Source organism: Eubalaena glacialis, chromosome X, assembly GCF_028564815.1.
Source record: "Eubalaena glacialis isolate mEubGla1 chromosome X, mEubGla1.1.hap2.+ XY, whole genome shotgun sequence".
In the NCBI taxonomy this organism is placed as follows: domain Eukaryota; kingdom Metazoa; phylum Chordata; class Mammalia; order Artiodactyla; family Balaenidae; genus Eubalaena; species Eubalaena glacialis.
In genome coordinates, this window is record NC_083736.1 from 98,393,278 (window position 1) to 98,515,173 (window position 121,896).

Here is a 121,896-nt window from a genome sequence, read left to right on the forward strand (position 1 = left end):
TGCAGTGAAGCCAGCGGGTTGAATCACAAGAGTCACACATGTTTCTATAGCAGCAGTGTGATGTAATACACAGAGAATAATGTGGCCTAGCTGTAGAGCTGGTTAAAGACAGCTTTGAGCCAATAGAAAATAAAAACTTCTTTCTGCACAGTGCCGTACAGTTCACTATATGGACGTGGGGTCCTGAAAAAAAGAAACACACTCAACCGCATCCTCACCCATTCACTCACACTTACACATTAAATCTGTAACACATATAAGCATTCTATCCACTTACACAAACACACTCACATGCTGACACATTCACGCATGAACATACTTACACACGCTCTTACATTTTCACATCAACGTGTTCACACATGTGGACATGTTCACACATTTTTCACACAGGAACATGCTGGTACATTCACACATAGAGAGTCTCATACACGCGCATTCACTCACACATGATCATGCTCGCACATGGACATACCTGCATATTTACTGAAAGAAATGTGCTGAAACACATACACACTCACAAATCACTCACACGTGAACAGGTTCACACGTTCACACAAATGAACATGCTCACATGTACGTGCATATTAACTCAGTCACACACAAGGACGTGCGCACACCCTGACAGACACAATAACATCCACTCACAAACTCACAGTCACTCGCACACAGACATGCTCATGTACACTCATACTCACACATCCACTCACACACATGAACACACTGATGCTGTCTCACACACATAAAATCATATATTCATTCCCACTTGCACGTGAACATACACCTACAGACTCACAGTCATTCCCACACGAACACATTCACGCATTCAGTCCCCCATAGGAGCCCATCCTCACATTCATTCACACGAATGAGCACACTCACATTAACATGAGTATATGCGCAAACATGCTCACACATTCACTCACACCTAGATGCACTCATGTCCAATCACAGGACACTCACACAGTCATGCAAACTAAGATGTTAACATTTTCACCAACGTGAACATGTTCTCACACACAAAACTGCTCCATTTGCTCACACACGAACATGTTCATATGTTAATCCACACATGAATACAATCATATAGTCACATTCATGAATGTACACACATTAGCACACATTTCAATACAATTACACATATTCGAACATGTTCATTCACTCAGATACCCATATCCACGCATTCACTGAATGAGCATATTCACACTTTAACATACTCAAACACACAAAAACCTTACACATTTATTTACACAAAGGAAAATGTTCACATAACTGCACATCCTTATTTTCGATCACACACACAAAGCTGCTCAGACACTCATGAGCACAAGAAGACATTAACACGATCAAACAAACATATTGACATATTCACTCCCATGAACTTGCTCACAGATTAATTCGCATATACAGACACACCCGCATACACTCACAACTTCACTTAACATTGTTCGTCGTGCTCACATACATGAACTTGCTTACACATTCAGTTGCACACAGGGAAAATAATTATACATTAATAGCTTCACACACACCAACTTGTTCGTACATTAATTTGTACATATGAACATGCTCCCTTACGTGCACATGCTCACACACTCCGATATGAATGAACACACAAATTCATTTAAACACAAACACAAACTTTCACACTTTCACATTAACATGCTCAAAACAGAAACGTGTTCAAACTTCCTTTTGCATATGTTCATGCTCAAACACACAAGTATACTCAGACATTCACCCACACGTGAACGTACTTAAACATTAACATTCCCAGACACACAAACGTGCTCACGTTATCTCACGAACAAGTGGACACTCCCACTTTCACTCACATTCGCACATAAACACACACACATTCTCATGGGCTTACATACGGACATGACTGCACACTCACACACACTCACTCCCTACCTCCACTCACACATTCACACATGGACATGCTCTCACATTTATTTAAAACACAACATGCACACACACACACACATCACACACGCATGAACAAGTTCACACAGGTGAACACGTTCACATATTCACACAGCCTACATGCTCATAAACACACGTGCTCTCACATTTATTTAAAAAACAACATTCACACTCACCCCAAAACCACTCATGCACAGACATGGCCACGATCACACTTTCACATATAGACAGGATCATATTCACTCACACAGTCTCTCACACGCAAACTCACATATACTCACACACTCACAGTTGCACATAGACATGCTCACGTTATCACTTCCACACAAATGAACACACTTTTCATCACACACCAACATAATCACATTGACTCACACAACAGAACACACACATTAACATGCCCCTACACACAAGCATGTTTACATATTCATGAACACACACATGTTCCTATATTCACTTAAACTTGCACTTTAATAATATGCACACATATTTGTATATATATATATTTATATGCTCACGCATTTACTGACATAAACTTTTTTGCACATTTACTCACACACAAATGTACAAAAACACATGTGCAAAGCATAAATTCACATTCATGAACATACATGATAAGCTTACACATTCATGCAGACACAGGAACATGATCACAGGTATATACGCACACAGTCATTTGCACACAAACATGAAGATATTTACATATGCAGACAGTGAACCTGCTCATAAACTCACAGGTACCCTCATTAACACAGTCATGTACATGCATCTGATCAACATTCACACATACACATACACTCATGTGTTGACTCAGAAATAGATGCACACATTAACAGGCTCACAAAAATGAACACGGTTCCACATTCACTCACTGATGGACATGCTACCATCATGCACATGCTTACAAATTCACTCATACACGTGAACACACAGAAACACACAAACGCACATTAACACACTGACATATGAACAGGCTCCATTCACTCTTACACACAGACATGCTCACAGACATCCACAAGTTACACGTTCACTCAAATGAACCTGCTCACAGATTTACTCCCATTCCTAGACACGCTGACACATGCACACATTCGTTCCAATACAGATATACTCAATTAACATGGTTAGGCACTCACTCACCCACCCGAGTATGCCTCACATACACTGTGTCACTCATACACTTACTTACGTGCATGAACCTACTTATCCATGAGATGTTCACACCCTCACATGCACAAACACTCAGTCGCCCACACAAACACGGTTGCAAATTCCTTCACCCACATAGACATCCTTACATATAATCATTCGCGCACACACATGAACATGCTCACATATACAAGTGTGATCACTATTCACTCACATCCACAGCGTATTCTTCACATGAACACATTCACAAATTCACTGAGATATAAGGAATGCTCAGATACATGCACACAGCCAAAAATTCTCTAACATTGGAGCATATTCACTGACTCACGAGCATACTCCCAACTTTACTCATATGCATAGACACACGCACATCTGATCATACCCACATTCACTCACACAAAATCCTCACCTGTCCACTAACCCGTGAACATGTTTACAAAGTCATTCACATACAGACATTCCTATGTGCTGACAACAGTACACTCAGTTTCACTTATACGTGCATAGTAACATGCTCACAAACAGCAACACTTTCATGCATTCACTTGAACACAGATTTTCTCCAGTCATCACAAAGCTCACACCTTCACACACAGATACACTCAAACTCACAAGCATATTCTCATATTCACAAAAATACACTCACACGTTAACAAGCTTACACAAATGAACGGTTACACATTCACTCACTCATGAAAACATGCTTACACATGCACTCCCTCAAACTTGCTCACACATTCACTCACACACACTCATATATGCTCAGTCACGTACTCATACATTTCCCCACACACAGCACGTTTACAAACAGCATCATACTCATACTCTGACAAATGCATATGCTCACACTTACCATGAAGTCCACACATTTTACCCACACACATAGAGATGCTCAGATATACTCCCACACACACACACTTGCACATTAACTCACAGCAATCTACTCCACTTTCACGTGCTCACAAACACACATTCACTCACACACACACGAGTATGCTAACATCCACGCACAGGTTCATGAATTCACTCATACATATGAAAAGTCCCATTTACTTCAACACACAAACTCATATTTTAATAGGCTCCCACGTTCGCTCTCACACCTGTGCTTATATACATGCGCAAGGTCACATTCACTTGCACAAACATGCTCACACACTCCTTTGCTTACAATAGCTGCTCACGTTTCACGAGAATGTGCTGACACACTCAGTCACAGTCACTTACACTTACATACTTACACTCATTCCCTCACATACACATTAACATGCTCCCAACTAGGAATGTGCTCACACTCACCAAGAACCTCACACATTCACTCACATACACTCACAGATTCATTCATTCAAATACACTAATGGAGTTGACCCTTGAACAACACAGGGGTTAGGGGTGCTGACCCTCCACGTGCAGTTGAATACGTATAACGTATAGTCCGCCCTGTGTATATGAGGTTCCTCCGAATCCAGGGTTCTGCATCTGCCGATTCAAGTAATCGCATATCGTGTAGTACGGTGGTATTTGCTGTTGAAAAAATCTGCATATACGTGGATCTGCGCTATTCAATCCCCTGTTGTTTAAGGGTCAGATGTACTTTTAAAATGTCAGACACGGGAATTCCCTGGTGGTGTAGTGGTTAGGACTCCTTGTCATTGGTTGGTGATGAGGTAACAGGGTGGTATTTTGGGAATTAACATCATCAATCTTCTGATTTCAACCTGTCTGGGATCTACTTGCTTGTGGTCAACACCCAGTTAACTTCTTCCACCCCCTGGAGGTTTTAGTATCTGCAAAACAATTCAAGGATATGGCTCAGGTTATTATCTGTAGCCCTTTAGAAGGAACTATGGGTCCATGACTTTGTCGTATGGCCAAACTATTATTATTTTGTCTTGCTTGACTGTTTTCCTTTTTTTCTGCATTTTCTCAATTCTGATTAAATTTGCTCTTTGGAACTCAGGGAAGGCTTGGGAGCCTACAGCTTTTCTACAAACAAGAGGTGGGGTGGGGGGTGGGAGGGTGTCTGTAACCACAGGGTCCTGTTCCTTTCAAATTTAGCAGCTGTTATTAAATACTTTCCAGCTCCTGTTGTTAACACTTCTGCAACTTTCTGTTCTGACTGCATCCATTTCAACCTCGCCTTTTTTCTAACTAGCTTTAATAATGTTAAAATGTCCAAATTCTTTTTTTCTCTCTCTTCTGGTAGGTTTTTTACTATTGCTGACATATTAACTATATAGTTTTTAATGACTCTGCCCCTATTGGCACCAGCCATCTCCAGGTGGAAATCAGGGAACAATTCACCCTGTGCAGCAGAGTGCCTCTATATGGGGACACTTTAGTTTTGCTGGCAATGGTAAAATTGAAAGGACCGGACATGCGTGGGCTTAAAGGGTAATCGGGGACTCCAAGGTCCTGGAAGGAAAGGGAGGAAGGACTCAAACTCTAGAAGCTGGGTCTTGACAATTCATTGAAACCCAGGCATGTCAATCCTCGCCTTTCAGCCAATGAGTTTAGAGCTCCCTACGGGGTGGGGGGGGGGAAGCAGTTCTCTGTTGACTCTTGGAAGCTCCGCCTCCTGTCAACTGCCTATCAGATTCTTTCCCGCCTTGTCCAACGGCCTCTCAGGCACAGTTCTGGTTGGCTGCTCCTCGGGCCCCTCCCCCCCACCCTTCCTATCACGAGGCCTCCACAGGCCACTATCGCAGACTGTTCCGCTGTCTGCCGCCATCTTGTCTGCCGCCCACCACCCCGCCCCCCTCCCCCCACTCCCTCCCAGCAGGCTCTGTTGCCAGCAGCGACGCTTAGCTCGTCAGCAGCCATTTTTGCCAACTAGGTCTAGCAGCCGGATCGCTTCTCTGGTTGAGGCACTCACTGACTGGTGCATTTTTCCTGCCATCTCTGCCACAGAAAAGCGAGGCTCAGCCACAGGTGGTCAAAACAAAGCAGGCAGTGGGATGGGCAGCATCCCTGGATCAGTCAGAGGAGGAGCGGTGCTTGAAGAACGGCATGCCAGGGGCCACAGGGTCGCAGCCCGTAGGGATTTACAGTCGATAGTGCGAGCCCTTTGGGACCAGCAGGGTTGGGAGGAGGGCTCCCAGCCCATAGTCGAGGAGTACTGGGATGTACAGCTGGTAGAAGTGGAGGAAGAGGCAGAAGAAGAGGAGGAGGAAGTGGAGGAGGCGGAGGAGGAGGAGGAGGAGGCTGAAGAGGACGAGGAGAAGAACGAAGAGGCGGACGAGGAGGACAGAGACAAGGAAGAGGACGAGAATTATGTGGACAAAGAGGAGGAGGAGGACGGTGAGGAGGGCGCAGAAGTGGTCGCGGGTATCTGTGAGTTCCCCACCGCGCGGTTTCGGTCCCTGTTCCCGGATCTGGTCCCTTCCCTTCTAGACCCCGTATTCATTATAACGACTGTGTCCTGGCCCGGCCCCACGCCGGCCACGCGGTGGTCAGGCGCTGCTCTTGGGAGCCCAGGGAGCCGGGAGAGAGAGGGGACCAGATGCTGGAAGGCGAGTACCAGGCAGAGGGCACCCCGCCCTGGGAGCCGCGGGAACCTGCAGAGGGGGCGGCATCCCAGAAGGCAGAGGAACCCGCGGCAGCGGCGGCGGAGGCCGAGTTCTGGGCGGGCGAGGTCCTGGCTGATGCCTCCGAGTCCTGGGAGGCTGGGGCGTGTGGACCCGACGACAGGCCCGAGGGTGGCGAGGGGCGGCCCAGTCCCCAGGCCCTTGCAGCCCCAGCTGGGGCATCGGCCTGAAAGGCAGGCCGCGCTCAGCGCTGGCCTCTGGCGGTTAAGCAGCGGGTCAAAGCTCTCAAAAACCTTCAGGCACGATATGCACAAGTAGAAGCCCAATTCTCTAAAGACCTTTATGATCTTGAGAAAAAGTATGCTGCCTTCTACCAAATTAGGGGCAAACAAATGGCAAGCCTCACTTTCGGTGGACGGGCTTCTAAAAATGTAAAGATTCTCAGTAGGATGACCTGAGAAAATGATGAAATGGCACAGGGGCACTTTTCAGTGGTTGAGGAATCAGTGAGCTTCACGGTAGAATTTGTCTTTAAATCGGGTGAACATTTTCCAGTGACGTTCTGGCAGAAACATACAAAAATGCTCTCAGAACCAAATGATTTCGATCCCTTCCCCAAAGGGCCAGAAATAATCAGCAGCACAGTGTGTGAGATCTACTGGAAAGAGGGGGAAAATGTTGTGAAAACTGTCAAGCAGCAGAAGTGTGAGGGCCATGGAAGTGTTGTATCAACCAGTAGGAACATGGCCAGCTCTTCTTTTTATTTATTTATTTATTTACTTTTGGACATATTTCTCTTCTCCAGAGCCTCCTGAGGGCAGAGAACTAGATTCTGCTGCCGATTTTAAATCGGGAAATGTTTCCCACCACCTTGTGATGCCAAAGTCCGTATCATTCGACACTAAAGAAGAGAGTGCACATCAGTATGAAAATGCTGATGAAGAGAAAGAGGATGGAAATGAAAAACCAGAAGAAGGACCCAAACTGGATGTGGTCTCAGCAGAGGGCAGCTCTGGAGAATACAGGTATTATTGTATAGTGCAACCATTCCTGACATATACCTGTTACTAACAGCTTTATGTTTCATTTTGTTTTGTTTACATACATAATTTATTCTTTGTGTTTTTTTCAACATCTTTAATGGAGTATAATTGCTATACAATGGTGTGTTAGTTTCTGCTTTATAACATAGTGAATCAGCTATATGTATACCTATATCCCCATATCTCCTCCCTCTTGCATCTCCCTCCCACCCTCCCTATCCCACCCCTCTAGGTGGTCAAAAGGCACCCAGCTGATCTCCCTGTGCTATGCAGCTGCCTCCCACTAGCTATCTATTATGTTTTTAATTTTTTTTGTGAAGTAAATAAGAAAAAATTGTTGAAATTTACTTTTGGGAAAACAATTTAATATTAATAATGTATTTGTATTCTAGAAGATATTGAAGGAACTGTGTTGTGGAATGTATTTCATTTACAGCCGCAAGTCCTTTGTCCTGTAGCTTTAAGACTACTACAGATGGGAAATTTCTCAGACCTGGAAATAGAGACCTATATTTTTTTAGAGGTCTAAAATATAGAGACCTATATTTTTCGAGAATGGTTACCAGAAGAAGCAGCTAAAGCGAGTCAGCTGTGCACTAGCTGTACCTTCATCACCTGGCCACAGAAATGGAGTCTCTTGGAATAACAATGCCTTTGAGATGGTGACTACTTACAAAGTAGTAAAAAGTTAAGGATTGCAAATAAGACCGTATTTCATGAGGAATTAATTCACAACTATCAGTTTAATTGAGACTTTTTATTGAAAAGGAAAGAAAATTAGCCATAGTAGGATTATTGGCTATCCCTGAGTCGGTAATTCAATCTTAGTTTCTCCTTCCTCTACCCATTCATCTTTTCCTTTCTCTCTCTCATCTCTCTCTCTCTCAGTATCACACTCTTTCTTGCTCCCTTTCTTAATTTTCACACCTGTGGATGTTTGATAACAGCCTCATTCTCATTTTACAGATACGGAAACTGAAGGTCTGGGATTATAAGGGATTTATGATTTGTGTAAGGAGCATAGGCTCTTAAGGTGGAAAGACATTTAAATCACAGAGTGGCCTTTCAAGAAAAAAATCTAGCATTTATAGTGGTGGGCAAGAGAGAGATGAGGTTGGTGTGATGAAATGATATGCACCCTGACAACCAAGGCTCTGGGTTACAAGAAGAAAACATTTTGTTCTCTCCTTGGAGAGCCAACAGATGTACCTAGTATTGACTCATATTTAGAAAGTCCCTGGTGCATGTTATTGGTGTACAATTGTTAATTGACTCTTATCCCATCCTACAGTTGGAAGGCATAAAAAGAAGTGGACGGCGAAAGAAAAGATGAATTTGTTCTTCACGGATATTCTAGTTTTCATTAGCCCACAATACAAATTTTGTTCCAAAGTTCAACATCCCAAAATGGTATTAACTGACATCTGACTCTATTCTTACCTTTTACAGATAAATTTGATAGTATTGTTCACATTGAAAATAAAAGCTTGTTTGACATGAATAAGCTGCAGATTTTTTTTTTAACCTAAATAACACTGACTCCAATGTATCTTTGTTCTATTTATTTCGGCCCACCTTACTGTCATTGAAAGGGATTTCTTTCAACTATTTGGTAAGCCTGTTTCAAATCCTTTTATTGCAGCCTCAAATAAATTAAAATATTAGATTATAAACAAGTTGTGTGACGATAGAGATGGTGGCCCAGCCTCTAGTATATGTTATTGAAAGGAACTGACGGATGACCTAGCTTGCCTGGCGACCAGATGGCGCTATTGGCCTGCCATGGAGCAGCAGCAGCAGCAGCTGGGAACTTGTTTGAAATGCAAATTCTCAGACCCTGCTCCAGACCTACTGAATTGGATATTCTGAAGGTAGGCTGCTAGCCATCAGGTTTTACAAGTCCTCCAAGTGCTACTGAAGCACACTAAAGTTTGAGAACCACTGCTTTAGAGCAATGGGGGAAACGTTTAAGTACACCTACAGTAGGACCAGCCTTAATTCGCTGACTTGGTACTGTTGCAGGTAAACTGAACAGGATGGTAAGATCTGGACTGAGGAAGACACTAGAATTCTCAGGGGCCTGAGACACAAAGAGCTCCCGGAGGGATGTGTTAGTTTCCTAGGGTTACCGTAACAAATTACCACAAAGCAGGTGGCTTAAAACAACCGAAATTTATTCTCTGACAGTTCTGGAGGCCAGAAGTCTGAGGTCAAAGTGTCGGCAGGGTTGGTTCCTTCTGGAGGCTCGGAGGGAGAATCTGTTCCGTGCCTCTCTCCTAGTTTCTGGTGGCTGCTGTCAATCCTTGGCATCACTCGGCTTGTAAATGCATGATTCCAATCTCTTTCTTCATCTTTACATAGTGTTTTCCCCTGTGTCTCTGTTTCTGTGTTCTTTCTCTTCTTATAAGGACACCACTCATATTGGATTAAGGGCCCACCCTAATCCAGTATGACCTCATCTGATCTTTATTACACCTGCAAATACCCTATTTCCAGCTCTGCAGGTTCCCATGGCTCCCAGGGCGGGGTGCCCTCTGCCTGGTACTCGCCCCGCCCGACCTCACCTGCCTCTCCCAGGTCTTCCTGCTCCTGAGGAGGCGCGGCATCCTCTGCAGGGGCCGAGGGCCGTCGGGAGCGGCGCCTGACCATCACGCGGCCGGCGTGGGGCCCGACCCGGACACGGTCGTTGTAGTGGCTGTGGTGCCCAAGGCAATGGACCAGATCCCGGAACAGGGACTGAAACTGCGCCGTGGGGGGCCCGTGGCCCGCGACCACTCCCGCGCCCTCGTGCCCATTCTCGTCCTCCTCTTCTGTCTCTTCCTCCTCCTCGACCTCTTCCTCAGTTTCGTCCCCCTCTTCTGATTGGTACTCATCCTCCTCCTGGTCCTCGATCTCTAATTCAAACTCTTCCTCCTCCTCCTCCGTCTCCTCTTCCTCCTCCACCAGCTCTACATCCCAGTCTTCTTCCACTGCGGCCTGGGCGGCCTCCTGCCCAGAAACCTCCCCTTGAAGGGCTCTGGAGAGCCCCAGGGAGGCCAGAAGTGCCGCGGCCCCCTCGAATCCATCCATCCCTCCCAAAGGGTATGTGCGGACGCTGAGGGGATTAGGGTCACCACCCGCCCCGCCACCAGCTCCGTCCTGGCCACCTGGGATCGGCCCGCGCTCCTCTGTGGCAGACATGGCAGGAGGGACGCGCCACACACGGATCGGGCTGCAGTGATGATCGCGGGGAAGATGGCGGCCGCCGGGCTGAGTATTGCTGAGGGAGGGGACGCTGTTGGCAGCGGGACCTCCGGCACGGGATGGGGGCTGCAGAGAAGGGGGCTGCAGAGAAGAGGGCTGCACAGGGGACAAGAGTCTGCGAAGATGCCTCTGGGGGCCCCGCCACGGGAAGGGCAGACGGCCGGCCCGTGCAGCGCCCCACCGAGACTGCGCCGACGCCGCTGCGCACAGGGCGGGAAAGAGCCTGACTGGCTGGCGACGGGAGGCGGACCTTGGAAGCGTGAACAAAGAGCCACTTCCTCAGGCGCCATCTCTAAGCTCATTTGCCAGCAGCCAAGGATTGACAGCACCGCCGTCCAATAAGTGATCAAGGTCTTCAGCTTCCCTGGTAGCCTTAAAGGCCCAGCTCACCCTGAGCCTCCGTGAGCCCACAGGAATCCCTTCCTTTTCATTCCACCGCTGCAAGAGCAAAGCTACAGTGTCCCTATAGGGCGGCGCCCTGGGGTATGGGAACCTGCATGTGTTCCCCAACTGCCACCCTGGGGCAGCTCACGCTGACTGAGACACACTTAGTTCAAACACGAGAGAGAGAGAAGGTGTATAGATCAAATCTCAGCAACGCTTAAAACCTCCCACAAGAGAGAGCAAGAGAATTTGGCGGTTTTAATGCTGTTAAAGCTACTTAGAAAAGGACATACAAAGTCGATATGGATGCAGTGAGAATGGAGAGTGGAGAGAAAACAGTAAAGACAGGAGCTGGACAGTGTTTCATCAGGGCTCCCCAATTCACTTCCAGCCTCCAAGAAATGAAGACAGAGAGAGAGAGGGAAGAGAGAGACACAGAGACAGAGACAGATACTTCTTTTAAAGACTGGGCTGAGCACCTGCTCTGCACTGGATTGTGTACATCCCCTGCCTCCCAAATTCATACGATGAAGCCCATCCCCCACCCCACCCCGCCCCCAGGAGATGGTATTTGGAGACTGGGTCTTTGGTAGGTCATTCAGTTTCGGTAAGGTCAGGAGGCTGCGGTCCACACGTTGGGATTACTGCCCTTACAGGAAGAGACCATAGATGGTGCTCTCCGCCCACCACCCCAACGTGAAGCCACAGGAAGAAGGCGGCTATCTTCAAGCCAAAACGAGGGCCCTCACCAAGAACTCCACTATGCTGGCACCCTGACCTTGGGCTTCCTAGCCTCCAGAACTGTAGGAAATAAATAAATGTCTTGTTTAAGCCGCCCAGCCTATGGCATTTTATTAGGGCAGCCTGAGCAGACTAATACAGCATGGCACACGTTAACAGGACAGGCTTCCTAGAATGATTTCTCGGTCAGCAGTCCGAGACTTTTTGTTGTACTCAGCCCCACTTAGCCGAGTGGTCAAGGGTAACGAATGCTTAAAACGAGGGAGAAATCGACAACTATTTTATGCTAATCCCACTTACTATTGTCGCTGGGCACAGAAGCAAGACTGGGTGTTAGCTGTAACTTCACGTTCAGGAGAACATAAACTATGTCCCTTACTTCCAGTAAGCACACCGCCTTGGGATCCAGGACATCTAATTTGACAGACCCTAACGTTTCACGGATGGGAAGCACACATTCTGCACTGCGCTCCTGGGAAGGTTGGCAAGAAGAGCTGTTGTTGCCACCCTGAGTCAGTATGGACCCCTACCCCAAGTTGGGTTCAAAGGTCAATCAAGACTGGTGACACCACACACACACACTACCGAGATGAGATGCGATGCAAAGTGTATTCCTCACATGTGGAGGATTCTGGGGGGAGAGCAGGGCAGCCTTTTCAAGCTGCTCCAAAAAAGACTTGAGAGAGTCAGGAAAGGAAGAAATTGCTTTGGGAGTTCTACTGTGATTAGTGGATGGGGCCAGCATGACAGTTCCCTTGTGCTGGCAGTAGCTAGTGTAGTTTGACGCCCACTCCTCCTCCCCTCCACCCTACAACCGCGCCAAAGGAGAGAGTGTGGGGCATTGGGGAAGAGGGAGGGTTGACGTTTGAAAGCCCTCAGCAGTCAAACATCAAAGGATGCAGTCAGACACTATACTACAAATCACCTGTGGTGTGTGACTGGCGCCTGAAACGTGTCATTTTCGTGTAATGGAATTTGAACTTGTGGAAGTAAGCCACTCTGGAACTCTGAGTCCTGCAGCCTAAGGCCGGGTAGGGAGGCAAAAGGTCCACTGAATGCCGTTCAAGAGCCCAGCGTTGTGTATCCTGAGAAGTAAAATGCGTGCCTCGGTCACCATCAATAAGGCCCGGAACTCCAAAGCCAATAAGGAGGGTCTTGGCAAAGCCCTGCATAGTGGCTTTAGTACAGGTAGAGACATGTGTGACCTGGATTTATAATTTGGGAGTCTGTGAGCCAAGAGATTCCCAGGGCTCTTTACCCCAAAGGGGACAGTTTTACACAAGGAAACGTCGTTGCTGCCATGGGCTGGACCAGACAGCCAGACCGACGACAATGGCCTGATTGTCTATGAAAATGTGCAGATGGGGCTAACTGTTGGCCAGAGCATCCAGCGCTAAGGTGACGGCCTGAAGTTCACTCACTTGTGCTGTCTTTTCGTTGAACAGTTTTATCTATGGTTATTGTATTGATTACTGACAAGGAAAGACTTTGCCTGACCTTTTCCTATTTATTTTCCACATGTCAGCCTTTTTTTGTTCCTTCACTCCTCAATTACTGTATTTTTCTGTTATTAATTTCATTTTTCTAGTGTACAAAGTGATTCTTTATCACTCCTTTCTCTGTACTTTTTTTAGTTTTTTTATAGTGCTGGAGCTTTTTGTGGGGGCAGTGTCGGTGGTTACACTGGGAGTTACAATTAATATCTTAACTTAATAATAATCAAGTTTGTATTAATACGGAGATAGTTGCAATAGTATTCAAAAACTCTGCTTTTCCCCAGCTCTGCCACATTTCTTTATTTAATTATGGTGACACATGGCATGTTTGTATATTTGGTGCCCATTAACAGAGATTTATAGTTAATGCTTTATACATTTGTATTTTCAATCATATATGAGAACAAAAAGAGGAGATACAAACCAAAAGTGCAGCAATACTGGCTTTTGCGTTTACCTGTGTAGTTACCTTGGCCTTTGTGGTTTATTTCTTCATATTGCTTCAAATAGGTGCCCAGCATTGCTTCATTTCAGCCTGAAGGAATCCTTTTAGTACTTTCTGTAGGGCAAGCTTACTAGCTATGTACTCTCAGTGTTTGTTTGTCTTGGAATGTCTTTAACTCCCCTTCATTTTCCCCACATATAGAATTCTTGGTTGAAAGGTTATTTTTGTTCATTTGTTCTACGCTTTTAATATGTCATTCCAATGCAGCTGTCCTCTATGGTTTCTGTTGAGAAATGGGCACAAATCTTACTGAGGATTACTTGTAGGTGAGGAGTTGTTTCTATTGCTGTTTTCAAGGTTCACTCTTTGTCTTTGACTTTTGATAATTTGATCGTGATGTGCCTAGGTGGGGATCTCTGATTTTATCCTGCTTGGAGTTTGTGGAACTTATTGGGTGTGTAGTGTCATGTCTTTCCTCCGAGTTTGGAGGTTTTCAGGCATCATTTCTTCAATGATTTCCTGCCCCTTTCTCTCTCTCCTCTGCCTCTGCAACTCTCATTATGTGTACATTGATAAGCTTGCTGATGCACATAAGTCTCATAGGCTTTGCTCATTATTCTTCATTCTTTGCTTTTTCTGCTCCTCTTTTCCTTTCCAGAGACTGGATATTTCAACTAACCTTTTAAAATTCGCTGATTCTTTTTCTCCTGGTCAAATTTGCTGTTGGACGTCTTTTATTAATTTTTCATTTCACTTACTGTGCTTTTCAGCTGAGGAACTTTTATTTTGTCCCTATTTATAATTTCTATCTCTTTGTGATACATCTTTCTCATTGTTTCCTAGTTCTTTGATCATTGTTTCCTTTCGCTCATTGAGTTTATTGAAGACAGTTGACTTAAAATGTATTCTTCTAGTAACCCAAATCCTGTGCTTTACCTCTGATAGTTTATAGTAATTAATTTTTTCCATGTGAACAGGACACACATTCCTCCCATCCCCTCCAACTTTATGGAAGTATAATTTACAAATAAAATTTGTATATTCAAGGTGAACAGTGTGATGCTTGATGTATGTATACATTGTTAAATGATTACCACAGTCAAACTGATTAATACATCTATCACCTCACATAGCTAAAGGTTTTTTGGGGGTGGTGTGTGGGATAAAACTATGATCCACTCTCTCAGCAAGTCTCCAGCATAGCACGCAATATCTTAAATTATATCAGCATGCTGTACATTAGATCCCTAGAATGTATTTATCTTATAACTGATCATTTGTACCCTTTGATGAACCACCCCCCAAATAACAAACCTAAACCTGGAGGCATCATGCTTCCTGATTTCATTATTTTACAAAGGTATAGTAATCAAAACAGCATTGTACTGGCATAAGAACAGATATATACATAGACCAATGGAACAAAATATAGAGCCCAGAAATAAACCCTCACATATATGCTCAACTATTTCACAAGAACACACAACGAGGACAGGAGAGTCTCTTCAATAAATGGTGCTGGGAAAACTGGATATCCACATGCAAAGATACTATATTGGACCCTTATCTTACACCATACCCCAAAATGAACTCCAAATGGATTAAAGACTTAAACGTAAGGCCTGAATCTGTAAAACTCCTAGAGGAAAACACAGGGGTAAGCTCCTTGACATAGGTTATGGCAATGTTTTTTTTTTTTAATTGACACCAAACAAAGGCAACAAAAACAAAAATAAACAAGTGGACTACATCAAACTAAAAAGCTTCTGCACAGCAAAGGAAACAATCGACAAAATGAAAAGGCAACTGACCTAAGAAGCAGAAGAAAACATTTGCAAATCATGTTATCTGTTGAGGGGATAATATGCAAAATATATAAGGAATTCAATCAACTCAACAGCAAAAAAAAAAAAAACAAACAAACACAAAACCAACAAATAATTAATAAAAGGGCACACGGTCCGAATACACATTTTTCCAAAGAAGACATACAACTGGCCAATAGGTATAGGAAAAGCTGCTCAACATCACCAACCATCAGGGAAATGCAAATCAAAGCTGTAATTAAGACATCACACCTATTAGGATGGCTATTTTCAAAAGGACAAGAGATAGCAAGTGTTGGCAAGAGTGTGGTAAAAAAGGAACCCTCGTGCCCTGTTGGTGGGAAAGTAAAATGGTGCGGCCACTATGGACAACTGTATGGAGGTTCCTCAAGAGATTGAAAATAGAACTAGCAGATCAGCCAGCAATCCCACTCCTGAAAACAGATCCAAAGGAGGTGATTTCTGCTCTGCTCTCTTACGCTCATTGCAGCATTATTCACAATAGCCAAGGAATGGAGACAACCTAAGTGTTTTGGGCAGATGAAAGGATAAAGAACATATCATATATATATAAAAGACATATAAAAAATTCTTCTTAAGAATTCATCTGAGGGCTTCCCTGATGGTGCAGTGGTTAAGAATCCACCTGCCAACGCAGGGGACATGGGTTCGAGCCCTGGTCCAGGAAGATCCCACACGCTGCGGAGCAACTAAGCCTGTGCGCCACAACTACTGAGCCTGCGCGCCGCAACTACTGAGCCCGTGTCCTACAACTACTGAACCCCGTGCGTCTAGAGCCCATGCTGCGCAACAAGAGAAGCATCCGCAATGAGATGCCCGCGCACCGCAATGAAGAGTAGTCCCGCTCGCCGCAACTAGAGAAAGTCCATGCACAGCAACGAAGACCCAACGCAGCCAAAAATAATAAATAAATAAAAACAAAATAAATAACTTAAAAAAATTCATTTGAAAGACTATTCTTACCTTTAGGGAGGTGATACAGAGAGGAACAGGAACAGAGAGAAGACATAGTAGATTCTCCTTCCTTCAGACTTCTTGTCTCTCTCAGGAAATCTCTACAGGCACAGCTTAATAGTGAGCCAGCTGGAAAGGCAAAATAGGGTTGGCAGAGACCCAGAAACTTAGAACAGGTTATAGAATTTTGAGTGTGTCATATGTGGGATAAAAATTTCTGTCGGGAATGTGGGAGCATGTTCATATGTGGGACCAGGTACTCTGGGGACTTAACACGTAAGTATATTTACATATTGAGTATGACTGTATGTGTGATCAAGTTCATATGTGTGACTGTTGATGAGCATCAGCACGTGTTTGTGAGTATATGTGAGTTTGTTTCTGTGCAAGAGTAAATTTGTTTGATGTTAAGAGTGAATAAATATATACGCATGTCCTTATCGGAGGGTGTTCATCTGCGGGTGACTGTGTGAGCATGTTCATGTGTATGAGGGATTGAGTGTGTTTGTAGGTGAATAAATGTGTAAAGACATTCACAGATGATTGACTGTGCAAGTAGCATGATAAAGTGAGAGCATATCTGTGTGTGAGTGAATATGTGAGTATTTTTGTTTGTGAGCAGGCTAATGCGTGTGCATAAGTGAATATGTGGGTGTGTCCATGTAAGCAAACACAAGTGTGCCAGTGTGTAAGTGAATTTGTGAGCAAACTCATGTGACTGAGTGAATGTGTAAACGTGTGCATATATGTGAGTCTGTGTTTGTATGCATTCTTGAGTATCTTATTGTGTGAGTAAATAGTGAGCATGTTTGTATATGTGAGCATATTAATGGGAGAGGGAGCATGGATGTGTGTGAAAATGAATTTATGGGAGAGTCGCTATGTATGTGAATGAATCTGTGAGCATGTTTGTGTGCATGAGATTGTTGACTGTGTGAGCCCATTAACATCAAGTATGCCATTGTGTGGGAGTGAATGTGTCAGTGTGTTGATGCATGTGAAGGAACGTGAGTGATCTTCTGTATGCGATCATATTCATGTGTGCAAGTGAATTCATAAGCACTGTCATGTATGTGAACATGGTATTTCAAATATATGTGGGTGCCTGAACATGTAGATACATGTTCGTATACCAGGGTATCTACAAGTGCTAGTAAACCTGTGAGTGAGTGTGTGAGCATGTGCATGTGAATCTTTAAGCTCGTTTGATTGTGTAAGCTTGTTAATGTTTGATTACATTTGAATGAGTGAACATGTGAGTGTATATGAATTTATCTGAGTGTATCCATATGCATGAGTGAAGGTGTGAACTTCATGGTGTGTGAGCATGTTTGTGGGTAAGTGAATATGTGAGCATGCCTGTTTGTGAGTGTGTTAAATGTGTGCATGTGAGTGAATGTGTGAGTCTTACATGTGAGCATACTTGAGCGTGCGTGTGTGTGTGAGCAAATGTGTGGGCATCTTCATTTTATTGAGTGAATATGTGACCAAATTTGTGTGAATAAATGACTGTGTAAGCAGAATGTGCTTAAATTTGCCATCTTATACATTGCTGTGACTAAGGCAACATGCAGGTTTGTTTTGGTGGGCAATTGTATGTATGTGCTTTCTTGCTCAGAGTGGTGTGATTGTTGCTTGAGTTTCCCGCCAACTACCAGTAACAAACAGCCGGGTGGGCCAAGTGATTTCAAAAACAGATTGTACATTTGGCCCATTTCTTTCCCTGTTTATCACAAGGCTGCTGTATTTCAGTGCAGGACCACCTGTTCCACTGCTTCCATTCTAGGGGAATGTTTTCTTGGGCAGCTGTTTGTATAGCTTTAACAGCCTCAGAGGTGGCCTCTTGGGAGGTGGTCATGTAACGATACCAATAGATTTCCTCCCAGATTACCTTTGCTACTGGGCTTCTCATTATTGGTCTGTAAGATGTGATGTGTATGTTTTAAGATGCCCCAGAAGAGTAACATTGGGCTGCAATTTCCCTCAAGTCTTTCCCAAGTGCTTATTAACGATGGACTTGGTAAGCCTGACAAATTTTGTAATCGTTATAAGCAAATAGCTGTCAATTTGGATGGAAAAACTCCCACGTAGAGACTGGTTAGATTTCTCCATGGGATCAAATATGTTTTCATGAGAACCGTCTTTGCTGTCACACCCAAAAGCTATGATTGGTTACTGTGGGCAGTAAGTGTTGCAGCTGTTGAAGAACCCAGTCCCACTGAGTGTGATGTAAATCTTGAAGTTGGTATTGTAAGAAGGTTAGGTTAGGAAAGAATTCCCAAACTGGATGAAGCTCCTGACTTTTTAGACATGCCTTGTCCTGGGTATTATGTTGTATACATTCCTTTCCTTGTGTGTGTGTGTGTGTGTGTGTATGTGTGTGTGTATAAAATATAACTTCCCAACCGGGGGAAAATTCATGATAACTTGCCCTTGGTCACTTAATTTCTTTTAGTGCAAACTTCAATAAATGGGACTTGTACTAGAGAGAGAGAAATCGTTATAACTACTAAGAAAAGAGACCAATAGTTGTTAAGGTATACGTTTTTGGCAGCGTTTACATTCATCATTATGCCAGGGATTAGTAAGAGCTATAATTTTATCTAACTGTAACCCCATAGAGTTTGTCGGTATGGCTCTGCATTACAGCATTTTTAATATGATTACACTGATCACAAGCATGCTGGCTGTACTACTGGGTGCATACTATCCCTGGGCATGCATTAAATAAGACTCAAGAGATAGTGGCTCTATTTGGTTAATGGCACTACTTCATAACACTGGGTCTCATCTGATTTCAGGTAAAAGTTGGCCCTGAGGGTTTAGAAGGCATCTATGAGTCATAAGCGTTATCTAAAGAGTCTAGCTTAGCCAGAATGGGTGTTGCTAGTAGTAGAAGAGACAGAAGAAGGTCGCTAGCCTCAGTGTTGGTATCTGTGGTCATGTCAGTAGGATTGACCAACCTGAATAGCCAACAGCATGGCTCCCATTGTCCCCAATCTGACCTATGTTGTAAGACTCCCTGTTGTGTGCATGTGGTATACTGTTTCCAACAGACCCTGTCGACAGTAGTGTGTGGATTACTAGGGCTGGGTGAACCACCAATAGACATACAGCCAACACTGGCAAGGGCAGTAACTCCTCAGGTAAGAAGGGGCATACAAACAGGGTAGGGATTAAGGTTGGAGGTCACCTGTAGCCATCAGTAGGGGACCTGATTGTCCCTGGGTATTGTTCACATGGGGTTACCTGTTCTGGGAGAGGTTTCGTTCCACCTCCTGGGCTCCACAGTGCCTTTAGTGGAGCAAAGTACATGGATGGCAGATAAGGACACCTCTTTCTCCAGAAATTGGCGGGTAGTTTGCTTGGCTTATACTGGATGACGAATGAACACAGGCTAAGGATGGTTTCAGAATCACTGGTCCACGTCAGGTTCTCATCAGGATCAAGAAGGAAGTGGCTAAGCTCCGGGTTTTCTATGAGGGAGAAAGGAAAGATGAAAGTACCAGGTGAAAGTTTCTTTTCGGTGCATGGCAATGCCTGGGCTCCCATGTCTGTGAAAACTGACAACTGGGTTGTGTCTGCTGTGGATGTGTACACCAGCAGAGATAGAAATGTCTCTGCTGGTGGTCTCGTCATTTGTTGTGAATTTAAACATGGTGTAGTTATGCCACAGGGGCATGAACTTAATATAATCTGGACCGGGGGCAGTATTTTTGACCACTTGAAGGACCAGTGCCCTCCAAGTTCTCTCAACAGCCCTTGATTTAAAAGTTCATTATGGGGCTTCCCTGGTGGCGCAGTGGTTGAGAGTCTGCCTGCCAATGCAGGGGACACGGGTTCGAGCCCTGGTCTGGGAAGATCCCACATGCCTTGGAGCAACTAGGCCCGTGCGCCACAACTACTGAGCCTGCATGTCTGGAGCTTCTGCTCCGCAAACAAGAGAGGCCGCAATATTGAGAGGCCCGCGCACCGCAATGAAGAGCGGCCCGCGCTCGCCGCAACTAGAGAAAGCCCTCGCACAGAAACGAAGACCCAACACAGCCAAAAAAATAAAAATAAATTAATTAATTAATTAAAAGCTTAAAAAAAAAAAAAAACCCCTATCATCTGGGACCCAAATCGATTTCCATAATCATATGTTGCTACGCGGTCATTTAAAAAAAAAAGTTCATTATGTCTTTCCATGATCCCTGCTACTAGAAGATGATAGGATAGGTGACAAACCCAAGCAATGTTTTCTTGTAATGCCAATTGCTGGTTTGCTTTACAGTGATGTGGGAACTTTGGTCTGACGGTATAACTTGTGCGGCAGTCCCAAGGGCTGTAAAAGCTATTTTGTCAAGCCCTCAATAATATGAGGAGAGGCCTGTGCCTTGCATGGATACACTAATGGAAGGCCTGTATAGAAGGCCGGGAGGTTATGGTAAATTAACTTCAGTGGCAGGGTATGTGGTGATTTTCTCATGGAGTTGCAGCACTCTAGTAGGGCCAGGTTTAGCTCAATCCAGTAGATCCCATTATCATTTGAGTAGAGGCCTCAGTTGCTCTGCGGGGAGCTTCTGCTATTACCCAGGACATAACAGGAATCTCAATCCACAGCGTAACTGGCTCTGCTCCAGTAAAGCCTTCAGTTTCAGTAAGGGCTCAGTGTACCTCCACAAGTTGCCTCTCCACTGGTCAATACCTTGGGACTGAGTCTGGGAGTCACTTGTGCCAAAAGCCCACGGACATTTGGTCCAGTGGCTCCCATAAGTGAACGTTAGGGTGGCCGAAACTTCCAATTGTAAGTCCTGCCCTCAGAGCACTAGTGGGAGAGCTGAAATGATAGCCTTCTTTAGTTTACCTAGTGCCTGTTGTGGCTCAGGTCCCCACTGAAAAGTGGAGGTCCTATGGGGGACTCCATAGATGGGCGCCAGCAAATATTTGAGGTTGGCACCAGAATCCAAGCATGCCTACCAAATGTTGGGCCTCCTTTACCAATCTGGGAGGTTGGCTGGAGCACTAGGAGCTTTTCCTTTACCCAGCTGGGACTAGTTTACCCGTTTGCGTTTCAAACATAGCCCAGAAATTTAACAAACTAGGAGGTGCCTTGTACCTTATGGCGGGCAATTGCCCATCCCCTCTCAGGGAGGTGTTCACTCACAGTTGTGATGGTGTGTGACACAGAGTCTTGGCCAGGTCCAGTGACGAGGATGTCGTCGACACAATGCCAGAGCTGAGTCTCTGCAGGACGTGGCTCATGCCGAGCAGGCATCTAGGTCCCGACTGCAAATCCCACGGGCAATCACAGGGGCATTCATGTACCCCACAGGTCACTGGGAAAAAGGTGTACTGTTGATCCTCAAAGGGGAAGGCAAATTGTGATATTTAACAAAGAGAACATGTGAGCCCAGTCTATGACTCTGAACCATTTACCAGTGTTATTCTGAATGTCATTCATTAAGGGAACAATATATAGTAGAGGGGCTCTAATACAGGGAGCAGCCTTGTTTAACTCTCTCTAGTCTACAGATAGCCTGTACTCATTAGTAGTGGCTTTAAGCACAGGCCATACCACCGAACTCAAAGGTGGGAATCCATATCCTTTCTTTAAGTAAGTCAGCTAGGACAGGCCATAATCCTTCAGTGCTTTCCTTTTAGTCAGTACCTCTTACACAGGTAGAGGAAGGTGAACTGGCCAGGGCCCACCAGTGGCATCAAAACCTTAGGCTTGTTTCATGAGGTCACCTGCTGACTGAGGAAGCCCATTCTAATAATGGGAAAAGAGTCTCAGAGAACGACCAGCACAGAAGCATCTTTTAGCAAAACTAAGCCCATATTAAAAGCTACGCAGATGGGACTTCCCTGGTGGTCCAGCGGTCGACTCTGCACGTCCACTGCAGGGGCCGTGGGTTCGATCCCTGGTTGGGGAACTAAAATCCTGCATGCCACACAAAAAGTTAAAAGAAAAAGCTAAGCAGATAATTATCCCTTCAATTAATTCTCCTCCAAAGCCCGTCATCTCCTGGTGGGGGGGCGGGGCTTTAAAGTATGAATGCTTCCTGGGATTAGGGAGCTTTGGACACCTGTGTCCACCAGAGCCAGCCAGTGTTGTTAATATTTTACAGTTTACGTAGTAAAAGGGCTACTGTCGGCCAAAAGAGGCCTGCTTTGAGACCAATGGGTCCTGATGTGGGAGCAGGTCCTTGCCACTGGCAGAGGTCAGGGGCAGACATGGAAGGTAAGCTCGTCTCTGAAGGAAAAGCCTGGCCAGGTAGCAATCTAACTTTAGTAAATATTTTAATTGCTCCACAGATTTACCAGAGATCATCTAATATCTCTGGGCTCCTTGTTCCTTAGGGTCCAATACAACCAACCTCTCTTGTTCATTTCAGGGTTCACGCTTAAGAGTGGCCTGGTTTTAAGTGGTTTATTTGACCGAGGAAAATTAAGAAAGGGAGAGGGACTTCCCTGGTGGCGCAGTGGTTGAGAGTCTGCCTGCCAATGCGGGGGACATGGGTTCCATCCCTGGTCCGGGAGGATCCCGCGTGCCGCAGAGCAACCGGGCCTGTGCACCACGGCTACTGAGCCTGCGCTCTGGAGCCCGTGCGCCACAGCTGCTGAGCCCGCGTGCCACAACTGCTGAGGCCCGCGTGCCTGGAGCCCGTGCTCTGTGGCAGGAGAGGCCACCGCGGTGAAGGGGCCCGCGCACCGCGGCGAGGAGTGGCCCCCGCTCGCCGCAGCTGGAGATAGCCCGCGCCCAGCAGCGAAGGCCCAACACAGCCAAAAGTAAATAAATTAAATAAATAAATAAATAAATAAAAAAGAAAGGGAGAAAGAAAGAGTGTGATACTGAGCGAGAGAGAGATGAGAGAGAGAAAGGAAAAGATGAATGGGTAGAGAAAAGAGAAACTAAGATTCAATTACCAACTCAATGATAGCCAATAATCTTACTATGGCTAATTTTCTTTTCTTTTGAATAAAAAAATCTCAATCGAACTAATATTTGTGAATTACTCATGAAATGCAGTCTTATTTGTAATCCTTAACTTTTTACTACTTTGTAAGGAGTCACCTTCTCAAAGGCATTGTTATTCCAAGAGACTCCATTTCTGTGGCCAGGTGATGAACGTACAGCTAGTGCACAGCTTAGTCGCTTTAGCTGCTTCTTCTGGTGACAATTCTCTAAAAATATAGGTCTCTATATTTTAGACTTCTAAAAAAATATAGGTCTCTATTTCCAGGTCTGATAAATTTCCCATCTGTAGTAGTCTTAAAGCTACAGGACAAAGGACTTGCGGCTGCAAATGAAATACATTTCAGAACACACTTCCTTCTATATCATCTAGAATACAAGTACATTATTAACATTAAACTGTTTTTCCAAAACTAAATTTCAACAATTTTTTCTTATTTACTTTACAAAAAAAATTTAAAACACAATAGATAGCTAGTGGGAAGTAGCTGCATAGCACAGGGAGATCAGCTTGGTGATTTGTGACCACCTAGAGGGGCGGGATAGGGAGGGTGGGAGGGAGACGCAAGAGGGAGGAGATATGGGGATATACGTATACGTATAGCTGATTTACTTTGTTATAAAGCAGAAACTAACACACCATTGTAAACCAATTTTACCCCAATAAACATATTACAAAAAAAAAAAAAGAACCACAGTAGTGGCAGTCATACCTGTAATTTCTGTTCACAAAAATCACAGTACATATTACAAAAATCACAATGCATATTACAAAATCACACACAATCTCAAGGAACATTATAGTTGTTGTAGAGATTTCAAAATATCATTTATACTTCCTATGACTTCGGAAGTACTGTATTTATTATACCTGCTGAAAGATGTTGTTAGTATAGAACACATATCTTACTATATGCAGTGTTAAGTGTCTGACATTAAGCTTTTGATTGCTTAGTCACCAAGTTCAAAGACATCCATCTCGAATAAACACATTGCCAGCTGTATGGCAGCTACACAACTAGATAAGCACCCAGGCTATGCCCACCCATGACACCCATTGAGTTCTTCTTTTAGAAAGCTCCGGGTAACCTAGATAACTGACCAGGTGAGTGACCTCATTTTTCCCTTCCTGTGCCCAAATCTCCTCTTATGTTTTTAAATTTATTTATTTGCTTATTTTTGGCTGCGTTGGGTCTTTTTTTTTTTACATTTAACCTAATTTTATTCATGCTTGCCTTGGGATGGGGAATAGATCATTCAGTAAACACATAAAGTAAAAACAAAATATGTCTTGACATGTACAACTTTTAAACTACAATAATGATGTACCTTAATTACTTCCATGCACACAAGTCTAGCATTACAGTTTTTAAAAAAAATAAACACAATTAAGACTTCTACGAGCATTTTACAATAAAGTAATTCCTAATTTTTCTTTGTAGATAGATCAAGCACCTCCAAAATACAAACTCCTATACACAGTGAGCACTTCACTTAAAATGAATACTTAAGTAAATTAAGTATGTAGACAGCCTTAGGATAAGCTGACATTATAATATTCAGCTAAGTAGGCAACAAAGCAGAGTGCCAAATGTAAAAAAGTGTATTTGCAAATAAATTTCAAAAACTAAGTTAACTTTTTATAATTAATTACAGAAAATATAATGATTTGCTAAAATAAATAAGATGTGATGTAGTAACACTTCACTATAAAGAATGCATACCAGGACCTTCCCTGGTGGCGCAGTGGTTAAGAATCCACCTGCCAATGCAGGGGACATGGGTTCGAGCCCTGGTCCGGGAAGATCTCACATGCCGCGGAGCAACTAAGCCTGTGCACCACAACTACTGAGCCTGAGCTCTAGAGCCCGCAAGCCCCAACTACTGAGCCCGCGTGCCACAACTACTGAAGCCCACGTGCCTAGAGCCGGTGCTCCATAACAAGAGAAGCCACCACAATGAGAAGTCCGTGCACTGCAATGAAGAGTAGCCCCCGCTCGCTGCAACTAGAGAAAGCCCGCGCGTGGCACAAAGACCCAGCGCAGCCATAAATAAATAAATAAATGAATGAATATATAAATAAATAAATTTATTTTTAAAAAAACAAAAACAAAGAATGCATACCAGAAGATTTATAAATGGTGAGGGAATCTTATTAAGAATAGTTTGCTACAATAAACAATGGCTAAATAGAAGTGCATATTGTGAAGCACCATGGGTGGTATATGTTTTGCCACATACTTTTGTTACCTTGAGGTAGATAATACATGTGTACCAAATTCGGCATTCATTTTCAGTTGCTGCTGGTATCATGTGTTTTTAAGAAATGTGTACAGTACGAAAAACTTGAAAATACTCATGAATGAAAAATGTTTTAGGAAAAAAATAGATATTTTCATGCAATTATGTACAGTCTCACTGTGTAGATTTCAAGGCAAGATTTTTGTTTCCTGTAAAACAGATCATTGTTCCATGAGAGTGATTTTTACTTGTCTTAGTGCATTTCTTTTGTCTCCTCCTGCATTGCATTATTTTGCTCTATTCTTTATTTTTGTGTGCAAATGACATGCCAGTTAAAGTGAAAACCATCTCACATGTAGAAAAAAAGTCTGGATTTTAAAAACCAAGAAAAAATTCTTTCTAAATGACACCATCTGATTCAAGTAAAAAAATGACTTAAACACTAGTAATAAAAAAGACAAAACACATTTCATGAAAAATACAAAAAGAAATGTCTGCTGAGTGTTTTAGTTCAGATGCTTCAGAATGCTGCTGTATGTTTTATGAGAAATCTGAGGGGAAGATTTCACAGCAGAAGGTGTTAATGCGGCCTGTATTGACTTAAGTGGTGACCCGACTGGACTGTGAAACTGTGGGATGCCTATGGGTTCAAGCTGCTTGTTAAAGAGGAACTTCCCACTGTTGTTCAGAAATCCTTCCTCATTTCCTCTTTCCCCAAGCTTCCCATCCTCTACTGGCTCAGTTTCTAGTGCTGCGTTGGGTCTTCATTGCTGTGTGCGGGCTTTCTCTAGCTGCTGCGAGCGGGGGCTACTCTTTGTTGTGGTGCACGGGCTTCTCATTGCGGTGCCTTCTCTTGTTGCGGAGCACCGGGCTCTAGGTGCGCGGGCTTCAGTAGTTGTGGCACACAGCTCAGTAGTTGTGGAGCGCGGGCTCTAGAGCGCAGGCTCAGTAGTTGTGGTGCACTGCGGCATGTGGGATCTTCCTGGACCAGGGATTGAACAGGCGGATCCGCAGGCGGATTCTTAACCACTGCGCCACCAGTGAAATCCCACCTCTTATGTTTTAAATTCACCAATAAAGAGAGAACCTAGCCACCTTGCCCTTGGACCCTAATAAATGCAAACCTCAAGTTCATTTCTCTCTGTCTCTGTCTCTCTTTGTCTCTCTGTCTTTCTCTCTCCATGACCTTGCTATGTGTCCCTCAGGTGCACCATATACCCTCCAGGACCTGTCAGTAATTAACTTTGTTTTTTCAAAGTTTCCTGATGGTTGTTGCTGAGGTGCATGTTACAATCATAATAAGAACCACAAGGGCCGGTCCAGCTACAACATTGGCTCTGGTTGGGGAAATGTCCGTGGGGGTCTCCTCACAGGTAGTACCAGTGGGTGAGTGCCTCAGGCAGTCTTAGCCGACAGGACTACTATTGATGGGATGAGACTGACATAACAGTATATCACTAATTTGTCACTGTAGTATTTTTATAATTATATTTCAACATTATTGGTGCCCTTTGTTATCTTAAATAATTTTTTTGGCATTTAAAAGTTTATGCTGAAAAGAGATGCATAGTTTTCACCAGACTGCCAAAGAATTCTTCACTTACTTGGCAGTCAAAGCTGGATCCATGGTGTAAGTCTGTGATCTAGCTCAAAGGAGGCAGAAAGAGAGTGGAGGAGGGACTCAACAATTGTTATGCCCTGGCCAGTAAATGTCACACATCACTTACACTCCTATTCCATTGATGAGAACTTAGTCTCATGGGCACCTTTAATTGTAAGAGAGGCTAAGAAATGTAATATATCAGGGGAGCCATGTGGCTGTTATTTACAATGGAGAAAGGAAAACAGAGTTGATGACTTCCATGCTCCATACCACTACTCTTTTTTAAAAATTGAAGTATAGTTGATTTACAATATTATATTAGTTTCAGGTGTACAGCAAAATGATTCAGTAGTTTTGCAGATTATACTCCATTACAGGTTACTACAAGGTAATGGCTATAAATTCTGTGCTATACAGTATATTCCTGTGGCTTTTCTATTTTATATATACCACTACTTTTTTGTATCTTCTTCCCCAACAAGTTTTCTCCTTTTAGTTCTAAGAGTTTACCCATAGATTTTTCTTCGTTTTTCTGTGTAGGAAGATTTGTTTCCTCCTTTCCACGCCATCTTTATAATGTTTATTTCTTTTTCTCATCTAGCTGCGTTGACTAAGACCTCCAGTATAATATTTAATAGAAACAATGATAGAGAAAATACTTGTCTTTTTCTCCAATTTAGTAGAAATTCTGCTGTAAACTTTCACTATTGAGATATTAGTATAGATATTTTATGATTAACCCTTATGAAGTTAAGGAACTTATCTTCTATTCCTAGTTTGCTAGGATGAGCTGAGATTTACAAGGTGAATAATCGTAGTCCTTCATGATCTGACCACAGGAATGAATGATTTGAATGAGGTTTAGTCTTTAACAAGATGCATAAATTACTTAAGGGACAATGTCTTGCTAATGTCCGACTTCCCTCTGGAGATACTGATATTTCTCCCAGAACAACTACTTTTTAAAAAAAAAAATATTTATTTGGCCGCACCGGCTCTTAGCTGCGGCACTCGGGATCTTCGTTGCGGCATGCAAACACTTAGTTGCAGCATGCGGGATCTAGTCCCCTGATCAGGGATCAAACCCGAGCCCTGCATTGGGAGCACAGAGTCTTAGCCACTGGACCACCAGGGAAGTCCCTCTCCCAGAACAACTTCTGATCCAACTCATTTGTGGAGCTTTAGGAAGATGCCTGTGTAATATTAACTCTGGCCTCTGGATGTAGGGTCTGTGCTAGAAAACAAAAGTCTACAAATCAGGGAACCCACACTACAACCCTGGATGTGACACCAGCCCACTCTCTGATGTTGACCAACAACAGTGAATTAATATTTATAGGGCTCTTATCAGGTGTCAGGGTCTGTGATAAGCACATTACATGCTTTGCAGCATTAGATGTTCACAAAAGCCTGATTATAGGAATGTTATTAATGTTCCCATTTTACAGATGAAGAAAATAAGATGTGCAGGGTTTAAGTACCTTGTCCAAGGTCACAAAACAGTGTAAGTAGCAGAGCCAGGATTGTAATGTAAGGCCAGTAAAATCAAACTCTATGTTATCAATGAATTTTCTGTGCCATAAGAAATGAATTTTCCTCTTTGGGCTTCCAATTTCTTATCCATAAAACCAAAATGTGAACTATACCAGGGGTAAGCAAACTTACATGCAAATAGTGCTGATGAGAAAAAAATCTAGAAATGTTTGGGGACTGCATATTTTTATAAACAGTATGTATTTATTTATTTCAAATGGAAAGCATAATAACCGCAACAGCACTTACGCATTTGTTATTATTTCCCTTTCACTAAAGGGTTTCATCTTAGGGCTAGACTATCAGACTGTACATCATTAACAGTCACTGTACTATTTGTGTGTATTGAATTCTAATACTGGGCCTTTGAATATGCATTGTCTGAGATGAAGTCTAGTTTGGTGGGTAGGGGTAGGATGGCATGCACAGGCAAGGGGAAGTTGTTGAAGGATCTTGCGATGGAGAGGTATCAAACTTCAGTGAGGGTAGAGACAAAAGACAGATTAACCAGGACATTCATACTTGAGCAAATGGGACAGGGGCGCAGCATTTGGAAAGGAGTCTGACTGGGATGCAGAAAGAAGATATGAGATATGATGTGAATGAATACATTTCCTTCTCCTTTCCCAGCTTATAAATTAGCAATAAGGGAACTTTGGGAGGGGGGAGGGGGCCTTGTACAGGGGTGTTCATCTTGTCTCTCCTGTTCTTTTGTCCTACGCTTGTTAGGTCACAAAAACCACATTCTTAGCAGTTGCTCTCTGTCTGTGATTCAGTCCTGTAGTGGAAACACCTTTTTACATCCCATCAATGACAATTCTGGCAAGAACACAAAGAAGCATTCTGATGGGATGGTCAGAAGGAGACTGAGAGGTTCATGTATAAGCCACTGCATTTTTATTGTTTTATGTTCATTGATCTTGTTAATGAAATACTGGGATGTGAGGACATGATCTGCATTTTGACTATTCCCCAGAGGGCAGAGAAGGGACATTCGCCAGCCCAATTTCCTTGGAGCTAACTGGAGGATTTTCAGACAAAGAGAAATAACATGGGGCCTTCCTATGCTTTGGGTAATAAGACACTTGTTGACTACCTGAATATTTGGTCACAAGTATGGCCTCTTCCACACCCAGGGCAGTTTGGCTAGGATCCACTCTCCACCCCGGCACAAAGGAAGCCACATCCAAGCTCACACTGATTGCATCAGGCTATACTATTTATTTACCACTGCAATAAGTACATGCAATTAGTCAACAACCTCTTTCCCAACTACAGTTCCTTTGGGTCCACAACTTTCCCTAGAAAGAGAATACTCCCGGTGCTTTTCTCCACAATCAACAGCAATAAGGATCTATTGGGACTTCCCTGGTGGCACAGTTGTTAAGAATCCACCTGCCAATGCAGGGGACACAGGTTCGATTCCTGGTCCGGGAAGATCCCATATGCCGTGGAGCAACTAAGCCCATGCGCCACAACTACTGAGCCCGTGTGCCACAACTACTGAAGCCCACGCGCCCTAGAGCCCGTGCTCTGCAACAAGAGAAGCCACCACAATGAGAAGCCCACGCACTGCAATGAAGAGCAGCTCCCGCTCACCACAACTAGAGAAAGCCACGCACAGCAACAAAGACCCAATGCAGCCAAAAATAAATAAATAAATAAATAAAAATTAAAAAAAAAAGGATCTATCAAACTGGATGGTAAAGTGAAAGAGTTATATCAGATAGGCACAGAAAACTGACTTCAAGGACAGCTACAGCTTTGGTTCCTTTTTCACCAATGTGTGTCACAACACTGTTTTCAGGAACAGTGCACCCACCTCTCTTTGTAGATATTTTTTTACACAAATATACATTCTTTTTTTTTTTAATTTCCTTTTTTCTTTTTTTTTTTTTGGCTGCGTTGGGTCTTTGTTGCTGCGTGCAGGCTTCAGTAGTTGTGGCGTGGGGGCTCAGTAGTTGTGGCTCGCGGGCTCTAGAGCGCAGGCTCAGTAGTTGTGGCGCATGGGCTTAGTTGCCCTGCAGCATGTGGGATCTTCCTGGACCAGGGACTGAACCCATGTCCCCTGCATTGGCAGGCAGATTCTTAACCACTGCACCACCAGGGAAGTCCTACATTCTTTTTTTAATATTCTTTTCCATTATGGTTTATTCCAGGAGACTGGATATAGTTCCCTGTGGTATACAGTAGGACCTTGTCGTTCCACCTCTCTTAAAGTGCTCTCTGCCTTGAAATTTCCTGGGCTCATCCAAAGTGCTTTGTGACCCTGCCCCTCCACGGGAGAGCCAGCTTGACATCAAAAGCACTGGCAACAATAAAAACAAAAAAATTGGACTACATCAAAATTAAAAACTTTGTGCATAGTACATGTGCTATGGACTGAATTATATTCCCCCACCCAACTCATATGGTGCAGCACTAACCCTCAGTGTAACTGTATTTGGAGATAGAGCTTTTAGGAGGTAACTGGTTTAAATGAAGTTATAAGGGTGGTGTCCTAATTCAGTAGGATCAGTAGCCTTATAAGAAGAGGAAGAGAGAGATGTCTCTCTCCACATGCATGCACTTGAGGAAAGAACATATGAGCACATAGAGAGAAGGTCACCATCTGCAAGCCAAGAAGAAAGCCCTCACTAGAAACTGAATTAACTGTACCTTGATCTTGGACTTCCCAGCCTCCAGAACTGTGAGAAATAAAGTTCTGTTGTCCTCTTGCACTACTGGTGGGAATGTAAATTGATACAGCCACTATGGAGAACAGTATGGAGGTTCCTTAAAAAACTAAAAATGGAACTACCATACGACCCAGCAATCCCACTACTGGGCATATACCCTGAGAAAACCATAATTCAAAAAGAGTCAGGTACCGCAATGTTCACTGCAGCTCTATTTACAGTAGCCAGGACATGGAAGCAACCTAAGTGTCCATCGACAGATGAATGGATAAAGAAGATGTGGCACGTATATACAATGGAATATTACTCAGCCATAAAAAGAAACGAAACTGAGTTATTTGTAGTGAGGTGGATGGACCTAGAGTTTGTCATACAGAGTGAAGTAAGTCAGAAAGAGAAAAACAAATACCGTATGCTAACATATATACAGAATCTAAAAAAAAAAAAAAAGGTTCTGAAGAACCTAGGGGCAGGACAGGAATAAAGACGCAGACATAGAGAATGGACTTGAGGACACGGGGAGGGGGAAGGGTAAGCTGGGACGAAGTGAGAGAGTGACATGGACATATATACACTACCAAATGTAAAACAGGTAGCTAGTGGGAAGCAGCCGCATAGCACAGGGAGATCAGCTCGGTGCTTTGTGACCACCTAGAGGGGTGGGATAGGGAGGGTGGGAGGGAGACGCAAGAGGGAGGAGATATGGGGATATATGTATATGTATAGCTGATTCACTTTGTTATAAAGCAGAAACTAACACACCATTGTAAAGCAATTATACTCCAATAAAGATGTTTAAAAAAAAAAGTTCTGTTGTTTAAGCCACCCAGTCAATGCTATTTTGTTATGGCAGCCAAAGCTGACTTATACAACATGATAAAAACTATTGATATTTATGTAATATGCCCAAGAGTGCACAGAAAGTGAGGTCACAATGGGGTTTAAACCCGTTTGTCCACCTGCCAAGTGCAGGCTTGTCCCACGTCACCAAGTCTTTTGGGAAGGGTGAAACTTTATCCAGATGTGAGCAGGATATTCATGCCACTGTCACCCACCTCTCGGAAACTGCCCTCTCCCTTGAAGTTTCCTGGGCTCATCTAAAGAGCTGTGTGGACCACCCCCTATCCATGGGAGAGCCAGCAATATGTGCAGCTATGTTCAGCAGAGGAGGTCACCGTGTTATGAAGGCTATGAGTATACCTGCTAGTGCCAGTGGGAAGATATCATGAGCTTCCTCCTCTACCTTCAAATTATCTAAACACCGAACTTGAAATTGACGTGTTAGAGTCTTATCATTAAAACATAATTAATTCACGAAGTTTGAGGTTTGAAGGTTGTGGATAAGGTTCAGCACCTTCCTTTTGATTTGCATCTCCATTTGACTTTTGATCTCCTTCTAGGATGCACAAACATTGGAGAGGTAGGGTTTTGACACGTTTTGACATAATCCAATAACTTTGCCATTGGTTTCAGCCACTGCCCCATGAAAAGAGTGTTTACCATTGGCCATTCCACTCCTTCTTTGAAAATTCAGTGACCAGATCAGTTGCTGGAAGCTCTGCTGGATCTCTGCCATTGGAGTATCTGTGAGGTTGAACCCCAAGCCCTCCAGGATCTGAGTTTGGGTGCTGGAACATGCCCTAAGGGATAGCACGGCCAAAGCTACAGAAATGCTCACAGAGGAATAGAAGATGCTCCAATCTGAGATCGCTGCAGTGAAACTCCAGTAGGGTTGAATGCAATGTCACCATTGTGGAATGGCATCTTATAGAGAGTAGTACTTTGTTGGGGGAAATGGCAGGTGGTTACTTTAACTTACTTTAATCCATTGTGTTAAGTGGCGCACAATGGATTGTATCATGAAGCCCAGGTACCAGATAGAGGAACAGTGACATTTTGGAAGGAAGGTAATCTATAAGAGATGAGGTGAGAGAACCATTAAAGGATTTAGCTGGATGGAGCACTCCCTAAGTCAGAGACACTTAATAATCGCCCATCATGATTAATAAAACAGTAGCACATATTTTATGGTGTGTTCACCAAGGTCTAGGAGAAGGGCTTTCTTCCCTGAAAAACTGATGATGCATCTAATTGGGGCAGAAAATAGGAGAGGTGGCTTGCCAGGGTCACAGAAACCACGCCATACACTTTTGTTCAGATGTAATAGTGACATTATGAAAGTGCTGTGAGTAAATTAAATTTATGGAAAACAAGCCACTTTTTATTTGAACCAGCCTTTGGAGAGGGAGGAATCATTAGGTAAAGCTAGCACTCCCTCCGCATACAGTATTCTTTGTAGATTAGAATTTTGGATTGTGTTTTCTTTAATTTGGTATTTTCTTAAGATAAAAGGTAAGACATAAGAGATTTCTATAAGAGATAAGACAAGAGAACATCTGTACTTTAGCTAAAGGAAAAACATGTTTAATTGGAATAGGAGGGTGGTGGTTTATGGAGCCATGCATAAAGTCACAGGCTGAAATTCATGCATTTGTGCAATGCACGAAACCACATGTGTATTTCTAAACAAGAAGATGAAAATTTCGCTGAATTTTAGATCTTTATTACCATTATTATCATCAAAGGAGTCATTCCTAAATTGCAAGGCATCTTAACACTATTGTTCTTATATCCATGTGCATTTTTTTAATTATTAGAAAGGAAGCCAAAAAGATATGAAGTAAGATGCTCTGAGCCTGAAAGAGTACAAGGCAACAGAGTAAGGGGGGTCAGCTGTGGAACCCCCAGCGACTGTGGACACGAGTGGTCAGAACGAAAAGTTCTGTGAAGTCATGACAGAGCTCCTTTCTCAACACTCAACTCCCCTTCTTAGGTGATATAATCCACTCCCAGGAACTTAACTGCTACACCATAAAACTACATACTATAGACTAGATTGCTCTCCTGAGTTTCCAGCCATTTATCCCGCTGCCTATTGGATATATCCATCAGGATGTTCCACGCATACCTCAATCTCAAAATTTCAAAAAGTAAACTCATCATTGCCTCCAACCTGCTCCTTCATCTTCATTCCACATCACTGTCTGTTGAGGTTCCCATGCCAAAAACCCAGGAGTCATCCTAGGGGTTTCTTCATTCTCATTCCCCACATCTAATGAGTCATGATGCCTTATGAGTACTACCTCCTAAATACCTCTCAAAACTGTTCCTTTCTCTCCCTTTCTACTGCCACTGCCTCAGTTCATGGACTGAACCACTTCACCAGCTCCTAGCAAGTAACACTGCCTTCAATCTCTCCCACTCCAATCCCCCTGCTTCTACACCTCTACCCGACCTCCACATTGTCACCAGAGTCCTCTTTCTTTAAAAGTCACGGAGGCTGGTAGGAGGTCAATTATCAGATGACCATACTTAGACCTTGGCCTCTAGAGCTAGGAATTTGGAGCTCATGGTTATTTGGGATTCTGACTTGTTGATAGAGATGCTCAAGGTTCCAAAAGAGAAAAAAAGTACTTACAGCACATGCCCAAGAAGCCACTTGCATGTCTCAGAAAGCAAAATCTTTCCATTTTTATAACATGCCCTGTATTGCAAAAGTAGAGTGTTCTTAGTTACTCATTAACCCCAGGCATTAGCCCTGGGGTGATAGTTTCAAAGCTGGTGTACAAAACCAAGGCCAAAAAGAACAAAGTGAAAAATGATAAGGATGGAACTTTGAATGATTGCTTTGCTGCCACATCCTTCATCTATAACAAGAGAGGAAGAAGATTGTCAGAGCAGGCAGGGCCCATGTTCATGCTAGGAAATGTGTCTTTTCACCAGGCAGGATGAGAACCAAGGGCAAACGTGCCAAAAGGCAGCAAGGCAAAGACTATTTTCCCCATCACGGCATAACAGTGCTGGGATCAGCAGCCTTTTGAGGGGAAAATATACACAGGCAGAGGCTGGGTGAATCTCTTTTAATGGGTGCTGTAGAAATTATTTATGCATTGGCTTGGAGGAGATGATGTCAAAGGTAGCTTCCAACGCTAGACTTCTGGTGCTGTACACATCTACGTCTGCTCAGGGGGAAAGCAGTCCTGTCCTCTGGTCACTAAAATCACCTGTGCCATTGCCTGTGCCACGGGACCCCAAAAGAGAACACAGAAGGGGCCAAGGAGAGTGGAATCAAAGATTTCATTGTTCGGCATTCACTATGTACCGAACTGTGTGCTGCAAACAGCAGTGGGAGCAAAGAGCACTGGACTCAGTCAGGAGACCTGAGTTCGACCTTGCCTCTGCCAATTTCTAGGTCTAGTAGTAGTAGAAACTCCTGCTTATTGAGTATTTACCATGTGCAGGGCGTGATGTGAAGCATCTAATTCCAGACACTCACTGCTTCAGGACTACGTTAAGGATGTGTGTATGTTAAGATTGGGGTGAGTGTTGGGGAAAAAGGAGCTAGTTTGAGATAAGCTTAGACCACAGTCTATGGTGGGATTTGGAAGCCAGGTTAAACAGTGCACAGTTTACCTAGAGGGCATTAGAAAGCCACTGGGGGATTTTGACAAGGCAGTGACTAGATAGAGGTTGATTGTACTGTGACATTGTTTCTTCTCAAGCAAACATAGACAGAGCTTATGGAAATGACCACACTTAGCACTGGGGTTTCAAAGGTGACTGCTAAATATCAGTCCTGAACCCAGGGGATCTTTCTAACTACCTGACACCCACTGCCCAAACTGAGCAGGACAGGGCACACCTCACATATGGGGTAGTCATGGGTGCATGTGTCCTACAGGAAGGCAGTGGAAACCTCAGGTCTACTGATGCTAAGGCAGGTTCATGCTCACTCTTGGTATACAAAACACAGTCTGCTCTCTCAGTTATAGCCAGTTGCTGCAGAAGAAACAAGAAAAAACTGCCTAGAAAGAAAATTTCCAAGTATGTGCCCTCTGGTGGCATAGTTAGAAAATGGCACAGCTTGTTTTCTGCTGCATCTGATCCAGCTGAGCTTTGCTAGCAGGTAGTAACTTCAGGGTCTGTTGCTGACATATGAGAAGGGTACACCTCCCTCCCCCTTCCCAGGCACCCCTGCTCTGTGCTTTGGAGTCAGAGGCACTGGACCTGTACGAAAGCTTGGGATCCATTCTACCCCTGGTCACAAGACCCTAAAAAACCCCCTAGCTTAGAAGTTTGATGACCTTGCATCATGAGTGTCGCTTGCTAGATGCAGACTAACTGAAGAATTCTACTTTGCTTCTTATATATCATTTTCATTTTCTAGGTCTCTGTTTTGCTCCCCTCATGCTATCAACTCTAGTAAGTATCTAGTAAGAAGATAGTATAGATGAAAAGGCATAGGACTGATATCAGGAAGATATGCTGTATACTGCTGGTATCCTGCCGGTTCTTGGCAAAGCATCTCCTTCAAGATCTCCAATCTCTAAATTATGTCTACCTGCAAAATGACACCACCATCTGGTATTCCTTTCTTGATCTTCCTAACACTTCTTACCAGACAAGGTTTTCCATATCCCTTTCTCCTTTTAGATGCCTGGATGTGTCAAGGGTTCCCATATGGGCATTTTTACTAACAGGAATTCTTGGATGAGAATCACGGGGGGGAACTTTTATATTAGGGACGTCTGGAAGGGAAATTAACTAAACTAATTATAAGCAAAATTCTGGTAATAGGTACTGGGCTAGCTGCCTCTTTGGGATAATAGTTTAAGGTAGGCATTAATTTACTCATTTCATATATGAGAAAATAGAGGCTTAGAGAGAGGATAAATGATTTGCAAAATGTTACACGGGCAGTAAGTGTAAAAGCCAGAGTAGAAATTATTGTCAGGCTGTATTTGTATTGATCCAGCTTAGATAGTGAAGAATGAGCAAAATTTCCAGAAAGTGGAAAGGGAAGCTGTTGCTAACATCCTTGCAACTCTAGGCCCCTCTGACTGAGAGATTTTTCTACAAACAGGAAAAATGATTCCTCAAGGATACAGGATTTCATCTAATTGGAAGGTGAGACTGCCATTTGTTCATTGTGGGCTTCTCACTGGTGAAGAGGCAAAAGAGAGAGGTTTGGAGAGAATTATATTATCATGGGGTTCCTGCCACACAATGGAGGCTAGAATAAATGTGGATGGAACTCAAGTGATCTCTTAGGATACTTTCTTACACCACTATGACTAGTGTTAAAATTTAATGAAAAAAATGATGTCATGGGACTTCCCTGGTGGTGCAGTGGTTAAGAATCTGCCTGCCAATGCAGGGGACACGGGTTCAAGCCCTGGTCCGGGAAGATCCCACATGCCACGGAGCAACTAAGTCCGTGAGCCACAACTACTGAGCCTGCGCTCCAGAGCCTGCAAGCCACAACTACTGAGCCCATGTGCTACAACTACTGAAGCCCGTGTACCTAGAGCCCGTGCTCCACAACAAGAGAAGCCACTGCAATAAGAAGCCCGCGCACCGCAACGAAGAGTAGCCCTCGCTCGCCGCAACTAGAGAAAGCCCGCGCGCACAGCAATGAAGACGCAACTCAGCCAAAAATTAACTAATTAATTAATTTAAAAAATGATGTCACCAAAAATGGCAAGTAGGGAGCTCCAAGAATCTGTTCCTGCACGGAAGCAATTATGAAGATGCCAAAACTGTCAGAATCAATTTTTTTGAACTCTGGATTCTAAAAAAAAATACAACAACCAGGAGACTGCTTAATGTGAAAAGAGGTTTTAAATTTCAGGAAATGAGAGTTGTTGTGTCACCCACATTCCACAGCTTGGTGGTTGTGAGAATGGCAGACTGTGTTCCTGGTGCAGGTTGTTGGTACCAGAGAGGAAGTATGGACCTTTTTCTCAAAGAAGAGTAGTTGTGCATTTTGACTTTTCTGGTGGTCCCCGGAAATATCAGCTCAGAGACTTGCCTTTGTTTTGCTCCCCCCTTAGAACTCTCTCAAGGCTGGAGCACTTGTCCAGGCAGCATTGGTCAAAAGCATTTAAAAGCATTTGCTACCCACAGTCACCTGAGGCAAGGGACTGTGCACCAGGCATTTGTTTTTGTTTTTGTTGTTGTTGTTATTGAGTTGTATGAGTTCTTTATATATTTTGGGTATTAACCCCTTATCCAATATACGGTTTGCAAATACATTCTCCCACTCCATAGGATGCCTTTTCATTTTGTTGATTGTCTCTTTTGCTGTGCAGAAGCTTTTTAGTTTGATGTAGTTCCACTTGTTGATTTTTGCCTTTGTGGCTTGTGCTTTGGTGTCATGTCTAAAAAAATCATTGCCAAGACAAATGTCAAGGATATTTTCCCCTACGGTTCCTTCTAGGAGTTTTATGGTTTCAGGTCTTGTGTTTAAATCTTTAATCCATTTCAGGTTAATTTTCGTAAGTGGTGCAAGATAGGGGTCCAGTTTCATTTTTCTGCCTGTGGTTATCCAATTTTCCCAGCACCATTTATTGAAGAGACTATCCTTTCCCTATTGAGTATTCTTGGCTCTCTTGTCAAATATTAGCTGACCATATATGCAGGGATTTACTTCTGGGCTCTCTACTCTATTCCATGGGTCTATGTGTCTATTTTTATGCCAGTGCTATACTGTTTTGATTACTATAGCTTTGTAGAATAGTTTGAAATCAGGAAGTGTGATGCCTCTGGCTATGTTCTTCTTTCTCAGGATTTCTTTGGTTATTCAGGGCCTTCTTTGGGTCTATACAAATTTTAGGATTTTTTTTGCTATTTCTGTGAAAAACACCATTAGAATTTTGTTAAAGATTGTATTGCATTTATAGATGGCTTTGGGTAGTATGGACATTCTGACTATATTAATTCTTCCAATCCATGATCACAGGATATCATCTAATTTATTTGTCTTTACTTTCTTTCACCAACATTTTATGATTTTTCAAGGTACAGATCTTTCACTCCCTTGGTTAAATTTATTCCTAAGTATTTTATTGCTTTTGATGCTATTGTAAATGGGATTGTTTTCTTTATATCCTTTTCAGATATTTTGTTGTTAGTGTATAGAAATGCAATTGACTTCTGTATATTGATTTTATATCCTGCACCTTTACCAAATTCGTTGATTAGTTCCAACAGTTTTTTGGTGGAGTCTCTAGGATTTTCTCTATGTAAGATCATATCATCTGCAAATAACAACAATTTTACTTCCTTCTTTCCTATTTGGATGCCTCTTATTTCTTTTTTTAAAATATTTATTTATTATTTTGGCCACGCCAGGTCTTAGTTGTGGTATGTGGGATCTTCGTTGCAGCATGTTTTAGTTGCAGCATGCAAGATCTTTAGTTGCAGCATGTGGGCTTCTTAGTTGCGGCATGCATGTGGGATCTAGTTCCCTGACCAGGGATTGAACCCAGGCCCCTTGCATTAGGAGCGCAGAGTCTTACCCACCGGACCACCAGGGACGTCCCTGGATGTCTCTTATTTCTTTATCTTGCTTGATTGCTCTAGCTAGGACTTCCAGTACTAAGTTGAATAAGAGTAGTGAGAGTGGGGCACTTTGTCTTGTTATGGAGAATGTTCCATATGCACTTGAGAAGAATGTGTATTCTGATGCTGTTGGATAGAATGTTCTGTATATGTCTGTTCAGTCCACTTGGTCTAAAGTATGGTTCAAGTCCAATGTTTCCTTGTTTATTTTCTGCCTTGATGATCTGTCTATTGTTGAAAGTGAGTTATTGACATCCCCTACTATTATGGTGTTGTTGTCTATTCCTCCCTTCGGATCTCTTAGTATTTTCTTACTGTATTTAGGTGTTCTGATGTTGGGTGCATATGTATTTACAGTTGTTAAATCTTCTTGATGAGTTGACCTCTTTATCATTATATAATGATATTCTTTGTCTGTTGTTAATCATTTTTGGCATAAAGTCTATTTTGTCTGGTGTTGTATAGCTACCCACACTTTCTTTTGGTTTCCACTTACATGGAATATCATTTTCTATCCCTTCCTTTTTAGTCTATGATTGTCCATAGAGCTGAAGTGAGTCTTTTGTAGGCAGCATATAGTAGGGTCTTGTTTTTTTTAATCCATCCTGCCACTCTATGCCTTAGGACTGAAGAATTCAGTCTGTTTACATTTAGAGTAATTATTGATATGTAAGCACTTACTAATGCCACGTTATTGTTTTCTGGCTGTTTTGTAGTTCCATTGTTCCTTTTTTCCTCTCTTTCTGTCTACTTTTGTGAGTTGGTACTTTTCATAGTAGCTATTTCTCTGATTCACTTCTCTTTATCTTTTGTGAAGTTATGATGGGTTTTTGCTTTGTCGTTACTATAAGGCTTACATAAAACGTCTTATATTTTTAACAGTCTACTTTAAGCTGATAGCAACTTACTTTGATCACATACAAAAGCTCTCCCCTTTTACTCCCCCTTTTTATGTTTTTGATGTCACAATTTACCTCTTTTTATGGTGCATTCATTAACAAATTATAGTCACTATAGTTATTCCTTATATTATTTACCTTTAAACTTTATACTATAGTTAAGTGGTTAATACACCATCATATCACTGAATTAGAATTTTTGGAATCTGACTCTATGTCACTCTTTATCACTGTGTTGTATATTTTCATATGTTTTCATGTTAACAATTAGTGTTTTTAATTTCAGGTTGAAGAACTCCTTTCAGCATTTCTTGTAAGACAGGTCTCATGGTGATGAACTCCCTCAGCTTTGTTTGTCTGGGAAAGTCTTTATTTCTCCTTCATTCCTGAAGGACAATGTTGACAGGTAGAGTATTCTCGGCTGGCAATTTTTTTCTTTCAACACTTTGAATATATCATTCCACTCTCTACTGGCCTATACAGTTCCTCCTGAGAAGTCTAGTGATTCTTTAATGGATGTTCCTTTGTAGGTTACAATCTTTTTACTTCCTGCTTTTAGGATTCTCTATTTGTCTTTGATTTTTGACAGTTTTATTATAATGTGTCTTGGAGAAGGTCATTTTTAATTGAGATAATGGGGTGATCTATTAGCTTCATGAACTTGGACATCCAAATCTCACCCCAGGTTTGGGAAGTTCTGAGCTATTATTTCTTTAAATAAACTTTCTTACCCTTTCTTCTCCTTCTGGAACTCCAATGATTCTGAAATTTGTTCTTTTTTGTAATGTTCCATAGATCACATAGGCTTTCTTCACTATTTCATTCTTTTTTTCTTTGTTATCCTCTGACTGAGTTATTTCCAAGTTCCTGTCCTCTAACTCACTGATTTTATCTTCTGTTTGGTCTATTTTGTTATTCATGTTCTCTATTGCATTTTTTGTTTCATTCAATGAATTATTCAGCTCCCAAATTTCTGTTTGGTTCTTTTTTGTGTTTCTTTCTCTACGTTAAATTTCATTTTGTTCATGCATTATTTTCCTGATTTCATTGAATTGTCTTTCAGTGTTTTTTGTAGCTCACTGCATTTCCTCAAAATAGCTATTTTGAACTTTTTATCAGGTAAATCATAAATCTCCATGTCTTTGTGTTTGGTTACTGGAAGATTACTGTGATCTTTTGGTGATGTCATGTTCCCTTGATTTTTCATGTTCCTTGGAGTTTTCCACTGCTGTTTTTGCTTTTGAAATAGGAGTCACCTCCTCCAATCTTTAATAACTGTCTTCAGGGGAGAAAAACCTTTCATCAGTCCTGCTATAAACTCTGAAGCTTTCTTAGACCTTATTTGGATACACCTCCTCTCCATGCTTCTTGCTCCCTCTTGTGGCATAATTCTTCATCTTGTGTATCTTCTCTCCATTTTACAATACATCAGGCTGGCTGCTGATAGCCTCCTTTTTGTCTTCTCATAAGTGGTGCTACAGCTCACATTTGTGTTTTTTCCCTTGCCATAGTGCATTTTCTGAGCATACTCCCTGTCTACCAGGACTTGCTCTTGCTTCTGCCCTTGAGAAGTACGGACAAGGAGCTGGTTTCGGACTGCGATAGGTATGGGTTTGGCACTCAGGGCACTGGGAGTGCTCATGGGCCAGGTTGGGGGATCCTCCAGAGGTTTTCCCAACAATAAACCTGTATATTTATGGTTGATTGATTTTCAAACAGAATACCAAGAATGTCAATGTTGTCACCAAAGGTAGGTTTCATTCTGAGGCCTCTTCTCTTGGCAGCCGTTTCACTGTGTGCTCACATGACCTCCTCATTGTGCACACACAGTGAAGGAGGAAGAGAGCAAGCTCTCTGGTCTCTCTTCTTATAAGGACACTAATCTCATCAGAATAGGGACTGCCCTCATTAGCTCATCTAACTGTAACTACTTCCCAAAGGCCCCATCTCCAAGTACCATCACACTGGGGGTTAGGGCTTCAGCATATGAATTTGGGGGAGGGGACAAATATTCAGTCCATAACGCTAGGCAATATTTAGGTAAGTATCACATGAAGTCTTTACATAATGACAACCTCCTAGATTTACCTCTAAAAGGAGCTTGCTAAAGAGCATTGGCAGTAGCAGGCACCAAAGTATATAATGGGTCTGTTGTACATACTTTTAAAAAGTATGGCGTTGGTTAAAGAAATGATGAAGAGCACAGTGGAACAAAATGAAAAGGTTAATTTGAATCTCACATTAAAAAATCAAGATTCCAATTAGCAACAGTTAACTCTTCCCACAAGTCGTTGCTTACAGTTTCCAGAAGTAAATTTTAAAATCAACTGTCTATATGTATATTTTTACTTATCTGTCTAGCAATATATTCATCTTGGTATGCATGCCTTACAGAGTGTTCTGAAGAGTAAACTAGTTGCATAATCATGGATTGGAATGGTTTAACTATTTTTAAAAACAAAATGTTGATACCTAAAAACTTAATGTTAAACATCAATTGCAGCTAAGTCTATGAGCCCCATCTCGAGTAACCTCCAACAAAAGAGACTTCGGAGGAGCACTAACAATAGAAGTAAATAAAATATTGGCCAACCGACAATGAAATCATTTTAATGGTGCCATGAAGAGTCCAATGGAGAAAAGGAATAAGTACAATTTTGCTATGTAAAGCGAAATCTTAAATTTAAAATAATCAAGAAAGATTCTAATGTGCAACAATTTACCCTTTGCACAACATATGTGTGTCTGCCTTGGTTCACCCTTTGCACTACTCAGATACACTCATACCCTATGTTAAGTATACTCCGACATCAAAATTTTCAAGGAGGTACAGGCCATAGTCTCTAAAATTAAGTAATACAGGAGAGTTAATTGAACAAGCTATGGTCCCCCTGCTTCAATTGGTCTTGAAGCCATAGTCTATACATTCTCTTCTATCATTCATTCTAGATTACCCTTGCTCTTGACCAACACTGCAGCTGGTTTAAGTCATTTACCTTTTGGGACAACCCAACATTTTATCTCTGAGGGGTTAGAGTCCTTTGTTGCCTTGCCATTATTAGGTCATTGTTACTGTAACTGTACATTCATTGTTATCATCAGGCATGGAAGCACTAAAAGATACCCCAGTGGATCATCTGAGTGACAAACATATTCTTCCCTGCCTCCATTAGGTAACAGAAACCCTAACTTCTTATGATAATCAGAGACAGTTATGCCCACTAGTAGAGTAATTCCTTTCTTTGCCTTCTGCTCTACCAAAATGAGAAGCCTAAAGTGACAAGGTGGTAATTGTAGTTTTGGGTTAGGTGGAACCCTTAAAGTGTTTCCTGGTGGAAGCATCACCCTTGAGAAGCAGACATGAGTATGTAGAAACAAGAAACACAAATTCTGTAAGTGGGTCACTGAGTTGGTTCCCAGACATGTATTCTAGCTATTAGAAATACAATACCGCATATCATTTGTTGATATGTAGGTATATATTATTCACTCTGAAGGACAATATTCCAACACTGCGGTGTTTTCCTGTCTGGTGCCTTAGCTGTGCCTTTAACAGGCCATCCAATCAGCTTATTGGACCAGCTAATGCTGAGTTCTATGTTATATTATAGGACCAGTGGATCCTTGTGGTCGTATACCCATTGCCACACCTCCTTCGCCATAAAATGGATCCCTTGAATCAGGCATTTTGTAAACTTCAAATTGTGATGCCAGCAGAGAAAGCAAGCTAAACTCATATCTGGAGAAGATGTCAATTCTGTTAAGAGCAAATCACACCATCCTCCATGGTAGAAAGGTCTGAAATAATCAACTTGCCACCAAGATGGTAGCTGGTTTTGGTGAGTACTCCATGCTTTTGAGCCCGTGTATAGCCTCCATCCTTACCATCATGGCTACTCCACTCATAGGCCCATTGTGCAAACGCTGGGGTGGCCAAGGATGGAGGCTGGCTGACATGCACAGGACAAGTCAGAGATAAGGTTGTGCAAAAGCAGTATTAGGCACCAAATGTGTCTGCCACACCTGGACCCAAAGTAGTCTTTGCTAAATGGAGTCACTATTCTCTTATCCATGACATTGCCCTCAGCAACAGCAGCAGGAATATGTCCTCCATCTCACTTACACATATTACAAATATCCAACAAGTCAATCTAATTGTTAGAACTGAATTTACTATCAGAACTCTAACTGCAATTAGTAAGGTAGAATGGAGGTTGAGTTAATCAATCCACAATATCTACTACATTTATTAGAAATTTATGTACTTTTATTCATAAATGCAATTAGTCTACTATTCTGAGTTATCTTCACAAAGTTTGTGTTAAGGTTATTCTCGTTTCATAAAATTAATTGAATCTCTATACATGTTTGTGTGTATGTTATATCTGAAGTGAGCATTATGGAATATGTTTTCCTTGGGGGTTATGCCTGCTTCTTGTCTATAGAATTTTGGCGGCCTAAGGGTTGCTTTAAGTCTTATGGCCTAAATTAAGTCTGATAACCTAGATTATTTTAATCCTGGTGGCCCAAGCATTGGTTTAAGTCTTTTTCACAGGCTTTCTTAGTTCAGGCTTATGGTTTGTTTAACAGTTCCACTGTCTCAAAAACAGGCTTGGCTTCAGTCAGCCATATGTGCCAATAACCACACCTGCACTTCTTATGCAGGCGTAGTTTTCAGATTTGCTATAGCTTTTTTTTTTTCTTTCTTGCTCCCGTATAGCCCTGTTTCTTTAATGTGGATTAACTTGAGGTTGTCAGTCTTCTGTGGAAAAACCACAACATTAAGGTAATCTTTGACCTGAGCATTTTATTTAAATGAAAAGTTTTATAGGGTGTCACACCATTAGTCTAATTTTCCCATGATATATTTTAATAATTTGAAACATTTCATTGAGCATTTGTCCTTCCAAAGATCTCTCAGTCTTATTTTTTACAGTTTGAGGTTGAAACCCAGTTGGGTTTTCCAACCATAAAATGTTTGAAATTCTTGTATTCTCTATTCTCCTTTATTTCTGTTTGCAAACCAGCTAATTCTTTCTTGAGCTATTCTTGCCAATTGTATTAATCAAGGTTCTCCAGAGAAACAGAATGAATTATATAGATAGATAGATAGGGACAGAGAGAGAGACAGAGACAGAAAGAGAGATATTTATTACAGGAACTGGCTTATGCTATTATGGAGGCCAAGAAGTCCCTCCATTTGCCATCTGCAAGCTGGAAAACCAGGAAAGCCAGTGGTGTAACTCAGTCTGAGTCTGAAGGCCTAAGAATCAAGGGGCTGATCGTGTAATTCCCAGTCTGAATCCAAAAGCCTGAGAACCAGGAGCGCTGATATCCAAGGGCAGGGGAAAATGAGTGTTTCACCGAAGCAGAGAGAATGAACTGCCCTTTCTCCATCTTTTGCTCTATCCAAGCCTTCAACAGATTGATAGATGCCCACCTACCTTGGTGAGGCTGATCTTCTTTACTCATTCTACTGATTCAAATGCTAATCTCTTCTGGAGACTCCCTCACAGACACACCCAGAAATATGTTATATCAGCTATCTGGGCATCCCTTAGCCCAATCAAGTTGACACATAAAATTAACCATCACACCAGTCAAAGCCAGCAGCTATTGCCAAACACTATCATCACTATTAGAAACAGTACTAACATTTTGTTTTCTAGCTTCTTCCCCTATATTTCCCCACTAACATTGCTTTCCAATCTCTTCTCTTAGAGTTACAAATTCCCTAATTATATATGCTGAGTCTATTGCAAGTTACAGTTTCACCAAATTTTTGCCACTGAAAAATCCTACCACAAAACCACTTAGCCAATGTCATAGTTCAGGTTTTTGTTGTGGTAATACTCTCAGTACCAGTCTTCTGTATTAATCAGGACATGTTAAACTAAGCTATGGTAACAGTCCTATAATCTCAGTAGTTTAACATAACAAAAGCATGCTTCCGACTCACACAAATTATGTTGTGGATTCAGATAACTCTCCAGAGTATCTTTCCTCTCTATGGTGACTGAGTAATCAGGCTTCTTCAAATTTGAGAAGCTCTAGCATCTCAACACAAGTCATCTTCAGTTGCTGCAGCTAGGAAAGAGAGGTGGCAAGAGAGTTGCACATTAGCAATTAAGTGTTTTCACCTGGAAACAAAAGCTCCCACAGCCCCTTGGCCAGAACTAGTTAGGTAGCCCTTAACCAATTACAAGAACACTAGGAAATATACCCTTGCAATGCACATAAAATGGAAGAAAACCAGATATTTTTGAACTTTAGTAATGTATACCTCAGATACTACTGGAAGTAGCATAGCTTATAGGTAAAGAGCACACCTGGAGTCACACACCTTAAATTCAATGCTTAGCTTTGCTATTTGCCACCTGACAAATGGCTTAAACCCTGAGCCTTAGTATGGATAATAATACCTATCTAATTAAATAATTATTTATCTTAAATGAAATTATGTTTGTACAATGCTTAGCACAGTTCCTGGCACACAGGAAGCATTCAATTAATTATTCTATATGCTGCATGGTGCATAATGACACTGTGATCCACTAAGCTGTGATTATGACCAGTAAAATCTGCTGCAGATAATCTCAGGGACATCATAGCAGTACCACTTGTAACGTATGGATTACTACAGTTCTCCGTCATTTACCAGTTTTTGACAGACTGGGAAAATGTTGATACCGTTGTAGTCCCCACAGTAGATTAGAGTGAAGACCATGATGATAGTAATGTGTTGACACGAAGAAAATTAATGTGACAGAGGTTATTTCATTTTGCTAAAACGTCATAAATTTTGTAGAACAGTGGTCATTTACTATAATCAGGAGCTACTCCAAAATTACAAACTGAAAGAGAAATTTGAAAAGGAAACACATAGCAAAAGCAAGTAAATGACCCTGAAGAGCCTCTCAAAAGAGCTGTTCGTAACATCCTTTTATCTGGCTTCTGCAAATGCTATATTACCATATCTCCTAAGTAATTTTATCCAACCTTTATCTGTCATCAATTAGGATTTTTTAGTAAATAAAATTTCATAACTCACATTATTGGAATGATGTTTGGCCCTTCTAGAGAAAGAAGTGTATATTACAAATAGAAATTTTTCTGTGAAATGACTCTAAATTAAACATATGTTTTATGTTCATGGCACTAAATACTCAGAGTTTATGCAATATATTATTTTTTCTACTTTTAGGTGATAAGTTTATTATAAGTTTTAAGCTTCTGATAAATGATAATAAAAATATATTTTTCAACTGATATATTCATATTAAATTAAAAGTTTTCAAATTTATATATTTTTTCAATCTGTGATCAAATTTTCTTCCAGAATTATAAAATTAGCATGTGTTCACTGAAAACAATGAAATGAAATAATATAATGATCTTATTAAAAATATATATAATTTCACACACACACCCCCCCACACCCACCCCTTTCCTTCTTCACCTGCAAACTCCAAATAACTTTCTATGTATTATTCCACACTTTTCTCATATTCAGTGTATGTGTGTGTGTGTGTGTGTGCGTGTGTGTATTTCGCTTAATATATCATGAATATTTCTTCATCATTAATATAGATATAACTTATCCTTCCTTTAAAAGCTGAAAAAATGCTCTATTATGAATATACAACAATTTGTTCAAGCTTCTACCCATTGGTGGACATTTGATTAGTTTCTAGCATTTTGCCATTATAGGCAAGGCTTCAATAAGCATTCTTTGCTGATATACTATATCAGTAAATCACATGCATCTCACAGTGAGAGAGGGAGGGAGAGAATAAGAGAATTACATTTCTCTTGATACTGAATCTGAATCTGAAGTGAAAAATACCTGGAATAATATACACCAAAGCTATTTATAGACAATATCTTAGAAAGGGCCCTAGGAGTAGGGTCACAGGGCAATTAAATCTTATTTTACAGATTTCCCCTACTATTTTCTAATCTAAAACATATACTACCTTTGTAGTCAGAAAAGTAAATGAAATTTAAAATTTGAAGATATGCAGAAATTATTCCTTCTGTAACTTATTAACAAAATAATGATGTAGACAGTACAAGCATGGAAGGATATTAAATATGCTGTGGAGTTTTAAAATTATTTTCAAATAGTTTATTTAAAATGTATCAATAGTGTATTAGGTTCCTAGGGCTGCCATAACAAAACACCACAGACTAGGTGACTTAGAACAAGAGAAATTTATTCTCTCATAGTTATGGAGGCTAGACATTCAAAATCAAATTGCTGGTAGGTCCATGCTCTCTCTAAAGGCTCTGGGGGAGGAATTCTTCCTTGCTTTTTCTAGCTTCTGGTGGTTACTGGCAATTCTTGCCATTCCTTGGCTTGTAAATGCATCACTGCAATCTCTGCCTCTGTCTTCACATGGCATTCTCTCCCCTCTGTGTCTGTGTCTTCCCATGTTATCCTCCTCTCTTTCTCTCTGTCTCTGCATCTCTTCTCTTCTCTTCTTATAAGGACACTGGTCATATTGGATTAGGGCCTGTCCTAGTCTGGTTTGATCTCATCTTTCCAGACAAGGTAAGAACCTTACAACACTTCAACTCCATTTACACCCTCCTACCTTATGTGCTGTTATCATGTATTTTAATTGCACATATATTTTAAACTCCAAAAGATATTATTGCTGTTGTTTTGAATAGCCAATATTCATGTAGATTTACCCATATTAACTCTTTTTAGTGTTCTTCATTCCTTCTTGAATTACCTTGTTTCCATTTGGGATCATTTTCCTTTTGCCTAAATAACTCGCTTTAGTATTTCTTTTAGTGCATGTCTGATGGTTATAAATTCTCTCAGGTTTTGTTTCTCTTAAACCATTTTGGTTCACCTTCATTTTGAAAGAATTTTTGCCTGGTTGGAACTTTTTTTTCCAACACTTTAAATATGTCAGACCATTGTCTTCCTTCATTATTTCTTTCGAAAATTCAGTTGTCAAGGTTATTGATGTTCCTGCAAGATAATGTGTCTTTGTTTTCTAGTTTCTTTAAACTTCTTCTTTGTTCCCACTATCCATCAGTTTTGCTTTGATGCACCTATGTCTGGTTTTCTTTCTCACTGTATTAGTTTTCTATCATTGCCATAAAAAGTTACTACAAACTTAATGACTTAAAACAACACAAATTCATTATCTTTTAGTTTCATAAGTCAGAAGTCCAGTATATGTCTTACTGGGCAATATCAAAGTGCCAGCAGGGATGAGATCTGTTCTGGAAGCTCTAAGGGAAAATCCATTTTTTTGCTCATTCAAGTTGTTGACAGAATTCAATTCCCTGTGCTTGCAGGACTGAGGTCCCAGTTTTCTTGCTGGCTGTAAGCCGAGGGCCGTTTCCAGCTTCTAGAAGCCACCTGCATTCCTTGACTCATGACCTCCTTCCTCCATCTTTAAAGCCAGCAATAGTTCAAGTCTTCACGCCACATCTTTCACTAACCAAAATTACTGCTTTCCTCGTCCACCTTTAAAGGCCCACCTGGATCCAGGATAACAACTTAAATTCTATCTGCAACCTTAATTCCCTTCTACCATGTAACGTAACATATTCATAGTTCTGAGGATTAGGATGTGGACATCTTTGGGGGTTCAGTATTCTGCCTGAAACAGTCATTATACTGCTTCAGATTCATATCGCATCTAGAACATACAGCTTGAGACCATTCTTCAGTTTGTGGAAAATCCTCAACAAGTATTTCTTAAATACTGCTTTTGCCCTCTTTTTCTTTTCTTCTCAGATTCCAATTACATACACGTTAGACCTTTTCACCATGTTATCTGTGTCTCATTCTTTTTTCTGTATTCTCTGATGTTTTTCTCTCTGAGCTTTAGTTTGGATGTTGTCTACTGTCCTATTATCCCATCCACTAATCTCTAATTGTTGCTTTTTGTTTGTCCTTTAAGCCACACATTCTATAAATTGAAAAATTCTTTGAGGAGAGAAAAGTAGCAGCAAATGGAAGACTCATCTCAATGTTTTCCATACACTACAATGTGTCCTCTCATGTCCTGGCTGCCTTGGTTCTCTCTAATGTCTCCAAACAGCTTTGTAAAACTTTTGTCAAGCACTTAGAGTTACTGTCAGCAGTAGAATTAGTTCGATACCAGCTGCTCCATTGTAGCTGAAAATAAAAGCCTGATGCATGATTTCCAAGTTATAATTTTTATATTTAAAAATATGTCACTGTGTTAGAGACACCTTCCTATAGTACAGAGAAGAAAAGAGATATCTCCTGGCCTTGTCATGGTGTTGAGAGTTTAGATCAATCCCATAGTATGGGAGGAGGAAATGCATAAAAGATACATGAGCAGTCTGGCCATATTCCAGTGAAGCTCAGTATCCTTGAGACTGGCACCTTCCCTACAGTTCAGTTAGTATGAACTTCTTCCTCCTGTTCCTCTGGCCTAACTAGCATCCAACTTGGAGGTTAGACAAAATGGCAGCCAATGAATAACCAATTATGATGCTTCAAAAATTTTTTTGGCAGTTTTGTAAGTAATTTTAACGGGCATTTTCTTGACTACTAAAGAAGTTAGGATACTTTTCTTATGATTCTTTCTTTCTTTTTTTTTTGGCCGCGCCATGCGGCATGTGGGATCTTTGGTTCCCCAACCAGGGATCGAATCTGTGCCCCCTGCAGTGGAAGTGTCGGAGTCTTAACCACTGGACCACCAGGGAAGTCCCTCATTTATTTCTTAACACATCTTCTAGCTTGTGTTATATACTGCACATTAAATTATGAAACATCTTTTTACTGACCATTTGCTCTTTAAGAATTATTATCTGTACCATGTAAATAGTATAAATTTTCTAACATGCTACATCCCAGACCTTCTAGGTAAACTATGTTTTAAATCTCATAACAGCCTTGTGAGGTAGGTGTTCCACTCCATTTTTATTTTTATTTATTTTTTTTGGCCGCACTGCACAGCTTGTGAGATCTTAGCTCCCTGACCAGGGATTGAACCCAGGCCCTTGGCAGTGAGAGCGAGGAGTTGTAACCACTGAACCGCCAGGGAATTCCCTCCACCCCATTTTTAAAAGGAGGAATCAGGTTTAGAGAGTTTAGGTAACTTGGTCAAGATCAAACAACTAGTAAATAGGAGAAAGAGAATTCAAATTTGTATTAGTCTAATTAAAAGCTAGCTTTCCATTTCTAGTAGTTAAACTAGGAGCAAACTATAGATAAAGAACATACATATATTGTTGCTGATGCCTGTCTTCTGAGATCTGGTAGGGAAGAAAGTGAAAGATCCCCAACCAAAGAGAAATTATGAGTTACAATTTCTCATCATTCTCCAGAATATAGGCTACTTTGAAAAAGGATAAGGGTACATGAAATAATTTCAACAGCCTAGGGATACCACCAAAGAAACTGGGTCCTCCAGAAAACTGTGTCTAGTCAGAGAGGGAACAGCATGACCTTAACCATGTGTCAGATGTTACAACAGCACCAGCACAGACTAGTGATATGAATTTTTTCCAAGCTGTTTAAGAGAGAAATCCATTAAGGCTTCTATCTTATGGAGCCAGCCAAGTCCTGGTTTTTATGAAAATTAGCAAAACATTCAAGGTCCAGGCTATCCAAGCACATGGAGGACCACCAGATATCCAGGATCTGAACAACTTAACTACATCTAAAATGACCAGACGTTCAAAGGCTGGTTTGTTAAGGCATAGTAATCCACCTTATAACTCGTATAGCTAGAAGCCAACTTACACTTTAATTTCAAAAATAAGAGCAGCACCTAAATTCAGAATGCTATATCATAATGAAATTGCATCAGCCAGCATTATGTCTAAGTCCTACACATTTCATATATTTTAGGGAACAACCTAGTGATTAAAGGGGAAAAAATCTCATTACAATACCACATTTGTTTAATGGGGTCCTTACCAAAGACCAGGACTCATTTCCAAGTCACATTAATTTTCAAACCCATATTTTTTAGAGACTGGAAAAAAAGAGTGGCTAAACAAGATAGAAAGATTATTTTACTCTTAAATTAAAAAGCCTGGATATAAGCAAGTGAGGGCTGGTATGCTGGCATCATGAGGTTATCAGGGTATTCCATTGTGTGATTACACCACAATTTATTTATTCATTCTCCTATTATAAATATTTGGGCTGTTTCCAGTTAGGAGTTACTATGAATAATGCTACTGAACATTCTTTTACATATGTACTAGTGCAGCTATTAAAGTTTCTCTAGGCCAGTGGTTCTCACCTGGGAAGTGTTGATGGTCACAGTGATTGGGGAGTACAACTGGCATTCAGAGGGTTAGGGCCAGATGTTAAACATCCTATACTGTTTGGTACTACCCAGTACAAATAAAAATCATTCCCCCATGAAATGTTAATACCATCTTCTCCTTTGACAAACACTAGTCTTGGGTATATACAAAGGAGAATTTATGGATCATATGGTATGCGCATGTTCAACTTTACAACTAGTTGAACAAATTTACACTCCCACCAGTGGTTTATTGCTTGACATCCTTTACAACACTTGGCATTCGTAGGCTTTTTAATTTTTGCCAGTCAAGTGGGTATATAATGATTCCTTCTTTAATTGCTTTTGTCCTCTTGAAGTTCCCAAGGAAGGATCCCTAAATGCTGCTGCTGAAGCTATCCTTACTGCAGATGAAGTGGAGCACATTTTCTATGAGTCCCAGGATCAGTAGAACATCACTCAAGAGAAGCTATCAGAGATGATAATGATGCCTTAAATGAACAGGTTCAATATTCTAAGATGAAAATGGCAAAGAATAAGATGAGTAAAATGAATAAGGAGGAGGAGAAGGAAAAGCAGATTCTTCAAAGGACGCATTCAAGAAAATTAAGATACAATCCATATCTTCAAAGAAAATGTTTGTAAATCATATATCTGATAAGGGACTTGTATCTAGAACATACAAAATATATAAAAACCTCAGGACTCAATAATCAAGAGACAACTCAATTTAAAAATAGGCAAAGGAAAAAGAAAAAAAAATTTAATAAGTATACAAAAAATAAAAATAGGCAAAGGATCTGAACTGACATTCCTCCAAAGAAGATATAAAAATGGCCAATAAGCACAATGAAAAGAAGCTAAAAATCATTAGTCATTACAGAAATACAAATCAATACCACAATGAGATATCACTTCACATCCACTAAGATAAACTAAGGTAAACAAAGACGGACAATAGCAAATGTTGGCAAGGTTGCAGAAAAATTGAAACTCTTGTACGTTGCTGGTGGGAATATAAAATAACACAACACTTTGGAATACAGTTTGACAGTTCCTCAAAAAGTTAAACATGGAATTGCCATATGAGCCAGCAATTTCAGTCCTAGGTATCTATACCAGAGGTTTGAAAACACATGTCCACACAAAATCTCATACACTAATATCATAGCAGCCTTATTCATAGTAGCAAAAGGTGAACACAACCCAAATGTCCATCAGTTGATGAACTGATGCACACAATGTGGTATATCCATAAAATGAAATACTTTTCAGCAAACAAAAAAATAAATGAAGTATGCTACAACATGGATGAAACTTGAAACCATTATGCTAAATGAAAGTACTCAGACACAATGTATGTTTCCATTCATATGAAATGTCTAGAATAGGCAAATCCATAGTGACAGAAAGTAGATAACTGGTTCCCGGTGGCTGGGGCAGGGAGTTGGAATTGGGGGTAGCTGCTAATATGTATAGAGTTCCTTTATGGCATGATAGAATGTTCTAAAATTAGATTGTGGCCACGGACGTACAACACTTTGAGTATACGAAAAGCAATCAAATTCTCCAGTTTCGATGAATGAATTGTGTGTTTTGTGAATTATATTCCAATAAAGCTGTTATTTTAATAATAAACTAACACAAACATCTTTAGATAAATAGCCTACTGAGAACCAACTTTCTGACCCAGCTCTATTTCATGTAAGGCAACCCAGCATAAACACTGGTGTTCGGATTTCCAAAATGTCATCAAATTGTAGCCACACATTTCAACAAACAGAAATTCTTGAGAGGAGGAATGTAAACATCAAAGCATGCTAGATACATGATGTTAGGATGACCAATGAAGACAAATGGGAATAAATTAATCTGTAGAATACTGAGAGTTTACAGTCAGTCCCCCTTCATCTAATAATCAGAGAAACAGAGACCTAATAAATTGAAAATGATCAAATCCGGGACTTCCCTCGCGGCTCAGTGGTTATGACTCCGCGCTCCCAATGCAGGGGGCCAGGGTTTGATCCCTGGTCAGGGAACTAGATCCCACATGCATGCCGCAACTAAGAGTTCACATGCCACAACTAAGGAGGCCACCTGCCGCAACTAAGGAGCCTTCGAGCCGCAACTAACAGCTGGCGCAACCAAATAAATAAATATTTAAAAAAAAGAAAATGATCAAATCCATATTCTAAAATCCAACTCTCTTACAGATATATAATATTGAGACTCAGAAGAAAAGCTAACACACTGAGATATTTATGGAAAATGGTAGGATTTGAATGAACAGAAGAGAAGGGAGGACAGCAGCAATCATTTATCGTGCATCTAATATGTGCTCAGGATAAGCAAAGGAATGCAGACAAATAGGAACATTTGTTTGAGATACTGAGGGGCAAAAGGAGACTGGAACCATTGTTATGGTGAGCCTGTGTTAGAGACTCTGTTTAAGTACATTCAACAAGTAAATCAAAACAGATTTGCCATCTGATAGAAAGGTAACATAGGAACATCCTTGATTCCAATGAGGTAGGGAGTATTATAAGCTGTGCAGATACATCCTTGTATATAGAGGCAATTTAGTTAATAAAATCATCAAAAGCAGCATTAAAAGGGAAAGATATTGGAAAAGGGCAGCATTATGCTGGAGGCTGTAGTGCTCTGGTTGCCAGGCAGCCACCCTGAGGCCCTCTTTTGTTACCGTGGTGATGTTTGGAGAACTTACCTAAATACTGTTTGAGATAGCATCTGAACTCTCCACATCCTTTTAGCACCAACTAGTCATGACACTTGTTTTTCCTCCTCCCCCACATCTCTACTCATACTGTTATAATCTTATGAATTTGATGAACCCACAAGTGTACCTCCAATGCCCAATGCACATGGCCATGGAATGATGCTGATTTGTCTACCCAAGGCAAATAAATGAAAGAATAGTTAAATGAATGAGAAGATCAACCAAGATTATTCAAATAAAAATAACCAAAACAAGATTATTCAATAAAAAACTGATATATCAGGGGGATAATCCAGGATCTGTGCAACCTTATGTCGTGGAAAGGACATTGGCTTAATAAGCAGGAGTCTTGGCTAATAGTTCTGATGGTCTGTCACTTACCACTGTGTGATCTTGGTCACAAGAGTCCCGTTTTCTGGGCCTCAGTTCCTTCACTGTAGTAAAAGAGGGTTGAATTATAGCAGTCGTTTTTTAAAATTTTCCAGTCACAATCTATAGTAAGAAAAATATTTTACATCATGATGCAGTATACACATATACATACCAACAAATCTAAAATAAAAATTGTATGAAGCAATCCTTACCATTACTATGTGTGAGGTACTCTGACATTTTCTGTTCTAAATTTTTTCATATTTTTAGTTGCTGGTTGTAACCCAATAAATTGACTTCATGACCTCATTAACGCCTCACCACCCACAGTATGAAGAACACTGAACTAGTTAGTGGGTATATAATGGCTCCCTGTAGTTCTAGCATTCTATGATCTTATGTTATGCCTGTATCTTCTTTTTAGAATAATAATAACAATTGCTAGCATTTACTGAACTCTTAGTATGTGCCAAACACAGTTTTAAGCACTTTATCTATATGAACTAACTTAATTTTTCAACTACTGTGAATACTTTCATTAGTCCAATTTTAAAGATGAGGAAAATCGATGTGGCAGATAATCTGCACCAAATTTAATGGACTGCCAAAATAAATTTCATGTTGTATTTGAAGTGTTTTGAATATCTCAGAACATCACCGTTTCATGAAATAAAAGTAGTATAGTGCCTGCTTTTACTATTTTAAGCTCTGGAGGGCACTATAACATTGTCCAGATCTCAGTGGAGAGAAAACATCAATAACCTAAATGATACCTATTATTGGCTCTAAAAGTCATTTCTCTTACTTATTCTATTATTGTGTAATTAATCCCAAAACAGGTGCTTATAATGCCTTCAGAGAACATTCATACATAGGTGTGATAACTATTCAAGTAGACACCTTAATTCTCGGGGAGATGCACTATCAGCAGATTGTCAGTAGAACAATACAAAAGACTTCAACTGTGTTCTCATAGTTAGTGTATCTTTATTGTGTGTGGTATTGTAAAAACAAACATGGGTGCTATTTCTTCCCAATTCCAGTAATTATTCAACTACTGAGCACCATTGCCAATATTCATCTTTTATGAATTAGATAGACTCAGAATATGATGATACAATACTATTATGTATAAATTCCACTGAGTATATAGTTTAGGGGGTGCTGATGGAACGGATTTGAAAGATTTAAAATCAGTTCTTCTTGGATAAACAACAGAGATAGCTGATATTTAATGACTCCTGCAGTAAATCCAATAAAAACCCATAATTTCATTTATTCATTCAACAATTACTATTGAGCACCTGCTATCTGCTAGAGTACTGATTTTTGCACTGGAGATGCAGCAGCGAACATAACAAAGTACCTACACTCGGGGAGCTTACTTATTTTGTGTTTTGTAAGTTTGGATTTTTGTTTATTATATTTGTTTACAGAGAGGTACACATATATATACCCTTTGGTGGAGAGGCAGTGGGAATTACATGTTTCATTTATTTAAAATATTTGAATGCCTTTTACTTATAGCAAGAGTGAAAGAACTATAGGAAACAATAAAGAAAAAATCAATTTCTACTCTCAAAAGGCTTACAGTCTAGCTAAATTAGTGGCTCCTAACAAGGGGTGATTTTGCCCCCCAGGGGACATTTGTCGATGTCTAGAGATATTTTTGGTAGTTACAACTGGGAAGGAAGAGCAGTGCTACAGGTATCTAGTGGGTAGCGTCCAGGAATGTTTCTAAACATCATCCAGTGCACAAGACATTCTCACAACAAATAATTTTCTGACCCTAAATGTCAACAGTGTCCAGGTTGAGAAACCGTAAGTTAGGGAGATGAGCTACATACATTAGAAGTTTTGTTTTTAATTACAAGGTATTAGATGATAAATGTTAAATGAGTGATACATACAAGGTGATACAGATAAGAGAAAGATCATTCTAGAATAAATTGATTATGGGAGGCTTCATGAAGGAAGTGGGGCTCAAGCTGAAGTGTTAGGTCACTCTTCTGCTCAAAACAGAGGAAAGCCTACAAGGCCCTTCTACCTCTCTGACTTTATCTCCTACCACTCTTCCTCTCACCTCTCCACTCCAGTCAACTGGCTTTTTGCATTTCCTTTAAAATATCAAGCATGCTTCTGTCTCACGGAATCTATTCTTACTGTTCCCTCTGACTTAAGTGTCCTTTCCCAAGAAGTCCACACACTCCCTCACTTCCTGCAGATCTCTGCTCTATTCACTCTCTTAATAGAGAACTCTTCCCTAATCATGTTGTATATAAAATATTAACTCCTGCCCCCTCCCCTCCCTTTCCCCTTAACATGTTTTTTGGTCTCCAAAGCAAGAGTGTACCAGGCCTAGAGCAGACACTCATGAAATACATGTAGAATTAGTGAATTAGTTAAATATTAATAATGGCAGTGAGAAGAAGCTTGACTAAAGGAGCCTGACTACTGTTATCCATAATGGCCTAGAACAGTGCCTGCCTCATGGTAGGGACTTCATAAATAGTGAATAATGAATGATGAAATAGACAGCCAAGGGAGATTAATATAATCAAAACATGCTTGTTTCTATCTTTGAAAAGTATTCTTAGGACAATTACTATGTTCTGTGTATACTGGCACATCTGGGTACATGGAATAAATGTTTTATTTTTAATTCTGACTATTCTTACCAGCTTTTTCACATTACATTCATTCCATATACAATCCTTGTAGTTTAGAAATGCAGCTTCTGAAATTCTATATCCTACCTGTATGTTAAGCCAGGTATTGTATAAAACATAAGTATATTTTAAGAAGTGTAATCTAAAGGCAGCTCTCCACCAAGCCAGTTCTATAATTTTCTGGCTTTATTTGCACTTAATCACGAATTCACCCACCCTGCACTCAGGGAGCCACTACAATTATGCGGATGCTAATAACAATAACAACTAATGTTTATGGAGGACTTTTTGTGCTAGCAACTGTCCTGAAGGCTGTGCATACATTATCTAGTTTTGTTCATACTACAGGAGACCCATATTATCACATTCACGTATATCAAACTCTAATTTACCTTCTGTGGCTGGCCCAAGGCCAAAAGCCCGGAACTCCTGAGCTATGACTTCTTGCCTCCCGCTTCCAGCCACGTTCTCTTTTCTTGCCTCTCTGCACCCTCCTTTCCAGAAGAGCCACGAGGGCTCCTCCCCCTCCCTCTTGCTACTTTGTTTTGGAAACCATGGCGACCAACGCTTTTCCCGCTTCTCCTATCCTGGCAAATGGGCGGTCACTAGGTTAGACGACCCGGTACATAACCCCAGCAGTGACTGACTAGTAACAGTGCCTGAGAGACGGAAGCGCGCTGAGCGAGGGGCGGAGCCAGAGAGCTGACGCACGCTCACGTAAAGGCTTCGTAGCTTCTCGACTGGGCGGAGCTTTACTGGTCAGCCCTGTCAGAGTAGCGGTCGTCGCGCGAGCGCGCGGTTTCTCTCAGGCTCTGACGAGAAAAGTTAGCTTTTGGGAGCGAAGAGGGTACGCGGTCACCCCGCAATGTCTGGTGAGTTAGGTGAGCCGCAGGAAGGCCCGTCACATGCTGGGCTCGATCTGCCGAACCCTGAGAGAAATGAGGCTGGGGTCCAGAGAGGTGTGATCCGAAGGGTCCGTGCCCCAAGGCGCAGGTCCTGGATCCAAAAGGTCCTTGAACAAATAACGGACTCACCTCGCCAGTGGATCACCCCGTCGGAGGTTGTGCCTGTCGCTGTTTTGGCCGTCCAGAGGTACCTGTTAGAGGGTGAGGCACGCGACATGGAATCTAAACCTCCGCTTTATTGCTATGATGTGACGATCTCGGACGGGGTGTTCCGTGAGAAGTGCTACCTGGACCCCAGCCTGAATTTTCTCGTGTATAAAAATATTCTCAAAGTTGGCATAGAAGTGAAAATTTCCAGAGTCTCGTGTGTTTACAACGAGAAAAGATTAGGCCAGGGGATCCTGTGCATAGATAACGTCCACTGTGGGGAGTCCCTGGACTCCATTTCTTTAGAAATTCCCTTCAGAAATAGAGCGCACCGGGAAATCCCGGAGAGGCCGTTAAGAGGCGGAAAGAGCCATTACCTGGCCCTGTGGAATAACGAAGATCCATATGGAGATATCTGGTTAAGCAACAAGGAACCTGAGGAGTACGATTTTAACAGTAAGTAATTGGAGGGAACGACGGAGGGGTTAAAGTTTTCGGGAGCTTGCTTTAATGGGAAAGGAAACGAAGGTGCTTTGGTATTGTTAATTATAAGCCGGGAGTGGTAAGAGACAAGCTTTGATGGGTGACGGGGTTCCAGCTCGCGTCTTGCTTTGATTGTAAAAGTGGCCAGTCAGGAAGTGTCCGAATACATCTTAAATTCAGTCTGACGAACGTAGTGATATTGCAGTCAGTATTCCTCATGTGTTCGTTATACGTTTGACTACAGTGGAATTCATCTTAGTTTTAGTCCCATTCCAGTCGTGGAAGTAGTACTTTCTGTGTTGGTTGGAAAGTGTATAGATTTGAACTCGGCGTAAAGGTTGTAAATATTTGTGGTTTTGCCTGTTTTAACTTTCGTTCAAAAAAGGATGTTCCGTGATTTATTCCTTAATAATCCACATTTAATGAAACGCCATTTTCCATACCTTTGAGTGTGGCAGTTATGTAAATGTTGTTTTTTGAATGTGTGATTTTGTGGGAAAGCTTGGAATTCTCATTTTTATGTTTCTTATTACTTACCACGAACAATACCAACCTGACAAGTTCAGTTCTTCTGTTTCAGAAGTAGGAAGTTAACCTGATAATGCTAGCTCGTCCGTCATCAGCAAATGCTCTAAAATATATTTTTATCTGTAAGAGATGGAATAAGGGGAATGATAGTACTATAGGCATGTACGTGTATGGAATGGGGAAGAAATAAAGTGCAAAAAATATAAGGCGAAAGTAGTGGAGCGAGAAAGACAAATTTTTACATTTACTGCTTTTCAGGTTTTTTTTTTAAACATTGCAGTGATAATGCTAGATCGTAGATAATCTTATTATGACGTGTAACAGCAACAAACTTGAAAGTGAAAAGATATCTGGGATGAAAATATGCAATTAAAGTAATATCCAGTTATAAGGAAAGGAAGATGGCTGTAGAAATGTGTAGCTAAGGATGATTAAATAACTTAAACTTTAAAAACAAGATATTCATTTCAGGGATGAAATAATGGAATGATTTTTTATCTCAAGCATGGAATAAGGCAGTAGTGCATTAGTACTCTGTTGATCATTTTTATTTTTAGAATTGAATGTACAAATGAAAAATTCGTGCTCTAGAAGAATTGAGGGGAATAATAATTTGTAAAAATATATTTCATTTTTCTGATTGTGAAAGTAATATCTATTCATTATTGAAACCATATTTTTATTACAAAAGGCAATGTCCATGTGCTAAAAAATCCAAACTTTATATTTAAAAGTATATTGTATTAAAAGTGTAAGACCCAAGTACAGTAAAGTGTTGATGACAAAGTATAGAAGGGGGTATATTGGTGTTCTTTTCAGGTTTGCTGTATGTTTGAAATTTTTAATAATAAAATGTTTGGGTGGAGTAAGAGACCCTTTTTGCCTCCTCGTATGCCTTCAACTTTCCTCTTAAAATGGGGAAAAATGAATTATATTACATTGCATGATTTGTTATTTCCACTTCTCTCAAACATCTTTAACGTACATCTTTTTATACACTTTTCCATAGTATGGATGTACCCTGATTTATATAACCATGCCCACGTTAATGGGTAATTTATAATTTTAGGCAGTTATTGGTTTTTCAGTTTTAGATCCAGTGCTGAACATCATTAGGATATACCTGTATTTGTTCACTATGTGCAAGTATTTCTGTTGAATGGTTGGCTTCCTAGAACTGAAATTGCTGGGTTAAAGAGTATTTGACTTTTTTAATTAAATGGATATTGACAAAGCAGCTTCTTAAAAGGTTGTGCTAATTTACATTACCACCAACATATATACGACAGTGCCCATTTCCCTGTACTGTTATTTTTAATTATATCTTTTGACTTTTTCTGATTAATTTGTAGGATTTCTTTGCTAATGGGTATTAAGTTTTGTCTGCCGTATTTTGCAAATTATTTTCTCCCACTCCGTTCCTCTTAGTTTTGTGGTGCGATTTTGTGCTTTTAAAACTTTTCTATTAGGTTTAGTGTGTACACAGTAAAATAGAAGAGTCTTAAAAATACAGCTATCTATATATATCTGTGTAACCACCCTCCTAGATCAAGATATAGAGCATTTCAAGAACCCCAAAAGGCTCCCTCTCCTCGTTCAATACCCTATTCTAAAGGTACCAATACGATCTCAGAGGCAGCGGTTTAAAAGGGAAGTTAGGGGAATTCCCTGGCGGTCTGAGTTAGGACTCCGCGCTTCCAGTGCCGGCGGCCACGGTTCGATCCTCAGTGGGGGAACTAAGATCCCGCAAGCCGAGGGCGCGGCCAAAAAAATAAAATAAAATAAAAAGGAAGTTAGACTGTGCCACTCTCCTGTCTAAATCCTTCCAGTAGCTCCGCACTGCAAGAAAATCTAGACCTCCTACCCAGGTCCACGTGGCCCTATGGCGGTTGGCAAACTGTCTGTAAAGAGCCGGATAGTAAATCTTTTTGTTTTTGCGAGACCTATGGTCTCTGCTGTAGCTATTAAACTTTGCCATTGTTTGTGGAAAGCAGCCACAGAAAATATGTAATTGCATGGGTTTGGTTGTGTTAAAACTAGAACTTTATTAACAAAACCGGGCAGCAGCCTGGATCTGGCCTGAGGACCGCACTTTGCGGAGACCTGCCCTACAAGAAAGGTGCCGTTGCGCGCCTCTCTAACCGCTCTCCTCCGCCATTTTGTTTCGGCCACGCCAGCCGCCTTTTAAATCTTTAAACCTCCAAGCTCTGTCCTGCCCTCAGGTACTTTGCTCCTGCTTTTTCCTCTTTCTGGAAAGTTCCTTCCCATCCTCAGGTTTCAACTCAGATATATAAAATATATTAGAAAAGGGCTCTCTAAAATATGCATTCCTTCCGCATTTATTTTTATTACATCACCGTGCAAATGCCCTTCATAGAATTGGTAACACACTGAAATTATTTTCTTTTTTTTCCTCCTCCCACTAGTTTGTAAGATCCAGGAGGGCAAGCACTCTTTTTTTTTTTTTTTCCTCACTGCTGTGGGCTGTTTCTCCTATACCCAGAACAATGTCTGGAACATAGTAGGCATCCAATACAGGTTCATTGAATAAAGGAATGAATGAAATAAATTACATTCCTGGATTTTCTAATGTTGAACCACTTTTGTTTCTACTTGGTCATGCTTGTTATTGTTATAGCTGTATATTCAAGTGAATTTGGTCCATAAGTTTTGTTATTTTTTAGGAGAGTACTATTTCAGTTCGATTTTGATATCAGGTTAATTAATATTAGCCTAGTAGGATGAGTTACCTGTTTTGCTGTACTTACAGAAATCATGTGTTCATTGAAAGTGTGGTAGAATTTACCCCTAAAACGATTTGAACCTGGGACCTTGGGCCGGGATTGGGAGTTGGGAGAATGATTCCTTTTCAGTTTTTTGAAAAAGTGGTAAAACCAATAATGCTTTGAGTGCATTATTGACAGTTGATATTTCGCTAGGAAATCTCATTTCACCTAGATCTCAAAGTTGTACATAGTAGTCTACATTTTTAAATCTCTGTCTTGTCAGTTACATCCCCTGATGCGTTCCTAATGTTTGTGTCTTCACCCTTTTTTATGGTCAGCCTTGCCAGAGGTTTGTCTACTTTCTTGGTATTCAAAAATAAGAAAAGACTTTTAGCTTTACTAATTAAGAAGTCTGTATCGGGGAGATGTTTCTACTTTATTTTTGCTGTCCTCTTTAATTCTTTTTCCTTCCTTTGTTCTTTTTTTTGGCGGGGGTGGGGGACGTTCTACCTTCTTGAGTCCAATGCTTGGTTCATTTATTTCCTTGTTTATTTCTTCCAAAAGCTTTAACAGTTCTGAAATTTCCCATGAGTACTGCTTTGGCTGTATCCCCCAGGTTTTGAAGTATAGAAATTTCATTATTACTCCTTACTCATATTTTCTGATTTTAAATTTGAGTTCCTCTTTACCCCCAAAAGTTTAGAAAAAGCTTACTTATTAGACATGAAGTTCCTTATTATATGAAGTTTTTAAATTAAAATATTCCTTATCCTTATTTTAAAATCTATTTTATTTGCCCATTTCTTTGAGAGGAATATTGGCTTCTCTTTATGATGGTGGTTTTGTTCATTTCTCAACATCTAAGTTTTCGATTTAGATGTTGCTGTAATGTGTAAAGTTTCATAACTTGTTAATATCATGGTGGATTTTACTCTATCAATATAGAATTTATCTCTTAGTCCCCTTTTTTTTTTTGGCCACACAGCACTGCATGGGGCATCTTAGTTCCCCGACCAGGAATGGAACTCGTGCCCCCTGCCGTGGAAGCCCAGAGTTTTAACCACTGGACCGCCAGGGAAGTCCCTCTTAGTCCCTTTTTGCCTCGAATTATATTTTGTATATTTTGATAGTACTGTTTACCACTTCCACTGTCTTTTAGTTAGCATTTAGGGCAATGATTCTCAAACATGACTGGGCATCCATATCACCTCAAAAGTGTTTTAAAATTCAGATTGCTGCGCCCCATCACCAGTTTCTGATTCAGTACATCTGCCCTAGAGTTTACATTTCTAACACATTGATGCTGCTGGTACAAAGGCCACACTTTGATAACCACTAGCCTAGTGTATGTATCTTTGTTCATCACTTTATTTCCATTTTGTTTTAGGTTTCTTTCTATAGCCAAGATTTTGCTTTTTGACCCAAACCAATTCGTTTTCTTTCAAGAGATGAATTTAATCCAATTAAATTTAATATAATTAATGATTGTACCTGTTCTTGCAGTCCTACTTTGTTTACTGTATGCCATGCTTTATTTTTTTTTTACTATTTTTTTTTTGCTTTCACAGGATTAAAATTTTTTTTCCTTCTAGTGCTTTAGAAGTAATATATTTTTATTCTCTTTAATGTTTTAACAAAATCATTTGAACTTACATTTTATGTCAATCTCCAGGATTATTTAGAATTTATAATATTCTCCTCCTGAACAAGACAAGAGGTTTAGGACTCTACTTGATCATGATGTAATTTGGCATACTGCTACATTGGATTTGAAAGTATTTGATTTAGGATTTTTGCCATCGTAAATGTTTTGGGTTTATAGTTTTCTCTTTTGTACTATTTCTGTCATAATTTTTCAGGATTTATCTAAGTTTATAAAATGAATTGGTATAATTTCTATATTTTATTGTGCTCTAGAACAACTTATAGTTAAGAGAAAGAGCTATTCTTTGAAAATTATTAAAATGAAAATTGTTAAAAACCATATAAACCTGGTGCAATTTTGGGAGGTCATTATTTGTGAACTTTTTCATTTTCTTGCATGGTTATTGACCTGTTCCAGTGTTCTTCTGTTCCTTAGGGCAACAATATTGGTAATTCATATTTTTCTAGAAGATTATCTATTTCACTGATATTTTCACGTTTAGTGATATATAATTATATATAGTAATCTTTAAAATGATTTTCTCTATGTTTATGGTTGATCACATTCCAAACATTTTTTTGTTTGCTTTCTTCAGGATTGCACTTATTAAAGTTTTACCTTTTTATTAATTTTTCTAGGGAATTGGATTTGCCAGTTATACTGTTTTCTAATTCATTAGTTTCAGTTTTTAATCTTTATTCCTTTCTATATTCCTTAGATTTATTCTTTTGCAGTGGTTTTCACTGTACGGTCCAAGGACCCCTAGGTGTTTCCCCAAAATCTTTTCAGGGGATTCGCAATGTTAAAAGTATTTTCATAATAATAGTATTAAGGCTTTATTTATCTTTTTTTACTCTCATTCTCTCAGAAGTAGAGTGGAGTTTTCCAGAGGGTACATGTCATGTGACATTGAAACAGACTGAATAAATGCCAAAGAAAATATGATTTATCCAGTTGTCTTCTACTAAGATAGACACTGAAGAGATTTGCAAAAATGTAAAACAATGCCACTCTTCCCACTACATTTTTGGTTTTGGAAAATATAGTCATTTTTCAAAAATATACCTTTTTATTATACATTAACAGGTTTATTATTGTTGTTTTAAAGGAATTAATGAATATTTTAATTTCTTAGTTTTACTTTATAATATGGTAAATATGATAAATATTACCCACATAAACAAAAGCTTTTTGAGGTCTTCAGTAATTTTTAAGACTGTAAAGGGGTCCTGGGACCACAAAGTTTGAGAAACACTATTGCATTGCTTACTAACTTTTTATATTGAATATGTAGTTTATTATTATTTTCATTCTTTCTTTTGATAATGAACCCACTTATTTCTATGAATTTACACAGATTCCTCATTGTCTATGTATAACCTGTAATTTTTTTTTAGATTTCAGAGATATGTATATTCTATGAAGTTAATGAGTTTTTTTTGTTTTTTTTGTTTGTTTGTTTTGGTTTTTACCCAATCTGGGAAAATGTTAACCAGGCACATGTCTGATCATGGCTAACTGTCTGGACTCAATTGTAGCAGAAACAGTGGCTCTTACAACTGTGGTTTTATAAAACCATGTAGCTCTTGAATTTATTCCGGCTGGTAAAGGAGGTGTATGTGCCTTCATTGATGAAGAGTGTTCCACATACCTTCTAGATAATTCAGAGGTGATCTGCAATTTGTTTGACCATATTTAAAAGGAAATCACTTAATTATGTCACATCAAATATTAGGATCTGTGATCCTGGGCTAGTAATGTATTGGGAGAATCTGGAGGGAAATTTACACAAGATATCCTAATACTGAAAATAGTGGGGGGGGGCAGTGTTAATGGTGCAGTTGTAGTTATAAAAGGCCATTTAAACTCTTATTGAAAAGAAATTACAAGAATGGTTTTCATGCCAAAGTTGAGTAGGTGATACATTATATAAATAAAAATGGAAGTGGAGGATGCCTTAGAGAAGTAAATATTGGAAAAAATACAAATTCACATTTTAAAAGTGGGGACTGTGGGCTATGAGAGAGCAAAATGGAGAAAATTGCAGATGGAACCCCTCTTAACTAAGGAAGAATAAAATTAGAAATACAAGTTAATCTTTTAAAGATGGTGAATAGCTTTTAAGCAGTTTTGGCACTTGCTAGCAGGCTTGGAGATTAAAACATTTCAAAGTAAATTATATGGCATATGAGAAGGTAATATGTGCTATGTAGAAAAATAAAATGGGATGGAAGATAAGTAAGGGGATCAGTTTTCTATAGGGTGGTTAGGGCTAACATCACTGAGAAAGTGACCTTTGAGCAAAACTTGAAGGAGAAGAGAAAGTCACTCGGGTATCTAAGAGGAAATCACTTGGGTATCTAAGAGGAAGGCATTCCAGACCCAGGGAACAGCAAGTGCAAAGGCCCTGTTACAGGACCATGTCTGGAATGTTTGGGAAAGTTCAAACTTATACATATAAGACTAAGGTGAGGGCAGTAAAGAAATATATCATGAAACAATTCTATAAGTTAAATATATAAGTGCCATGGAAAATATTCCATGGCATTGAGTTTTTTCTTAAGGGAGGTAAGTTTTGATCCAAGTCTTCCAGGAAGTAATTACACAGTTTGATGAGGTAGAGGGCATTCCAGATGGAACATTCCATCTAGATGTGTTAGTTAACATAGGTATTTACCTATATTCTAGTCACATAGTAAGTCATATATATATTTTAGCTATTATTATTAGGGATAATGTTTATTACTAAGTTTTATATGTGAGAAGTATACAGACTGGTTTAGCTGGTGAGAAGGAGTTGCTTTGGGTATGATCTGGCTACCATTTTTAACCAATAAAATAGAATTTTGAAATTACCATGACATATTTAGTAAGATTTTTTTTCTTTTTTGTATTCTAGATACCAGAATAATTTCCCTTTCTCACCTTGAAACGACCTGGTCTAACAGAAGGAATTTTCCTGCATTGCTTGTGAGAATCTTGCATAAATCAAAACTGCGATACTATGGAAAACCCAATAAAAAGATGATTGAGCCATACCAGGTATAAGTAGTGATAAGATATTATATGTTAATTTAGCACTCATAAATTATAACTTACAGACCTGACTCTTTATTAGGATAATTTATGTTTAAATAACATATTTTAAAGTTCAACTTAATAATTTTAAAAATGAACAAATATATATTTCAAGGTATTTTTCTATGTAGTTTCTTATAGAAAAAGAAATTCTTTCTGTATTAGTGCCCTTTAGTTCCCTTGATCCAGCTGGTCTCCTTCACACCTTTTTCTGTATCTTCAACTTCTTCTTCTTTACTGTGCTTTCTACACCAGCATATAAATATAGTCTAGTCTTCCATTTTAAAAAAGGAAAAAAATCTCCTTTGACATCAGGACTCCTGTATTCCCTCTGTCCTTCTCTTTGGGCAAGCTCCTTGAAGAAGTAGTCTACACTATATGTTTTCACTTCCTTGCCTCCCTTTTACTTCTCAACACAATTAGTTTGACTTTTTGCTTCAGCTGGTCACTCACCAGAGACCTTCTAATTGTCAAATCTATCTGACACTTTTCTGTTATCTTGACTCTCTATGCCATATGGTGCTGATTTCTGTCCTGTGTTTTTTTTAAAACTTAACATTTTACTGTATTTCCACATGTTATCAAGAATTATTTTAGGTGCTTTATTAAGCTTTTATAGTAAAAGTTATACATATTTACAGGGAATTTGGAAAATGTATAAAGATATATAAAGCTGATAAATAATATCAACCCAAATCTTACCACTCAGAGAGAACCACTGTTAATATTAAAGTGTATTTTATTCCCCTTTTTTGTATGTGTATATCATATATATACACATATCTGTGATATCATATGTATGTCATAGATAGCACATCTATGCATATATGTATGCCTATCATATATTACATATAACTATGGCATATATCATAGTAAATTATCTTACAAAATGGGAATCATATTGTACATAAAATTTTGTATCATTTAACATTTTCTTAAGTATTTTCTCATATTACTAAAAATTCTTCATTTATAACTTTTCGTCATTACAGAGTCTCTCATATCATAAATTATTCAGTGATTCTCCTATAGTTTTGCTTCCTCATTCTTAAAATAAAATTTGAACACCCTGTAGGTTAAAGTAACAAATATGCACGTGCTTTTACTCTTTTTTTCCTAGACCTTTTTGGAAGTTGCTGACAGTTCAGGCACAGTGTCAGCGATTATGTGGAATGCCCTGTGTCCTGAGTGGTATAAAAGTTTGCACGTTGGTTTAGTTCTTCTGCTTCAAGATTATTCTATTAAAAAGAGTTACCCCTTCAGGATGCAGCCTCTCCCTGTGGATCCACGGATCAAACTAATTTCTACAATGGGTTAAGTATTCAATGAATTTGTTATTTTATGACTATTTTGTTTGTATAAATTTGCAAAGTACCATATCAGTCAAAAGCCCTTAAAAATTACTGAAGCTGTTAGAAACTGACAGACTTTAAATTCTTTTATCCATAAAAATTTTTGAGCAATCACTTAATAAATATGTTTATTTATTATTGCATTTTTTAAGAAAAATCATCTGAGATATGTATTGTTGATTAATGAATGAGTGCCGCTTGGGATGTACTTATTTTTCTTTCATTTTTTTGTATTAAAATATTAAATTAATGACTTGAATATAATTTTTTGTTACTATGAGGTGCTATTTGAAAAGGCTTTTGTCAAAATTTTATTTTGAAATAATTTCAAACTTACATAAATGTTGAAAGGATAGTGTGAAGAACTCCCATATACCTTTCACACAGATTCAACAATTGGTAACATTTACATTTGCTTTATCATTCCTCCACTATATATATATATATACACATATATATATATATATATATATGTGTATATATATATATATATATACATATATGTATATATATATATATGTGTATATATATATATATATATATATACACACACACACACACACACATATGTATTTATCACCTCTGAACCGTTTGACAGTAAGTGGCAGCCATCATACATACCCCTTTACCTCTAAACACTTCAGTAATATTTCACTCTATATTTCCTAAGAGCAAGAACATTCTATTACATAATCACAGTATAGTTATCAAAATCAGGAAATTTAAAATTGATATAATACTATTATCTAACCTATGGTCAATATTCAAATGTTGCCAATTGCTACAATCTTGAAAGGGCTCTTCCTGATTAGTATTGAAATCACAGTATTGACATCTTGGCATCATCCTAAATATTTTGGGAGCATTAGAATTAATATAGTAAGTGATTGCTTTAAGATGTGGATATGATTTTTTTTGCATTTCCCTTTTTCAAAATTGTAGGACACATCATTCAACAATTTTAAGCATTGTTTTTGGCTTTTCATAGTTTTATACTGGACCTTTATTTCTGTGTATTCTGAACTCCCGAGCTGACCCATTAAGCTTAATTATGTAAAGAATGTTCAAATAATGTAGCCTTTGTTCACTATTTACTGAAATATATATTTAGGAAAATCTCATATGATTCTCTATTAAAATCTTAAGCATTTGGTAGACATCAGTCTTGCTGGATGAACAAGTCATTACTTAGATAGTTTGGTACAACCAGTCCATAATCTCATTACTCTTTATTACAGGAGAAATTAAACTCATATTGCTATTGAGACTTAATTAAGAAAATGTAGTAAAATTTGGCGAGAGGAAGCTAATTCAAAATGTGTATTATTGTGTCTGCCAATTTATAAATTCTTTCCCACTACCAAGCATCTCCAGGTGACAAAATTGCTTTAGTAAAAATTGAGACATTCTTTGTCAATAACAGATAAGCTAAGTAACTTTGCTGATGTCACATAATAAATCACTGGCATAGTGAAAATTGAAACCTAGTTTTCCTGATACCTAACCTAGTGTTCTTTTTACTAAATACAGTGTTTTCTGGTGTAAAGAAAATTAATTTCAATCACAGTTTTTATGTGTCTATGGACAAATCTAGAACTGTGTCTGTACTAATAGCTGCTTCTAAACCTTAAAAACATATGGAAAGTGGGACAATAGACAGCATGTGACAAGTAGATAAACAGCCATTAGAACGTAGCAGTGAAACTGATTGAGCTGTATGCTACCTCTGCTACATAGAATTATAGGGCCAGATTTTCATAATGGAAACTCTCTTTTTAGGATATGAGAAGCTATTTACACTTTCAAGTGAATAATTGCAAATATAGAAATCGTTTTTAAAGTGAGAGCCTTGATGAGAATATATTGAAAAAGTGCCTTTTAGCCTTTACAGCAGTCTTACTTATTAGTGTTAGCATCAGTCTCTGTTATCCCATACCTTTTTGATAAGTAATAGGACCTTTTTCCTCTTTATCAGGGGTCAGCAAACTATTTCTATAAAGAACCAGACAATGAGTACTATAAGCTGTGCAGGCAGTATAGTCTTCTTCACAACAACTCAGCTCTGCCTTTATAGAGTGAAAGCCACCAGAGATAATATGTAAACGAATGGGCTTGGCTGTGTTACAGTAAAACTCTATTTGCAAAACACAGGCAGCCATCTACAGGCCATAGTTTGCCAAGTCTACGTGTATAAGTAGATGTCAATACTGGCTGTACATTAGTATCACTTGGGGAGCTTTAAAGAATCACAAGCACCCCACCCTCAGAGATTCTGAATTAATTACTCTGAGGAGGGGACCAAGACGTTGGTGTGTCTCTAAAACTCCTCAGGTGATTCTAATGTACAGCCAGGGTTGAAAACTATTGATATATGATCTTTTAAAACCTCAGTATGATTAATGATCTTTTGAAGGGAAAAAAAGTTCTGTAAACCATGCTAGGCACAAGGGACACAAAGATAAGTAATATAGAATTCTACCCTTAAAATTAGTCTAACAGGGTAACATATGTAAAATGAACAAATTACAGTAAAATGAAAGACTGCTGACAGTAAACAGTAAGAAAAAAGAATGAATGGAAGGGGAGAGGAAATGAACAGAAATTGAGGAAAGAATGAATGGTCTGGAGAGTGGGAGAATGGGTTGAATTGGAGAAAGTATAAGTGAGGGTTAGGAATAATAGCAGGGTAGTTTAAATTTTATGAGAGGAAAAATGAGAAAGCGTATGTAGTTGGGGCCGGTTTGGTCAGTTTAGGAATAAAGATCTGTGATACCATCACTGCCTTCTAGGTGTTGATGTTGGAAGACAAATTATTGGGGTAATTTAGCTTGGCTTATTTTTTCATACTTACACATATAGTTCCAAGTTATACAAACTAAGATGCAATTTTTTTAAAAAACTAAATAAATGGAAGCTTATAAAGATGAAAATTCTATTGCAAAAAAAAGGACATATTATTTGCTGGTAATGTATACTTTGTATATTGCCATTTTGTATATCATTCTTTCCCCGTATACAAAATAGTATTCAGTTGGCATACACAAATAATAAACCTTTTAAAGCCTTGAGATTTTCAGACTGTATGGCATAATACATATTGAGATAATAGCATCAAGTGTTTTTAGTTTGGGGCAAAGGAGGTTTTTAATTGATTCAAAATCCTAGCATTTTAGAGCTGGGGGGGACCTTGAATATAACTGAGTAACTATGGCTATGAGAGTGCTTTGTAAAATGCAAATCATTTTCTAGGTGCAAGGTGTAATACAAACCTTCCTCACTCATACATGAAAAGGTAAAAGTGAATTTTGTAGTCACATGGATGGTAATAGGTAAAATAAGAAAGCAATTATTTTCATCCTGGTTTAATCTTTGTTTGCTACATAGCAAATTCTTAGAAAAATATTACTGGCATTAAAGAAATAGAAAGCCCAGATAGTTCTATAACTGTTAAAGAAATTGAACCAGAGGTTTAAAATCGTCTCACAAAGAAAATACCAGGCAGGTACCATTTTACAGGCAAATTCTAGCAAACATTCAAGGAATGTACCATTCCAAAACTATTCCAGAGAATAGAATAAGAGGGCATACTCTCTAACTCATTCTTTGCTACCAGTATAACTTTGATAATCAAAACCAAACAAGAATATTATGAATGAGGAAAATTAAAGGCTAGCTTCAGCTATGAACATATGTACAGATATTCAAAATTGAAGATTAGCAAACTGAATTCAGTTATATGTGGAAAATGATCACACGCTGTGACTAAGTTGCATTGTTCTCCAGCAATGTGAAGTTGGTTTTACATATGAAAATCTATAAGTGTCACTCACCACACAGATTAAAGAAGGTCATCCTAATAGAGGCACAAAACACATTTGCTAAAATTTTACACACATTCATAAATTTAAAAAAGAAAATAGCGAGAAAAGGAACCTTCCATAACTGATAAAGGATGTTTGCAAAATCAAAACATAACAACAAACACAACTTTTTTAATTTTATTATTTTATTTTATTTATTTATTTATTTTGGCCGTGTTAGGTCTTCATTGCTGCGCGCGTGCTTTTTCTCTGATTGCAGCAAGTGGGGGCTGCTCTTCGTTGGGTGAGCAGGCTTCTCACCGCGGTGGCTTCTCTTGTTGCGGAGCACGGGCTCTAGGCACGTGTGCTTCAGTAGTTGTGGCTCATGGGCTCTAGAGCGCAGGCTCAGTAGTTGTGGCACATGGGCTTAGTTGCTCCGCGGCACGTGGGATCTTCCCGGACCAGGGCTTGAACCCGTGTCCCCTGCATTGGCAGGCGGATTCTTAACCACTGCACCACCAGGGAAGCCCAACAAACACAACTTTTAATGGGGAAAATTTAGAAACACTCCTTTTTAAAATGGGGAACATTGATGGCCTCCTATTACTATTTCTGTTTTGTTGTACAGGCTATCCTAGCCAATGTGAGAAGATAAAATCCATTAAAAGCATAAGAATTTTTTATTGAAATATAGTTGACATAGTGCTGTACAATATTGTGTTAGTTTCAGGTGTCCTACATAGTGATTTGACATTTGCATACATTATGAAATGATCACCATGATAAGTCTAGTAACCATCTGTCCCCAAAGAAAGTTATTATAATGTTATTGACCATATATCTTTTATTGTATATTACATTCCCTTGGCTTACTTGTTTTATAACTGGAGGTTTGTACCTCTTAATTCCCATCACCTATATCATCCCCCCTCCCCTGGCAACAGCTGGTTTATTGTGTATCTATGAGTCTGTTTTTCATTTTGTTTGTTTGATTGTTTTGTTTTTAAGATTCCACATATAAGTAAGACCATATGGTATTTATCTTTCTCTGTCTGACTTATTTCACTTAGCATAATACCCTCTAGATCCATCCATGTTGTTGCAAATGGCAAGATTTCATTATTTTTAATGGCTGGGTGATATTCCATTGTATGTATATATAGACTACATCGTTTTTATCCATTCATCTATCAATGGACACGTAGGTTGCTTCCATATCTCGGCTATTGTAAATGACACTTCAGTGAACATTGGTGTGCATATACCTTTTCGAATTAGTGTTTTTGTTTTCCTCAGGTAAATACCCAGAAGTGAAATTTCTGTATCATATGGTAGTTCTATTTTTAATTTTTTGAGGAACCTCCATATTGTCTTCCATAGTGGCTGCATCAATTTATAATCCCACCAACAGTGCACAGGGTTCCCTTTCCTCTACATCCTCTCCAACATTTGCTATTTGTTGTCTTCTTTGATGATAGCCATTCTGACAGGTGTGAGGTGGTAGCTCATTGCGGTTTTGATTTGCATTTCCCTAATGATTAGTGATGTTGTGCATCTTTTCATGTGTCTGTTGGCCATCTGTGTGTCTTCTGTGGAAAAAATGTCTATTCAGGTCCTCTGCCCATTTTTTAATTTGGTTGTTCTTTTTCTTTGATGTTTGTTGGAGTTCTTTGTCTATTTTAGATATTAACCCCTTGTTGGATTATCATTTGCAAATGTCTTCTCCCATTCAGTGGACTGTCTTTTCATTTTGTTGATAGCTTCCTTTGCTGTGCTAAAGTTTGATGTGGTCCCATTTATTTTTGCTTTTGTTTCCCTTGCCTGAGGAGACAGATCCAAAAATATATGCTAAGACCAATGTCAAGGAGCATACTGCCTCTGTTTTCTTTTAGAAGTTTTATGGTTTCAGGTCTTACATTTAAGTCTTTAATCCATTTTGAGTTTATTTTTGTATATGGTGTGAGAAAGTAGTCCAGTTTGATTCTTTTGCATATAGCTGTCCAGTTTTCCCAACATCATTTATTGAAGAGGCTATTTTTCCCCATTGTATATTCTTGCCTCCTTTGTCATGGATTAATTGACCATGTAAGCATGGGTCACCAGGGCTATATGCTCTAGGAGTGCCCCCTTTGTGGGTTGTGTGGGCCCTCCTGTTGTGGCTGACTACTCTGGGCATGCTGGTAGGCGGGGCAGCCCCTGGCCTGGTTGGCTGCCAGACCCTGCCTTGTGTGGAGGCTGCTGGCTGCTGGTAGGTGGGGCAGCCCCTGGGGGGGGTGTTGAGTGGGGCCGTGGCTTGTGCCATCCTGCTGGTGGGTGGGGCTGGGTCACTACAGGACTGGCTGCTTGGTGTCGGGGGTGTCCCAGGACCCATGCTGGCCAGCTGGTGAGTGGGTAAGCCCCTGGAGCTAATAGGCTAGAGGGAGGACTCCAAATTAGCATTTGTCAACACCAGTGTCCTTCTGGTAGAAGGAGTTCCCCAAAATGGCTGCCACCAGCATCTGTGTCCCCAAGAGAGTCCCAGTTGCCTCCTGCCTTTCTAGGAGGTTCTTCAAAATTAGCAAGTGGGTCTGACCCAGGCTCCTTTAAAACTACTACCTACCTCTGTGCTGGAACTCAGAGTATGTGACATTTTGCATGTGCCCTTAAGAGTGGAATCTCTGTTTCCTGTAGTCCTCTGGCTCTCCTGCACATAAGCCCTGCTGCTTTTCAAAGCCAGATGTTCTGGGGCCTCATCTTCCCAGTGCAGGACTCCCAGGCTGGGAAGCCCAGTGTGGGGGGCTCAGATGCCTTGTTCTTGGGGAGGACCTCTGTGGTTATGATTATTCTTCCTGTTAGTGGGTCACTGACCTGAGGGGGGTGCTTCCTGACTATATCACATCTCCGCCCCTCCTACCTGACTCGTTGTGGCTTCTTCTTTATGTCTTTAGCTGTGGAAAATCTTTTCTGCTAGTCTTCAGGTCATTCTGTTAGGTAGTTTCTCTGTAAGTTGTACTTTTGGTGTGTCCACGAGAGGAGGTAAGTTCAGGGTCTTCCTACTCCACCATCTTGGCCACCCACCAAAGGCATAAGAATTTTAAAGAAAAACACAAAACTGTCATTATTCACAAATTAGATCTTCTACAAAGAAAATCCAAAATAACACAAAGTATTAAAAATAATAAGAAACCCACAATGTGGTATCACCTCACACTGGTCAGAATGGCTATCATCAAAAAGTCTACAGATAATAAATGCTGGAGAGGGTGTGAAGAAAAGGGAACCTTCCTGCACTGTTGGTGGGAATGTAAATTGGCACAGCCATTATAGAGAACAGTATGGAGGTTCCTTAAAAATCTAAAAATAGTTAACCATATGATCCTGTAATCCCACTCCTGGGCATATATCCAGAAAAGACAAAAACTCTAATTCAAAAAGATACATGCACCCCAGTGTTCATATCACCACTATTTACAATAGCCAAGACATGGAAACAAGTACCCATCAACAGACGATTGGCTTAGATGTGGTATTTATATATATCAATACAATGGAATATTACTCAGCCATAAAAAAGAATGAAATATTGCCTTTTGCAGCTACATGGATGGACCTAGAGAATATTATACTTAGTGAAGTAAGACAGAGAAAGACAAATATTATATGATACCACTTATATGTAGAATCTAAAAAATAATACAAATGAATCTATTTACAAAACAGAGACAGATTTACAGACATAGAAAGCAAACTATGGTTACCAAAGTGGAAGGGGGGGGGAGGATAAATTAGGAAAAAGGGATTAACAGATACAAACTACTATACATAAAGTAGATAAGCAACAAGGATTTACTGTATAGCACAAGGAACTGTATTCAATATCTTATAATAACCTATAATGGAAAATCTGAAATATATATATAAATATATATTTAGAAATATATTTATAAATTAATATATGTATATATACTTTATATATATATATATATATATAAATAAAGCTGAACCACTTTGCTATATACCTGAAACTAACACAATATTGTAAATCAACTAGACTTCAATAAAACTGAAAAAAATAGGGAATTCCCTGGCAGTCCAGTGGTTAGGACTATGCACTCTCACTGCCGAGGGCCCAGATTCAATCCCTGGTCGGGGAACTAAGTGAGATCCCACAAGCTGCATGGTGCGGCCAAAAAAAAAAAAGAGAGAGAGAGAAAAATAAGATATTGGCAAAGCTAGCTGTAACAGCAATATACCAAAGTCAGTTGATTTTGTACACTCCAGTAACAAAGAGTTAGAAATTATAATTTTAAAAACATAATTTACCTTGTCAAAAATAACTATAAAGTATCTAGAAATAAATCTAACAGAAGATATGTAAGACCTATTTGGAGAATATTTTAATACTTTTTGAAAGATACTAAAGAGTCCCTAAATAAATGGAGAAATATCCCGTGTTCCCAGGCAGGAGGTTAGTCTCAGTTTCATAAGTATGTCAAGTTCCCCCAAATTGATCTATAAATTTAGTGCTATTCCATCGGATTTTTTTTTCTGGAACTGACAAACTGATTCTAAAATTTATATGGAAGCACATAATTATCAAGAATAGTTAGGACATCTCTGAAGAAAAAGAATAAGGGGCTGAAGAGGGAATGAGGACTTGTCCTACAAATATCAAGAATTATTATAAAGTATAACCATGTAGTATTGGTATAGATATAGACAAACTGACCAGCAAATCATAATACAAAGTCAAGAAACAGCCCTAGACGTATAAAATTTTGATATACAACAGATGTGCTGTGCAAATCATCAAGGAAGGAAGAGCCATTCAGTAAATAGTATTGAGACAATTGATTTTATATGAGAAAAAAATGACATTATATCCCTAACTCATACCGTATAAAAATAAATTTCAGGTATATCAAATACTTAAATGTGAAAGGCGAAACTTTTAGAAGAACTTATAGAAAGTGTCTGTTTGACTTTGAGATAAGGAAGGATTTTTTGGATAGGACACAGAAATGGTAGCCATAAAAGAAAGATTAATAAACCTAACTACATTAAAATTAAGAACTTTTGTTCATCAAGAGACAGCCCCCCAAAATGAAAAAACAATCCAAAAACTGGGTGAAGATATTTGCAATGGTATAATCAACAAGGGAGTAGTATTCAACGTATATATAAAGAAGTAATACAAATAAATAAGAGAAAGACAATCCAGTAGAAAAATGGGCAAAAATATGAACAAGTATTTCACAGAAGAGGATGCATGAATGAACCATAGGTATATGAAATGTTGTTGAACATAATTAGTAATAAGGGAAGTGCAAAATAAAACCACAGCAAATTGTCATTTTCTGTCATTAGACTGATAAAAAATAAGAAATTTAGGGATTTCCCTTGCGGTCCAGTGGTTAAGACTCTGCACTTCCACTGTAGGGGACACAAGTTCGATCCCTGGTCAGGAAACTAAGATTCCGCATGCCGCATGGTGAGGCCAAAAAAAAAAAAATTTTAACAGTACCAAAATTTGGAGAGGATGTGGCTCAGTGGGAATTCTTGCACATCACTGCTGGAACTGTTAATAGTTTAAATAAATATTTAATATTCAGTAAATATTAGTAAATATTAGTAAATATTTATTAATATTAATAAATAAATAATAAATACTACTTTAGAATAGTTTGAAATTATCCTATAGGGTGGGACATTTGCATATTTTACAATCCAGGGTTTCCCTCCTGGATATAATACCTTAGAAAGCTTTTGCCTGTGTGTACAAGGAGATATGTAGGAAAAAGCTCATAGTGACCATGTTTGTAACAACAAAAGCTGGAAATAATCCAGATGCCCAGCAATACGATAAAGAGTAAATAAAATTGTAGTATATCAACACTCTGGAACATTATTCAGCAGTAGAAATGAGAAAAAAATTGCTACATGCAGCTGCATGGATGAATTTTAGGACCATAAAGTTAAGTGAAAAAAGTAGCCCTAGAATACTGCATTATGGTAAAATTCCATTCATTTAAAGTTCAAAAACAAAGAAATTCAAACAGTATACTATTTGGGCAAGAACACGTAAGTGATAAAAAAAAACTTTTTTAAATTAAGTATATGATGAAACACAAAATTTAAGGTATGGTTAACCTTTAGTTGGGGAGATAAGTGGATGTGATAATGTCGGAATAGGTAGAAGAAAGCTATTGATAATGATCTAGTTGTTAGGTTTAGTGGTGGGCTCAAAAGTGTTCAATCTATTTTTTGCTGTGTGATTTATATGCGTATATTATTTTATATGTATTAAATATCATACTAAAGTAATATATTTGTTTTTCAGAAATCTGCCTGAACCTTCGAGATCCTCCAACTAATATAATTATCATTCCAGAAGAGCAGGTGAAACCAGAATGGAGATTGCCAAAATTAAACTACCGTTTTATCACAAGGTAAAATAGCTTCTTGTAAAATATCTCAAATATTAATTTTCGATGTTAGTTAACTGAAACAATGTATTGTAATTTGCTCAGAATCTACCCAAAATTATGCTGTAACAGTTAGATAGATGTGCATTTTCACAGTCATATTTGTAGAATGCTTTTTCACTGTTTAAAAATACAATATCTATTTAATAATTTTGCTTTTTTTAGATCAGAACTGGATGATATGCCACAAAATAGTATCTGTGATGTTATTGGCGTTTTAGTTTATGTAGGAAGAGTCCAGCGGTCAAAAAAGAAGGGTAAGCTTTTGATACTGAAAGTCATAAAAAGTATTTCAGTGAATAATTCTGTGTTCATATGTGCATAATCAGTTACCTTCATTTATTCTAACATTCTATCCATATAGAAAGCCGTGAAGAGTTTTGGTCATATCGCTGGATTCACATTGCTGATGGGACTTCCGAACAACCATTTATAGTGGAACTGTTTTCTACATCTCAGCCAGAAGTCTTTGAAAATATTTACCCAAGTACTCAGTTTCAGTATTTTTATCATTTTATTTTTGGAAGTGGGGGCATTAACTTAAAAAAAATGATAGAGTATACTGACTTACTTACAGAATGCCATGATATTGAGTTAGCAAATTCAAGCAGTCTGATAGCATGTTTAAGTTTTTTCTATATTAATATTATAATTGGTATTAACAGATATTAACCACCTTCTGGTTTTCTATTCAGAATTAATTTGGGATTGAAACTAGTTTTTCAGAAAACAGGTGCTCTTATCAATTCCCATTTTTAGCATTTTAGACATAAAAACTTAAAATTCAGTGAAACTAAAACATAGTCTGTTTCCTTTGTATCCATTTGGAAATTGACCTAGTAGACCCCATTAAACACAATGAAGGCTTTACTAATGTAGAATTAAGTAGTAGAGGATTGGCATACTGTGTAATTAAATAATGACAGTGGTAAGTATGATATCATTTGAGTATGGAATTAATATTAGGTTGGTGGTGTTATACCAGCTGGTCAATATTTTACTTAATTTGGTGTTGATTTTTTCCACTACTTTTATTTATTTGAAGACATTTTAAGTATGTCCTATTATGTGTTTTATATAACAAGTTAGTCTTCAGATCTACTATGATAAGGATAAAAGTATATCTAATACTTTTTAACAACTTCAGTGAATTTTTCCTTATTTGAATTTGTAACATAAAGCTATTTTAGGTATTGGTGTGCTATTTTCCTATTTTCCAAATGATTATGTGAATAAAATACTGATTGTTAAGTGCTTGCCAACATTGGGGAAATTCCCAATCTTGACTACATGTATTTTTTTTTAATGAGCAACAAGATAGAAACTGTAGAATATCAGGAGACCTAGAGACTATATACAGGGCTGTTCTGCTACCGCTTTATTCTCTGTTGTAAAACAGTATTACACACCATTCGGATAGTACCTCATTAGAATCCACCCTCTGCTTGTGAGATTAAATTTTTTAAATATATATGAGTAGAACTGAACATCACCCCAACTCTTATTGGAGGAGAGAGCAGAAAGAGAGTTTTGGCCAAAACCAAGGCATGGGCTTCCAAGGTAAGTGGGGCCATGACCTTTCATATAACTTCTCTCAGGGCACAGATGATTGGTTGTGATGATCCCTGATAACAATTTAGATGGGCTTTAGGGCCAGGTCCCTCTCTCTTTGTAGCCACTTTAAACAACAAACTGACACAGGTTTTGGATAACGATTTTTCACAGAAATGTTGCCATCCATGCACGTTCTGTTTCTTGTGAAAATGTGAAATATATCTTTTAAGAAAGGTTTGTATGGACCTTGGTGAGATTTACTCTAGTACAATAGTTGACAATAATCACAATTCATTTTCATCTTTTGACCAAGAGTGAAGGAAAAAAATCATAAAATAAATGGTGAGTATTAAGGGGGCTTCAGGCCTATGAAGGGGAACATGACCAAGGGTCTTCTGGAATAATACCAGAATCCTTTGGTAGTAGGGCATCTTGTTTACTTTTGACTAAGGAAAGTGAAGAACTAAGGGGAAGTAATTTTGAGCGTTTACTATATATCAGTTGCTCATAGATATTATCTCATTTTGTACTCCCAGTTACCTTTTAAACAGGTGATGTTTTTACAAATTTACGGGTGAGGAAACAAAGGTCCAGAGGGATGTCAAACAGCCAGAAGGTGTTAGGTCCAAATGTCTGATTTTTAACAACCATGAAATTAGAATTAGAGGTTTCTTTAGTATTCTTATATCAACGTCTTTAATCATGAATACTCACATCTTTGTACAGTTTTTGAATTAAAGGAAAAGTGATATAAATCAAGAGAATTATTCTTGGTCATTTGAACAGATTTTCTTTATTTTCATTGCTACAAAATAAAGAACTAGTAAATGTGAGATACAGGAAACAAATTTATAGATATTATCATGCTCTAGGGAAATATTTATTCTCAAATGAGAGCTTACTGTTGATATGAAATTACGAGTATTTATATTTATTTCTTTATTTCCTAATTTGAAGACCGTAAATGTTTTGGCATGCAGTGAGTTAAAATTTTAAAAATATTGTTGGATAAGTAAACTTTACCTAAATAACCTGATAGTTGAAAACAGTTGATACCTTTTGAAAGTAGTTGGTCTGAAGACATTATAATCTCATTTTCAGGAATTCTTTTTAGTCTATCCAGTTGGTTAGCAAGGCAAACAAAATAATAGGTGGTATAAGCCCTCTCCTTGAGGCTTAAAGTCTAATTAAGATAAACACAAGTAAAACACTCGCATAAGCAAATTCAAATTAATATTGTGTAGCCCTATCTGATGGAAGGAGTCAGAGTAATTCAGGGATCAGTGTTAGATTGGGTTAATCAGTGGAAGCATCATGGAGGAACTCAGCTTTTTTCTCTGTAGGAAATAACTATTCACATTCAGTTGTGTGGCCAATTAGAAAGACTCTTGCAGTCTTCAACTGTCCAGCAAGCAGTGACTTCAGTTAGGTGCGGCTGTTGTACTTTCTAAAGGAAAAGTTAAGTGTTAGATCCTTTATTTAAAGGAAAAGGTTAAGTGTTAGATCTTTGTTGCTCCAAGTGTGGTCAAAGGACTGGCAGCACTAGTATCACCCAGGAGCTCATTAGCGGTGGAAAATCTCAGGCCCTACACTAAAACTACTTTAATCTGAATTTGCATTTTAACAATTGTCCTAGGTGATTCCTCAGTTCATTAAACTTTGAGAAGCACTCCGTTAAATCCTGATCTTGGTATTCCCATTTGAAATGCAGAAATAATTTCATAAGTGTTTTCATTTTCTACAGTGGCACATTTCATGTGTACACAGTTGAAAGTTGTCAGAAATGACACTCAAGTACCTAAACTGCTTTACCTCACTACTACAAATGAGAGTCGCATGTTTATTACTGGTGAGCATTTTCTTTGTATATACTTTATTGGAAATCTAATGTATTTTCTCTTCATTAAATTAACTTTTCTGTTATAAGATTCAACCACAAGATAGCTTTATTTTGAACTCCTTTCTCACTATAAGAATGGTTTAAGAAAGAATATTTAGCCTATGAAATCTATTGCTTCCAGATTATTTACAGTTAGAGCAATGATTTTGTGACTTACTGAAGAATTTTGTTTATGTCCTTTGGTTAACTTTAATTCCTGCTTGACGTGAGAAGTTAGATAATCATAAATTGCTTCATAGATTGAAGACTGTTGGGCCCTGTATCACAATATGGATTCAATTAACAACAGTTTTTAAATATTAAATAAGACAAAAATGTGCATTAAATTTTGGTCCCCAGATCTCGCATTTTACTTATATAGCAAGAAAAGTCTCACTACTTATCTACAAGTATACTATTTTTCTCTATTGCCTCGGATAAGGGGGGCAAAATAATAAAGATAAAAGTTTTCAGATGAGTGAGGGAGTACTATGGAATGATGTATTTACTAGAATGCTACCATGTTGGTAATTAGGAAATTTGTCAAAAGAAGAGTCCTAGGAAGGATGTAACACACATCTTTGTCCATACCTCATTTTATAAACATGAATACTATCAGATCTAATATATACTAATAATATCAGATGTGAATGACACTTTTAAGTATGTTTCTAAAACATGAACTTAAATGCTGAGCTATATTCACAGGCAATTTAGTTAATACATGATGTCATACCTTCAGGTTAAAACATAATCAATGTTCTAAGAAGATGCTAACCAGTTGGATAGTTAGCAAAAGCCAGACTATTAGTTTTCTTTTTCTTCTGGCTTTTCGGTGTCCTGTAGACAGTTACAGTTTAGTCCACGTAAACTAATATGTCTGATTTCCTTCTTGACTTAGGATTTGTTAACTGATAATTTTCATATGCATATTCAGTATAATTATCTGCTACATAGTGAATAAGTTAACTTCTTTTCTTGGTGCTATAAGAATGATTTTATATTAAACTGTTTTTATACTCAAAAAAGTCCAGGTGTTTATTACAGTGAGTTGTCTTTTTTTTTTTTCTATTATTCCTCATATTTTTGCACTTTACCCTTCCTGCAAGAAGGTCATAGAGGCCAGCCGTATACCAACAATACCAAGGTAAAAAACTTTATTCAGTGGATTAAAACAAAGACCGATTCTGGGGAATTGAAGAACACTGTTATTGGTGGATATTACCCCTATCCACCAGTGCCAGAAACATTTTCGAAGTATAATATTTCTGTTAAAGGTACTGATGTAATTGCTAGTCCCTTATATGTTTATATGTGATATGTATGGTATATGCCATATCAGTTAGTCATCTTTATTCTTTAATGGGAGTGAGCCAAAGTGTAGCAACACTCACTGGTAATAATTTGATCTTTATCAAGATCTAAAAACATATATCATGCCCCACAAAGGTTAATATTTTGATTTTATTAGACTGCAAGAAAAGAAGGAGTTTAAATAGACTATGACTAAATGGAGGTAATATCTTGATTTAAGCTCATTGAGATCAAATCTGAGTTGGTAGATCCCAACTCCTATAACACTACTTAGACTAAAGATATCAGAGGAGACACTGGACAATTTGATACCAAGGTACTGACAGCTGTATTAGGCCACTCTTGTGGAATGATATATAGACATCCCTTAGTGTCCGCAGGGCATTGGTTCAAGGAGCCTCCATGGATACCAAAATCTGCAGATGCTCGAGTCCCTTATATAAAATGGCTCAGTACAATGAATACAGTAGGCCCTTTATATCCGCAGGTTTGCAAAGCCTGTGGATATGGAGGGCCAACTGTGTATTGGATATAACACAATTGAGCTCTACCTTTAAATAAAAATGATACCAAAATCAGTGAGATTCAGAATAAGTATTAATGAGAGGCCTAACATTATTTTAGTAGAATTAAGATATGACAGTTGAAAACTTTAACATAAGTATATTATTTTTGAAAAGCTTGAAAACTTTAACATAATTATATTATTTTTGAAAAGCTATGGGATAATGCATGGTTTTGGAAAAAAGAGAAACTTTGAAATACTGACCTATCATCATCTAAATATTGACACCCTCCTGTACTTCATAATGCCAGCAATCATCATCTAAATATTGACACCCTCCTGTACTTCATAATGCCAGCAATATGTAGTATATGCTATAAATAGCATATAGAATACAGAAAATATTAAACAAAATGTGTGTTTCTATGCAGTGGCTAGGCAACACTTTATAGTTTGAAGTATGATATATAAATTATGTTCAATATGTAAAATTTCTGTTTCAAATTAAGACACCAGACTAGAAGGCTGTATCACAATTTAACTGACAAATGTGTTTTGCCAATTTTACCGAAATTACATAAGGGGTTGCCAAATATAAACACAAAGTCTCACATATTTAAGTTATGTAGCAAGTTTATAATTTTCATGTTGTAAAATTACATTGCAAATCTAATTCTTATTTTTGTCATTTCAGTTCTTTAAAACTTACAGTTTCCTTGGAATTACTCTTTTGCAGTTGAGTCGTTCTTCACAGCTATAAGTGAAGTGAGGAAGGAGATTGAAGACTTGCAGTATAGGGAAAAAAAGCGCATTGCAATTCAGGGGATAATTACTGTTATAAAGTATGTCCCCTATAGCGGTGCAACTGAAAGTGCCTCAGCATCTGAAACACTACGGGTATGGTGCCAGAGAATTAATAGTATATCTCTGAAAGCACTGTGTTTATAATCACAACTGGTATCTTGTAAATTTCATTCAGAACTCACATGTATTAACTCTTAATGATGTAAACCTAAAAGGAAAAAAATCATTTTTAGTTTGTTTCCTTTTTATGTCATTTATTTTGGAGCAGTCTGGGCTGCCCTCAAAACTTGGTATCTTGTTTGTGTTTTCTGTGTAATATGAGCCTATCATGATTGTCTTTATTTAAATTTCCATGTGGTATATATGGTTATGTTTTTTTCCTTCCTTTTGTCTAGGCCAAAGGTATAGGCACACTCCCACCGGGAGTTTTTAGCTCTATTGTCAGTCGTGGCAGTTCTACCCAGGTTCTATAAGAGGTAGCAATGACTCTTGTAGGATAAATGCTACAGAAGAGGCCACTTCTAGAATCTAGGGAAAATCAAGACAAATAAGTTAATTTTTCCATGATAGTTTTGGAAGTGTTAGCCACAGCAATCAGAGACGAAAAAGAAATAAAAGGAATCCAAATCGGAAAAGAAGAAGTAAAGCTGTCACTGTTTGCAGATGACATGATACTATACATAGAGAATCCAAAAGATGCTACCAGAAAACTACTAGAGCTAATCAATGAATTTGGTAAAGTAGCAGGATACAAAATTAATGCACAGAAATCTCTTGCATTCCTGTATACTAATGATGAAAAATCTGAAAGTGAAATTAAGAAAACACTCCCGTTTACCATTGCAACAAAAAGAATAAAATACCTAGGAATAAACCTACCTAAGGAGATAAAAGTTATTTCTAAGATTACTGTTCTTACGGAAATAAGCATCTAATCCAGCTTTACAGTTATACTAGTATAAGAAGGACTTTTATTAAAATATTTTAATAGCAGATGGATTAAGATAAATCAACTTTATAAAAGCATTGTTACGATTGCAAAGTTTTGTCACAACTCTTAAGTTATGAAAAATGGGTAAACTAAAATTATAGAGTCTTTTAAGAGAGAAATAATGTTTGTGAATCAGTTTTGAACGTTTTCTTCAAATTTTTGGTTTTAGAATGTTAACCGACCCTCAACATCCCAAGCAGCTAGAAGAGAAAGTCAAAGTCAAGAAAGAGATGGAAAACCTCAAGATGATGGTCCTGTGAGTTCTCAGTGTTGTCATACTACATCTGCAAGTTTGAGCCCTCCCAAGAAAAAAAGAACTCTACAAGGACCGTAAGTCATTTGTATTACGTATATACATGGCATATACTTTTTAATTTGTTTCTATCCTGTAAAATGAGCAATTCTACTAGAAGTTGTATTAGTTTTCTAGGGCTGCCAAAGTCCAAGACCAAGATATAGGCAGAGTGGGTTCCCTCTGAGGGCTATGAGGAAGAATCTGTTCCATGCATTTCCCCTAGCTTCTAGTGGTTTAGTGGCAATCTTTAGCATTCCTTGGCTTATGGAAGTATCACCCCAATCTCTGCCTTCATCTTCATGTGGCATTCTCCCTGTGTGCATATGTGTCCAAATTTTTCTTTAAGGACACCAGCCATACTGGATTAGGGACCCACTCTGGAGTACTGGTCTACTTTAGTATGAACTCATCTAAACCAATTGCAACCAAATAAAGTCATATTCTTAGGGTCATTGAAGATGTAATTGGTTACATATTGGTAGTCACAGTGATATTTGGTGGGGACATAATTCAATCCATAACAGTCTGCCCTCTAAAAATTCATGTCCTTCTCACATGCAAAATACATTCATCCCATCACAACATCCCCAAAAGTCTTAATCTATACCAACATCAACTCTAAGTCCTAAATATCATATAAATCATGTATGGATGAGATGCAGGGTAATTCATCCTGGGGCAAAATTCTTTTCCATCTGTGAACCTATGAAACTAGACATGTTTCATTCTGTCCAAAATACAATGGTGGGACAGACATAGGACAGGTATTCCCATTTCAAAAGGGAGAAACTGGAAATAAGGGAGTTATGGATCATAGAAACCTTGTTGAAACCTAATTAGGCAAATTCCATTTGGCATTAAGGCCCCAGAATTATCCTCCCTGGCAGAATACTGTGTCCTCTGGGCCCACTGGGATGGCAGCCCCACCCCCTTAGCACTGAGTGGTGGTCTTGCACTCTGGAACTGGGAAGGTGGCCCTGGCTTCTAGAATTGAGGAGGTGTCCCTGCCCTCTAGAACTGAGGAAATGGCCTCACCCTCAGGGTCATTTTTCCCTTTTCTTGAAGGATAATACTTGATCACAGCTGGATATCTCTAGCAGCTCATTTCCTGACTGCAGAATCCCAGAAGTCCGATGGAATTGCATTCCTTCGTTTCTTCCCACCTATGTTTCTTTCAGTCAAAGCTAACAGCATGCCTACTGAGATGGTTGACTGGATCCACAAATCACAGTCTCTTGGGCAAATGGTTATCTAGCAATGCCCTTAGTGTTCTTTCCAAAGCAAGCTTTCTTATGTTTTGCAATATGGATAGACTTAGAATTTTCCAAGTATTGAAATTCTGGTTCTTTTTTCCTTAACAATTCCCTTTTCAACTTTTCTCTCCCCTCTCATATGTTACTATAAGCAGCAAGGAGAAACCAGGCTGTGCCTTCAATACTTTGCTTAGAAATCTCTTCATCTAAATATGCAAGTTCATCACATACAAGTTTCACTTTCCATCCAACAGAACACAATTCAGCCATGTCCTCTGCCACTTTATATCAAGGATTATCTTTCATCCAGTTTCCAATAACACATTCCTTATTTCTGTCTGAGACCTCACCAGAAGCACCTTTTACACTCATATTTCTAGTTCTGTTCATGACAATGAGTGTATTCTCTAAGACTGCAGAAACTTTCTCTACAGCTCTTTTCTTTCTGCGCCCTCAACAGATTCTCCTTCAAAATCCATATTTCTACCAACATTCTCTTCAAGGCTATCTAGGTTTTTTCTGTTATGCACCTCAAAACTCTTCCAGCCTGCACTTAATACCCAATTCCAAGCCACTTCCACGTTTTTATGTATTTGTTACAGCAGCACACCACTTCCTGGTACCAAAATCTATTAATTTTCTAGGGCTGCTATAACAAAGTACCAGAAACTGTTTGGCTTATACTATAGAAATTTGTCTCACAGCTTTGTAAGTCCAAAATCAAGATGTCAGCAGGGTGGATTCCTTTTGAGGGCTGTGAGGAAGAATCTGCCCCATGCCTCACCCCTAGCATCTGGTGGTTTGCTAGCCATCTTTGGCTTTCCTTGGCTTGTAGAAACATCACTCCAATCTGTATCTGTGTCCAAATTTCCCCTTTTGATAAGGACATCAGTCATGTTGGACTAGGGGCCCACCCTAATCCAACATGACCTCATCTTAACTAATTACATCTTCAGTGACCCTATATCTAAATAAGGTCACATTCCAAGGTACTGGTGGTTAGGACTTCAACATGAATTTTGAGGGGACACAATTCAACCCATAACGGAAGCTCTCTTATCTGCCGTGCTCAGCATGGACTAATTGAACGTGAGTTTAAAATGGGGAATTACAAAAAAATAAACACTTTTTGCCTCTCTTTTTTTTATTCTACGGATAAGACAGATCATACAGTATTTGTCTTTCCCAGTCTGACTTATTCCAGTTAGCATAATAACCTCAGGGTCCATCCATGTTGTCACAAATGACAAGATTTCATCTTTTTTATGGCTGAGGAGTATTCCATTGTATATATCACATCTTTATCCATCCATCTGTTGATGGGCTTAGGTTGTTTCCATATCTTGGCTACTGCAAATAATGCTGCTGAGAACATAGGGGTGCATATATCTTTTCAAATTAGTGTTTTCGTATTCTTTGGATAAATACCCAGAAGTGAGATAGCTGGATGATATGGTAGTTCTGTTAATTTTTTGAGGAATCTCCATACTGTTTTCCATAGTGCCTGCACCAATTTACATTCCGACCAATAATGTAGGAGTGTTCCCTTTTCTCCACATCCTCACCAACACTTGTTATTTGTTGTCTTTTTGATAATAGCCATTCTGACAGGTGTGAAGGTGTGAGGTGATATCTCACTGTGGTTTTCATTTGCATTTCCCTGATAATTAGTGATGTTGAACATCTTTTCATGTGCCTGTTGGCCATTTGTATGTTTTCTTTGGAAAAATGTCTGTTCAGGTCCTCTGCCCATTTTTTAATCAGATTGTTTGGTTTTTTGAGGCTGAGTTGTATTAGTTTTTTAATATATTTTGGATATTAACCCTTTATGGGATATGTGATTTGCAAATATCTTCTCTCATTTGGTAGGTTGTCTTTTCATTTTATTAATGGTTTCCTTTGCTGTGCAGAAGCTTTTTAGTTTGATGTAGTCCCATTTGTGTTTATTTTTGGTTTTGTTTCCCTTCCCTGAGGAGACCTACCTAGAAAGATTATGCTAAGACCGATGTCAAAGAACATACTGCCAGTGTCGTCTTCTAGGAGTTTTATGGTCTCAGGGCCTACATTCAATTCATTTACCCATTTTGAGTTGATTTTTGTGTGTGGTGTGAGATTATGGTCCATTTTCATTTTTTTGCATGTGGCTGTCCAGTTTTCCCAACACCATTTATTGAAGAGATTCCTTCCCCCACTGTATGTACTTTGCTCCTTTGTTATAAATTAATTGTTCATTTATATATGAGTTTATTTCTGATATCTCAATTCTATTTCATTGATTTATGTATCAGTTTTTCTGCAAATACCATGCTGTTTTGATTATTATAGCTGTGTAATATAGTTTGAAATCAGGAAGTATGATACCTCCAGCTTTGTTCTTTTTTCTCATGATTGCTTTGGTTATTCGCGGTCTGTTTTGGTTCCAAATAAATTTTAGAATTCTTTGTTCTATTTCTGTGAAAAATGCCTTTGGGATTTTGATAGGGACGGCAGTGAATCTGTAAATTGCTTTAGGTGATATGGACATTTAAAATTAGGAAGCGTTCCCTCCTCTTCAATTTTTTGGAAGAGTTTGAGAAGGATAGGTATTAAATCCTCTTTGAACGTTTGGTAGAATTCACCTGTGAAGCTGTCTGGTCCTGGACTTTTGTTTTGGGGGGAGGTTTTTGATTACTGTTTCAATCACTTTACTAGTGATCAGTCTATTCAGATTTTCTATTTCTTCTTGATTCAGTCTTGGAAGGTTGTATGATTCTAAGAACTTGTCCATTTCTTCTGGGTTGTTCAATTTGTTGGCATATAACTGTTTCGTAATATTCTCTTACAAGCCTTAGTATCTCTGTGGTATCTGTTGTTATTTCTCCTCTTCCATTTTTTTTTAAATTTATTTTTATTTATTTTGGCTGCCTTGGGTCTTCGTTGCTGTGTGCGGGCTTTCTCTAGTTGCGGCGAGTGGGGGCTACTCTTCATTGCAGTGCGCGGGCTTCTCGTTGCAGTGGCTTCTCTTGTTGCGGAGCACGGGCTCTAGAGCACAGGCTCAGTAGTTGTGGCGCACGGGCTTAGTTGCTCTGTGGCATGTGGGATCTTCCCGGACCAGGGATCAAACCCATGTCCCCTGCATTGGCAGGCGGATTCTTAACCACTGCGTCACCAGGGAAGTCCCTCCTCTTCCATTTTTGATTTTATTTATCAGAGTCTTCTCTTTTTTTCTTAGTCTGGCTAAAGGTTTCTCAAGTTTATCTTTTCAGAGAACTGGCTCTGTTGGATTGATCTTTTCTATAGTTTTTTGTTTTTAGTCTCTATTTCATTTATTTCTGGTCTGATCTTTATTACTTCCTTCCATCTACTGACTTTGGGCTTCATTTGTTCTTCTTTTTCTACTTCCTCTAGATGTAAGGTTAAATTATTTATTTGGTATTTTTCTTGTTTCTTGAGGTAAGCCTGTATTGCTGTAAACTTCCATCTTAGTACCACTTTTGCTGCATCCCTTAGATTTTGCTTTGTTGAATTTTCATTTGGATTTGTTGTCAGGTATTTTTTGATTTCTCCTTTGATTTCGTCACTGACCCAATAGTTGTTCATTAGCATGTTGTTCAGTGTCCACACATTTGCGATTTTTTTTAGCTTTCTTCTTGTAGTTGGTTTCTAGTTTCATACTATTTTGATCAGAAAAGATACTTTTGAAAAGATATGATTTCAAATCTTTTAAAATTTATTGAGAGTTGTTTTGGGTTCCAATATATGGTCTGTCCTTGAGAAAGTTTCCCATGCACTTGAGAAAAATGTGTTTTCTGCAGCATTTGGATGGAATGTTCTATACAAATCCATCTGGTCTGATATTTCAGTTAAGGCTACTGTTTCTTTGTTGACTTTCTGTCTGAATGATCTATCCATTGATGTAAGTGGGATGTTAAAGTTCCCTACTATTATTGTGTTGTTGTCAATTTCTCCTTTTAAATCTGTTGATAATTGCTTTCTGTATTTTGGTGGTCCTAATGTTAGGTGCATATATATTAATCACTGTTATATCTTCTTGATGAATTGTCCACTTTATCATTATATACTGTCCATTGTCTATTGTTACCTTTTTTGGCTTGAAGTCTATTTTGTCTGATGTGAGTGTGGCTATACCTGCTTTCTTTTGGCTGCAATTTGCTTGAAGCATCATCTTCCATCCCTTCACTTGGAGTTTATGTTTGTCCTTAGAGCCGAGATGAGTCTCCTGGAGGCAGCATATAATTGTGTCTTGTTTTTTAATCCATCCAACCACTCTGTCTTTTGCCTCGTGAATTCAATCCATTTACATTTAGGGTGATTATTGATAGATGAGGACTTAGTACTGCCATTTATTCTTTTGTTTTCTCGTTGCTCTATATCTCCATTGTTTCTTTTTCCTTGTATTTCAATCTACCATTTTGGTTTGGTGGTTTTCTATGATGTTTTTCTCAGTTTCCTCTTTTTTTTATGTTTTCTGTCTCTGCTTTAGATTTATGTTTTATGTATTAGGTTTGTATACAACATCTCATAGATAAAATAGTTCCTTTTCTGCTGATAGCATCTTATCTTCATTTACCTATATAGGTTACGTCCTTTTCCTCATCCCTGTTGGTGTTTTTGTTTCTCAAATTACCCCTCTTTATGTTGTGAGTTTGTTACCAAAGTGAAGTAGCTATAGTTATGTTTTCTTCTTTTTTCCCCTTTAACCTTTATGCTATAGTAAAATGTTAAAAAACCTATTCTGGGGACTTCCCTGGTAGTCCAGTGGTTAAGACTCTGCGCTCCCAACACAGGGGGCACGGGTTCAATCCCTGGTCGGGGAGCTAAGATCCCACATGCCATGAGACATGGCCTAAAAAATTAAAAAAAACAAAAACAAAAACCTATTCTGATATAGAGTTACAGTTTTCTGATTCTGTCTATTTATTACCTTACTCAAAGTTCTGTGTCCTTTTTTGCCTTTTTGTTTCTGGTAGAAGAGTTCCTTTCAACATTTCTCATAAGGCAGATGTAGTGTTAATGAGCTCCCTCAGCTTTGTTTGGGAAACCCTTTATTTCTCCTTCATATCTGAATGATAACTTTGCTGGATAGAGTATTCTTGGGTGGCAGTTTTTATCTTTCAGTATTTTGAGAATGTCATTCTACTCCCTCCACTGACCTGTGGAGTTTCTGCTAAGAAATCTGCTGATAGCCTAATGTGGGTTCCTTTGTGGGTTACCATCCTTTTCCCCCTGCCTTTAAAATTCTTTCTGTGTCATTGACTTTTGGCAGTTTTAGTATAAGGGGTCTTGGAGAAGGTCTTTTTTTGCATTGAGGCAATTAGGTTTTCTCTTAGCTTCATGGACTTGTATATCCACTTCCTTCCCCAGACTTGGGAAATTCTCAGCTATTATTTCTTTAAATAAACTCTCTGCTCCCTTCTCCCTCTCTTCTCCTTCTGGGATGTCCATTACCCTACTATTGCCCTTCCTAAAAGGGTCAGCTAGCTCTCATAGAATTTACTCATTTAAAAAAATATATTTTAATTCTCTTTCCTCTTCTACTTGTATCATTTCTATATTTCTGTCTTCAAGCTCACTAATTCTCTCTTCCATGTGGTCTGCTCTATTTCCAGTGCTTTGTAATGCATTCTTCAACTCGTTTACTGAGTTCTTCAGCTCCAGAATTTCTGATTAGTTCATTTTAGTTTCAGTCTCTTTGGTAAAGTATTCCTTTTGTTCATTAATTTTATTCCTGAACTCATTGAACTTTCTGAGTTTTCTTGTAGCTCATTGAGTTTTATAATAGCCATTTTGAATTTTCTATCAGTTAGATCACAATATTCTGTGATTTTGTTTGGTTTCTGGAGAATTGTCATTTTCTTTTTGTGGTACAGTGTTACTGTGGTTTTTCATGGTGCTTGATGAGTTGTTCCTCTGCTAGCTCATTTCAAGTGGCAAACACCTTTCTTCTTTAGGTAAAGCTTTTTTTTTCTTGTTTCTAACAATTCAACAGGTTAGGCCCTTCTTTTATCTTCCAGTAGGTGGTGCTGTACCACAAGTTTTTGGTTTCTCTTACCGGAGCTGCCTCTGGTTATGTTTGACAGTCAGCACTTTCCACTTTCCACCGCCTCCATCAGAGGTATCAGCCAGTGCCCTAGTTGTCACTGCTTATGCCTCCAGTGTCGTTGGTGCCACGCTGCTGCTGGTGTGGCTGGTGTCACTGCCTGGCGCACCAGGATGGTGGACAATTCTGCCATGTTTAGGACCTCCTGAGTTGCAGGCACTCCCACTGCAGGATGGGGGATAGCTCAGGTGGCACAGGAACCTCTGCTCTGTTCAGTATTGTCAGGTTTGAGGACTCTGCCGCTGTAAGCAGGGGGCGAGGGAAGAGAGTCATGGGCACCTCCACAGCTGGAGAGACAGGGTCCCAGACCCTACTGCCACTGCTGCCCAGTTATCTGTGGCTGTGGGCACCACTGCAGCCAGGAGGCCAGAGTTGTATTCACCGCCTCCCCTGTCGCTACTGGGTTTTCTGGGACTGCAGGTTCAGTTGCCATGGCTGGCGGACCAGGATTGCAGGTACCACCTCCACTGTTCCCCAAGTTCCACCTCCTCTGTGTGTTCTAGTCCACCCACCTTTAGGTGTACAGATATGTGGAATTCTCCAGTGTCCTGGTGTGTTGGGCAGAGGCACTTTTGTTGAGTCGTGGATGTTTTACTGATAGTAGATAGAAGGAGAGAGACAAAGAGAGCGTCTCCCTTTGCCATGATGCTGATATCACTCTCCATTCACTTTTAATGGAGTTAATGATACAGATGGTCCCCAACTTATGATTGTTCAACTTATGATTTTTCAACTTTACAATGATGCGAAAGCGATACACATTCAGTAGAAACCATACTTTAAATTCCGAATTTTGATCTTTTTCCGGGCTAGTGATATGCAGTACTATACTCTCTTGTGATGTGGGGCAGTGACAGTGAGCCACAGCTCCCAGTCAGTCATGCGATCACAAGGGTAAAGAACTGATACAATCATTCTGTACCCAGACAACCATTCTGTTTTTCACTTTCAATACAGTATTCAATAAATTACATGAGATATGCAACACTTTATTATAACATTGGCTTTGTGTTCGGTGATTTTGCCAAAGTGTTGGCTATTTTTGTAAGTGTTCTGAGCACGTTTAAGGTAGGCAAGGCTAAGCTATGATGTTTGATAGGTTAAGTGAATTAAATTCATTCTCAAGTTACTGTATTTTCAACTTACAGTGGGTTTATTGGGATTTAACCCCATCATAAGTTGAGGAAGATATGTATTTGGGGCTTATATCAATTTTTATACTATTTGCTTAATCAAATAGTTTTAATTATTCAATTTCCCCTCTTTTAATTTGATAGGTATATATTCTTCAGTGGTCACGCTATAAATTACAACCTGAACACTTGACTTATTGTAGTTAAATACAAATTATTTTACCATTTTCTGATAATGCTAGATCCTTAGAACACTTCAATTCCATTTGTCTCCATTTTCATTATTTTTGCCTTGTATTTTAATTCTACATATATTTTAAATTCTGTAGGACATTATTAGTATTGTTTTTCTTATACAGTTAGCTTTCAGTTATATTTAACCACACTGTTTTTGGTTCTCTTCATTCCTACTTGTATTTTCATGCTTCTCTCTGGGATCATTTTCCTTCTGACTGAAGAATTCCTCTCAGCATTTATTTCAGTACAGCTTGCTGATGATATATTCTCTCTTTCTGTTTGTTTAAAAGCATCTTTATTTCACCTTTACTTCTAAAAGGATATTTTCACTAGGTTGCAGATTTTTTTAAATGTCTGATTCTACTGTTTTATTGCTTTCATTGTTTCTATTAAGAATCAGGCTAATGTCTTCTAATTGCTCCTTCAAGGATATTGCGTCCTTTTTCTCTGAGTGCTTTTAAGATTTTCTCTTTGATTTTCAACTGTTTAAATATGATGTGCCAAGGAGTGGTTTTCTTTGTTTTATACTACTGAGCTTCTTGAATCTGTGTATTGATATCTTTCATCAGTTTTGGAAAACCATCTGCCATTATCTCTTCAAATATATTTTCTTCCTCATTATTTCCTCTCTTTCCATGATCCCTATTTCACATATGTTAGCACTTCTAACTGTGACCAACAAGTTTCTTACACTGCATTCTTTTTTATTCATATACATATTTCATTTTTGTTTTTGATTCCATGTTTCAGTTTGGACCTGTCACTCCATTTACTTTTTCACTATGTCCAATCTGCTATTAAACCTATCAGTTAGGTTCATTGAGCTCTTGTTGGGTTTCCAACCCAATTAGCTATACTGTGATTCATTTCTAATACTAACTACCCAGACTTAACATCAGACTCTTAAGGGCTTAGTCCTCCACGAGATTGACCTTACTTCAGATGCTAGCCACAGTTCAGCTGGTCCCCAGGCCACCCTCACTTCCAACCAAGTGGCTACAAATTCAGGAGTTCCCATGTCCCCCTCAGAGTCAATAGCTTACTAGAATGATGCAAAGAACTCAGAAAAACACTATACTTACAATCACAGTTTTATTGTAAAGAATACAGATCAGGAATAGCCAAATGGAGACACATAGAGAAAGGTCTGAGAGGGAACATGGAGCTTCTGTGCCCTCTCCTTGTGGAATCTGGGCATGTTACTCTATTGGCACATCATTGTATTTTAAATCCTGGCTTGCTGACTCCAATATCTGTATTACCTGTTGGTCGGCTTCCATTTGTACAATTTATGATAGTAATAAATATGACCATTTAAGAGGTTGTATCAAAGAACATTTTAATCCAAATGGTAGATAGTGAACCGTGGTGCTCTATGTTAGATAGTAAAATGTAGTCAAAATACATCAACTCATTCAAAAGTTGGCACTGAGAAATAAAATATAACAATGGGACATTAAAACTTACTCTTTGCATTCTGTTGGTAATATTTACTCCGTAAAGATAGAAAATGAACCATACCAGGTTTATCTGAATCCTTAAAAATCGTTATCAGTGTCTCCTTCTAAGAAAAGCAGAAGGTATTGTAGGAAAGACTACAATAATATTAACTATAATACTGTTATATAGATGAGGGCATGGCATACTATACAATCTATATGACTTTTATCTAAGGTCAGTAAGTTGGTGAAAAGGGAAAAGTTAGAGTACAGCTTATTGCCTCTGACAATTTTTATAATATTTGGCCACTATCCATCATATGTAATGTTATTGTCTCTTCTTTTAGCCGTCTTTTCCCTTTCTTTCCTCAGGTATCCTTTTATACTTCTTATATTTTCATTTTTCATCTCTTTTTTTTTTTCAGTTTCCTCAGTTGATACCCGTAGACATTGTATACCTCCACTTCTGTTATGAAGCCCCTCACCTTTAAGACACTTAAGGCATACAAATGAATGATTGTATATTCCAGTAAAAATTCCCTAAGCCACTTTAAAAAAATTCTATACAATATAATGATGCTGTTAGAGTTTGGAAAACTATTTCTTCTATTTATTTCAGATAAAAAATCACTTTATAACACCATGTATTTAAAAGTGTATACATACTGTTTAATGATCTCAAAATACATGTAATTTAACTATTTTTAATTTATTTAAATCTCTCTCAGAGTTTATGTTTTCAGTTTACTAATTTCTAGAAATACCATTTTTCAATACTCAGAAAAAAAGTTAAAATTGCAACTATAAAATGTGTTTTTATTTGCTGGAGTTTTATATTGAAATGGATGCAGTCTTCATTCATGAAAGCTAGTTCTTTGTATTCATTAATAACTCATTAGTAAAATAAAGAATACTATTATAAGAGACAAATCTATTGATAAAATAAGTTGAGCAGTATTATGTGGCATTCTACAACATGACACTTCTGTTTTGCTTTATGCTTTTAGTTTTGGGAATACAACAGCAGAAAATGCTCATCATAGAAATATACTGAAAGTTTGTAAGAAGGAAGTCTTTATTATAAGTGCAAGCTTCTCTCCTCAGCTTCAAAATAAGATGCTTCCCTTTTCACTTTTTTTTCAGTTCAATAAACAGTTATTGAGTGGATATTCTGTGGAGATACAAAAAAAATAAAGTCTATATTTTTGTAGAGTTTATAGTAGAAACTAGTAGAAGAGACAGATTGAAAAACCAGTAATTTTGATACAGTGTGGTGAATGCTATGATAAAGTTTATTCATGGTGCTATGGCAGCATATACAAGGATCAGTGAGCCTTGACTAGAGATCAAGTTTGGCTTCTTATAGGAAATAATGCCTGAGCTAAATGTTGAAGGAGGAAGAAGAGTTAACTAGGCAAAGGAAAAGGAGCATAGGGTTTTTCCTGGCTGAAAGAAAAACATGAAGGTTTGAACCAGCATGAGGCTTATAGAAAACTCTGAAATGAAGTTGGAGAGTTAGGCCAAATAGTTTTCCAGAATATTTGAACAAAGCAAAGATGAAAATAGGCCATTGGACAAATTTTTAAATTCCTATCATAGGGAATGAAATTTATATCCATCTTTAGTTGACATTTAATAAAGTTGAATACTTTCTTTTGTGTAATACTCCTTAAGAGAACATTTAAATCTGTTGCAGTATTTGAATTATGTTAGTATGGATATTTGTTCATAATTTGAATGTGTTTTCCTTAAATTCCTAATGCATTACCTTAAGAAACTAAACCTATAAATTTTCTAAATGTATTGAATTAGAATAAACTCTGAATGGAACCAATTAGTTTTTTCCCATTCAAGTCTCTTTTTATAACTATTTGTTAACTATTTGTTATCTTTTTTTAAATCTTTTGTAGAATTCCTGTACCTCAGCCAGAAACTGCTGCACAAACAAAAGGAAATAAACCAGGCATGCCAAGCATCTTCCAACGTACGTTGCTTTGGCGATGATGATGATGATGATTTATAAAGTCTTTATGGAACACTGTTATATACAGATTGCTGTTTGATTTGATTCTGCATTTTTGGGTCATGCCTGCCACTAGCATAATATAAGTACTTGTATTAAACTATATGTAGCTAGTTATTTTTGTTTCTATTTTTATTTATATTAGCTTAAGTCCTTGTCAAAAGTACTGGTCCCAAATTTAGAACAATTTGGTATCATCACCAAAGTGCAAGTAAATATAAATAAGCTTGTTTATATTAAGCACTTATTAAGTTGTTTCTTTGGTAGTACATCTCTTCAAATGTACTATTTTGAATTAACAGAAGAATAATAAAGTAGGAAGTTTCATTTTTATTTGACAGTAAATATAGGTAAAGCTTAAAATATAGTTGTAGTTCCTTTCTTTGCTGTTAGGTTGACTGGTTTGAATATTTGGGTTCATTTCTGAAGTGATTTCATGACACAATTTAGTTCTGGTAGGGTATCTTTAGAGTGGTTTTGTTTAAATCAGATGTTATAAGGGGTCATCTCTCTAGACTTTTTAGCACTTTAGATCCTTCTTGTTTTTTGAGTTACTCTTATTTGGGGATTGACTTCTAGTCAGTCTGACAGATTAAGAACCCACAAAGGGATCTGGACTATACCCCCCAAAAAATAAAAGATAGAAAATAAGGGGAAGATCATTATAATATAAATATATAACCAAGCTGAAAGCAAGAGTGAAAAATCCCTAAGTGGCAGAAACAAAAGAATTTAAATTTAGTGGTGAGTAGGAACTAAAACTAAAACTGCTCATGGGCATTTCAGAACTAGATAGAGGCCCAAATGATCATAGGCTGAGGTGTAATAACGACATGGAGAAGAGAGTCCAGACCACAGGCCTCTTACATGTGAAGTAGAACTAATACAAAGTTGGAAGGTTATTAAGGGCCAGATAAATTATTCCCATCAGCATGGGGAAGTATCAAGGAGCTTCCTGTATCCCCTGGGCAATGGGTAGGAAAAATTGAATTGACTTAGTACCCACTGAATTGAATTAGAACCCTTATTAAACATCAAATTCTATTCCACTGGTCTATATGTATGTCCCTATGTCAGTATCACAGTGTTTTGATTACTGTAGCTTTGTATCAAGTTTTGAAATTGGGGTGTATGAGTCCTCCAACGTTGTTCTTCTTGTTCAAGATTGCTTTAGCATTCGGGACTCCTTGTAATTCCATGTGAATTTAAGGATCCATTTTACCATTTTTGCAAAATAGGCTTTTGAGATTTTGATAGGGATTGCATTGAGTCTGCAGATTGTTTTGGATAGTATTGACATCTTAATAATATTAACTCTTCTAGTCCATGAACATGGGATTTCTTTCTGTTCATTTTTAGGCATTCTTTAATTTATTTCAACAATGTTTTGTAGTGTTCAGTACACAAGTCATTCACCTCCTTGCTTAAAGTTATTCCTAGGTATTTTATTCTTTTAGTTGCTATTATATTTGGAATAGGTTTCTTAATTTCCTTTTGAATCTCTTGTTATCAGTCTGTGGAGATTTTCTTTTCTTTTTTAGTGAGTTTAGGTAATTTCTTTGCTTTTAGGAATTTGTTTCATCTAGGTTTTCTAATTTGTTGGTGTATGATTGTTCATAGTATTCTATTATAATCATTTTTATTTCTGTACTAAATCACATTTTCATTTCTGCATTTAGTTTTTGTGTCTTCTCTCCTTGGGGAGAAGGTCAGTTGAGGTAAAGATTATCAATTTTCTTGGTCTTTACATAGGACAAGCTTTTGGTTTCTTAGATTCTATTATTTTTTCTATTCTCTATTTCATTTATATTTACTCTAAGCATAATTACTTCTTTTTCTTAACTTTGGGTTTAGTTTTCTCTTTTTCTAGTTCCTCAAAGTTTAATATTACGTTATTGAATGAGATCTTTCTTTCTTTCTTTTTTTAACATCTTTATTGGAGTATAATTGCTTTAGAATGGTGTGTTAGCTTCTGCTTTATAGCAAAGTGAATCAGTTATACATATACATATGTCCCCATATCTCTTCCCTCTTGTGTCTCCCTCCCTCCCACCCTCCCTATCCCACCCCTCTAGGTGGTCACAAAGCACCGAGCTGATCTCCCTGTGCTATGCGGCTGCTTCCCACTAGCTATCTATTTTACGTTTGGTAGTGTATATATGTCCATGCCGCTCTCTCACTTTGTCCCAGCTTACCCTTCCCCCTCCCCGTATCCTCAAGTCCATTCTCTAGTAGGTCTGCGTCTTTATTCCCGTCTTGCCCCTAGGTTCTTCATGACCATTTTTTTTAGATTCCATATATATGTGTTAGCATATGGTATTTATTTTTCTCTTTCTGACTTACTTCACTCTGTATGACAGTCTCTAGGTCCATCCACCTCACTACAAATAACTCAATTTCGTTTCTTTTTATGGCTGAGTAATATTCCATTGTATATATGTGCCACATCTTCTTTATCCATTCATCTGTCGATGGACACTTAGGTTGCTTCCATGTCCTGGCTATTGTAAATAGAGCTGCAATGAACATTTTGGTACATGACTCTTTTTGAATTATGGTTTTCTCAGGGTATATGCCCAGTAGTGGGATTGCTGGGTCGTATGGTAGTTCTATTTTTAGTTTTTTAAGGAACCTCCATACTGTTCTCCATAGTTCTTTTTTTTAATATCAGTATTTCTGCTGTAAATTTCCCTCAGATCACCACTTTCACTGCATCTTATAAGTTTTTATGTTGTATTTTCATTTTTGCTCATCTCAAGGTATTTTATAATTTCCCTTGTGACTTCTTATTTGACCCATTAGTTGCTTAAGAGTGTGTTGTTTAATTTCCACATATTTGTGAATTCTCTAGTTTTCCTTCTATTATTAATTTCTAGCTTCATTCCATTGTGGTCAGAAAAGATACTTTGTATTATGTGATTCTTTTTAAATTTATTGAGGCTTATTTTGTGGCCTAACATATGGTCCATCCTGGACCTATTTCGTGTATTTTTGAAAAGAATGTGTATTCAACTGTTGTTGTATAAATTTATATTTAAAGAAGTTTAGCTTCTACCCCTGTTCCCTGCATCCTCTTCCTTCTCCCCCATTATAGGTAACTTTTTAATTCATTCTGTGGTATGTCTTTGCATTGTTTGTTTTATAATATAAGAAGGTATGTGTGTATATCAGAGAGAGAGAAAGAGTCACGCCCCCCCTTTCTTAGATAAATGTACAACTACTTTGAGAGCAATTTGACAAGACCTAATTTATTGAAAATGTTACACCTTGTGACCTATATGTTGGGCACACTGGGAGACATGTTCTAAGATGAGTATTGGAGCATTGTTTAAAATAGGAAAACTCTTTCACGTTCATTATTTTTTTCTTTTTTTAATTGAGGTATAATTAGCACGTAACATTATATTAATTTCACGTGTGCAACATAATGATTTGATATTTGTATATATAGCAAAATGATTCCCACAAGAAGTCTAGTTAACATTCGTCACCATACATAGTTACAAAAAATTTTATTCTTGTGATGAAAACTTTTAAGATCTACTCTCTTAGTAAGTTTCAAATATGCAATATGATATTAACTATAGTCACCATGCTGTACATTACATCTCCATGACTTATTTTATAACTGGAAATTTATACCTTTTGACCCACTTCACCCACCCCCTCCCAAACCTCTACCTCTGGCAACCACCAATCTGTTCTCTGTATCTATGAGCTTGTTTTTTTGGGGGGGAGGGTCTGTCTTTTTTTTTATTCCACATGTAAGTGAGATCATACAATATTTGTCTTTCTCTGTCTGACTTATTTAACTTAGCATAATGTCCTCAAGTTTCATCCATGTCAAGATTTCATTCTTTTCATGGCTGAATAATATTCCATTGTATATACACCACCTGTTCTTTATCCATTCTTTCATTGATGGGCACTTAGGTTGTTTTCAGGTCTTGGCTATTGTAAATAACACTACAGTGGACGGGGGGGGGGTGTATATATCTTTTTTTTTTAATGTTATTTTTTTAACCATTATGTTTATTGTATTTATTTTTTTATACAGCAGGTTCTTATTAGTTATCCATTTTATACATATTAGTGTATATATGTCAATCCCAATCTCCCAATTCATCACAGCACCACCCCGCCCCAAAGGGGGGTGTATATATCTTTTTGAGTTAGTGTTTTTTATTTCTTTGGATAAATACCCAGTAGTGGAATTGCTGGATCATATTGTTGTTCTATTTTTACTTTTTTGAGGAACCTCCATACTGTTCTCCGTAGTGGTTGCACCAATTTACGTTCCCACCAACAGTGTATGAGGGTTCGCTTTTTGCCACATCCTCACCAACACTTGTTATTTCTTGTCTTTTTGATAATAGCCATTTTAACAGGTGTGAGATGATATCTCGTGGTTTTGGTTTGCATTTCCCTAATAGTGATGTTGAACATCTTTTTTATGTACTTGTTGGCCATCTGTATGTCTTCTTTGGAAATATGTCTATTCAGATCCTCTGCCCCCTTTTTAATCACATTGTTTATTTGTTTGTTTGTTTGTTATCGAGTTGAATGAGTTCTTTATATATTTGGATATTAACCCCTTATCAGATATGTGATTTGCAATCATTTTCTCACATTCTGTAGGTTGCCTTTTCATTCTGTTGATGGTTTCCTTTGCCATGCAGAAGTTTTTTAGTTTGATATAGTCCCATTTGTTTATTGTACTGCAGTTTTAATGAATGAATTAGATCTATATGTGTTAACATGGTTACTGATGTATTTCCAGATATGTTTCATGATAGCTTTGGAAATTACTGTGTCTGTAAATTCAAAAGCCACTCATTTTGTGAATATATAGCTAATTTGTGTATGTGGTTTGATTGTGCTAGTTATTTTGAAGACTACAAAGTTTAACATCTTATCGTTTGTATCTGGTAACTTAGATAAGTAAGTAAGACATACATTGAAAAGTTCACAATAAACAATAACAGTAATACTGAGATCATAAGACATTATAGGTAGCCTCTGACTTACACAATTCTTTAAAAAGTCTATTATATACTTGCTACCAAGCATAGACCTGATCACTGATTGAAATACTCTGTTTTTTTCTAGCCTTGTAGATCTTGCACCAGCATGGGGTCAGTGAAGGCAAGGGGGAAAGAGGCAAAGGAAATAGCTCCTCTCCCACCCCCATGCCTCCATACACCCCTACCTATCACTCTTATCCACATAATGAAATGCTTAGAGTAGATTTTGTGAAGAAGCAAAATCACTATGCCTATACACATACATTTATACCATGTCCTTTTTCACCTCACAACCTAAATGTGGTCTTCTGAAATTTTTCCTCATTAAAACATAAATCCGTTCTCACCAGAAATAAGGGTAAAATGAATCATTAAAATAACGGTGATCACTATAATTCTGATATATAATTAGGTATATACAAAAATATAATTTTGCTAGGTAATTAACCTGTATCTTAGTTATGCATTAGGCCTAAACAATAATGTTTTTCATTTGGTAATTTTAGTAATATTCAAGCTAAAAATAAAAGAATTCTAGTGTATAATTTTCCATCTTATTTTTAGAAAAACCTGAGCTCTAGATGTATTTTGTCTCTTTTCTAATTATTGCCTTTGAAATCTTGCTATTCACAACCAGTGACTGCCAATATCTCTTGTACTGATTTCATACCCATTTGTATTAATTATGAACATATAATTGGGATAGTTAATTACAGTCCCAAGTTACTAAATTAAAAAACAATGCATGAGTTTTTCAGAAGAACTTTTCATATAAACATTAAACCTTGCCAGTTCTTAACACTCAAATAAGAAAACAGGCATAGAAAATATTCTGACTTATTCCTGACAGTGTCAATCATAGGATTTTTTTTTCCTATGCAATGGATGTAATTACTTAATTTTTAAAGATTGGAATGGCCCATAACTTGTTCTTTGCATGCATTATTTTAGAACAAATCAGTCAGGAATTCTCACTATAACTTGGGTTGTCATAGCTACTTATTGCTAATCTAATTATGTACTTTTATTAGTTTGGGTAAGGGAAATTCATTTCTAGAAGATAAAAAGGATAAATCATTGCCCAATCCTCACTTTACTCCTATTAACTTTGAGTTTTTCTCTTGGCTTTTATTGATTCCTTTCCTTTTCATGTGTGATTAAATTTTTTATCCTTTTCGTTTGTTATCAAGCGTTATTATAGGAAGTTAAGTGTGTTCATCAACTAAATTTTAAGTTTAAAAAAAACACTCTTGTAATATCACAGTGTTTTGAATACCTGGTAAGAAGTTCACCTCTTCATCTTCTCTAAAAATTCAATGTAGTATTTTACCTCGTAATAAATTTTCAGTCTCTGTCTAGGTTTAAGAAACCAAGAAAGTAGTCTGGGGATATGGGATAAAGTTCAAAAACAGAAGTGATATATTAACCACACTGAAACGTTGCTGTTGAAACACCCTTCTGTCTCAGCAAGGTTTTTTATGCTAGGAAAATAATAAATGCCAAGGCATAGGCAGCCTACAAGGAAGCAATTCAGCAACCTTGCTAAACTCTGGAACAGAGTTGCTGTCAGCTTGCCTTAGCTAGCAGAACTGACAGTGTAAGAAGTTCCAACATCTATTTTTTTTCTGATTCTTCTCTATGTCTTCAGTTCCCAGGGTGTATTATTCAATTAAAATATTATTTTACCAAATTCCTTAGTGCAGTATTTGGTACATAATAGGTGCTCAATAATTATTTGCTGAGTGAATTGAATGAATGGATAAATGTCATAATGTGTAAGAGGGAAATTATATTCTGCCTTAGAAACTAAATATGTTAGATAAATTGTACATAAATGATAAACTGACTTGATGATAGAGAACAATTAAGAGTTGAAGTGGTCTTTCATTTCAATTTAGTTCCCTCTTTGTTTTCCATATGTTATTTATATCTGAAAGGAATATCATATCAATGGTCCTTTTGAAAGAGAGTTATATCCAAAAAATAGTCTGTATTTTGTGTGTGTTCAGGATACTTTTAGCAAAGATTAACAAAATTTTATTTTAAGCTTAAATTCCACCAATAGTGAGTGGTGGTCCAATCTCTAAAGGTTATTATTCTCATGAATTTTACTTAACTTGAATTTGTCACTGAATATAAAAGGAATGTTTGTTTATTTAAGAGCATTTAGGAAATATAGAAAAAGTATAAAGAAGATAATTACAAATCTCGTTAATTCCAGCAACAGAAAAAACAATATTACTTTTTAATATTTTAGAGTAAAAGTTTATTTTGAAGGTGAATTCTAGTTCTTTCCTCACTTTAATAAGAGTTACCTTTTGGACATTCAGTTTACATTTTGTAGGTGGTTGATTTTTAAAGTTAATTAAGCTATTTCTCATTAATCTGTGCTTTTTTTGTAGTGATTTACCTGATTTGGTTAGTTTATAGGTCTCAATTATGTTCATCTCGCTTCTTTAACAGGTCGAGAAAGCACAAGCACTGGTAGCAAAGGGAAAGCCAGAAAAACTATAAGTGATAAATGGGAAAGTCAGATGTGGAGAGAGAAAAAGTTCGGCTTAATAGATCACCTACGATACAGCTGTATTTATCCTGAAAGTATTCCACGGAGATTTGTTTTAGAACACAGAAATTTTCTTACTGAGCAGTATAATTCTCAGCCTGCAAAATACATACCACAAGAAGGAAGGCCCCCAAAACTTTATGAGTTTAAGAGTGCCCTAGTCCTTGGACATTTTGAAGTAACCATCTTAGGTAAGTCACCTGTTCTTCTCTTTGAATATTGTTAATTTGACATAATTTAAATATAGATGATACTATTTTGCTTTAAAAAATTAAGCGCTCCACCTCCCCACCACCAAAAAAGTTAAGCCCAAGGAGAACTCCTGTTTGGCTCAAACCAAAGGAATGGAGCACTAATTCTGGAATACATTAAGCTTTAATTGTGGGCTTTTAAATATTGGCAAGTCCTTGGAAAGTACTGGGGAGAGAAGAATGGGAACCAAGGGAACTTTCCTTAGCTCTGACTCTCCTACTACCTCTAAAACTGATTCTCTTCTCCTTTAGCCACCATTTTCTTGCTCATATTCTCTGCTTCTTTCTCAGTGCATCTGAACCACTGAAGGGTAAAATGTAGGTTAAAGAGAAAGGCATACTAATTGAGAGAAAATCCTATGAACAGACATCTGTTTAGCCTGTGAAGAAAATAAAATGCTCAGGTAACTTAGGTTGAACAGAAGGAAGCTATTCAAAAAACTATCTTGTCTGACAAGGGACAATAAACTGATTTTCTCAGGTTGTTCTAAACTGACAAGTAGCTATAGAACTTATAAAAATTTAAAGTCAACACATTTTTAAACTTATGTTTATTTATTTATTTATTTTGGCTGCGTTGGGTCTTTGTTGCTGCACGCGGGCTTTCTCTAATCGCGGCGAGTGGGGGCTACTCTTCCCTGCAGTGCGCAGGCTTCTCATTGTAGTGGCTTCTCTTGTTGTGGAGCACGGGCTCTAGGGCACGCGGGCTTCAGTAGTTGTGGCCCACGGGCTCAGTAGTTGTGGCTCACAGGCTCTAGAGTGCAGGCTCAGTAGTTGTGGTTATCAAGATTCCTGTTTCCCCTTTACTCTCTCCCACTCCTTCTTCCCTACCTCCTCACACATAAATATGTACATACATGTGATTGTGTATATGTATATAATCTATGAAAAGTATAAATTCCCACTGACTCTGTTAGACCTTCTCAGACCTAAGTTTCAAATGCTTCTTTTTCCTAGACTGCATTGCTTGGTATCTTTGGGTAACTTATAAATGTTAGTTTTATATCTAGGAAACAAAAATTATAGCGGAGATTTTTCGTACATCACAAAAAGTAACCATGAGAACCATGAGTTCATCTGGAATCACAGAAATTGAATACTTCTCTTCTTTTCAACATCACTGATCCTCTAAACATCTCAGCTGTCTTATAAGTATTGTGAACCTTTGTAGCTTTACTATGCATCACCTAAAAGCAAGAATCAGATATAAAGAAGGCAAATTTGTCATTCTGCCCAACCAGCTGTAATCCATGTTAGAATTGGGCTGTTTTATATCCTACCATTTTTCAAGGACATAAGTGGATTTACAGGGATAAAAGACAGTGAAAAATATGCCATGTATGGATAAAACAAAACAGAGCATTTAAAAGGATACAGAAAAAGTAGGTATTACTAGGTGCCTGTAAATAACAAATTATTACCATTCGGTAGTAATTTTCTGTGAGCTTTCTGGCAGGAAGGGAGAAAAAGGATTGTTCCTGATGAGGTACTTAATTTTAAAGGTAAAAGAAGCCTGGATATCTTCTAGTCGTAACCCCCTAGCAAGGTAAAAGCCAGGCCATGATTAAAAATCATGTCTTAATCCCGTACCCCTATACTGTCCCTCCCCCTTCCCTCTCCCCGCTGATAACAACTAACTTGTTCTCTATATCTGTGAGTCTGCTTCTTTTTTGTTATACTCACTAGTTTGTTGTATTTCTTTAGATTCCACATGTAAGTGATATCATATAGTATTTGTCTTTCTCTATCTGACTTATTTCACTTAGCATAATGCCCTCCAAGTCCATCCATGTTGCTGCAAATGGCAAAATTTCATTCTTTTTTATGGCTGAGTAGTATCCCATTGTACACGTATACCACATCTTCTTTATCCATTCATCTGTTGATGGTCACTTATGTTGCTTCCACATCTTGGCAATTATAAATAATGGTGCTATGAACATTGGGGTGCATGTATCTTTTCAAATTAGTGTTTTTGTTTTTTTCAGGTATGTAGCCAGAAGTAGAATTGCTGGGTCATCCAGTAGTTCTATTTTTACTTTTTTGAGAAACTGCCATAATGTTTTCCACAGTGGCTGCACCAATTTACATTCCCACCATCAGTATGCAAGGGTTCCCTTTTCTCCACATTCTTGCCGACATTTGTTATTTGTGTTCTTTTTGATGATAGCCATCCTGACAGGTGTGAGGTGATATCTCATTGCTCTGCTATTTTAGTGTGAAAGCAGCCATAGACAATGTGTAAATGAATGTGCATGGCTATGTTTGAATAAAACTTTATTTTTAGACCCTTAAATCTGAGTTGCATGTAATTTTCACACATCACAAAATATTCTTCTTTAGATTTTTTTTCAACCATTTAAAATGAAAAAAAGTTTCCTAGCTCATGGGTTGTACAAAACCAGGTAGAGGCTATATTTGACCCTTCCCCCCACCAACTCATAGTTTGCTAACCCCTCTTCTAGAGTCCTGTTTTTAAATAAAACTGATTAAATCAATCAAGGCAGATAAGTCTGTATGATTTTTAAAGTTCTTCCAACGTGAAGTTTGTCCAGCCTACACTGATACTACCTTCTAGTGGTTTATTGTCCCTCTGCTGTATCTTGCTGATCTCTGGAGGACCCAGTAATTTTGAAGTGTCTTATTCTGGGAACCAGAAAGGTTATTCAGACCATAACCCTGTTACTTGGTCATTAGCTCTGACTGGTCTAGGGTGAATCATTATTGAAAATATTGAACGGAGTTTGTAATCTTACCTCCCACAATTCTAATGGCTCCCAGCAACCAACTGGGTACTGTGGCAATATCAGAAACCCATCTCAGAAGTACCAATTCTCATGTTAAAATTCTTGCTATGCCATCTCACTTGACTCAAATAAGTAGATAGTATTAATAAGTGCTAAAATCTCAGCCCATTGCCTGTTATGTAATAACACACTTCAAAGAGAAGATACTGGGATGGAGTAACAGACTAAATTTTCAATGCCTTTAGCCCAGGTACAAAATTTTTAATCTATTGGTCAATTTTAAGAATTATTTCTCACTTTAAATATAAGAAGGTATTTTTCAAAAGCTTTATTGGACTCATAGATGGTATTAGTATATCATTGACTCTGCCAACACTAATTTAGTTACCCATGAAATGCTATGAGTCAGTTAAAGCTTAAGAGTTCCCTCTTCAATTTGCATTTGACTTAGACAATAAGGAAAATATTCAGCCAGTCTTTAGTAAACCTCTGAAAGCCATCTGTTTATCTCTTGGAAATCAAGAGATACAAACCCCAGTAACAATAGGTATAATTTAAGGAGAGCTGTCAAGACAGTATTTTCTAGACTTTTTGTCAAAAGATTTTTTGTCAAAAATTTTTTATATGGTTTGTTCTTTTCCTTTTCTGCAAAATGCATTTAAATGATAATTTAAAATTTTTAATAGCATTAATTGTAACATCAAAGTAATGTAATATGCTATAGTTACATGGAAATCATAAGGCTTTACTTACCTTGCTTTTTTTCTCCTATTAAAGCAACCAAGCAGGCCAACATAATTCCTGCCCTCCTTGGTACTGGCCTGCAAGCTCAGGACCAATTATTTGTACCCCTGAGGTATGCCTCCTTCCGTACTGAAGACTACTTGAACCATTAACTGAATAGCACTGGGTTCCCTCACTCTTGGTTCCCTAACTGGCTATATCCTTAGGATATTCTATCCCACTGGCGTGCTTCCCATTCTTGTATCTTGAATGGAGCAGCACACTGGATTATATGGGTTCCAGAGCTGGTTACTGTTGCCACCCCTTAATTCTGTCCCTTATTCCATTGCATAATAAAAGTAATTTAATCCTTAAACCTTAAGTAGCTACTATCAGATTTCATCAGTGTAAGACACACTTTTTTCCCCATATTTTAACATCTTTGAAAATTGATACGGATCTTACAGTCGATGTCATGCCTTTGTTTAGTTGGTAGCATTTTTCTTTCTTAGTGGTATATAAAATAATGATCATCTTAAAAATCAATGGTATCTTAGATTCCATGAAATATGGTATATGCCAAGTACCCTTAGCTAGGTGCTGGGATTACAAATTGCCCTCCTCCGCAACACGCACACACAAACACACACACTTTTCATTGGAAAAGAAATTCAGTGATAACAAAGAATTTGAGAGGAAGGTATATAAATTGCATACAATACACTTTACAAAAGAGGAATATGAGCTTGTTTGATTTTATATCTTCCTCTAATTTTTAATATAGTCCACATATATAGTCCACATATATAGTCCACGTTTACCTAGTTAGTATGTTGTAAGTTATTTAAGTAACACATAAACAGTAAGTCACCATTGAAGTGCATTATACATGTACATTGTGGGGAGGATGTTTGTGTTCATCTCTTTTGCTGTTGGGAATATGGATGAATTCATATTTGAACACAATGCACAAATGTCCTGAAGTCTAATATTTGAAAATTATAGGTTAAAAATACACACATATACATTCTTTTGCTCAATTTAACAAATATTTACTGAGTACCTAAGGCATGCCCAGCACTGTTCTGGGGGCTGAGGTTACGTGCGTTAATGCAACAGATAACAGAGCCTGTGGTAAAATGAGATGGTGATAAGTGCTAGAAGAAAAGGGTTGGAGAGTGCTGTTGTAGGAAGGGGCTAAATTTTAAATAGAGTTGTCAAGGGAGGTCTCCCTGAGAAAATAACATTTCACCAGACACCTGATGGAGGTGAAGGAGCAAGCCGTGTGTTTATCTGGGGAAAGAACATTCTATGTACAGGAACATCAAGTACAGAGGCCCTAGGCATGTTTACTTATACATTTGCACTCTGAACTCTAGTTTTAACCAAACAACTCATGATGAATTTTACCAATAATGTTGAAGCTAAACTCACAGCATTCTGTAATTTAGAAAGCAACTCATAATAGTATCAGTGACACACTGATAATGAAGCTACTATCTTCCTGAAAATATCAGGATTTCCAACTTCTGATATTTTCTCAATTCTAAAGCATACTTTTTTTTTTTTACATTTGCAAGTTGGAATGCATCTTATGGTCAATGGGTACATTAATGCAGTGTTTCCTTTTTCATTAAAAAACTGTTACTAAATTGATGGTATGTCTTAGAGTTAGATTTGGTATTAGAATCAAGGAAATGGGATGCCATCGTGTGCATTGACATGAGTTTTGCAGCATTGCTAAGAGTTCTGAGGTAGCTATACTTATAATACTGAATTGGAATCCACAGTAAATTCTAGATGGCATGACTATTTTAGTTTATGAATAGCAGATTTTAGTAATCCTTAAAAAGCTTTAAGTAGCCCTTAGTTGTTTGTTAAGTTAAAGCTATGGAACTTAGTGTCATTTGCCCATAAAAAACAAAGAACGGACTTGCATTTCTGGATCAGTTTACAGCTTAGCTGGAAGGACTTGTTTACTTATCATTTGCTCCTACTCCATACTTCAGCATTGCTATAGGGCTGAATAGGAGAGATACAGAATCTACGGGGCTTGCTGACTAAAATATCAGGGAAGAATGAAAGGGAGGAGTTAAGGATAACTTCTAGGTTTCTGGTTTGGGTGACTGGGTGGAATTCAGAGTTTTCAAGATGTGCTCTGTGCGTTTACCCTTGCTCCAGCCAAGATGGTCTCCTTAACTCTGGTCTTTACTTTTGGCTTCTCCCTGTCCTGCCTGAAATACCCTTCTCTCTGTCTATTTAAATGTTACTCATCCTTTAATACCCAGCTCAAACCCTTGCCTCTAGGAAGTCTTTTTTTATCCACCCTAGTTGACATTGACCCTCATAAAGAGATAACAGACACAGGTCAGGATTCATGTTGGTTGTTTCCCCATACTGCAACCTTTTCTAGCCCTAATGGTGAGTGATTAAAGTTTTTCTTGTATATTTGAGGACAAATGGAACCTTGTTACTACCATCCCTGGCCTTGCTTGAGTCTTATAGCCTGAAGTCCAAATGGCAGTAAGTGAACCAGTAGTTACCTCTGAATTCTCCTATCCTGTAATGGCACCTGCCATGAATGATGAAGAAAACACCCTACATGTCTTCATTTATGTGACCAGGCTATCCTCTGGATATTGAAATTTAAGCCTTCTGTCAATATTAAAAGATTTGGGATTGTTATTTCCAGCGGTGGAGATAGATTGCTCCGAAGTGTCTCCTCTTTCAACCAATAGCATGTATTCATAAATGTTTGCACAGGAAAGGGTTTAGTTCCTAGTTTTGAAAGTTTTTTTTTTTTTTACAGTTTTGAAGCTATTTGGCACATGTGCGGATCAAACCAGCAAATCTGGCCACGTTAGCACCATGTACTAACCCACTGCACTTTTAATAAAGTGTGATTTTTCTTTAACAGGTCTGAATCATGAGATAGCAATCAGTGTTGCATTCCTCCCCGAGTATTCTCCGGAAGATGTCCGAACATCTCAAATAGGCACATTATTAACCTGCATGAATTACAGCTGTGTGTTTCCACAGGAATTAACTGGCAATGACAAATTGCAAGGTCCAAGAGCACTTACAGGTAAGACAATCTCAGGATCTTTTCACTCAGAAAATAAAATTAATTAATATTGCAAACAGTCCTAACCTTAAGATGTTATTGTATAAATAGTTCTAGCCTTAACATTTGGTATAGTTTAAAGAGTTATTAGGTAAAAGTACCCAAAGACTTATAAATGAGAATATTTTTTTAAATAAAATTGGATAGATTAATGGTTTCTATTCCAGGCAGGCATTAAGAATGTTCTCTTATAATACCTTTTTAAATGTAAGTATTCATTAGACCTAAGTGGTATGCACATGGAGCAGTGCAACTTCTACTCTTCTCTCCTTTTAATTCAGGCCTTTCACCTTATATTTGCCTGAAATCTCAATACCTCCATAGTATAGTACAGTACAATTGTTTTCTATTATAAATGTTCAGTTATTCAAGTGCTATGCAATAAATTTCTTCAGGACTGCTAGGAGTGTATGTAATCCCAGTAGTGAAACCCTTCAACCGACTAATTGTTTAGGCTACTACATAATATCCTGAACTTTAAATCATTTCTATATACCAGTAAAATTATGTGTCCAATTATAATTATCCTATTCACTTTCTGTTGTCATTTCTGTTTCCTAAGCATGTGGTAAAGTTTCTAGCCATTTTCACTGAGCTTATAAGAATATTACACTTAAAAAAGCTTTAAAGAAAGCCTTTATTATCTTGGGATTTTTGTGGTGGATCTTTCTAAGCTGATGAAACCCTTGAGTGGGTGTTGTTTTTAAACAAGTCTTATGAGCTGTACCTGATGATGAAGTAACTTTTGGCAGTAATGGTTACTGCAAACTGAACTTGAGTATCTAATTTTGTAAGAGATGAGGTTTTTTATTTTTCCACAGTCCATTTTAAAGATGGTATATTAGTTAACTTGCAGTATTACTTCTTACATTTCAGCTCCTTAGACTTACAGTAACCCGGATTTCATAATTAGGGCCCTAATATGTACTTTAAATGTTTGTGCACTCATGTTCTTGCTTCATGCAGTATCCACTTCTGTCACGTTTCTTCTGCTATATGTGTATGTTATTATTGATATAAAAAATCAAGGCAAAATCCTCAGGTATCTACTAGTTGCTAGTGCCAGTAGTCTTCCAGCAGTCACTAACATGGTCAAGTGAAAATACCTGGTACCATTCTGCCAAAGCAGTTAGTATTTGGGACATGAAGGGCAAGAATCACTAGAAGAGAAAAGTGATGTAATCAAAAGCAAGGTGGTTCGTTTTGAACATGGAATACCGTATTTTTCATGACATAATGATAGTGTCCGTTTAGCTCTGTGCAAAGCATTGTGCCTGGGCATTTTACATAAGTTACAACTAATCCTAACAAGAGACTTTCAAGGTAAACATTATTATCCCCTATTTATAGATGATTAGACTGAAAATCAGAGAGACTCACCAGCATGGGTAACAGCTAGGATCTAAACCCAGATCAGTCTGATTCAAAACATTTCTATTCCCTCCATAATTACAAACTGAAAGATAAAAATATACAGAATAATGTAATGCAGTGGTTTATAGTATAACATTGGTATCATCTTTTAAACATTTTTATGAACTAGTTTCTTTTTTATTATAAAAGCTATACATGTTCACAATTTAAAAATTCAAACAATACCAAAAGGCACAGGGTAAAAGTGAAAGTTCCCCTCCCTGCCTTTGAAGGTCTATCCCCTTCTGCCAACCCACTCACCCACTCTCTGGAGGTAACCAGTATTCTTTGAATCCTTTAAGAAATTATTTTTGCATATAACAGTATATTCTGTCTCTCACACACGCATACACATACACTCTCTCTCTCTCTTAAGTACACACAAATGGAATTATAGTAAACATGGTCTCATAACCTACTTTTTCCTTTTAACACTGTGTTTTGAATAACTTTCATATTAGTATAGAGAGAGCTACCTTTTTCGTTTTAGTAACTATAAATATTCCACTGTGTAGATATACCTGTATTTACTTAATCAGTCCCCTAATGATGGACATTTAGATTGTTTCCAAATGTTTTTGGTATTAGCAAACAGTACTGCAATGAGTATATCTATCTGTGTGTATGTATATAATATAATCTTTGTGCATTTACCCATCTGTAAGATGAATTCTTAGATGTCACTGACTCAAAAGATATATGCATTTAAAATTTTGGTAGATATTGTCAAAATGTCCTTCAAAAAGGTTATAACAAGTTACACTTTAACCAAAAGAAAGAGTGCCACTTTACTCGCACCCTTAGAAATACTAGGTGTTATCAGTCTTGTTAATCTTTGGCAGACGATAGGCAAAAAAGTATTATATCATTATCTTCATTTGCATATCTTAATTATTCTAAGCTTGAATATCTTCCTATGTTTATTGGCCATTTATATTTTTTCTTTCTATGAACTTTCTATGCTAGCTTTATTTTTTCCATTTTTCCATGAGCATTCTTTTTCTTATTAATTTGTAAGTTCTCTTTGCATATTGAAGAAATTTACCCTTTATTGTGTGTTGCAATACTTTTACCAGTTTGACATTTATTCAGTGGGAATCTTGATATTTTAAGTAATTTTATTTTTATGTACTCAAATATATCAATCTTTCATTTCTATGGCGGCTGGTTTTATGTCATACTCAAAAAGGCATCACTCAGTCCAAGATTTTTTTTTAATTCACTATGTGTTTTTCTGATACTTTTATAGCTTTGTTTTTTTACTCATATATAATTTGTACTGTGGTAAAATATACATAACATAAAATTTACCACTTTAACCATTTTTAATTGTACAATTCAGTACACTTACACTAAGTACATTTACAATGTTGTGCAACCATCATCGTTACCCATTTTCAGAACATTTTCATCATCCGAAAACAGAAACTCTATACCTGTTAAACAATAACTCCCCATTCCCCCCTCTCCCTAGCTCCTGGTAACCTCTTATTTTACTTTCCGTCCCTATGAATTTGCCTATTCTAGGTATCTCATATAAGTGAAGCAATGCAGTTTTGTCCTTTTGTGTCTGACTTATTCACTTAGTATAATATCCTCAAGATCCATCCATGTTGTAATATATATCAGAATTTCATTTCTGTTTATGACTGAATAATATTCTGTTGAATGTATGTACCACATTTTGTTTATCCATTCATCTGCTGATGGACATTTGGGTTGTTTCCATTTCTTGGCTGTTATGAATAGTTCTGCTGTGAGTATTGGTATTCAAGTACCTGTTTAAGAAGTCCCTGCTTTCAATTGTTTTAAGAATATCCCTAGGAGTGGAATTGCTGAGTCATATGGTAGTTCTATATTTAACTTTTTGAGGAACAACCAAACCATTTTCCACAGCAGCTGCATCATTTTACATTTTCACCAGCAACGCCTGAGGATCCCAATTTCTCCACATCCTCGCCAACACGTTATTTTCTGTTTGTTTGTTTGTTTGTTGATAACAGCCATCCTAAAGCAGTATCTCATTGTGGTTCTGACTTGCATTTCCCTAACTACAAATGATATTGAGCATCTTTTCATGAGCTTGTTGGCTATTTGCATATCTTCTTTGGAGAAATGTCGATTTAAGTCCTTTGCCCATTTTTGAATTGGGTTGTTTGGGGGATTTTTTGCTTTTGATAATATGGCTTCATTTTTATAATTTAAAATTTTAATCCATTTGGAATTTATTTTGGTATAGAGAATGAGATAAGGATCCAGCTTAATGTTTTTCCAAGGGATTAGCCATAGTTCCCAAATCATTTATTGAATAATACTTACTGTTATGGTGTTGTAATTGGTATTATATTTAACTATGAAGTACAAGGATATATATATATATATATATGTACATATACACACATATATATATCCCACCTCTTTGAAAGCATTGTTTCCATTGATAAACATTTCAGAAGCATAACATGATATGGAAAGGTTTTAACACATGTAAGAAATAATTTTATTATTCTCTAGATAATCAGGGTTTCCGATATTATTTTCAGAGGCAGGAATACCACACTATATTACAAGATAGGTTAGACTGTGCTGCAGTACAAAGCAATTCCAAAGTCTCAGTGACTTAATACAGTAAAAATTTATTTCTTGCTCAAGTCAAGTCTGATGCAATCAGTTATTAGCTTTCTCCCCAGCAGTGATTCAGGAATCCAGCATGCTTCCATCCTGTTGCACCTCCAACGGGAACAAATGGCTTCTAGGGTTGTCTAGGCAGAGGAAGAAAGAGATGAAGGAGACACTGACTTTTAATTTTGTTGGACCCAAACTGCCACATCATTTCCGCTCACATTCTCATTTGCCAGAACTTATTTACATGATCCCAAGCTAACTACAAGGGAGGCCAGGACACTTTGTCTCCCATGTGACCATGAAGAGGAAATGGAGTGGCAAACACACAGCATTGCCTTTGTCACACTCACCTTCTGCATATGTGATGTTCCTAAAAATGTACAATTTTAGTAATTCCAACATTTTAAATTGACATGTAGAGAAGCTCATTTCATAGGTAAAATCTGTAATCCTTTTAAAACAATTCCTTTGTAATGTAAATAATAACATTGTAATTTAATACTAGGTTTTCTTAAGTAGAAAATGATGGTTGCTGGCATTTAATTAAGTGCTTACTACGTGTCAGCTACCATTCTAAGTGCTTTTACATGCATTTAATCCTCACAACAGCCTATGATATAGGTACTAGATGAGCAGATTGAGGCGCAGAGAGGTTGTCATTTACACAAGTAGGCAGAGTTACCTAAACAGAAGGCTTACTTATACGTTATGTTGCAGGTACTACGTAAGTCATTATTTGTAGAATGATATGATGACAATTAGAATTATTAAGGTTTGGGTTTCTGCTGTTAGCATCAAATCTGAAGATCTTGAAATCTTTCCAAAGCATCTGGATTAAAGTCCATCCCACTCAAAGAAGAAGAAAATTATATAGTACCAGCAGTTGTTATTATATTCATTGTGCTTTAGTGAACTTGCACAATTTTAAATCATTCATCAGATTTTGTGACATGCCTAGCAGATGTGACTGTCCTGTGCAGCTAATGAAGCCTAAGTTTGAGGAGCTCTCACTTGTGTAAATCCCTTCCACAGCCCTTCTGGGTTTTTTTTTTTTTATGTGTGTGTGTGTTGTTGTATTTTGTTTTTTCTTTCATGAAGAGGGCCCCCAAATAGTATACCTTTCAAGCCCCACAAAATCTAGATCCACTACTGGCCCTTGGTCACAATTTTGTAGAGATGTAGCTCTAGCACAAAAGGTTAAGAGCCCATGCCTTGATGCCACACTGTCTGGATTAGAATCATCCTGTGACTTTGCTTAAGTTACTTAACCTCTAAATGTTTTAGTTTTCTCATGTTTAAAATGAGGTCTTTGTCATGTGTAACCACTGAAGTCTGTGATACAGTAGCTTGGTAGTGGTCAGTTAGTGTTTTGAAAGAGATTCCTTAAATACCATTTTAGCCAAGAAGAAGAAGAAGAAAAGAGAAACATTACTTTCTCACTTTTTGCAGATTGGCTCTGTGTTGTGGCACTCCTTCAGTGCTTAGCCAAGATGTTTATGACTCTGTCTTAGCCCTCACTTCCTGCTCTACAGAGACTGATGGTCAGCCGGAGGTGAACAATGAGAGTTTTCTCAGGCCTTTTCTGAACATGCATCCAGCACTGGGCATACATGTGGCCTTCTTGATTCCTTGGAATACACAGGAGCTCTTAAAAGCCCATATTCCCCCACATATCTCTTTCCCCAGCCCCTTCCTCCCCAGGCTTTTTGGTCTGTCTATTGCTTGTCCCAACTTTATACCCTGCCCTATCTGCTCTGACAAATGCTTTTGCCTTTATATGCTTTCAACAAAAGCCATTGGGAAAGCTACCCTAGTCATGGGATGCTCCAAATTGGGTGAAACACAAGCAAGCTCTTGCATCTGACCTTGAGGGAGCTGCCTGACAGGTCAAAATACACAACCACATCTTTGAGAATAAGGTCTGCGTAGCTCCCTCTGGTGCTAGCGACCTGCACCAAGAGTACGAGCTGCCATCTTCATGGCTGCTACTGATCTGGGGAGTAGGCGGGCAATTTAAAACACCACAGCACACTCTTACCACAGTGCAACAGCTTCTTTCTTCATTAATCTTTCACCAAGTTGTTAAGTTTTTGTCTAGATTCCAGAGTTCTGGAAAAGTTGATCTGAGAGTTTTTTGCCAGCTTATAAGTTGCTTTAGTGGAGGAACAGAGCCCTGAAATTCCGTACTCTGCCATTTTCATCAATGTCACTCACCCGATCCATTCTTGATAAAGCTTCTTAAGAATATCCAAAGCTAAGTGTTAGTTAATAAAGCCACTTAAAAGGAAACATACTTTAAAAGAAGCTTCTTTTTTTTATTTTGCTTTATGTCTTGTAAATTTTGCAAATAATTGATGATTGAATTTCAGAATAGAAAAATTTATCTTTGTATTTCCTTGAAGAGTAGTAAGAAGTTGTTTACTTGGCACCTAAATGACCTTGAAAATATGTAGATTTACTTTGCTCCACTAAATAAATAAATAAACAAACAAATAAATAAGGCTTTGGAGTACCAGCCTGTATCTTGACATTTTTGGTAGCATCTGTTTGATGTATTCGCTGTTATTGGCAGAAATTACTATATTATAACTTTGATGAATGTGTGTGATGAATTGGAGGGAAGAGGGAGAAGATGAGAGACACTGTTAATTATAAGAGAAAAAATCAGGGGCTTCCCTGGTGGCACAGTGGTTGAGAATCTGCCTGCCAATGCAGGGGACACGGGTTCGAGCCCTGGCCTGGGAAGATCCCACATGCCGCGGAGCGACTAGGCCCGTGAGCCACAATTGCTGAGCCTGCGCATCTGGAGCCTGTGCTCTGCAACAAGAGAGGCCGCGATAGTGAGAGGCCCGCGCACTGTGATGAAGAGTGGCCCCCACTTGCCGCAACTAGAGAAAGCCCTCGCACAGAAACAAAGACCCAACACAGCCATAAATAAATAAATAAATAAATAAATAAATAAATAAATAAATAAAAAGGAAAAAAAGAAAAAAAATCAGCTTATGTGATACTAAATCCAAGTAAATATTTAACTATTTTACAATACTTACCATCTGCTTTTTACTTTTAGGTGATATTATAAAAGCAGCAGCTGAACTGGATAAAGTGCATATCGTCGGTATCTTGGATATCTGTAATTTAGGTAAAAATAAAACAGAAGTCTATTTGCACAAAATTTATAGACCAGATAAAACTTCTTAAAAATTGGCAAATGAAATTATTAAAGGTTATAAAGAGGGCATTGTTTTAAAGATATTCTGTCATTTTGTTGGTAATTTCAGTAACTGTTTCTCAGAAAGAATATTACATACACTCTAAAGTTAAGTGGTTTTATGTTCATCTTGTATTTGGAGCTAACACACTTCATTTTAAATTCATTCTTTGGAAAGGTCATTGAAACAATTTGTGTGTATCAGGAAAATTCATCTTACTTCTTTCTATATGACTGTTATCTTGACTTGTGATAATTTGTGTTCACTGTTCTATTTGTGAAGTATACTTTTATCCTAAAGCCTCAGCATAAGGCATCCCAACTTAAGAATAACTTTTCATGGACATTTAACATCCTTCCATTTTTATTCGGCTATAATGGGAAATTTTGAATTGCTGATTTGAGGATTAAATTCTCCTAAAGTGGTCAACCTGAATTTCTCAAAACCAAGG

At 38.2% G+C, this 121,896-nt stretch overlaps 1 protein-coding gene across 1 annotated transcript; it reads left to right on the forward strand.

Annotated features, from left to right (window-relative positions):
• The first annotated feature begins 59,891 nt into the window (after nt 1-59,891).
• RADX (RPA1 related single stranded DNA binding protein, X-linked) lies at nt 59,892-121,434 on the forward strand. Its single transcript, XM_061178601.1, has 14 exons — nt 59,892-60,616; nt 68,442-68,584; nt 69,741-69,933; nt 80,092-80,200; nt 80,402-80,493; nt 80,601-80,723; nt 83,535-83,639; nt 84,782-84,946; nt 86,225-86,385; nt 87,453-87,613; nt 99,651-99,724; nt 107,251-107,541; nt 113,989-114,156; nt 121,304-121,434. The coding sequence occupies exons 1-14, from the start codon at nt 59,974-59,976 to the stop codon at nt 121,432-121,434; spliced, it is 2,559 nt and encodes an 852-aa protein (XP_061034584.1). The 5' UTR covers nt 59,892-59,973.
• The last annotated feature ends 462 nt before the right edge of the window (nt 121,435-121,896 follow it).

Excerpts from the sequence above, each read along its gene's own strand:
- RADX (XM_061178601.1), top strand. The coding sequence starts at position 59,974 with ATGTCTGGTGAGTTAGGTGAGCCGCAGGAAGGCCCGTCACATGCTGGG. Across the intron at positions 80,494-80,600 it reads CCAGCGGTCAAAAAAGAAGG|AAAGCCGTGAAGAGTTTTGG; the intron begins GTAAGCTTTTGA and ends CTATCCATATAG. Across the intron at positions 84,947-86,224 it reads GTATAATATTTCTGTTAAAG|TTGAGTCGTTCTTCACAGCT; the intron begins GTACTGATGTAA and ends ACTCTTTTGCAG.